At 36.7% G+C, this 116,240-nt stretch overlaps 9 protein-coding genes and 1 long non-coding RNA gene across 17 annotated transcripts; 4 read left to right on the top strand and 6 right to left on the bottom strand.

The window, feature by feature from the left end:
• Window positions 1-3,467: 3,467 nt before the first annotated feature.
• LOC110809251 (Nitrilase/cyanide hydratase and apolipoprotein N-acyltransferase family protein) lies at window positions 3,468-15,956 on the bottom strand. Of its 5 annotated transcripts, XR_015813059.1 has the most exons (12): window positions 15,643-15,955; window positions 15,426-15,542; window positions 14,574-14,798; window positions 13,353-13,446; window positions 12,277-12,345; window positions 10,661-10,735; window positions 10,427-10,505; window positions 8,080-8,095; window positions 4,749-4,829; window positions 4,522-4,604; window positions 4,257-4,431; window positions 3,468-3,746 (listed from the first exon to the last, which is right to left on the bottom strand). XR_015813059.1 is itself a non-coding variant. In XM_088206907.1 (11 exons), exons 1-11 carry the CDS (start codon window positions 15,925-15,927, stop codon window positions 4,356-4,358), a joined length of 1,179 nt encoding a protein of 392 aa, XP_088063033.1. In that variant the 5' UTR covers window positions 15,928-15,956; the 3' UTR covers window positions 4,199-4,355. The 5 variants fall into 5 exon arrangements, 4 of the variants coding, with proteins under 4 accessions (XP_088063033.1, XP_088063032.1, XP_021890710.1 ...); XM_088206907.1 differs by lacking the exon at window positions 3,468-3,746 and having other exon boundaries at window positions 4,199-4,431; window positions 15,426-15,521; window positions 15,643-15,956; XM_088206906.1 differs by lacking the exon at window positions 3,468-3,746 and having other exon boundaries at window positions 4,199-4,431.
• On the bottom strand, window positions 5,135-8,073 carry LOC110809252 (uncharacterized). The gene is made up of 2 exons (XR_002538780.2): window positions 6,418-8,073; window positions 5,135-6,304 (listed from the first exon to the last, which is right to left on the bottom strand). It is a non-coding gene; the product is annotated as an uncharacterized LOC110809252 (long non-coding RNA).
• A 129-nt stretch (window positions 15,957-16,085) lies between the features above and the next one.
• LOC110809275 (RWP-RK domain protein) lies at window positions 16,086-18,312 on the top strand. Its single transcript, XM_022035041.2, has 6 exons — window positions 16,086-16,758; window positions 16,878-16,992; window positions 17,193-17,377; window positions 17,458-17,531; window positions 17,724-17,873; window positions 17,972-18,312. Exons 1-6 carry the CDS (start codon window positions 16,305-16,307, stop codon window positions 18,107-18,109), a joined length of 1,116 nt encoding a protein of 371 aa, XP_021890733.2. The 5' UTR covers window positions 16,086-16,304; the 3' UTR covers window positions 18,110-18,312.
• A 130-nt stretch (window positions 18,313-18,442) lies between these two features.
• LOC110809273 (uncharacterized) lies at window positions 18,443-20,562 on the top strand. Its single transcript, XM_088206909.1, has 4 exons — window positions 18,443-19,145; window positions 19,360-19,619; window positions 19,750-19,935; window positions 20,015-20,562. Exons 1-4 carry the CDS (start codon window positions 18,746-18,748, stop codon window positions 20,333-20,335), a joined length of 1,167 nt encoding a protein of 388 aa, XP_088063035.1. The 5' UTR covers window positions 18,443-18,745; the 3' UTR covers window positions 20,336-20,562.
• Window positions 20,563-21,073: 511 nt separating this feature from the next.
• On the bottom strand, window positions 21,074-53,406 carry LOC110809254 (uncharacterized). 2 transcript variants are annotated; one of them, XM_088208734.1, is made up of 8 exons: window positions 53,234-53,406; window positions 41,082-41,197; window positions 37,621-37,690; window positions 30,914-31,164; window positions 27,885-28,001; window positions 23,746-23,794; window positions 21,713-22,247; window positions 21,074-21,502 (listed from the first exon to the last, which is right to left on the bottom strand). In XM_088208734.1, the coding sequence occupies exons 2-8, from the start codon at window positions 41,172-41,174 to the stop codon at window positions 21,418-21,420; spliced, it is 1,200 nt and encodes a 399-aa protein (XP_088064860.1). In that variant the 5' UTR covers window positions 41,175-41,197; window positions 53,234-53,406; the 3' UTR covers window positions 21,074-21,417. The 2 variants fall into 2 exon arrangements, with proteins under 2 accessions (XP_088064860.1, XP_021890713.2); XM_022035021.2 differs by lacking the exon at window positions 41,082-41,197 and having other exon boundaries at window positions 53,234-53,383.
• Window positions 45,988-46,559, bottom strand: LOC148252941 (uncharacterized). Its single transcript, XM_088207842.1, has 2 exons — window positions 46,404-46,559; window positions 45,988-46,338 (listed from the first exon to the last, which is right to left on the bottom strand). Exons 1-2 carry the CDS (start codon window positions 46,557-46,559, stop codon window positions 45,988-45,990), a joined length of 507 nt encoding a protein of 168 aa, XP_088063968.1.
• Window positions 53,407-66,400: 12,994 nt separating the features above from the next.
• Window positions 66,401-68,608, top strand: WRKY50 (WRKY DNA-binding protein 50). Of its 2 annotated transcripts, none has more exons than XM_088207884.1 (3): window positions 66,401-66,827; window positions 67,539-67,677; window positions 68,368-68,608. In XM_088207884.1, exons 1-3 carry the CDS (start codon window positions 66,551-66,553, stop codon window positions 68,390-68,392), a joined length of 441 nt encoding a protein of 146 aa, XP_088064010.1. In that variant the 5' UTR covers window positions 66,401-66,550; the 3' UTR covers window positions 68,393-68,608. The 2 variants fall into 2 exon arrangements, with proteins under 2 accessions (XP_088064010.1, XP_021890732.1); XM_022035040.2 differs by having other exon boundaries at window positions 66,404-66,827; window positions 68,342-68,608.
• A 15,467-nt stretch (window positions 68,609-84,075) lies between these two features.
• On the top strand, window positions 84,076-93,952 carry LOC110809249 (S-adenosyl-L-methionine-dependent methyltransferases superfamily protein). Of its 2 annotated transcripts, XR_015813125.1 has the most exons (15): window positions 84,076-84,409; window positions 84,701-84,759; window positions 84,988-85,038; window positions 85,470-85,605; window positions 85,983-86,068; window positions 87,026-87,124; window positions 87,254-87,307; window positions 89,929-90,073; window positions 90,283-90,344; window positions 90,850-90,937; window positions 91,178-91,261; window positions 92,388-92,549; window positions 92,623-92,778; window positions 93,567-93,697; window positions 93,856-93,952. XR_015813125.1 is itself a non-coding variant. In XM_088207079.1 (14 exons), the coding sequence occupies exons 1-14, from the start codon at window positions 84,172-84,174 to the stop codon at window positions 93,617-93,619; spliced, it is 1,473 nt and encodes a 490-aa protein (XP_088063205.1). In that variant the 5' UTR covers window positions 84,076-84,171; the 3' UTR covers window positions 93,620-93,952. The 2 variants fall into 2 exon arrangements, 1 of the variants encoding a protein (XP_088063205.1); XM_088207079.1 differs by having other exon boundaries at window positions 93,567-93,952.
• On the bottom strand, window positions 92,840-93,611 carry LOC110809250 (17.1 kDa class II heat shock protein). Its single transcript, XM_022035017.2, has one exon. It carries the CDS (start codon window positions 93,497-93,499, stop codon window positions 93,026-93,028), a length of 474 nt encoding a protein of 157 aa, XP_021890709.1. The 5' UTR covers window positions 93,500-93,611; the 3' UTR covers window positions 92,840-93,025.
• Window positions 93,953-103,626: 9,674 nt separating the features above from the next.
• LOC110809284 (17.1 kDa class II heat shock protein-like) lies at window positions 103,627-104,686 on the bottom strand. The gene is made up of 2 exons (XM_022035062.2): window positions 104,089-104,686; window positions 103,627-103,985 (listed from the first exon to the last, which is right to left on the bottom strand). Exon 1 carries the CDS (start codon window positions 104,561-104,563, stop codon window positions 104,090-104,092), a length of 474 nt encoding a protein of 157 aa, XP_021890754.1. The 5' UTR covers window positions 104,564-104,686; the 3' UTR covers window positions 103,627-103,985; window position 104,089.
• Window positions 104,687-116,240: the final 11,554 nt, after the last annotated feature.

Genomic DNA, 116,240 nt, shown 5'->3' with positions numbered 1-116,240 from the left:
AGTATATAAGTTTAGTCTTTTATACCTCTCAATGTAGACTGAGTCCCTTATGAGAGGAACTGGGTCCTGTGGAAGAGGGACTGGATTGTACTGAGGATTGACTGGATGACCCGATGGTGGTACTAGATGATACGATAGAGGTACCGGATTGTACTGTGGTGGCACCGGGTGATCTGGTTGGGGCACCGGGCTATACTGTGGAGGTGCCAGGTGGTACTATAGCTGGAGCACTGAATCATACTGTGGTGGTGCGAGATGGTACGATGGAGAAATAGGATCGTACCGGGGCGGGTTGGGATCCTCTCGCTATAGGGGTGGCTCAACCTGTGGCAGCGGGGGGAGGGTGGGGTAGCTCCCTCCTTTCCTTCTGAGCTTGTTGGGCAGTGATGAGTCTCTCTAATATTTCAAATAGCCAGTCAACATCCTCTCAAAGCGAACCCTCTTGGGCTGCTCAGTTTAGTGGAGGTCTTCCTCTTGTCATTTATCTATACTTGCATTTCATAAACAATAGTTGAGTGATAATTTATGATTTTTGGTGTTTCCTAAGGATTTTGTGTAAGGAATGGTTCCGAGAAACATGACTCTGATACCAACTATAACGACCCGTATACTAAGAAGGAAATAAATTATAAATTGAATGTGGAAGCAAAATAAATAGTTAAGGTTTACATTCCTTACACAATAACTAAAAATACTAAATAAGGCTTACGGGGATAACCTTTCTAAAAGAACAACTAATAACCAAAGAAATAAATTAGAAATAAACAAACTAAACATCCTACTCGCAATAAACTGGTGGATCGAGCACTGGATCCTAGTCCTCTTGATCTGAAATGGTTAATGAAAGAGCGAGTTACATTAGCCCAGTAAGAATATTATGTTACTCACTGACACATAAATGAAGGTTAGTAGAAATCATAAAAACAACTAATGGAGCTCTTAATTTAAGTAAATTCGTTTGTCATAAATAAAATCATTTACCGTAGCGAGAATACCAAAAATAACCCATATAGTCAATAACATAACACATATCATAATTTCATGTACGATCAGTCAGAACAATAACCTTCCCTTTTATCAGCCTACTGGTATCTATAGGGGTTTATAGGAATGTCCCCACTATGCGTAAATCTTCTTTTTTTATTTTTTCAATTAACAGATCGTCCTCATACCCAGTTCGGTATGAGTGCCAAAAGATACCATCCCTTAATACCACATCCGTTATGAGAGTAAAACGGGTTGTCCCCATACTCCATCCGGTATGAACACCAAATTACCAAATATCGATACCCCGTCCAGTATGAGGCAACGTTCACGGTACGGTTCCTTATGTACCCAATCCGTCCACCATTTTCCAGTATATCCAGTAAGGTTGCCTTTTCATCCATCTACTTAACCAAACAATTTTTTGTTTACTTTTAATTTTTAGTTTTCCAATTCGACCATAGTCACATAAAACAAGCAAAACATGTATCAAAGAAATACAATTGCATCATCATACCAATCTCAGTGTATTATCATGCACTCGAAAACTGTAAAATTAGGCAATCGCTTAAACATAGCAAACAATAGTAAATAATCGGTTCCGCCTCTATTAGTAACCTGTAATTAATTATAAATATTTTTTAAGTTTCACAAAATACCATATTATTTAAAATTAAACTTCAATTCCATAATATGAAATAAGGTGAGGGATTTTTATTCAAATCGATGTCTGAAATGCTAAACTTTTAATTGCTCCTACGGGCGGTCCTGGGTTCCCTGAGTTTTTTTCAAGGGATTAAAACGTACTTTAAGTACCTAGAAATATTCTAAAAAATCCAAAATAAGTGTTAGGAACCTTTTTGACCAATTTCAGAATTTTGGCACGGCTCCGCCGTGCTCCAGCGATGGCACCGCCGCCCGCTGTGGTGGTTTGTCTCGGGTCGGCTGTTTTCACCCGGTTTTGTACCAATCCCTGCGAGAAAAAGACGTCAAGGGGCCTCGGTTGCCCCAAAAAAATAAAAAAATCAAAACTTACCGGTGGTAGGGTTCTCCGGTGCGACGACTCCGTAGGCTTACCTTCGCGGTTGGGTGTTTTGCTTCGGTCAACCTGTAGAGAAAGGAATTGTGGTTACAATGGTGAAAAAAATTATACGAAACGGGAATAAGAAAGGGGCTAATCGGAGGCGGTTTTTGCTTTTTCCCGCGGCGGCACAATCAGGCTTTGCCCGCAGTTCTCGACAAATCCACCAGCCCTTTTGTTTCGATTTGGCCATGGGGGTGTTTAAAATTTAATTTCAAGCAATTGGGGATAATTTTTCCTTTTTTGGCAGTCGAAAGTGGCTCCGACGCGGCAGCGGGCGGCGGGCGGCTCATTTCCCGACGGTTGGCTCTTCTTCTCTGGCGAGGGTGTCTGGCAGCTAGGGTTAGGGTTTAGTGTGAAGAGAGTTATTTATATCTGTCTCTTTTTAATCTGGGCTATCAATCGCATTTGATCTGAACTGTCCGATCGCGATTAAATAGGAGTGAATTTGGACCGTTCATCACGATTTGATCTGAGCCGTTCAATCGCATCTAAGGGGGGAACGGATCTAGACCGTCCGTGCATGAGGGAATAAATTCGGGCCGTCCGATCGCGGCACGTGGATTGCCAGCGTGGCACCGCGTCAGCGTGGCTTGCCACGCGGTACGTTCTGATTCGTTGGGGTTGCTGACTACGCGTCAACGTGGTGTAATTTTTCTAAATTATATTTTGACCTACAGTTTTTGATTTTTTCTTTCAAAAACACGGATGAAACCCAAATTTTTATCTATTTTTTTCAAAATTATTTTCAATTCCATCATCCATTTAATTTTCTTCATTTTAACCTTAAATAAAAATTAAAAAATTAAAAAATTATATATATTAATTAATTTTAATTACAATTAAAATTAATTAGAACATTACACTAACTATTGAGTTAGGTAATGATTAGTGACATAGTAAGAGAAATTAGATCATTAAATGCAGTTGTCTTAAATAAATTTAACGAATTAGAAAAATAAAAAATATAAATAATAATATCATTTATTTGAAAGAAAATTCATATGTTTAAAAAATTAAATTAAATTAAAAAAATAAATCAATCCTTTTTTTTAAGAATTTGTAAATTCAAATAAAATTTTGAATATCCTGTGTTTTCAATTATAAATTATATTAATAAAATAAATAAATTTCTTGAGCGGAGCAAGGGGCAGGAGAGCAGCCATAATCTTTGCAGGGGGCTCCAATAATAATAAATGAGGGCTGGTAGGGCATCACGCCAAGCCCGTGGAGGCAACTCGTAGACGCACGTGAAGACTTCATCCCGTTCCATGACACTTCGGCCCAGTCTACCCTGTCACTTTCCTCAGGCTTACCCTTAATTGCTTTCCCAATCTCAAAACTCTTATCCATTTCCCAGTAATTCATTTATATAAGGCTAAGTTAATATAACATTCATGTGTTTTCTAAAACCCATTATTTATATATTCAAAATTATGTATGAGTACTTGTAAAATGAATTGGAAACTTAAGTTATCAATCAAAACAGGGAAATAAATAGTTAAAATGACAAGCTTAGTTTAGGCGGGGTGTTGGGGGAACACCAAGGAGGAGAGTGGAACCCAGTGGTTGGCGTTTGAGCAGTGAAGCACGTGACAGGACGTTGGATATGTTCACGTGGGAGAGACTTAAAGAAGGTTATTGTGGTCCTTCAGTTAGTTACCGTCAGATGAGAGTTTCCCTGAAAAGGAAAAGGAAGGTCAGGATCCCAATGACATTGATGATCGCTTCTCTTTATTTCTTTTTTTTTTTAAATAAAAAAATTAATTGATACCTTTGAAAGCATGCCATTATAATTATTTTTTTTAGTGAATTTATCCTTACACTTTATAAAATTGCTGAGTTATATATATTATTATTTTGAAAATTTTAGTTTCTGCAAATACTGATGCCAAATCCTATGTCAAAGATTAACAAATTTTCTATTAGAATTCTTCAAAAAGAAAGTAAACTCCATAATTTATAATTTTACCTGCAGAAATTTCTACCAGAATCCCCTCATAAAATTATAAGGTGGTAGAGGAGGGGCAAACAGTGATGAAACATTTTTAAATTTATAAGACTTGTTAATTCATTTGTATCTTTGGAAGAACTAATAAAATCACATCAGAAAATAAAATGAGAACCACCAACTTCGTAAAGAAAGCAAGCACTTGGATTTATTCAAAGATCAACTTCTTCACATTCTTACCACATAAAGATTTTGCACCAAGTAATAAACTAGAAGTGTTTCGCCAATTACTGATGCTGCCATAGCACCTTATAAATAGATGGTACCCTGGTATAATCACTAGGAATTCAATCTCTGGATGTCTACCAACTGGTACAGATCTCCCCGCCGTTGCTTTATCGTCGGGAGGCTTGCCCTGGATTTATTCAAGCGCAAATTTAGAAACAAAAAGAAAAAAAAGAAAGACTTGAAAATAAACTAGCTTCTAGGATGGGAATGAGATCACCTTCTGAGCTCCATCATTGAGTAATCGATCTCAGCCATGACTATATCCTCATCATGTTCTGTAGTGGCCAATACTTCTCCAAACTGCCATAACCACATCTTTCAGTAAGCCTTTATATACTTGAAGAACTAGAAAACACAAGCACACTGGATTTCATCATGAAAAGCTCTTTCTCCTCAAATTATAGCTTCTTCTGTAATGAAACCTAAGACACAGGTATCACTTACTGGTCCCACAAGGGTAGAGTGCCCCCAAGCTATGTAGCCAGCACTAGGATCTCTTGCAGGTGAACAAGTTGCGACATATAGCTGCCAAAAAAAAATTATAAAATTATCAATTAGAAACTCTTTCAAAATATTATGCACATAAATTAATTTTCCATTCCGAGTTCTTTAATGTCAGAGAAAATATAAACTGTTACGACACATTATGATTACTTATAAAAAAAAGGTGAAAATTGGAACTACTGCCACCGGAGAAGAAAACATAATGATAAGCAGCGACTAGGTCAAAAGAGAGCACATAAACTATAAAATATGTGATAGATAATTAGAATACTTTACATAGAGAATAATTTCAATATCTCCAATATTTTCTTTTAATTTATAGTAAATTTCCTCCATAATTAACTTCCTACTCTTACTTTCCCTATTCTTGTCATAGCTATTCATATAATATTACATATAAAGATTCAGCATAAGGATTGCAGCAAATACCATAGAAACAGTTTACTTTATAGTTCCTCTGACTAATCTTTCAATATATTATTTGTCTTTGTTTCTTCCTGTTTCAGAGGCAAAAAAGCTTGAGGCTCTGTAATGTTCATTCATTTGGGGTGATTTAGGGAGCAAAGAAGTTTCCATCCCATGACATGGAAGGTTATGAAACAGCCTCTTTTCTTGGGGGCCTTGGTATTAGATCCATAATGCACTTATAGGAAAGTAATTATAGAGTTTCATGTTGGAGGAAGGAAGTTCGGCGGAGGTCAGCTCAGGCCAAGTTTGGTTGGATATTAAGGGCTGGAGAGCTAAGCCTTATAGGAGGTGCATGAGCTGAGTTTATAGAAGAACATCAATGCAAGATGGGGAAAGTACTCAAATGTATTCAGTTGAGGGTTATGTTTTGGAGGAAGGTTAAATTTGGATAGATCATGTGGTGGGAAGGGGTCTTCGAACAATAACTTCTTGTTATCTTCTCCTTGACTATAAGAAAGCTTTGGTGAGTGAGCTCTATCATGTCTCGAGCGGTTGTATACTGTGCGAGGTGGATTTTCAGAAGCCTAATTGGGAGAAGAAGAATATTTAAGACTCGTTTATACTCTGTCCCATTTTATTCTCTCTCCCAATGGGACAGATGGTCCTATATGGAAGCCTGGGGCCAGCAATTTTGTAGAGGTGAACTCATTTTTCATGAATCTTGCTCACCCCAATTGACTCGAAATGCCTTTCCTTGAAGCTAAAGTGGAAGTTAAATGCAACATCTACAATTGCTTTTTTTGCTTGGAAGGCAGGGAGAGAGAATCCTTACAGTTGATGGATGAAAAGAAGAGAGGAAAGTTTTTGGCAAACAGTTGCTGCCTTTATAAAAGAGAGATTGGGACCCTTACTTCCTGTCATGGTGCTCTTTCTCTTTTCATCTTTGGCATGGAGTCTTGAGTTCATTGGCCTTAACTGAGTTATGACAGGACAGATGGCTGACGAGATTTCAGCTTAGCAGAGTCTCTGGGATGACAAGAGTAGAAAGAAGCTTATCCATCTTATTCCTTTGTCTACTTTGTGCTCATCTGAAATTAGAGAAAGAGAAGAACTTTTTCTAAGGATATTATTTTTTCTTTTTTTTTTTAAATGAACAACCTTTGTTTTCATATGGTTTGATTTTGTTTAACGGGCAGCCTACTTTTAGAGATGAGGACCTGGGTGATCTGGTTGATATTTTGACAGAGCTGCAAATTCCTATTTGGTACATGGGTGGCACCTCCTTGGAGTGTGCTTGTGGTGGTGTTTGTCTTTCAGAGAAAAAAAAAAGTTTATACCTTCATAATTAGAAACATCAAATAAATAGAAACTTATGAGAATACTTCAAAATTATAACAAAGCAAGTTTCTTTTTCTTTTGATAATTTTATCAATGTCATAGAGAAATCCAATGATCCTTGTTCTCAATCACTTTATGGTGTTCTCACAAGCAATTCACTCTGCTATTCAATCTAACCATTAGTTGTATAACAGAGAAGTCAATCTCTGATTAAACATTCATTTAACACAATATATTTATGATTCTGTGACAGTACCAACAAGGTGCAAGAATTCCAACAAAGTCAAGAACAGAGCATTTAGGTCAATAAAATACTTCAAATCCTAACAGAAAAAAATGTAATGATGAATTTTATATAAGAACTCAAGTTACTCATCATTAATTATTTCAATCAGATCATTTGTTTAGTGTACAAAGCTATTGGACTGATAATCACTGAACATAGGCAGTATAATCTCATCAAAGCCAGATTTCAAGTTGGTCATTTCAATTTGATCCAATCTTAAACTTTGTAGACCTTTCGGTTTGTGATTTGTAATTATGTAGTGTGACATCTCCAAGAACATTAAAAGTCAAAGTGATAAAGACTATGATATTCTAATACTATATGAAAAATATGTGATTCAGTTCAATCTTAATAGTACCTCAAGTCACTTACTACTAATAACTCAGAGTTTTTAAATCTGAGGACTAGTGGTTTAAGTTCCAAATTTTATTAGCTTAATAATGCTTAAGTTTCAAAACTTGAAATGAATTTAATATCCCAATCTCAAACCAGAAAAATATATGATAATTTAAATTCTATCAAGAGTTCAAATCCCTCACTTCTATTATTTAATCTTGAATTTACAAGGGATAATAATTTAGGCAAAAAACTACTGAGCCAATGAAACTTGAATCTGAAGGGTAGTCAGCGACTTTTACATGAATTTCAATAAGCAGCCTTTTGTAACACGATTAGGAAACTCTCTTAACTCCATTATTTAAAAAAAAATGATTTAGAAAATAAATTCCAAATTGAACGTGAATTCTACACAAACTGTAAATCAAATACCTCTAGGATTCTCACAAGCCATAAAATACAATTCAGCATGTTAAGGATTTGAAAATAAATTCAAGTCCACAAATTCACATGGACAGGTTTACAGCTAAAGTTTAAACATTTTAAACTAGAACTAGAAGCTTTTCAAGTATAAAATATGTCATATTTAATTTTAACATGTCTATACATTTTACATAATAAAATACAAGTATATTATTGTGTTTGTGTGTGTGTGTGTGTTGATTTTGGTTAATCACAGTTTTCCAAACTCACGAACCTAACTTTGATTCAGTTACATATATATAGCTTGATAGGTTATCAGTCTGATTTTGGTTAATCAGAGGTTTTCAAAATCACAAACCTAATTTTGATTTAATTAGGTTTTTCACTTTGCCACGAACACTGATAATTATTGCATAAACTGTAAGAAATGAGCAGCTCCATGGATTATAAAAAATGAGAAAAAGGAATTAGTTAAAATACCTGATTATCTGCAGCCCTGCACAATAAAGAGAGAAAAAAATATGAGTAACGTGACAAAAAACATCACAAAAGGTGAGGCAAAAGATCACTTCTGATCAATGAACTTCATCCCAATTTCAATTTGATCAGTAGTTCATGACCATTAAAGTTGATTTTTTTTAAATAAAATGACCATTAGAGTTATGGAGAAGCTTTTAGAAGTGGCAATCATGTCAGTTTTTTATTGTCTCTCCCACTCTCTTTGGGTTTCAACTTTTCCTATAACTCTGTACATCACTTGTTTATCTCTCCACTTTCAACCTTCTCAGGGCTCTCATTCTTGCCAGACTCCCATGAAGATGTGGTGCATCAATGTTAGGCTTAAGGTAAGAACAAGTACTGGTGTTGGAAATGCCATATTGAGATATGTGGCAGATTCAAGAAACTTGATGTGTAGGGTGGTGATGGTAGGAGGGACATGCTGCTACTTGATTAAGCAAGATGTTTTCATAAGAAATCTTAAAGAAGATATCATGATCAGGGATATTGTTTCATTGAATTACTCTTGACAATGGTTTTGCAGTTGCTTGTTATGGGAGAGCTGTTACTGTGCTAAATTTAGGATCCTGTTATAGGATAGTAGTAGTAGAATTAGGGTTTCCCTCATTAGAGATAAACTTATGTTTATATAGAAGAAAAAAGCAATATTTTCCTAATCTTAAGGATCTTATATTCCTGGTGATAATTTTAATTGTAAAAATAAGACTAAATAATCTCAAACCTAAATGGTCTCTTTTGCCTAATTAAGCCTCACTTAAACCTAAACATGCCCTAGTGGTCCTGAAAATCACATAACCTTTAAGATCTTAAATAATAAACTTTAAGAAAGAAAAAAGCCACCAGGAAAGGTTATCAAGTTGAGAAGGAATAACATGTTACTTCTTGAAGCCTACATTGCGCTAATTATGCTTGATCAGTAATGAATAGAAGGTCCACTACATGCTCTTCCACTTTCTTGGAGGAAATTTAGTCACACAAAGAAGCAAAAAATGGAACATAGTAACAACATCTACTGTGGAATCAAAATTTGGGGCAATTGCCCAAGGAATTTGTGATTTATTATGATCGAAGATGATTCTAAAAGACCTAAGGATCAAATGAGATAGTCCCATTAGAATCTGCGATGATAACATATCAGCAATCAGTATAGCCCATAATCTAGTACAACCTAAGAGTACAAAACATATAAAAATTGACAGACATTCTATCAACAAGAAACTAGAAAATGGATTGATATGCACATCTTGCATGCCTACCAACTCTCAACTGGTAGATGTACTTACTAAAGACTTAAATAATCAAGTATTCCAGACAACCATTGCCAGGTTGGGAATGAATAATGTCTATTCACCAACTTGAGTGGGAGTGTTGGAAGTGTGTGTAATTAGTGTATAAGAGTATAATAGTAAAATATCCATATGTAGCTAATTTTTAGGGTTTTCTTTTTTATACTTAATAATGTGTATACATAGGGGATGCCCTTGTTCAGTAATGAATGCAATATTCCATTCCTCCACAGTAATCTACTTCTCCTTTGGCATCAACAAGAGGTTTAATTTCTTTAGATGAAACTTCTTGAAGTGAAAACCGGAGTCATTCACAGTATTGTTCTTGAAGTGGCTTTAAAATTGCAAAGAAATTTACCCCTTCATTTGAAAAATTATTTCCATGTCTTGTTCTCTATGATACAGGCCATTCATTGTATCCTTCCTTGTAGGCAGAGAGGTGGTAGAAGGAGGATTTTTGGTTGTGGCCACCGGAATCATCTTTGCTACTTCTTGCTTTTGGTAGTAGCAATATGGTGGTCCAATCTTACCTCCACTCTCTTGGCAAACTGGTTTCTGGGCTGTAGCTGTTCTTTTGTTTGACTAATGAGAGATGGCTGATTGGCTAGGAAAAATTTCAGAAAAAGGAGGGAAAATACCAGATAAAGTTTGGAGGAAAAGTTTCTAACTTTTCTAGTCTGACAGCCACGTTAGTTTACTCTTTAATTGTTGCAAGAAATTGCTACGTCTTGAAACCTGACTTCATTTAACTAACTAAAAGTTCAATGATCAAATTAACATTAACGGAAAAGTTCAATGACCAAAAAGTGAAATTTAGCCTATGATGGAAAACATGAATACTTCTTTTTTCTTTGAGGAAGTAAACCCTTCAATTAACAGAAATAGAAAGGACCATTTTGAAAAAAAAAAAAGAGTAACATACTTGTACTACTAACTCAGGATGAACATGGTAGAAGAGAGTAAGCACAAGACTTCTGATTAAATATCAAGTACAAAAAGAGTATCAGAGTAACTAAGAGTACCTAGCCCTCTGCAATAATTCCCAATGCAATGGTCCAGTTGTCATATTAAATGCTCCTGGATAGCATAACAAATGAGCACCTAATGCAAAAATTCTGCTGATTAGTACAATGATGAGATTCAACATGAGCAGTATCATAGCAATTTGCATTTGGGTTGGGGAGTTTGGTGCCAGATTTCCATGGAATTCTAAGTAACATTGGAAAATATTATGTCAATGGAAGATGAGAGCAAACCTCTAGCAGCATATATCATTGCCAATTCCTGAAACCGGATATCATAACAGATTCCAACACCAATACGTCCAACATCTGCAAGCACAAATCAAGAGTTACTTCGCCAAAATTGAAATGAAAAAGATTCTCCACAAAAGGGACAAGGAATTCTGGTATGAGGTAAATTTAATGAATTTGAAATTCCTCGAGACTATTCAGATCAAATAGTTGAGAAAATGATTAATATTAGGAGATTTTTGAATATTTCTCATATTTTTTCGTCTTTGATAATTTAAAAAGATGATGATGAAAAATACATAAAACTATCTTGCAAATTGATCTATATCTCCAAGTAGGGCCGATATTTTCACGTGCATCTTTTTAAGACCTTAACATTTTAACACTCAAAATAGGACCTAATAGTAAATTTTTTAGTGAAATTCACCAAAAGATTTTCTAAGTGATTCAAACACGTGAAAATAATGCAGACACAAAACTAATCATTGTCCTAATTCCCTCTTTCATATTTTAAAAAGATAACAATATAAGGGGAAAGTTGTCTCAAAGTAAATTCTATAATACCTTTTTCTGAAGAAGAAAAAGTTGTCTCACAAAGAAATATCTACTCAGCAGACTGATGTCTCAAAGTAGGACCTACAATTTTAATTGCATCTTTTAAGACCTTGACTTTTTAATCGTCTCAAATTATGACTACTAGTAAACTTTTTGATGAAATTCACCACTAAAATTACTTTACATGCTTTGCTCATGTAAAAATAATGTTATGAGACAAAACTTTTAACCCTCTTCCTAATTAAACTCGTTTTCTTATTTCACTAGAGTGTCTCTCTCAGCCTCCCCTCTCTATTCCTCTCCTCAGTAGCTCCATTTTCTCTCTCCACCGACCTTCTCTCCTTGATACGAATCTACAAACTATCTTAGTGACCATTTTGCCATCAACTGACTTTCCTTATTTGAGTCAAAAGTCACAAATCCTCTTTCCTCTCTCTCACAACTTCTTTTCCATTTCACATGCTATGTCTCTCCTCCATTTTTCACCCTCTGCCTCCTGGAAGTCACTACCTAATGCGCACACCATAAAAAAAGCTCTTATGCCTCTCTGTCACTTGCTTCCTTGTCACCATTCCTCTTCACCAAAGCCATACTGCAACACTTTCTCTTTGCCACAGAACGTCTCTCTCTCCCTCTGGTCATCTATCCCTCTCTACCAGCCTTCCCTGTCACCATTCCCTCTTCACCAAAGCCATTCTGCAAAATTCTCCTTTTGCTGCAAATCTTCTCCCTCTCCTTTGATCTGAGATTTGGACAGAATATCTATTTTATCCCTCCCCATTACTCTTCCCTGACTCTCCATTCTCATCAAAGCCATTCTGCCAAAGTTCTCCCCACCGCAAACTTTCTCTTCCCTTCTGGTACCAAATATGGATAGAATATTGCGCACCAGTTATATTTGCGACTGAAATGGTATAATGGAGAAAGTACAGATCTGATATCTCTAAGATTGACTTAAGTTTATGCCAAGAAAAAAAGAAATACAAATAGCTTAAAACCTTCATAAACTGAAAAAGCAGAAGAAAGTTTGGGCAAGCTGCAAGCTGTTAGTTAAACGAATGAACCTTGCTCCAGAATGATTGTACAAGTGAAGTGGGGGTTGTGGTTAGTGACTGGCGTCATGGAGATGACCACTGGTGAAAATCACAGATGAGAAAGAGATTAACAGACCATTGCATGTAATGAGAATATCGATTGCAGAAGTGGGCAGAGGAGAGAGAATGTGAACAAGAAGACACTCACACGACCCTGATTAGCAAGAATTTTCTCATGTGGGCGAATCGTGTCAGACAATTTTTTGGTGAATTTTACTGAAAAATTTACTAATTACTCCTAATTTGAGTCATTAAAAGTTTGGGTCCAAGAAGACACAATTCAAAATATAGGCCTACTTAATGACAAAATCAAATACAGGGTATTTTTTTCGTAATTTTCCCTAATATAATTAGTAAACTGTTTGCACTGAGAACTGGGTCCTTTAGCAAAATATGCGATCTTCATATGTAACTATCGTATACCATTTACATGCAGAATAGTCCAAAATAAACAACCTGCAGATTTTGTTCTGTCAATACACCCCAAATATGCAGTAGATACTTTCTTATAACCACCAAAACTTTGCCTGGTTGGTTGGTTCCAGTCATTTCATGAAAGTGGTCTGGGTTCAAGCCCACGTATGGGTGAAAAAATTATGACAAGCAAAAAAAGATTTACTTTGTTATAAGCAGGACAAGCAGGTTTTTGAGATAAAAGAGTAGAATTATGTATTAAATATAGGCACCAAGGGGGTCCCACCCATGTACAAAAAATGTACAAGTCAATGAGCATATTTACAATAAAACCAAAATCATCAAGGTTACAAAGGTTACGTCCAAGAACAGGACAAGCAGGGTTTATCTGATGAGTGTACAAGAAACATGTCCTGAATCCAAGTATCAAAATAATATGAAGTGTTGTCCCTTATGCATGTACTTAATAGGACAAAACATGAAATAAACTAAGATAGAATGTCATTTCCCTTTCATAGGACTATAAACCACAAGAATATGGATGAAGAGGAGTATAAAACCCTGCCTAATCCTAGACACTGATAACGGCATAAACCTTATGCTTAGTTATGGAGTTTTGAAGAAGATCAAACCTGTATCTACAACTGTTGGAGTCTCCCCAGCTGTTAGAGTTTTGGATTCCATAAAGGTAATCTTCCCAGGAATGTCAATATCAAAAAGGTGTATCTGTCGTGAAGGTTGAATGTAAGAGCTTCCTTAGAAAATGGAATCAAAAGAATAACTTTGCAGTAATATCCCATAATGATGGAGAGCAATAAGAAATGAAACTGAAAGACCTTCAGTATTAGGACCACTTACGTAATAATTATATAAGTTCAATATTTATTTATATCTTGTTAGAAAATATTTAGTTTAATGTAGAAAATATTAGTAGTCTTAGAAAATTTATGCATAGTTTAGGGATTTTACTTAGTTGCCCTTAAATTTTCCTTTGTATCAATCTTACCAACAAACCACTCAAGCTCAATTCAAGGTTATGTTTTTTTAGAAGAAAGCTAAATCAAAATTTGACTCAAGATCAGTTTGATCAAACTTTGGATCAAAATCAACCGTTTACCACATCGGGCTAAATACAAACAGACAAGTATTCAGGTTGACAGCTTGTGAAACATGTAGGATTGTATATTATATGTTCTAAAATTTACAAACATTTATTTTTATTTTTATTTTTAGCATTATAAATATAGCATATTTACATAGCCGTTTGGCTTTTCTAATTCTTTTCTAGCTTATAAGCATGAGCTTACAGGCTTTTGAAAAATAAATTAAAAATATACTTGCTCAAGCGGTTTTTTGTTTTATTTATAAGTTCCACATAAACAATGAGCTTTTAGTAAATAAGGTGCTGAGAATTGGTGTTTAGTTCTGCTGAATGACAGTCCTTGGTGCCTCCAATGGAATAGGTTCCTAAAAACTCATTATGTTTTTTTTATCCTTGATGCCTCCAGTGGAATTGTTTCCTAAATAACTTGCCTAAAAATATCTGAAAGAAATAGGTTATGAGATCATTTGTCCACCAGGTCATCTATAATATTGTTTGGTGCCTAATTATATGAACCAACTAATTTCAGCTGAACCTAAACATATTCATCAATGCACTTGAAGATACATATATGATCAGAACTGCTATTATGATGAACACCGAGTAAAGGCAGGGGGTTACTGCGGGATATGATAACAGATTGAGTCACACCCATGTACTTGGCCAATGTGCTGGAAAGTCCAGAAATAACCCTAAACTCATAAGAATATGAAATTCACATTCAGCAGCAGATGTAAGCTAAAAGTGGTACCTTACGATGCTTGGCTTTCAACTTTCCATCGGAACCAAAAATGCAACATGTATTATACAGGCGATCCCCAGATCTTTCAGGGACAGAGCCACCAACAATTGTGATTTTCAGAAGACGAGCAACTTCAGAAAGCATGGCAGTTGAAGGTGATGCATCACCTCCTGCATCAATGTCCTCAGCATAAGCTGGGAAGCTGTCATTTGAATATGGACTATTCCAAATTTCCTGACATAATAGGATATTGTTAATTTGCATTAAAGTGATTCTACTCCTCTTCCAGTGAAACAAGGAAAACAACTTCCTGCCTTGATTACATTTCAAAACTCAAATGCCAAGCTAATTTCCCTTTTCAAAATATAAAATATTTCAATGAAGGACTTATGAATGGTCCAAAGCTCCAACAAATGGAAATGGTGCTAATGATCATTTAAGTCTTGACACATCATTAATTAGCAAAGTAGTACGAAACTTGACCTGATTCTTATTCTACCAAACAACAATATTAAAACTTATGCAACTTTAAATTCTGTATTCTACCAAACATATGGGAATCCAACCATAAAAATCTTGAATCGGTGCTAATGATCATTCAAGTCTTGACACATCATTAATTAGCAAAGTAGTACGAAACTTGACCTGATTCTTATTCTACCATACAACAATATTAAAGCTTACGCAACTTTAAATTCTGTATTCTACCAAACATATGGGAATCCAACCATAAAAATCTTGAATCGGACGAGAACAGAGGCAACACTAAATATGAATCCGTCTTATAAACCAATTCCCCAATTCCGCTAAAGAACAGAAGACAGAGAACAACGTCGAGAAGAGAGAAAAATAGCCCCTTACAGGCAAAACAACAAGCTTCGCCCCCTTGGCCGCAGCCTCCTCGATCATCTTGCGCGCATGTGCAATGTTCCTCTCTTTATCAGTAGTCACCGTTATCTGGCACAGAGCAATCTTGAACTGTACCTCAAAGAGGAATTTCAAATTAAGAAAAAATCCGAAAAGGAAATCAGATTACTAAAAATTACAATTCATAGCAAATGATGTATGTAAAACTTACCTTAGTAACGGGTGGTTTGGGCAAGGGGACGGCAGGTGGAGCTCTGGCTTGCTCGGGCTTGAAAGAGGACGCCATTGTCGAAACAGATTTGGTGGCTTGGATTTTGAGCTTTAGTGTGCGATTGCTGAAACTGGTATTGTTGTTAAGAGGAATTACGGGTATGAAAGTAGATTTATGAGAGAGGGTTTTTGAGTATGAAATGGAGTTAGAGAAAGGAGAATGGTTTAGATGAAGATTGAGACTCCGATGCTTGGAGCTGACGAGTGACGATATTGCTGACTTCATTTCTACTTTGATATTTAGGAAAGCCTTGTTCTGGTAATTTATCTTCATGGGTTGACAATAAAAGTAGAACGACGACGTATCCCCGAAACGCACCGTTTGAATCTAAACGACGACGTATTCTCCCTGAAGGCCCCAACCGCTGCGATAGCAGATTGGGAACATTTGAAAAATATTAACAGAAACAACCGTCACTGGGCGTAACGGTCATTAACTGCCTCTCGCGCCTTCTTCTTCTTCCTCTTGTCTCCTCCAAACCCTTATATAAATTCTCCAAATGAATCCTCTCAAATCATTTTTTTCTCTCTCCTTCTTTCTCAAGCACCGACCGGTGCTTGAGAAAACTAGCAGTATACTAGTTATTTACCAAGCCAATTGCCATGGCGGATCCTGCAGCAACTGTTCCCTACCATGACCCCTACGATGTTCCCTTTGAAGATGAAATTCTTGATTTTATTGGAGATCCGAATCCTACTCTCTTTGATTTGTCGATGACTACCCAAGAAGAAGGAGCAGTACTACCTTTTTCAAATCCTTCATCTGTTCTGAACCCCAGTAATCAGATCGCAGATTCTGATAATCTATTGGATGATCCAGTTATGTGGGAATTTTATGGAAAGCCTGATATGGCTGGGAGTTCTCAAGCAGGTTCGTCGAGGAACTATGGAGGGGAAACCAGTAATGAGCGGAGAGAGGAGAATTGGCAACTACAAAACATGACTTTAGATTATGGAAACAATAACCATTCACAAATTCTTTCGAATTGGCCACCATCGCCTCTCCCTTTTGGTTGCAGTTGTTGCCAAGTACTTCGAGAAATAATTCATAGTAATGGTAATTTCATGTTACTATACTGTTGTTCTTCAGTTATATAGTGAAAGTAAAGATGGTTGTTGATTAGTGCAGGGTATGTGTTTGTTAATTGGTCTGATTGGGTTTAGTTTTAATGGCAGGTCGAGATGTTACAAAACTTGAGATTCACGGAAGGCTTGGACTGATCTGTCATGCCATACTTGACATCCATTCATCTGCTTCGGTTTCTCAGAATCATCATTATGAAATGTGGGAGTAAGTCTGGTATAGTTTTTGTGTGAACCTATAGTATTCCTCCTCAACTTTTTCCAATTATATATGTTTTTGCTTTTATCTTTTTGTCTTTTTTTTTTTTTTTTGCCTTTCCTGAATCTACATATCAGAATTTCTTTGCTCGTAGTGAAATTAGGATTAATTTTCATGATCATGTCTTGTTTTATTTTCTGTAAGTTCAGTTTTTGCAAGAAAAGCATCGCAGATGTCAAACAACTTCTGGTTCAATACTGCTTTGAAAGAAACCAAGAAGGATTTTGGATGGTGCAGGACCCTCTTTCTCTCTTCTACGAAGCCCTATGCGTGGGATTTGCCTGGGATGAAAATCTAAATAGGGGCGAGTTCGTTCCACCTTCCTCAAATGCAGGTCTCTTAATCTTTTCTCTCAATGCCATGCACACACTTGGTTAGAAGATCCCAATAATATGAAATATTTTGATCCTGCAGCGGGTGCTGAAACAAGTCAACCAAAGACAGATAATAACTCGCCTAGCGCACCCAAAACCTCTCTTGCAGCACAGGTTTAGTTACTAACTTTAAATCATATTTCTTAAGGTTACTTTAAATCATGTCAGAACACCCTCAAAAATTAATTAGTAGTTTTTTTCCATTTTATTTTTACTTAAATGTGATCGTAATCAGGAAAACATTATAAATAACCTCACATTTATCTAACTTAGCCTAAGAATTTGGTTGTGCTGAGGTTAGTGCAGAGGGAGAGAACAGGCAAGCTGACCATAAAAGATGTTGGGCCGTATTTTCATCTTCCGATTGAGGAGGCAGCCAAGAAAATGAATCTATGTCCTACTGTAATGAAAAGGATATGTCGAAGAGCTGGGTTAAGTAGATGGCCTCATCGAAAGGTTTGCCACTTTCTTTTTCCTTCCTTGAAATCCCAACAGGGAGACACTCATATTTCCTTTTTATTTCCTTCAAAAAACGGGCATTTCGGAAAAATCAGATTAAAAGCATAGAGCGGAAAATCTCAGATTGCACTCCAGATCTCAATTCAAACAATGCAGAGTTAAGAGCCCGCGCTCAAGCAGACATTGAGAAGCTTCAGAAACAAATTGACAAAATCCGTGCTGGAGGTGCATGAGTAAATTGTAAATGCAGTCATATGTATGCCTCACACAATAGGACCTAAATTCATCCTCTCAGTAATATATTCTTTTCTTGGAATTTTTGTAATGCTTCGTGGGCTAGAGGTTTTTTGGCAGAAAATCTGCTAAATTTTCTGACATTTGTTACTATTCTTTATTTGTATAGATAATAAAATGGAAGCAATTAAATATTTATGAACATGAGTTTCGATATCCTCTTTCTTGTTCTCAGGAATAGGACAAGCAGGAAGCATACCATTATGTTCGATGTTTCAAGTATGTCATATTGAATGTGCAGAAGGGAACTTCGTTGGCCTACTTAGCCCAGATGTTTTCTGGCCCAATTGAATTTCACATGCTTTTTAGTTTGTGCAGTGTACTTAGTTTCAATAGTAAGGTGGAGAAGTGCATACTTTACCCATAAGTCAGACAAATAATACACCTAGTAACAAGGCAAATTGGAAAGCCGGCAGTCTTGTTTATATCACAATGAAAGAGCACATCAAACAATTAAATAATTAAGCTACCATTAGAAAGTATGGCTGTAAAGAACTAGAAATTGACCTTTAAGTGTCCCCTAAGATTTCCAGGTTTGTTCTTATTGAATGTAAATCCATTTAGATTCCACAAATATGTCTTGTTCCATGTTTAGGAGGAAAGAAATGAGTAGTCCTCGCACACTGGTTTGCATTAAGAAAGTGAAGCAAGATGCAGCAGAAGAGTGGGACGAGAGCATGCCATTGCCAGGAGATATCATCGAAGGGTTTGCTGAAGATGATGGTGATGGTGAAGTGTTTATGCCACCCAAAGCCAGGTCTGACTTCAATTCACAGCTTGGTAAGATTAGCCAGCAGGCTGAAGCCTTATGGGTGAAGGTTAGAAGAGCAGACACAATCCTTATGCTTCGCGTAAATATTGTGTCAGAAAAGAGTTCGATGCTGCAGAGAAAGTTTACCATTAGAGCAGCTACTGATGAGAGACATATTGCTGTTTTGGGAGACTTGACACTAGAACAGTGCATAGAACTGCAAGGTTGGTTTCTCTTGTGGGAACAATAAAATTTAATCTTTCCTAGTACAAATGATTAAAGATCCAAGTAATCTAATGTATGATTAAAATGCATAACAAGAAAATAACCCATCAACAAAAATTTCTGAGTATTATTAGGATTTTTGCCCTTCTAAATGCTCTTCATGACTTGACTGATGATGCTCATAAAATTAGTAATACGGAGCATTATATTCAGAAATGAGCAGAAGGGTGGTGAATGTGGACAGAAAAGCATTCAGCAGAAGGGAAGTGAAGTATGATTGGAAGAGAAAAGTTGTTAACTACTTGCCTGACCCAGGATCAACTGTTGTTAGTTCCATTTTGTTTATGCCTTTACAGAGTGAATACAATGTTGAAGCCACTACAACCAGGTGCATGGCCTGGTTCTCTGCAGCAGTTTCTTCTGGGGCTCCTCTTGTATTTGTTAATATCCAAACAGAACAGATCATGAGATCAGTATGACTCTTTCTGGCTTTTCGTTTAGCATATGAATCATTATACAAAAAGGGTTTGTTCTTGTTCATACATGATTTGAGCTAACTGTGCTTGCACATCTTAAAAGTTTATCCAAAATTTTAACTTGAAGGAGAGATTCAATCCTATGGGAAGGGATCTAAACTCAGTGGGAAGGCAACAGAATCATGGTACAACTCTTCAGGTGGTACAGGGAATAAGGCTGTGGTTTCTACCAGGAGTCTCAGAAGTTTTATTTGAAATGAAACCAGAACCAGGTGAAGTCCGATTTGGCCTGGACATCAAGCTGACAGAGGAGGTAACTAGCTTTATTGCACCTTAAAATTCCAATGTGATCCGCATCTTCTCTATCTATCAGCTCAAATTTCGTTGCACAGGGATTGGTCTGTGTGTATTCAGTAGCAGAAGGATCTGCAGCAGACCAGGCAGGGCTGCGTCACCTACACGAGGAAGCAAATTCAAAGGGGCGGCTGCTGGTGATCTCCAGGCTAGAAGGGAGAAGTGTGTTGCCATCAAGAGTGAGCAGTGCAGGGATGATAGAGTGTTGTGATCATACAGAAATAAAGGACACCCTCCATCTAGCTATCAAGCAAATGGAAGTAATTCAAGTCCATATCATGGTCTGGTGGACAGCTCAATCTCAAGGAACCCTGCAGCCTCCTGAACTCCACCTTTTAAGTGACAAAACTAAACCTTAGGATTTTGATTTTACCCTTCGAAAAAAGGTTTGGACTTGTATTCATAAACACTTTGTTTGGTGTGATTGGTGTTTGTTGGTTTAAAGCCTTCCATGATTTTGATGGTGATGTAGGAATTTTCTAGGACAAATCAATCTTAAATCTCTTTAAAACAAAACAGATTTTTTTATCAATTAAAAAAGACGCAGATTCTATGCTCATAACTCTCTTCATAGCCATTGGATAAATTTGTCTTATAATCAACTGTGAAATTTGTTGATTATATGAATTTTTTGCTCTTCCACAATTAACTTAGATCTCTTTTTATTTACTAACATGTTTGTAGCACTTTCAATTTTTTAATGAAACAAAAAAGTAACAGTTTTTAAATAAATTGATGGAAAATGACTATTTGAAAATATTTTTTAGTTATAAAAATATTATGTCAAATTAAGAATATGATCCATTTAATATGGTTAATATTTGTACTATGAATAATAAAAATCATGTTAAAATAATTGTACATGTGCTGTAATCTAGAAAGAAAATTAATTTTCCTTAATACACAAATCAATTTTCCTTAAAACACAAATCAATTTTGCTTAACACACAATATTTTGCTCCATATTCATAGAAAACAGATCATGCGATAAATATGGAGCAAAATAAAGGATCAGGTGATGAGAGTTAAACACTCAACAAAAGAAGCAAAAAGAAAAAAGACAAAAAAGACAAAAGTTGCAACCTTTCCATATTCAGTTTTGGAAGAAGATAATTTCTTACTTAGTAAAACTGAAACATCTGAGTACATTTACATTTCCACTGAAAGCATGTAAAATGAAGAAAAAGACAAGCCAGAGGATTAAGTGGATGTTAGAGATCCCTAAGAAATATTACATCCAACCAGTTTCAGAACACCCCAATAATCAATCTTGAAATTAACCAGAAATACCAAAACTTAAAAAGTGGCATTCAGTCGAATTCTAGAACCTACCGAACATATGTTGATGGAGGCATATTCACAAATTTCTCCATCTTCCTCTGTCCTTGCCTCTCGGAAATTTATGAGAACGTCATTTTCTTTCCAATGTTCACAGAAAATTTCATGGTATTGGTGGAAAAAGTGAAGCAAATGACTTAAACAAATAAATCCTTAGTGTTTCTCCGCACTTTCTTTCCTTATCAGAACTGAAACCAAAATCATCAGAGGTGAAAGAAGCTAGATAAGTGCCAATTGTTCACATACTCCCAAGTGATATAGTTACATCATGCCATCAGACACTGTTCCTGTTAACTGGACGAGTTTAGGAGGACAAGACCAATAGAACAGGAGAAGCCAGAGCCTGATGCAACAATAATGTGAGGACAATGATATACACTTTCATAAGAAGCACTCACTTGGGTATTAATGATGCAGGATTTTCCAGAAATTTCCACATGGGCCTGGAAGTATGTAAAGATGGATTTCCAGATTCTAAGATATTTTTAGTCCATTTGACCCGGCTAACAAGTTCCTCCAAGTCCAAAATTGTAGCTTCTATAGTATCAGATGTCATGCTATTTTGGGAGAAGTTACTGGCAGCACGTGTCTTCTTCAATGGCCCACCATTTGAAGCTTCCCTGGCAGCAGTGGCTCCAGCCACATCAGCTGATGCACCCTTAACATATGAACTTGAAACACTATCTGAGCAACTGGTTTTTCTGATATCAATATCTGTCCCATCAAAGTCTATATTCAATTCAGGTTTGCATGTCTCCGATGAAGCAGTAGCCAAAGGTTGCTTTTCAGTATGCTTCAATCTTTCGGGAGCAGTTAATGAACTAGTTGAAGTTTGAGAAGAGGAAGCAATATAGTCATCCAAGCCCCTAGCGATTCCCAAACTGTACATTTTCTCTTCACTCACAGCTCGCCCAACCAAACGTGGAGAGCTCCCTGTAGCCACAAAATATCAAGGGATTGACATGAAAGAAGTAGCATGAAGGAAAGCCATAAAAGTCAAGTGAAAAGGAAAATTCTAATAACCATGGATAACCTGTGTTTTTCTGCAAATAAAACTAATACTCAGAAGCACATATCCAACAGTAAGAGGTAATTTGTATCATAGAACTGTTCTCCTACTTACCTACAAAGAGATGCAGAAAAAATAAAGGGAAAGAACCTTTATGGGAAAGTTCTGAGAAAGAGGAAGATCTAGTCAAATTAATTTCTTTCTAATTTTTTATAGGGTTTTTCAGTTTATTTTCTTATTTAGTTGATTTCCAAAGCAGGTCAAGTTTTCCTATTTTAATACCCTAGTTTAGTCTGAGATCAGGCCATCATGATTATTAAAGTTTAAGCTGATATTTGAGATCAGAGACCTCTAGTTTATTTCATGGTACCTCTCCTTCTATTTCTGATGGTACATTTTTTTCCTATATAAAATAAAACAACATTTCACCATAATTCTTTGTTGGCGCCTAATTTGCAGCCTCCACTCTTGTGAGGTTGTTTTATGTTATGTTACCATCTCCTCATCACTAGAGATACTACCAATTAACTCAAGAGTTTGTTTTATCTTCCCTGACCACTTAACATTATGATAGTTAGCTCCCAAAAGAAGTTAAAGTCAATACATATTAGGAAGAGTCGAGCTTTTAGAGAAGATACTTTTGTCTTTAATAGTGGAGTGTTAAGAACAAAGTAGTTCAATGTCTTTGGATGAATGCCTATATTTTTTTGATGGCACGAGCACTCATGTTATTGGTTCTGGAGAAACTTATGGAAGAGTACCCTACTTGTCATATTGATTATGATAATGACCTCTTTAAAGCCACTAGGGTATGTATTTCCTGTATTGTTCATCTGGGAAATGCATGTAGGGGACTTGGAAGTCAGTTCAGGCACAATAGGACCATTGCTTTTGTAGACAATAGGTTTTATTGGAAACTAACAATCACATCTAAGGAGTTAGCATGTAACAACAAACTAGCAATCTACATTGTCTGGAATCCAGTTTTTCATGAAAGCAGTTGACAGATCAAGTTGGATATCATTTTATTCAAGAGAAGCTTCAATAAAATATGATCTTATACATGTGAAGCAAACCAACCAGCCAACTCGTTGGCATAATCCTTGGAGAGAACTTGAGTTAAATATATGTATAAAGTCTGGTGCACACGATATCCATGCTCCAACTAGGAGTATTAGAGAGTAAAAAGATATTGCTTATAATAGTTTCTCAATAGTCATTTGTCAAACTTGAGATGAGTTTTTCATAACATCAAAGAGAACTAATCTAGGAGCAAGTTAGAAAAAGACTATCAGCATACATTTAAACCGTTAGGAATTTAAATCACCCTAGTGTAGCAAAGATAAGAGCAGAAATGAGAAATACATCTTAGCAAACATATAATACCAAAGAATCTAAGAAGTGCACTTTCACAACACTGACCTTGATTAACAGGTTTGAACAACCGTGCACAGGGTCTATTTTCACCATCCTGTCACAACACAGTTGCTAAAAATGAATGAGCAAAAAAAGGAAAAGAAGCAGCTTTATCTGAACATAACATCTCTACCCTATCAGAGAAATGTAGAATCTGAAATGATAAAACAAAGGATAAAGTGAATGGTACATCAAGCAATTTCTTCAATTTCAAGGAAATTTTAGATTCCATGCACATCAAGAAGATTTTATACCAGAAAAAGAAAATTTTGGTTTGGGAGACAGGAAAAAATACACATTGAAAATAAAATATAAATTTGTATCTGTCAAATATAGTATATATTTCCTATATAGTTGACTTCTAGTATGTCTTATATAGTTAGTTTTCCTTTTCAGGGTTTTCCTTTTCTTTAAATATGAATTCCTATAAATACCCATGCGTACTTATTTTTTAACATGTAACAAAAGTCACAAATCCTTTCCACAACAATTAGAGGCCTGGTTAGTGAAAAAGACATAAAAACCAAGCATTGGTGCCAAAAAGGCACTAGCTGCCATTGCAAGTAAACCTTATGCGCTAGTTTCTCTAGTTTCTGACGTCTTTTTATTGGACTAAGCTACCCGGTCAACTTCCATTGGATGTGTTTTCACCCTATTCGTGATTGAGTTGCTTTGTTGTATTTTTTGGTAGTGAAACACGGAAGCAACTGGGTATGTCTAGGTTTGCAATTAAAATTGGTTCAAAGCATGGTTTGATTTTGATCTGAAATTTTAGGTTTTGATATTTTTGTTTGTTGGATATTAGTTAATATGACTATAAATAACAATAAATGGATGCTCTCGTCCATGCCAAGAACAAGGTTCTCCAAATTACTACACAACATTGGAATGAGAGTAAATGATGCAATGACCTAAATCAATAAAGATATGCACATCATTTATCAGGGTGAAAATCAACATCTTACTGATTCAGCCCCAATGATAAATTCAAATTAGATAATTAGCAACAAGCAGATGCTCAAATTGTGTCTCTCTTGTGGAATTCTGTTGAACCTCATGCTGCCAACTTGTATACTTATCTTGACTCATGCAAGAAAATATGGGATTATGTCACCCTCTTGTATGCCAACAACATGACTCGTATGATTAAGCTGTCGAATTTTTGGACTCCATAATGTGAGAAAACCATTCATCTGAGTTTTTGAGGAGTTGAATATGATTCAACCTCTGATAGCAGATATGAACGCAATGCAAAGCAAAGAGCGAATAGTGACTACCTGTTTCCAAGAAGAATTAAATCAAAATTGAGTCTATGCACTCACAAATTTTAGGAAGAGCATATCTCACTTTTATTAAAATCTATGCAGAGTGTTGCAGAGTTCCAGAGTGTTGTAGTCTTCCTCTAAAGATAACACCTACTAAGATGCTAGCACTACCAATTCTACCTTTGTTATTCAAGAGAGCAATGGTGGCCACAGGGGAGGATTTGGTGGTTCTGGTGGCTGTTTTTGAAGAAGGACATAGTGGTCATTGTGGATGCAGTGTATTGCAAAGTGTTTTCATTTTGGAAAAAATGGTGATATGTGTGATCAATGTAGGAAATTGGTTAGTTTTATTTTAAATATGACAAACGCAAGGCTTGATTTCTGCAGTGAATGAAATTGACACTACGATCATCTTTAAGAATGAGTACTTGCATCCAACAAGTATCCACTTATGTTGGCTCGTGCTCAATTAGGTAAAAAAACTGCTTGTCTCTCTTATATTCCTACATTTTAGGTGATAAATTCCGCTGCTACAAACCATATATCATGTAAATCCAGTTCTTCTGCTCATATTTAATCGATTTTATCATCTCCAACAGCTTCTGCATTTACTTGACAAATGGTAGCGAAGCTCTTATTAGTGGTACAGGAACTATTTGTTCACATCATCTCTTACCTCTACCATCTTCACATTTCTGATTCTCCATTTGATCTTATCTCTATTAGGAAATAACAAATAACTAAATTCTTGTATTTCTTTCTTGCCTGATTCTGTTGTTATTTAAGATTGAAGACATGGCGGAGGATCGGCGGAGGACGTGAATCCAAGGGCTTCTGCTACCTCATCTTCTCCAACAGCATGTTTGAAAGAAGTCACTTCTCTTCGCATTTACAGTTAGGGAAACTAAAAGAAATAGTTCCTAATTTTAGCCCGTGTATCTAGGCTTGAATGACAGTGTCTCCACAATTTGACTAAAGCTTTAAACCTTGATCCTATTAGTCGCTTGAAATGTCACAATTTGCAGGTTTATACTCAAAACCTCAACTGATAGTAGACATTCACAAGGATTAACATGTTATATCAATTATGCCAGCGACTTCATACATGTGCACAACTAGCTTCAATACCTTGTTGCAAAAGAAATGCTGTAACTTTTGCTATGTGTTATAAAGTAAATATTCATAGGTACTTAAAAGAATCCGAGCAACAAGAAAAGAGAAACCATTGAAAAGGAAAATTAACTATCTAAGAAAGACCTTTAATCGAAATTAATTTTATATATGTACCAAGCTTGAGGGACAGCTTATGATGCAGTAAATTTCTTTTATATTATTTCCAGTATAGATATTTCCTATGTAGTTAGTTTTTAATTTCATGGTTTTCTTTTCATGTCGTAGGGATTCCTAACAAATACCTATATATTTTTTTAAATAACTAACAAATACGTACATATATACTCTGTCTAATATATAATAGAAGTCAATAGTTTTTCAGTACAATATTAGCACAACCAGTTCAGAGCATGCCTCTACACCCATTAGTGATTACTCCAGCGAGGAGCAGCCACTTGTTTAGTCCAGCTTGAAGCAACTCCAAGCGTCTTGCGTGTTCATCTAGTAGTTAGAGCATAGTTACTTGGAACCCAATTTGTTTGGTTTGTAGTGCAAGCTACGAGAAAAATTTCCAGAAGAGGTTGATGAAAAATCACCAAAGGCAAGAGATTACCAATAGCTGTGGCAGAGGCAGTAGCGGCAGGACTTGCTGAGACAAACGCAGCTGGGCTGGCCAGAGCAGGTGTGACTAGGGGAACACACAGTTGGAGACAGGCAAGTGGCGGTCCGGCTGGGAGTGACTGGAGCACGTGCAATTTTCCCACTGGAGGGGACTGGCCATGTGCGAGCGGCTGGAGCGGCTTGCTGGTGTACACAGCTTGCTTGTGAAACGCAGGTGGTGACAGTGATTGGACTTCCTCTGACAGCCAGCTGTGAAGGCTGGCGGTGAAGCCATTGTCAGCAATGAAGGCCAGTTTTGGTGGGTGGTTGTTGGTCTGTGTTGCCGTTATGTGGTGGTAGTGGTGGTGGTGGTGGCTGGCTATTAAGGCTGGCTGCACTTAGGGTTTATATGCTTTTTCTTATTTCAAATTATGAAGGCCAATTAGAATCTGTAAAAGAGCTACAGTATTTTTTTCCCTAAAGTTCTGATATCATGTGGAAGAATAGAATGTATTTATTATTGAATTAGAGGGCCTTTATATACACATTCTTGGAGTAATAAAAAGAAACATACAATTAATTACATATATGAATATTTTACTAGTATATCCTTTATCCTGATTATACAAATATACACTTTCCTACATAACATATACTTTCCAACAGTTTTGTTCACCTTGCATGTGTGCTCAAGAAAAGTGACGATTGAACAAAACAAGTGGCATTACTAAATCCAACAGCCTATTGCTCTAATACCATGCTAGAAGAATAAAGTGCAACAAATATTATACTGTACCTCTCGTTATATGTTGAAGAAATATTACACGATATCTATCCTTTGTACTATGTAAGAATCAGCAACTTAAGGCTTTCTTTTTTTTTTCTTCAAAAAGAGTAAGAACCTATCTAGATAGAGAAGTAACTACATTGAAAAAGATTATTACTGAAATGGCATATTATTTTCTCATTGACTATAGGAGAAACATTCTCATTCTCTAACAACTTCTGCATTTATAACAAATTGATTATTTAAATGAAATGCATACGTCATCAAAATGTTCAAAAAAAAAAAAGTGCATGTACCTATGATGCTTGAAAAAAGGAATTAGAAAAAAAAAAGTTTCTCTATCATTTAAATGTTAGAAAACAATAGAACAATGAAAACACCTCAGGAATAGGTACTGTCCAGCCATTATCCAAACACCAGTCCAAGGATGGACGAAGATTTTTGAAGGAAACTTCATAGGAAGACCCTTCACCCACAGGAGGAGGATGCAACTCGATCTGCATTAAGAATATTGAAGTAAAAGAATTTAATACACATAAAAACATCTCTCTTCGCTCCAAGAGAAGAATTCATCAGTGTTTTGATATATAGACTACAATATCTAGAAGATGTTCCTGTACGTTAATGCCTATATAGAACGATGCAAATGTATTAGATCCAAATAACTGACTATAAACAATTTAACATCTCTATGTCTCTGCACTAACAATGTAGATTCAAACATTTCTTTGCAATTGTATTACAAAATGGAAATCTGAGCATTTTAAAATCTTTTTAATAGGAAAAACTATATTTGATGGAGAATGGAAATGAACTTGAATGCCTAAATAGATCAGTAGTTGTATTTCTAGCTAATCTACAATTTAATGTCATATGAAGGAGAAGAGTAGGACTTCAGTACTTTAGCTAATCTACAATTTATTTAAAATTCCAATTCTATTAAGCTTTAGGTATTCTATTAAGATTCTCTAATTATAATAAGATTAGAAATTTATACATAAGTGTTATACTAATAAGTTGCTTGGACTGGAGTTCTGGGTAAGACTGAATACCAATACTTGTATTGATCCATTTAAACTGAGTTTGATAAATAATAAAATTAATCTTGCGCTAACAATGTTTAAATGAGAATATAGACGATATCATACTGACAATAACAAATAATGGTGTTAAGTGTAGAAATTCACATGTTGAAGCCAAAGAGAACAAGAATGAAAAACTCAAGCTATTTAGGACCACAAACCAGATTTTCTTTCATTCTCTGTAATTAAGTAATTTTTAAATTTGGCTAAAAATATATTTAAAAGGTAAGGACGCGGTACAATGAGACACATCACATAGAACTAGTTTTGAAAAAACAATTCAATGATGAATGTGTTGCAAGATGATGCAGTGCAACACATAACAATAACACAGATTTGAGAACCTTTTTATAGATGCGGTGTAATCTTTTTACATCTTTTATAGATGTAACACATCCCACTAAACCAGATTTAAAAATTTTTTAGAATATGTTGCAAAGATGTAACGCAATACAACATATCATATAAAACCAATTTTTTCCAAATCTTTGTCAAATTTACGAGAGAAATACTCGAGATGATCTTTAAGAGCATCAATTGAAGAATAATTATTAGAGTTTTCTGAAAAACTCCTTTTGGAATATTATTGAAAATTTATGTGTTAAAATTTACTCAAGATAATCTTTAAAAATGTTTTCAAGATTTGAGAAAATTTTTGGAAACAAAAATTAAAAAAAAAAATTGCAAAATTGATAAATGTGTGATGCAGAGATCTGTTGCATTGCCACATAGCGTTACCACATACGGAAGCCTCTTTTCCCTTATTTTTTAAAGATGTATCACAAGAATGTAGTGTACCACGACACATCACACGGAATGTTCAGCTTTAAATCTTTTGAAAATTTATAATTAAATATTTTGTTTATTGAAGTTTCATTCTTGATACTTAATTTACAACATCTGAATATCTATAAGAAAAGATTTGAGAGAGTTTTAATAGAAATTTAAATATAAATCAGTTCTATAAAAGGAAAAGATCTTCTAGGTATGGAAATTAACCATGATTCTGCTTTATAGGAAGATTTCTCTAAGGATATCAATCTGTATAGGAAAATAGATTCATTCTGCTTAACCCTAATCCTTAGCTGAGTACATGTGTAACGAAAATAGATCCATTTTGAAGACCTACTAATCGTGGACCAGGACGGCTTATTCAAGCCTGAACCTCTTAGAGTCTTGCAGAAAAGGAATGTGATCCAGAGGGAAAAAGAGTTGAACAAGTTCTGGTACAGTGAAAGAATTGGAACCAGGAAGAGGCCACCTAGGAAGATGAAATTGATCTGCAGAAACAGTTTAGGATGCACTTGAAGGGGAGAGGATTATAAGGGTTGAGGACCCAAGCCCAGCGTCCCATATACCAACATCCCACCTGCAGAGCCCATGAAGCCTCTAAAGATGTACCAGAGGCGTCATCCTTAATGGTAACATAATGACCGGTTACCAGGTCAGCAGTATCAGATTTCAATCACTAAAGTTAATTACCAGTGATATAGCTAACTTTAGAATTAGTTATAAGTGGTCCTTGCAAATGTACTGCCTCTGGAAATTTTGATGTCCTTTTTGCTTTTCTGTTTTACTTTTGGGTTTGCTTTTTCCTGTTGGTTGTCTTACTTGGGAGCAGAATTGACAGAAGGGAGTAGAAGCTAGCAACATAAACACTTCTGCAACTATTGACTTCAATGACCAGAAAAATTCTCTCTTTCTGTCCTTCTCCTCTCTCTCTCATTTCTTCCTCATCACTCTCTCATTCTTCTTCTTCTTCTCCCCACTGCTAACTCCACCATTCTTAACCCCAATCCTTAGCTGAGTACATGCCTAAGGAACCTGACATAACATTCTTATTCTGTCAAAAAAAAAAAGCTTACTATACCATGGGAACTTTGCCCCTGCAACCCCAAAAGAAGAAACTTACATTCCACACCCTTCAGGTAATTTGTGGTACCACCACTGCTTGTAGAGAGCTAAAATTTTATTATTTCATTAACTAATTAAAGAACAGAGAGATTAAACCTGGTCTATCTATAGAAACAAAGGATGTTGTGCACCTACCCAACTTTTATAAAATCTTAAATCTGTGGTATCTGAAGTGAATGTCTTAGAATAAGCATCATTGACAGATCGAAACACAATAGGTAATTGATCACAAAATACAATGTTTAATACAATATAGCAAATGGAATCACAGACGATAATAAAGAGTCAATCACTAGTAATGGAAAATCATATATAATATTAAAAGATCATGACAAAAAGCATTGCCTGATATTTTTTGCTTATCATGGCAAAAACTTTTACTTATTTAAAAAAAAAAAGGCAAAAAGTATTACCTTATATTTTTGGTCATCAAATTTTAGCCATCCAGACCAATAACAACCATCAACCCACCAGTCCACCAAATCTCCTATCTTCCAGTCATTGATAACAACTACTTCTTCTGAGATGCTACTAACATCAGGCATTTTATTTTCAAGATAGACTGTTGGGAACTGCGGACGCACCATAAGTTGCTTTTTATGCTCTTTTGGATTTCTCCCACTAGTTCTAGGCAGCTTCTGATATAACTTTGTCCATCGTATCTCTGAGAATAAACATAACATAAAATTAGTAACAGAATTCTCTAGCAAAATCATTTATTATTTAGTCCTCTGGAAAAACTAATGGTGTTAACATAAGCTATGTCCATTATGCAAAGGTATGGTGGGCCAAGTTACCCAGCCAATATTTGAGAATCAAAATATATAAAAGGTAGACTAACTCTAGCAAGGAGGGAGGATAAGTCTTCACCAACAAATGGGTGCATAACTACCCACCCTAGTAAAAGCTTGCGGAATGTAATCACTTAAGTCTCTACCACCAATTATTTATTTCATACTCTCCCTTCGTAATGACAAAATTAGAACAAGACCAATATTGTAAATCTAACACATACATGAGATAATATATATGTATATGCACATATATATATGTAAACAAATATATTTATGCATATATATTTTCTTGAAACAAATATACATATATGCATATATATACTATCAAACAATATCTAATATAAAAAACTTAATGCATATACAACATATAATACATATACAAAATGCATAAGATACACGTCATTTTTAATTAAAACAAATGTATAGAGTAAATGTATCATTCCAGAGTTGCCATACTTGGCATTCTAAATTTTAGTTGACAACAATCTGCAATTCTCTCCCTTTTATAAATTAAAAAGAATCGAAAGAAACCAAAGAGGTGCCCACTCACACAAATTTACAAAAGTGCGAGAAAGAAAAAAATCAATGGCATTACCCAGGTCAACTACATCATGGAGAGAATCTAAAAAAATCTAAAAAAATCTAGAATAAACAATATCTAATCCTATCAAAAGAAAAGCAAATGCCCAGAAAAATTCTTCTATACCTTTTTTTCAACTAATCCAAAGAATAGCTAGAGACATTAACGGTAGAGGCTTAATTCTCAAATAGGATTTTGAAAAGGCCCATGATAGGGTTCACTAAAGCATCTCAAAGGGGAGATGGAGCACTAGGGATTTCGCCTAAGGTGAAGAAGATGGATTCAGGGTTTCTTATCCTCAATCTCTTTCACAATAATTGTTGATGAAAAACACCGATAGTGGTTCAAGCATCGAGACAATTGAGGCAGGGGGATTCTCTATCATTTCTCTGTACAATGGTGGTTTATGTGTTGAGTAGGATATTGCAAAGAGCAAAAGAGTGAAATAGGGTGAAGGGTTTAGTAGTGTAGAAGAATAGGATAGGGATTTCACATCAATAGTTTGTTAATGACACAATTTTGCTTTGCAAAATGATGGTAGATCAATTAGAAATGCATTCACTCTTATCCAACTTTTTGAACATATCTCAGGACTGAAAATGAATTTGGGAAAAAGTGGTCTCACAGGCGTTAACGTGAACGACCAAATTGTAGTGAGTCTAGCAGAATCAATAGGGTGTGCTAGGATAGATTGGTCTTTGAACTATCTGGGAGTCCCCTTAATGGGTAGTCTACTAATCATTTTTGGGAGAGGTGGAAAATAAAGTGGTTAAGAGGCTAGAAAATTCAAAAAAAGGGCTTTTTCCTCTAGGAGATTTTTTGAACGTATTTATTTAAGATTAGTGTGCTCTGATCTTGCCCTAATAGGTGGGGGTTATGACATTGAATTTTTCTTTTTTTTGAAGAATAAATTAGAATGGCACCTAAGAGAGTACTGCCCGTAGACACAAGAATTTACAATGAAGTAAAGGTATCAATGACATCCTAAAATCTTTGTCTCTAATGATGTCATGCCCCAATATGAAAGACCCAAAATATTTAAACCACATATCTCTAAGTTTGTATCTATACTTCTACTGCCTCAAAGGCTCTCAAGTTCCTATCTTTCCAAATGACCCAAAAAAATAGTCAAAAGAATAATCTTTACAATATTCTTTGAGGAATGAATCCCATCCCAAGCCCAAACTTCAGCCAGCACCAAGCCCAAAGAGACCCACAAAATACCCAATAAGTTATAAATCATGCACCACAGCTCATATACCACCGCGCAGCTGAGAAGTAGGTGGTAACAGGTTTCCTCTGCGCCCCTGCACATGAAGCAGCAATTAGCCAGGATCATTCCCCTCTTTTGTAGTCTGTCCAAGGTCAGAATGCATCCCCTACATGCTTCCCAACCAACAAATGCAATTCTCGAAGGTAGTCTGGCTTTCCAAATCTGAATGTGAGGAAATGTATACCTGCTGTTGGAATCCTTTCAGTAATCCATTTATAATATGACGACATAATAAATTCACCCTGTTTATTCAGCCTCCAGATAATATGATCCAATTTATCACTAATTTGACAATTAGCAATCAACTCCAACAACTCCAGATAATCCTCAACTTCCCAGTCATTCAAATTTTGTGTTACATTAGTCGACCAAGAGCATCTGCCATTCACCAAATAATAAGCACCCTCAACCTGCATATTTTTATCCTGTGCAATTGCATACAGACCTGGAAATCTGTCTTTTAGGCATTCCCCATCCATCCATTTATCTTGCCAAAACCTTATGATATTTCCTCTGCTTAACTGCCACTCAATGCGTTCTTTGAAACAAGGCCACTCCTTCTTAATGTTCTTCCATAGACCTAAGCCATGGCCCCTTCTGTCTAAAACCCACAACTCCTTCAAGAGTGACCCCACTCCATCTAGCATCAATAGCCTCTTTCCACAACTTTCCACCTTCCTAATGTACCTCCATAACGACTTGCCTTTTAGCGCCATATTCATTTCAACAAGAGATCAAATTCCCAAGTCTTCCTCCATTTTCGGTTTCTTAATTTCTGACCATTTTACCAAGTGATATTTTTTCTTTTCTTCCCCATCGCCCCAAAGGAAGCGGCATTGACTATTCTCCAACCTTTTAGCAATGTTGCATGGAATGGTTAGAATAGAGAGATAATAGATGGGAAGGTTAGCAAATGTGCTCTTTATGAGGGTAAATCTGCCACCTTTTGATAAAAACTGTTTTTTCCATCCCACTAATCTCGATTCAAACATCTTCACCACTGGATCCCAAGTTGTCTTATCTTTGAATTTTGCCCCCAGTGGGACACCGAGATATTTGATAGGTAAATTAACGGACTTGCATTCCAATATTCTAGCAAAGCAATCACCATCACCGTTGCTACCCACCCTAACAAGTTCAGATTTTTGGAGATTAAGATTGAGACCTGACACACCTTGAAAGCACAAAAGAAGACTTTTGAGATACTGCAAGCCTCTTTTTTCAGGTTGGCAAAACAGCAGTGTATCATCTGCAAAAAACAAGTGTGAAATCTCCATTTTGTTGTATCCTCTGCCAACTGTCACCCATCTAATTAGTCCAAGATCTCTTGCTCTGTACATCAGTCCAATTAAAGCCTCCATGACAATGATAAACAATAATGGAGAAAGTGGATCTCCTTGCCTTAAGCCCCTAGAACCCATAAAGAATTTGGAAGGTCCTCCATTAATTAAGACCGCGAAAGATGAGGTGGACAAACACGCTTTCATCCACCCCCTGCATTTATGCCCAAAACTCATCCTTCCCAACATATAATCAACAAATTCCCGGCAAACATGATCATATGCCTTTTCCATATCCAATGTGCAAATCAGGCCATCAATTTTATTCATGACCAGCTCATCAACCACTTCATTTGCCATAAGTATTGCATCTTGAATTTGTTTCCCTTCCACAAACGCATGTTGGCATTCACTAATTACCTCACCCAATACTCTTGCTAGCCTGGCTGCTAAAACTTTTGCAATAATTTTATAAATGCACCCCACCAAACTTATAGGACGAAAATCATTGACATGCTTCGCCCCTTTCTTTTTGGCAATCAACACCAAAAAAGTGGCATTAAGAGACCTAACAAACTTCTCATTCTGGTGGAATTCCTCAAAAACATCCATAACATCATCTTTAATCACATTCCGATAAACTTGGATGAAATTCATGTCGAATCCATCCGGCTCTAGGGCCTTGTCACCATTGCAGCATTTTAAGGCAGCAAGCACCTCATCTTCAGTGAAAACAGTCTCAATATTCTGCCTGCTATCCACGCTAATATTCTTGAAAGTTAAACCATCAAATTTCGGCCGAATCCTGAACTCTTCTACATATAACTCTTTAAAGTGTGACGTGGCAGCCTCTCTCATCTTATCCTCACTGTATTTCACTCCCTTCACCTACAAATCATCAATGTAATTGCATCGTCTTCGGTGGCTAGCTATAGCATGAAAATATTTAGTGTTCCTAAAGCATGAAAATATTCTTTTGTTATGACATTGAAGTTGCTCACTCCAAATACGAAATTTTTATTTTTAAATAGAAACATATTCATGACTTGCTAAAAAATATTGACAAGCTAGCATGTAAAGCAACTATCGTTTTTATTTATCCTAATCACAAACTAAGAATAGTAAAGGAAGATACACTAGTAAATAAGGAAATGTATCAGAGAAAGAAATGTAATCAGAGATTAACTGGGGGATTAATCTATCTATGATATACAAGACCAGACATTGCCTATGTAGTAACTGTTATAAGCCAATTAATACATAAACCAAGAAAAATGTATCTACAAGCAAACTACAGAATACTGCAATACTTAAAAAAGTCACTAGGAAAAGGAATTATGTTCAAGAAGAATGATAAATTGCTCCTAAAAACCTATATTATGCAGATTATACAAGATCGGTTGTAAACAAAAGATCTACTACATGCTACCATACCTTCCTTGGGAGCAACCTAATTACTTGAAAAAGTAAAAAACAAAATGTAGTTGCAAGATCAAATGTTAAATAAAAGTTTTGGATAATAATACAAGAAGTATATAAACTACTATTAATAAAAAGAATCCTGAAGGATTTTAAAATCAAGTAAAAAAATCTTATGCGGCTACATTGTGATAACAAATCGGTCATGAATATCTCTTACAATCTGATTTAACACGATCAGATCAAACACATTGAAATTGACAGACATTTTATCAAAGAAAAAACTTAATAGCAGCCTAATATGTACCCCATACATACTCATTAACTCTTAATTCCCAGACGTATTAACTAAAAGCAAAAGCAATTCAGCATTCTAAACCCTTATTGGCAACTTGGGAATAGACAACATCTATTCTCCAACTCGAAGGAATTGTATTGAAGACGAAATCAATCAGGATACAAAAGAGGAAGTAAATCAAGATATTAAAAAAAGTAAATCAGTGTGTTAAAGAGGATATAAAATCAGAACATAAAGATAAATTATACTATTTGTAATTAATAGTAATTAATTATCTATTTCCTTTTTCCATCTTTAAAATCCTATATACACAGAATTATAATATTAAATAAAATATACATCAATTAAAAAATCATTCTTAATAATACCGATTATAGTTATGGAGCAATTATGGATGGATGTATTTTCTTCACAAGGTGTGCATGGATGTCGAAATCTACACCATGCCCGCCCCCGTGGCCATCACTAATCCACAGATTTCTAGAGTGCAACAGAGAACCAAGTGTTGCAATTAGGGCTACATAAAGACCCCTTTGACATCTTCTAAATGTTCGTTGCACCTAGCTCGCATACAGGAAGAGCCTCCTGCTTCGAACTCCCCATTCCTTTAAGCTCAACCAGAAGACCAACAAAATTTGTACACTATTGATATGATCCTCCATCAATCACCTGCAAGCACCTTCAGGAATGATGATTCTCCTTCCCTCCCCTCTTCTTTGTTAATGGAAAAAACGTGCCACCATTGTTGCGCCTAATGCCATCAACAAAATGAGCGACTCTCCTATCATGCTTCTCACCCCCCATCCTTCTCCTTTTTTCCAAATAAAATGCCTTCAAACATCTGCTCAACCAGTTCACCTCTTATCCCTAAAAGTTAATCGTGACCTTGAATCCTCTCTGTTCTCATTGATACTCAACCTGTCACTCCTTTTGCCCACCAAATACAAGTCAAAAGACTTCCTTTCTACAATCAACAATCTCTTGGTTGTAGAGTTCGACATGGAACCCCACTTTCTTGGCACAAAATAATACGGCAATCCTTTTCAGTTTTCTCTCTCCAGATTTTTCTCTCTCTAGTTTGTCCTCTCACTCTGTTACTAGGATATCTTCTTGCATTTTGACTTGAAACTATTTACTGCTCAAAATCATTTGTTTTCATTTAAGGATAACCCTCGTGATTCCTAAGAAAATTTAGGAAAACCTATAGACATTTTAATTAATTTGTAAATAACGCCTTCTTTTTTATGCAGAGAAAACAACTCCTTAGTACTCCATTAATGCACTCACTTTTTCCTCTCGAAAAGAACAAACACACATATATGTATTTTCCTTGTTCTAATACATCTTTTATAGATGTCCGATTCTTAAAGCTTTATTTATAACAAAACTTACTTTCAATAAAAAAAATAATAAATTTCCATTATAGAATAAAAGTTAACATACATCAATTGATACAGCAATAGATGGGCAACTTACTTTCATCAGGGAAGTCATAATATTCCAAAGCATACCGTAACACATTGTTCTTCCTTTTAATCCCTTTAACCTGCCAAAAAATAAAAGAAAATTAAAGCACAAACAATTATATTCTACAAATTTGTTTTAGTTGCAAAATCAATTAATAACCAAAGATGAAAGACCTAGCTAACATCCCTTGTGATATGGTTGGCATTCCCTTCTTAGTACGTCATAGTCTTGAAGCAACTTTTTTTTTAAAGGAAAAGTATAAAATGTATTACTATAAGGTGGTGCAACCCATTTACGAAATTTACAAAACAGTCTTCAGGAGCCTAACAGAAACGACTCCAAGACCTCCTTTGGATGACCCAGCAACAAAAACTCTAGGGTCTTCACCCATCTATTTTTTAGAATATCAAAACCCTTATCTAAGTCTATGACTTGAAGGAAGGTATCTTAGTAGTTCAAAGGTTAGCATCTTCTCGATTAAGTACTTTACTCTACTTCCCACAAAAGATCAACTATTTTACGTGAACTGTTATAATCCAGTCAATTTATTCAATAAACTAGGTGAGGCAAATGGACTTCGCTCAATTTTAGAGACAATGCAACCTTCTCTAGAATTGAAATTTTTTCAAAATATTCTATAGAATTGAAATATTCGTGGTGACTCCAAATTTGAGGAGTGGGTGCTGAACTTAATTCAAGAAATCATCCCTCGCTTTACCCTGATCATTATCATATTTGTCTAGATACTTACGGAATTAAATGGGAGCACACTTCATTTCAGTCTGAGAGCAAGTGGCTTAAAGATGATGGTTTTGGAGATATAATCTGGACATTGTAGAGAGAAACTAAGAAAATATTTGAGATTTCTTATTTTATAACTATAAACAGCATCAACTACTTGGCTTCAATGTCCCATTTACTAAAAAGTGCCTATTACATTCTTCAAAGTAACTTTAAGAAGGTAAAGATAAATAACTTTTTATTTTTTTATCTGACATTTACTCAAACATCCTCTTCATATCCATTTAAAACTAATAACATATATTGAGTAGTATAAATTATAAAATGTTTACAATAAATGAATAACTTTACTAATTTTTTAACAAAAAATAATTATTTTATCTTATAACGAATATGTTCTTATTAGTTTGTGAATAAAAAATAATTGTTTGTTTTTTATAACTAGTATTTGATCCAAATGTGTAGTCACTTATTTGTTTAAATAAGAACCTACATGCTTTAATAAATTAAAGCACTTTAGCAGTTTGAGCATATTTCTTAAGCAAGAATAGTGTTATTCATTTGTCTTCTATTAGTTATAGTCACCGTCGTCACAACACTCAACTCAATTGATATCTGTTTATAGTAACATTTGAAAGAAGATATAAGAGTATCTTGCGATAGTAAAAAGATCTTGTAGTTACTTGTCTCCTCCGCAGGAGCATCAAAGAAATGCAAATTGTGGTTAATTTTACCTTTTTGAGACTCTTTGCTATTTCTGAGAAACTTTTCAGACTTTTCTTAGAACTGAGACTTCCATGGCAGTGTCCACAACTAGGATTAGGAAGTCTTTTTTGACTTTGAGGCTATAGGAAGAAAGATTGATGGCATAAAGTTGTGTGAGAAAGGCAAGCTTTCAAATTTCAGAGATTTTCGGCACGGAAAAGGTGGAATTGTTTGTTACTTGCTTAAAGGAATTTTAGTAGAAGGAAGGAAGGACTCATGGGTGTGAAGTATGGTTAGTCTAAAGCGTTCCTTGAGGGTGGCTTTAGGTGAAAATGGAGGAGGCAAGTTTTGGTAGTTGACAGAGAGAAGAGGGGAGGGGCGGAATATCATTCCCGAAGGGTTTTGGTGAGCGGATGGTGGAGAACAATGGTTTCAATGTGTGAATTGGCAGAAAAGCTTTTCTCGCATCGAGGAAGAAATATATCACTGAAATTGCTCCACCTTTGATCGAGCTTCTCCCTATGCATGATCAGATGAGGTCGGTATGCCCTCTGGTGTGCCCTAGGTGCAGTGCGAATGTCACCATATCCATTAAAGTGGAGAAGCCTTATCCAGAAGTGGTGAAGGGTGTGGTCAAAGGGAGAACTGAGTGGAGAAGACAAGACAATGATCTCTTTAATATCCGATAGTTTTCTGACAATTTTATGATCTAATTTTGCTTAAGTGTGTTTATGTCGCAAGGTCGGATACGAGAAAACATTTTATCGTGAATTCATGCCCAAGAAAAAAAGAACTAGGTGCATAACAAGGGAAATGGAGCAAAGTGGACAGTTATCAGATTTGGGCATATTCGAACTTTGGAAGTTCAATGGACATCTTCATGTCCTTAAAGCTCCAAAATGAAAATGAAGTCCCCTTGAAGTTCAAAGAAGACATCCTGGGCTTTCTAGATTGTGCTTACACACCACAATCCAAGTCCATTTGGGTCCCAGTATATGCATCGAAATTAGAAAATAAAATTTCATTGCAATTTGAGCACTGATCAATAATCAAGTTACAACAAGAGTTCTAGATGTCAAATTGAATTGATACAAGAATGCAGTTGAAAGGTTACATCTAAGGCTATGACTTTCATGAAGAGCCCAAGGCCAAAATCAGTCTTTTTCAAGGTAAAAAATAGCTCACAAAACAGAGGCTCGAGACAGGCACGGTGAAAATGGTGAAATTAATGTTATTGAACAGAATGATGTTGCCTAGGCGCCTGTCAGAATAGAAAAAAAAAGTCCTCTCTGCAGAAAACTTCCCTTTTTACCCTATTTTTCGGTTGGAACCTAGAGTCTCCGAAGGAGAGAGCTATTCTTTGGGGATAAACAGTGAGAGAAAAGAAAGAAAACCAAGAGAAGAAAGATGGACATGGGAAAGAAGGGAGAAAAGCCGAAGGAAGAGAAGGATTGCGGAAGCTTAAGATTTGTCCAAAGACTAATTTTTCTTTATCTTTCCTCTATTGTTTTCTTTTTCTCTTCTTTTTTTCTGCTTCATGATGTGTATAAACACATTTGATTTGTGTAAACTCATTATGAGCTATTTGAAATTCTTTTGAAGATTAAAAATAAGAAATGAGTAAATTTTCCAAGATGAATAAAAACAAATCCAATTGCTTTGGCAAATTCATTTGCTTTGGAATAAAGTTCTTTTTCTCTCTCATAAAAAAAATCTAAGGTCTCCTTGAACTACATGTAAAAACACCAAAGAATTGCTTTTTATAATCTACCACTTTTATCAAAGGTCACTTACCTTACACCTCTACACTCTTTTCACCATTGTTATAAAAGAAGCAAGCAAATACAAAAAGAAAAAATAGATAAAATTTTATTACTTTGCTTCCTTCTCATATTTGTATGAATTTCCTAGCATGTGAAAATCAATTAATCAGCAAAATCACATTGTTTCATATAAGCATCATCATATCATAAACTCAAACAAGAAAAGTATTATCTTCCTACCATATGAAGCTTGTTCAATACCTTGCATCGAAACCATGCACCACGGTAACCATGAACGAAAGATCTTGCCTCCACGAATTGACCAACTACAAAAGGAAGGCCACTCTCGCCCATAATAACCAATAAACACGTAATGACTGCAACATAATTATACCAAAGTTTAAAGTGTCTCCCAAATAAAGAGGTTGAGAAACAATTAAAAGTAGAAACATGGAAATCATCTAGTCTAATTTCCTCTAGTAAATTTTGTTCTAGTTTAGGTTACACATTAAGTTCCATCACCGAAAGTGTAGGGCAAGCCAGCAAGGGATTCCAAAACTTGGCCACATTTTCTTTAGCTTCATTGGGTAGATTTTCTTACACTGATTTTTCTTGAACACTAAACACTTTAATAATTGTCCATTTTTAAAGAGCACTATCAACAACATCACTTGTTTGCAAGTCCTAATAATAGTTGATAGGGCCTCTATACCAAAACTAGATGCAAGCCAAATAAGGAATGTTCAAACCGCAACAATAATAGAGGAATTCTCCCTTCTCAGACGTTGTACCATGAAGTTGTACAATTATTCCTAACATGAATTCTCCCTTCTCAATGATTTATGTGATTGCTAGATAAAATGACATATTAATAAAAGATGTCAAACTGAATCAATGGTAGGTGATAGTGTCTAGAAACTTGCAAGATTGGGAAATTGAGGAATATAAACACTTGCTCTAAACTCTATCTCACATCCACCTAACTGACAGCAATGACAAACTCATCTGGCAACACACCAAATCTGATAATTTCTCAGTTAAATCCCTGTATAAGACTTTGGTCAGCAATATTCCACAAGAACATAAGAAATTTCCAGCTAATATTATTTGGAAATCAAGTGTCACTCCAAGAATTTTCTTTTTTGCATGGGAAGTAGCAAAGAGTCGCATATTTACACTAGATAATTTAATGAAAAGATGTTTTGAAATTGTCAATAAATGTTTTCTCTGCAAAAACAGTACTAAAACGTATAATCACCTACTCCTGAGATGTCCAGTTTCTCACAATCTCTGGTCTACTATTGTTGGCCTCATGGGACTATCTTGGGCCAAACATAAATCAATTTTGGATGAATTGTTTGCATGAGAAGGATTGAGTTGTCACAAGAGATTTTTAGACTCGTCCCTCTCACTACATTTTGGATCATTTGGAAAAAAAAAAAACAATCGTGCTTTCGAAGGAAAAGAAGTCAAATTCAGAATCATCACTAACAACTGGTTCCATTACTTCGAGTCCACTAGTTTAGAATATAACATTGAATACTTTGATGATCTCGGCTCTATAGTCGATTGTTTAATTGATTTGTAATTTTTTTGTAAATGAACGCACCCTCTTTGGCACCTTTACTTCAATACAATCTCATACTTTTATTTCAAAAAAAAATTCCTGACATGAATTGCCAGGCAATAAAGGGGTTTACTTTCTTATTCAATGATGTGAGACATATTATTACTTGAAAATCCCACTGAAATCCTTAGGGAATTGGAGTTTTAGTTACTTTTTAAGGATGAAAATGTTAAAATGTTCCCACATATGTGAGGAAGAAAGACTATGCTAATCTGGAGATTAAGAGGCTTGCCTCTAACATTCATCATGATGGTCTTAAGGAGAGAATGGGTAAGTTTAATTCCTCAAAATATTTATTACTTGGAATGTTAATGGTTTGGGAAATGCTCTAAGAAGAAGAAGAAGAAGATTAAGGAGGTTATTTTCGAGGAAAAAAAAGATTAAGGAGGTTATTACTCAAGTAAGTCTGGGCATTATTCTTATCCAAGAGACCAAATTGGCTAATACTAATCCAATTGTAGTTCAAAGTATTTGGAAAGGTACTTTTTATTTCAAAAAAAATGTATTTGGAACTCTAGGTTTAAGAGCTGATCTACCAACCGGTCTCTGGGGATTCCCAGGATTATCTAGGATACTAGAGCAGCATGGTTGAGGGCTTTGTCTCTCTTTTTTTTCCTGAATATTGTGGGTAAGGGCACCAAGCAGTTTTGTTGGCTGTATTGGCCTATGCATCCTAGGTAACCAAGGAATCACAGTGTTTTCAAAAATCAATCCCTCCAATCTAGTGAGAAAAAATAACATTTTTGGCCTCGTTATGGGTAAATGCTAAATGAAAAATTTTCAGATATTTTTATCTCTATCTCTATTCTTCATAGGACTTGGGGGGCAATAATATTTTTACCTTTGGAGGGTGGGTTGCTACTTAATTCTGTAATTTATTTCTGTTTTGGAGTTCTTCTATAAGAAATCTCCAGGAAGATATCTTTTTCTTTTCTTTTTCAATAGAAGAAGAAATATTATTAAAAAGAGAATGGAATAATACAAATAGTACAGTAGATAAGTTATCAAACTGAGGAATATGGAAAAGCAAAGAAAATAAAAACAAAGTAAAACAAAACAATAGATGCAAAACCAACAACATCTCACATGACCATAACATCCAACTCCTATATAAAACAGACAGGGAGATATCCGAGTAATTCCCATGAGCTTTAGCCCAAAGGGACTCCAGGAGGATATCTTATTCTACGTCATTGCAATTTATCTCTTCTTACTTCTCATTATACTTCTTTCAACATAAAAAGAATACACACACATATATATAGTTGCAACACCCAAATTTTCTAAATAAGGTGAAGAGTGGTGGCAACAGGGAGAGGTGGAGGACTAGGAGAAATATAAATCTACAAAAAAGCTTTGGCACCTTAAGGATAAATTAAAACTACAGAATAAGTAGTAGCTTTGAAATATAGGTATAAGGAAGAAAGAGATTTTGGAAGAAATGATAGGACTGGGCAGGTTGGCATCTGAGAGTAATATCTCTAACACTCAAATGAGTCAATTATCTTAACTAAAAAATATTATTTTTAGCAATGTGTGAATTGGAGGTAGAAGACTAGAATGAAGTTAGTAAAGAACACTAGAATGAAATTAATAAAGGAGGGGGACACAAATATGGGGTAGTGAACAAGCAAAGGAGAAAGAGTGTTATTAAGGAGTTGAAATTCGACAGTGGAATCCTTGAGAGGAAAATCGAGAGAGGGATGAAGAATTTTGCCGGCATATTCTTTTATGGTGTCAATTTGAGCATCGACTTAGGAGTTTGGTTTATGGTTTGTTGATTTGAATTGGATTATTGTTGAATCAATTAAGGAGGAGCTTTGTGCATAGAGGGGCATTCAAGGGGATAGACTAAGACTTATCCCTCCGGCTACTTTTTGGGTCATCTAGAAAGAGAAGAACACAAGGACTTTTTGAGAGTTTTTGTTAATTTTAAGGATGCATGATTCCAAATCTTATGCTTTTTGATTAAGGATCATCCCTTTATTCTAGCGGAGATCTTGGGGACCTTATTGATACTTAGATTAACCTATAAATAATTTGTAAACAGGTTGCACACCTTGGTGCTCTTGAATATTCACCATTCTCTAAAACAAATATCTGGAACTATATAATAAGGAAGAAATATACCAACCTTTTCTGGATGGAATTGAATGGAAATCTATCCAAAGTGATAAAGAGCTTTAGTTGGAGAGGCCATTTTAGGAGGAGAAAGTAAGGAAAGCTATTTGGGCCTTGGACATTGATAAGGTCCAGGGCTGGACACATTTTTTATTGCTTTTTATCTAAATGTTTTAGGACATTGGTCGGACGAACTTGATCAATGTGTTTGAGGAATTCTATCTTAATGAGAATATATGGAAGACCATGAATTTGACTTTCATCATCCTAACACCTAAAAAAAGACAATTCGAAGGTCTCTCATTATTGCCTATAATTTCAGTGACAAGCGCACATAAGATCATTACCAAAGTTTTATCTTTAAGACTAAGCTAGGATTTGAACAAAATAGTTTCATTAAATCAAAGCACTTTTGTAGGTGGGCAACAAATTATAAATGTTTATCTACTTGCAAATGAAGTGGTGGAGCATTTTATGTAAACCAAAGGAAAACAATTAGTATTAAAGTTACTTTTTGAGAAAGCCTACGTCAGGACAAAATCTTATAAGGTCTTATGCGGTGTGGGAAAGATAAAGTATCTAGGCCTAGCAGTTTCAACATGGTTTTTCTCTAAAAGATTCTGCAATGTGATAAAGGGCGGCATTGTTTAACTCTCTAATTCAATTTCATAATTCGGAATCCTTCATCAAATGTTTAAATTCAACCTTTTTGGTGCTTATTCCAAAGGTTGAAGGATAAACTAGTATAAAGAATTTCAAACCCATCAATTTCGTCGGATGTATTTATAAACTCATAGCTAAAGTTTTGGCGAGGAAATTGGCTAAGGAGATTGGGGGTGGAGGGGGAGTATCAGTACACTTTTGTGGTGGTAAAAAAATTTTAGATGCAGCCTTAATTGCAAATGAGATAGTGGATGAGCTGAAGCACAAGAATTTGGAGGAAGTTTTATGCAAGCTTGATATGAAGAAGGCTTACAACCATGGGAACTGGGGATTCTTTAATTACATGATGGAGATGATAATGGTTTTGGGAGTAAACAGCCTACATAGATCCAATCCTACATTTTTATAACCTTTTTTTATTGTCATGGTTAATGGGGGTCGATCATCTTTTTTTAGAGCTACTAGAGGCCTCAGACAAGGAGATCATTTGTTGCATTTACTGTTTGTCATTGTTATAGAAGCACTTAAGAGAATGCTTATGAAGACTAGAGACCTCAAGATGTTGAAGGGTTTGAAGGTGGGTGATGGCGAACGAGTGGACGAGGTGACTCATTTTTTGTTGATGATATTTTGCTTTTCTTTTTTCTTTTTGAAGTACAAAGTGAAAAGTATATTACTATGAGCACCAAGGGGGTGTAACCCATGTATAAATTTACTAAGCATTCATTGCAGCAAAAAGGTTACTAAATTCCTCCTTTACCAATGGAGAGTGACCCAACAACAAAAAATCAAGGGTCTTAAATCATCAATTCTTAAGAACATTATAACATTAACATCATCAACCCCCTCAAAAGTCCTACTATTCATTTCCTTCCACACAAACCACATAATGGAGAGTGGAATCATATCAGCAAACATACATGTCTCCTTCAGAAACTTCCAATCCCCTAATTCCCCTCCAGCCGACCCAGCCACCACCCATTTAATTCCCGGAACGCCATATACCACAGACCATAGCTTATACACAGTTGGACACCATAGCAGAACATGGTTACTGCTTTCCTCAGCCCCATTGCACAGAGAACAGTCATTCACTAGGATCATCCCCTACTTCTCAATTTATCAATAGTTAGGATACATTTCCTAAAGGCCTCCCATGCAAAAAAAGATACCCTTGGAGGAACTTTCACCTTCCAAACCTGTTTATATGGAAAACTCGCAGTCCTATAATCGCTTTTAGTTAGCCATATATACCAAGATTTTGCTGTGAAGAAACCATTTTTAGTTAGCTTCCACAGGGGTTTGTCATTGCTATCATCTAAAGCCATGCTCGAAATTGCGCCCATCAGCCTTTCATACTCATTTAATTCTCAATCATTCAAGTTTCTGGAAATCAAGACGTGCCAGTCTCTCATTCCACCTCCCACATCCACATAGCAATCACAAATCTTTACCCCCTTATTCTGTGCAATACTGTAAATCCAGGGAAACTGATCTTTGAGCACTCCCCCATCAGTCCACTGATCATTCAAAAAACTAATTTTATCACCTCTTCCCACTTTCGATCTGATACAAGGCTGAAACCTCCCCTTCCCGCCCCCAATTTTTTTTCCACAAACTCTTCCCATGGGAGTGTAAAGTCATGCAGGTGAACCACCCATTGCCTTCCACCCCAAACTTCACAGCAATAATCCTTCACCATATGCTTTTCTATTAACCAAATGTAAGGGTTCTGCTCAATATTAGATGTGTCCTTTTGAGTTTCCAAGCAGTATATGACCTCAATTAACCTCAGCGTTGGTGAGACTAAGTGATGGGAGGGATACTAGCAGATTGTCTAGTAGTCCGGGATGCAAGTGTCTCAATTTGCCAATCAAATATTTGCAAGGGTAGAGAGAAATTCCAGAATTGCATCAGTTGGAGGGTAGGCACTGGGAACGAGGTCAACTTTTTTAAAAAAAATAAAAAAGTAAGGCATATATATATAAACAAGGTACCAAGAGAGGGGGGTACCACTCATTTACAAAGAGAATTTACAACCGTGTTAATATATCAATGACATTCTCAAAGTCCACATCACTAATAATGTCATGACTTAACAATATTGACCCAAAATAATGTAACCACCTATGTTTCAGTCTGTTAATACTACTTTCAATATTGTCAAAAACTCTACCATTCCTCTCCTTCCATATGACCCAAAAAACTGTCAATGGAATCAAGTTTGCAGTTTTATTTTTTACAGATAGCCCATCCCACGCCCAAATTTCCTCTCTCACAGATCCAGCATTTACCCACTCAATTCCTAAAAATCCATAAACCATTTAACCAGATGCAGCCATTAACCAGGACCCTTCCTATAATCCACTTAAAACCCAGTTGCATGGTGATACACTTAAAACCCAGTTTCTCCATATCTATGTTCTTGCTCGATATAAAGACGTCTTAATCCAAGAGTCCTTCCTTGGTACCATGGAGATTGGTGAGTGGTTTAAGAGGTCAAAAGGAACATCAACGATTGGGAAGTCAATGAGTATGAGGCAATACTTATCGCCCTCTCTAGGGTTAGACTTGATGGGTCTGAGGATCATCCTATTTGGAGGTTCAATGCTAGATAGACTTTTTCTGTTAGATCCTTCTACAACAATTTGGTGAGAGAGGGATTATGGACAATCCTTTCAAGCAAATTTGGAAGGTTAATGTGTCGCCCAAAATAGACTTTTTGTTGGGGAGGCAATTAGAGGATGCACCTTAACACTAGAAAAGTTGATTAGGAGCGACAGGATCCTTGTGAACGGCTGTTTTTTGTGCAAAAAGTAAGTGGAATCATGCAACCATATCCTTTTGTAGTGCCCCTTTGTCTATAGACTTTAGACTCTTGCTTACAGCATTTTGGGTATCAATGGGCTGATGGCTGACTTAGTGAGGGAAGAGATTTAAGCGTTGAAGAGAATTAATTGAGCGAAAAGGTATGTGGGCTCATCCCATTTGTTACTTTTTGGGTGGTGAAGAAAAAAAGAAATAGAAGAGCTTTTAAGGGCATTGAAGTTAATTTTGATAGAGTTAAAGATAGTTAATTAAGAAATCCATATTTTTCTATTAAGGGTTGTCCTCTTTACTCTTTTGAAAATCTTGGGGACCTTATTTCACATTTTGATTGACATGTAAATATTTTTTATATATGTGTGTGCACCCTTTTGGTGCTTGTGAATGAATACTATACTATGTTTATTTAAAAAAATTCATCAATGTCATCCACAACTATTATTGATGGTAAGCCATGAGAATGGTTTTCATACTACAAAGACGTTACACAAGGGACTTGCAGTCTCTATTCTTTTTTACCAAGGTGGTCAATGTGTTAAGTTAGACGTTGACATGGAGATCGAAGGGAAGTCTGGTTGAGGGGCTTATTGTTAGAAAAGATATAAAAGAAGTGTCTTACCCTCAATTTGCAAATAGTACTACTTGATTTCAATCACATAATGATATCATAGTTTTGAATGTGCTCGCACTTGTTCAAGTGTTTGAGCACATATCAGGGCTCTGCATAAATATGGCCAAGAGTGAACTTGTTATTACCAATGTGGCAGCATAAATATGGCCAAGAGTGAACCAGTTGTTACCAATATGGCAAATGAAGTTACGAAGGCTTTGGAAGAGGCAATAGGATATACTATATTACCATGGCCAATTACCTATTAGGTGTTTTGTTGGGGGGCAATCCTAAAAATGCATCATTTTGGGATGTACTGATAAACAAAGTGTCCAAAAGACTAAAGTGTCGGAAAATAGAGTTCAGTTTCTCTGAGTGGTAGAATCACTTTAGTCCAATTTTGCTTGTCTACTATTCCGCTTATTGTCTATCTTCGTTCAAAATTCCTATTGGAGTAGACAAGAGAATAGAAGGGACCATGAGGAAGTTTTTATACGTTAGGACTAGGAAGGATCGTTAAGATCATTTAGTAAATTGAGAAGTGTGTTGTCAATCAAAAACTAATGGTAGTTTGAGCATTGGTAATCTGATATCCAAGAACTTGTCTTTGTTAGACAAATGGCTCTAATGTTTACTGCAATAACCTAGTCCTCTATAGCATAGGGTGATCGAAAATATCCATAGTAATCAATGGAATGGATGAAAGGTTGTAATAGGTAATTTCATTACCCATAATAGTCATCTCCCATTTGCATCACCTATATCTTCCCTTACATGCCTCAGGGTGGAAGATGGTTCAAGATTATTGTTCCAAGAGAACCTTTGGGTTGGTGATAGTCCATTGGTCAATTGTTTTCCTCATCTCTCTGACATTTCTTCAAGTCACAATGCCTCTATTTCCCATTTTACTTTACATGCGAAAATGATGGTATCCTAGAAAAGTCCTAATGATCGAAAAACCAATGAAATTTAACCTTGTTAAACATGATTCCTTATTCCTAGCAACCTAGTAGCAGGATTTGATTGCCCTTAGAGCCACCAGGATTGTAAACAAGTAAATCCTTTCTTGGCCACATCACTCATAACTTTAATTGTTATCATACTCCTTTCACCAATGCGTTCTTAAAAGCTAAAATTCTTTCTAAGATTAAGGTGTTTGTTTAGATTTTTTTCTTTTGAAATAAAAAGTGTGTATGTGTATTATTATTGGCACTAAGGGTGTTTCTGTCCATTTATAAAAAGATTTGCAAAACAACTAAATCATCAAGAAGGTTCCCTATCCCCTCTAGCGAATGAAAAGAATGACCCAACAACAAAAAACCAAAAGTTTAAACCATCTATTTTTGAAGAGATCATACCCATCAACATCATCAACCCCATCAAACGCTCTTTTGTCCCTCTCCTTCCACACAACCCAAAACGTAGTAAGCAGGAATTATTTCAGCTTGTTTCGTCCTACTACCCAAAAGATAGTAGTCAAAGAATTTGTCTTTGTTTGTTTAGATTGTTAATCTTACCAGGTTTGATATTAATGGGTGGTTGCAAATTTGTAAGGCTAATCGTGCTTTTTCGCCAGATGTAGGCAGTCCCTCCTTCTATGGATTTTTTCATGTGTCCAAATTTATATAGAGAGGGGGTATCACAAGAAACTAAAACTCTTTGGAAGGGCACCTTGTTTGCAAGCCAATAGATGTTATGGTTGGAGCTGAGTAACAGGATTTCAAGGACAATATCTTCCCCGTTCAAGTCTTGTGTGAGTGGATGACATAACCGGCCTCCTTATGGGCAATTTTTGTGCTATATAGAAATTGGGGGGACAATAATAAACTAATTTTTGTTGGGTTCGGTTGTAACTATGATTTAGAGTTCTACTACTAGAAGGCTCTATGAAGATATTTGTCCTCGGATATTGTACTTTATCTCTTCCTGCCTTTAATAACATTTCTTATTCTCTCAAAAATATAACATACCACTAAAGACCCCAAACAACTGAACAAATAATATCTTTTTTTCATATAAAAAAATAATTTTTATTCAAAAATAAGGTAAAACATTACAAAGAAAGTAACAGATAAGTTATCCAACTGAAACTAAAGAAAAAAAATAGAAAGTTAAAAAAAAGAAGATAATACATAAGAGGAATTGGATCACGTGACAATAGCATCACAATTCCTGTAAAGGACCGTGAGAGAAAAGATCAAAACATCTCCCATAAGCCTTAGCCTAAAGCGAAGCCATGAAAGTTATCTTTTCCCAAATAAACGTCTCCGGCAAAGATAGCTTGTCAAATATTCACCGGTTTCATTTTAATCAAATTGTACAAAGACCTGCAAACAAAGCATCTTGCCACAGTGTTCTAACATTTTTTATAACCCTGAATCCACCAATATTAGGGTTGATAAACATTCCAAAGAACAAGGAGTGACCCAAGATAAGTTAAAAGTCTCAAAAGCCTAGTTCAAACCTTCCATGCCATCTCACATTGTAGAAAGAGATGATTATGTGTTTCCCCTCCTTTATGACACATTACACACAAATCAAGAGACAAAATTCGATGGGACCTACAAACTGTAGCAGCTCATTGTTGTTTAGTCTATTTAGAATCCGTTGAAACCTTCACCTTAGAAGGGATCCTGACTTGGCAAAAACCCTTAGTAAAGGAATTGTAGTAACATCCAGGGTTTTTTGTTATGTGATCAAATAACGATTTACAGGTATAAGTAACCAATGATTCAAGGGTCCATACCCTGTAATCAGGTTACTCAGAGGGCTAAAAAGATTGTAATAAATTCAACATGGCCCACGAGTTCATCGGTTTCCCTATAATTAAACTGCTGAAAATATGAAAATTTTCAAATAAAAGAACTGTTGGAAAAGCAAAAGTATTTATTAATCTGAGCTTTGTGGCGGGATGATATGCAGAAAATATGTGGAAACTGGATACCCAAGGGTCAATTACCCCTCCCAAGATCCTCCTAAAGAAAGACCTTTAAACCATAACCCACCTTATATTTGGTTAGAGATGTATACATGCTAAGTAATTTTTTTTTTTAAATAAATACATGCTAAGCAAATTGGAAGATCACCTTTCATGGACTTTTGTGTTGGAGTGATCTCGTCGCCACTGCATCCCTAACTATTCCATTGACTTCCATAAACACTTCCATTTCTTTTATGCCACAAAGATTTAGGTTCCTGTGAGAAATGCTATAGCCACTTAACCAATAATGACAAGTTCCTAGATTGAATAATCCTAATGCCCAACCCTCCAAAATTTCTACATCTCTAAGTGACTTCTACTCTCCTTGCAGTTAGTTCTCTACCCATAGGAAATTCCTCATCACACCTCTAAACGCTCAATCACAGTGATGCGATCTTAAACAAAAGACAACATAATTATCTTTCCAATAATTATGTAAGATTCATTATCAAACTTATAGGCATATGATATGTAACTTAATGGAGTGGTCCTTCTCTTATATAGACTAATAAAAGTTTCATACCCATTTTTTAATTAAGACGAAATCCATGAAAAATCTCAAGGCCTCCCTTAAATAGTGTCCAAACACTAAAAACAAAGGCAATGAGCAAGCAATTGAGTACTACAGTTTTGTTCTTTGCCAAATCCCCATTAACTTCTTATTTTCTTATTTCTCGAACAATCTCTCTGACTAACTGACTTTCATTTTCTCATAGAACACCTCTTTAGATATTTATGGAATGAATTAAGGTTAATTTGCCAATTTAATAAGTTTAGCATAAACCTACAAATTACATCCGATATTTCTCATAGATCATATCTACTAAATGCCTTCTTAAACATCACGCTATCAAAATAACAATTTGTTCACCATGCTTGACCTCAAAAATGTCGTTGCAAAACGTATTTATAATAGTTATATAAAATCTTAATTCTAATAGAAAGTTTAACAATATATTAAACTATAAGTAAAATCTTAAAAGACACTCCATGGCTTATAATATTATATTACAAGAAATTGTATGTTAGCTAACAACATAATTCTTCATCTATTTAAAAAAATTCTAAGCTAAACCTGTAACATCCAACATCCCGGACAGTGCTATAAAGTGTGGTACGCCTTAATGGTCTAAAGATTCAAAAGCACCAACAACTAGAACTTTTGAGCTAAAGATTGAACCTGTACCAGGTTTGTCGTTTTACAAGTGGTATCAGACTCAACTTTCTACCACTGTCATTTTTTGTTCGGTTGACTCTCAATTCGTTTTTGCTTCTGCTGATCTTGGGTTTCGATTATGAACTCTATGTAAGGAAAATGTTTGTAACACCCCTCCAGAAGAAATGGAAAATAAATTTTAAGTATATATTAATGCCCTAAATATATCAAACACCATATTTACAGTAATAAACACAGAGCAGTTGTTGGGTGAGTATCCCAAATACGATACCTCCCCTTCCAGAAAAACAAGTTTAAGTGTGACGAAGCTCTCCGAATACGCTCTGTCTTATTTTCTTTTAACTGTATGAAGATTTCCTAAAGAAGATGATCAAAGGAACATTCATCTGAAGCAGAGAAATTAACTTACCTCTAAATGTCGAAGAAACCAATTGCTGAATCCATTGAGAGACGTCAAATTATAATACAAAAAGGAGGAAGCATTGGAGTACGAAAAGGAGAGAACAGTCAGACTTCTGACTTCTAATTGAGCAAGAAGGCGCGAGCGTCCGCAGCTGGCGGTGAGACCTCAGTGGGGTTGAATTATAATGAATTTGTATATAATTACAAAAGAAATAAAATTATATATATATATTTTTTTTACTTTTTATATATATTTTCTGGGATGTCTAATTAGACATTTACATTTGTAATACAAAACTAATTTTTTTTCATTAGATAGTTTTGATTTTAATACTATTTACTAAATTATTAATAAAATTGGCACACATGTTTTCTATATAATTTTAATTAAAACAAACAAAAAATTAATTTTATATTTGATTAAACAATTAATAATTTTTTAATTATGTTATTTAATTTTTTTATTAACATCAAATTTTAACTATTTTTATTAAATTTTCCTTTTTTAATTTGTAATATATATCATAATTATAATAATACAGCACCATTATTATCTATCACACAAACACTTAATCTTAGTCCGAAAATTAGAGAAAGTTATTATCTATCTTATAGAGTAAACAAAACTTTAAAATTACACCTTATTATATATCACAATAATATATATTATTACAATAATAAAATAAACACAACTAAACAGGTATTATTAATGTAACGCTCGGAACTGAAAAGGAGATAAAGACATGAATTGAATGTGGAAGCGAAACAATAAAGTTTATGGTTTATATTCTTTATATAATAATTTAAAATATTTAATAGGGTTACGGAAATGTCCATTCTAAAAAAACAAACGAAAATCAAAGAAATAAACGAAAAATAAACAATTAAGCATATTATGACGATCTTCACTAGCTTTTAAAGGAGTTCGGGTGGTAAACTATTCACAACTCTTTTGTTGATCGGGATCTGAGTTTTACTCTTCTTAATCTGAAATAGTTAATGAATTTGTGAGTTATACTAGCCTAGTAAAAATATCACACTACTCACCGATACAGAAAATAAATGTAATGGCCCCGGAATTTTAAAATGAAATATGTGTATTAAAAAGGTCAAATGCGGAAGGTTAATAGAAATTTTGATTAAAATCCCTTACACTAAAACAAAAACGTGTTCAAAGTATAAAAGAACAAACTAACTAAAAGAGAAACTCGAAAATAAAAGCTATAAATATAACTACGGAGTCTTCAGGCGTCCCCTTCGCCGTCTTCCTGCAGAACGGGCTCGGGAACAATGTCTTCTTGATCTGAAATGATTAAATAAGGAATGAGCTACACCAGCCCAATAAAGACATCACACTATCTCACCGTCACGGAGGTAAAAGTGGGTAGAAAACACAAAAAGACCAATGGAGCATAATTTACAACAAATTCTTTTATCAATAATAAAATCCTTTACTATCCACTTACCTCGGTGAAATTCATAAAACAACATACGAAAGCAATAACATTATCATCATCATGAAATCATATGAACTGTATAACATAATACTTATCACGCCTTTTGTAATTCAATCATTACACAACATATTTTTCCTCATTTACCAGCCTACTAGTATCCATGGGGATCCATAGGGGTCCCACTACCCGTGAACCCTTAACAATTGTAATCAGATTCCAGGGCCGTCCCCATAACCCGTCCGGTATGGGCGTCAAAACTATAAACCTCATTACCTCGTCCGGTATGAGGGTGAAACGGGTCGTCCCCATACCCCGTCCAGTATGGGCGCCAAAACACATAAGGTCTCCATACCCCGTCCGGTATGAGATACCACAATCCCGGTAGGGTTCCTTACGGACCCGGTCCGTCCACCATCTCCTAGGATATCTAGTCAGACTGACCACATTATATAATTATCAATTTACATAACCTTTCATTCCCCCTTTCCTCAGTCAGCATCATCAATTCACACACAGACAAGTAAACCAGTAATTTATGCCAAACAAGACAACATACAACATCGGGTTCTCAGTCATTCAACCCATAATCAATAAAACAGTGATATATGCACACGAAACTATGAAATGAAAACATCAGACCCCATACTGCATTTAAAACGGTAAAATAGGCCAAACAACAGCTGACCGAGAAACACACCAGACTTGGGCTCCATTAGCGACTTTAAACAATTTCACATATCTATTGATTCATGAAACACTGTTTTATCATTTATTGAACTTTAATACTGTGATAGGAAATAGGGTGAGGAGTCCTTACTTGTTTTCGGGTCTGAATACGGCTCTACAGTGCGCCTACAGGCTGTCCCTAATTTTCCCTGAATTTTTTCCTGGGGAACTGAAACGCACTACTGGTACCTGCACGTGTCCCAAAAAATACCAAATTAGACCCGGCGCCCCTTTCGACCAATATCGCAATTCCGGCACGGTGGTCCCTGCGATAAAACAACCCTAGGGCCCTCAGGGGGCCAAAAAATTAAGAAAAACCAAAGCTTACCGGCGGCAGTGCTCTCGGGTGCGGCGGCTCTCCGGCGAGGTTCATGTTTTGGTGATTTGGCTCCGATCAACCTGTAGAGAAAAGAATGGTGATCACGGTGATATAAAAATTGTATCAAATGGAGGCCGGGAAGGGCCTCATCGGAGGCAAAAACTGAGGAGGGACGAGGCGGCACCGCTGAGATTCGGCCGTGTTTTCCGGCCATTTGGCCGGGAGTTTGGCTTCGATTCGGCCATAGGGGAACTCAACATTGAAAAACGAGTCGGGGGTATGAAATTTTCCTCGATCGGCGGTCGAAAAACTCCCCGGTGCGGCGGCCGGTGGCGGCGGCCGGCTCCTCCGGCGTCTGGTTCGTCTTCTCCGGCGAGGGCAGGCGGCTAGGGTTTTTGTGGTCAGGTGTGAGGGTTTTATTTATACCCTTTTGCCTTTTAATCACAGTCGTACATCTTGATTAAATCTGGGCCGTTTGTACTTGATTAAATTTGGACCGTCCGTGCGCATGCATCTGGGCCATCCGTGCGCGTGCATCTGGGCCGTCCGTGCGCGTGCATCTGGGCCGTCCGTGCGCACGCTTGATCTGGGCCTTCCGTGCACGTGGGGACGCATCTGGGCCGTCCGATCGCACGCACGCGGATCGCCCACGTGGTCCGTTCCCGGGTCGACGTGGTCTTGCCACGCGGCAGGTCCTGGTTGGCCAAGGCTGCTGACTGGGCCGCTGACGTGGCTGCTGACGTGGCGCTGACGGGGCACAATTTTTCTAAATTGCGTTTTGCCCCCGGTTTCCGATTTTCTTTTCAAAAATACCCCCAAAATCCTAATTTTCACTCCTTTTTTCCAAAATCAATTTCAATTAAATCCAAATAATATTTTTACCCAATTTTATCATTATTATTATTTTTATTTTTATTAAATTAAATTAAATTAAATAAATAAATCAATTAAAATTTAAAAATTATAAAATAAACTAAATAAAATAAATAAAAAAATTAATAATAATAATAATAATAATTACAAAATTAGTAGGCGTTACAACTCTCCCCCCCCCCAAAGAAATTTGGTCCCCCAAATTTGCCTCTTACTATTGGTCGAACAAATGGAGATACTGGGCTCTAAATTCTGATTCCAGTTCCCAAGTAGCATCCCTGGGCGTGTGGTTCTGCCACACGACCTTTACAAATGATATTTCTCGGTTGCGGAGTATTCTGCTCTCTCGGTCCGTGATACCGACCGGTACTTCTTCATAAGACAAGTCCTCTTGGAGTGGAAGCAGTTCATGAGCCAAGACATGATAAGGGTCCGGGTTATATTTACGTAGCATAGATACATGAAACACGTTGTGAACTCGGGAGAGCTCGGGAGGCAGTGCTAGTCTGTAGGCAGCGGTACCAATCTTGTCTAAGATTTCAAAGGGTCCAATATATTGGGGGTTTAATTTTTCCCTCCTGCCGAACCTACTAATTCCCTTGAAAGGAGTGACCTTAAGAAACACACGGTCGCCTTTCTCAAACGCTAGGTCTCTCTTCCAGATATCTGCATAACTCTTCTGCCTACTCTGAGCTGTCTGAATGTTCTTCTTGATTTTAACTATCTTGGACGTGGTCTCCTCTACCAACTCCGGGCCGAACAATCTTTTATCGCCCACTTCCTCCCAACAAATCGGTGACCTGCACGGGCGCCCATATAGCGCCTCATATGGAGCCATGCCGATACTTGCTTGGTCGCTGTTGTTGTAAGCAAACTCTATCAGGGGTAGATGGTCGTCCCAATGGCCCCCGAAATCAAGGACACAAGCTCGGAGCATATTCTCAAGCGTACGAATTGTCCTCTCTGATTGTCCATCAGTTTGGGGGTGGAAGGCAGTACTAAGAGACAACTTTGTTCCCATAGCTTGCTGGAAGCTACTCCAAAACCGAGAGGTGAACCTGGGATCCCTATCGGACACTACTGTTACTGGAACCCCATGCAATCTGACTATCTTCCAGATATACATCCTTGCCAACTTGTCCAATGAATCGGTCATCCTGATGGCTAGGAAGTGGGAAGACTTGGTAAGTCGGTCAACGATTACCCATATGGCATCGTGTCCTGAACGCGCCTTGGGTAGCCCCGATACGAAGTCCATGGTGATATGTTCCCACTTCCATTCCGGGATCGGTAAAGGCTGAAGTAACCCACCTAGGCGCTAATGCTCTGCCTTGACCTGCTGACATACCAAACACTTAGATACAAAGTCCGCTATGTCTTTCTTCATCCAATGCCACCAAAACTGGGGTCGCATGCTTTGGTACATTTTGGTGCTTCCTAGATGCATGGCAAACTTCGAACTATGGGACTCCGTCATGATGTCTATTTTTAACCCACTGTCGTCTGGGACACACACTCTGTCCTTGAAACGAATTAATCCGTCGGTAGAGATCTGGAATTCTGAACTCACTCCCTGTTCTGCATCCTTCTTGCGGGTTACTAGGGCGGGGTCGACTGACTGGGCTTCCTTTATTCTTTGGATTAACTCGAGTTGGACTGCTAGGTGGCCCAAACATGTGGCCATCTTCAGATCTCGCAGTCGAACCTGTTGCGTGGCCCCAATTGACCTGCATTCTGAAACCATCAAATGGGCTAGGGTGCCTGCACTTTTCCTGCTGAGGGCATCGACTACCACGTTGCCTTTACCTGGATGGTATAAGATATCACAATCATAGTCCTTGAGGAGTTCCATCCACCTTCTCTGACGCATGTTGAGATCCTTCTGAGTGAAAATGTGCTTCAAACTCTTATGATCGGTATAGATACGAAAGGTCTCTCTATACAAATAATGGCGCCAGGTTTTCAAGGCGTGTATAATTGTGGCAAGCTCCAAGTCATGGGTAAGATAGTTCTTCTCATGATTCTTTAGCTGTCTGGACCCATATGCTATAACTTTTCCATGCTGCATCAGGACACAAACCAGGCCTAGATAGGAGGCATCACTATAAACTGTATACCTTCCTGATCCACTCGGTAGAGCCAGCACGGGTGCAGTAGTCAGTCGCTTCTTCAATTCTGAAAAACTCCTTTCGCAGTCCTCATTCCATTCAAACTTTGCATTCTTCTTTGTGAGTCGGGTTAGAGGAGCTGCTAGGCTAGAGAACCCTTCGACGAACTGGCGGTAATAACCTGCCATCCCCAAAAAGCTACGAATTTCCTTAACTGTTGTCAGCTTTTCCCAACTAAGTACCGCTTCAACCTTTTCGGGGTTCACTGATACCCCTTCCTTCGATATAACATGTCCCAGGAAGGCGGTTTGCTCAAGCCAGAATTCACATTTGCTCAACTTTGCATACAACTTCTTTTCCTTGAGGACCTGTAGGACTTGGGCAAGATGATGAGCATGTTCTTCTCTACTTTTTGAGTAGACTAAGATATCATCAATGAACACGATGACAAATTGATCCAAGAACTCTCTAAAGATCATGTTCATTAGATCCATAAAGATGGTCGGGGTGTTGGTTAGCCCAAACGGCATGACTAGGAACTCATAGTGTCCGTACCTAGTTCGGAATGCCGTCTTGGGGATGTCTTCTGTTCTTATCTTTACTTGATAGTAACCTGATCGTAGATCTATTTTAGAAAAGACCTGTGCACCTTGCAACTGATCGAAAAGGTCATCAATCCAGGGAAGATGATATTTGTTCTTAATTGTTACCTTGTTTATCCCTCTGTAATCAATGCACAGTCTCAACGTTCCATCTCCCTTCCTTGCAAAAGTAACTCCGGCACCCCAAGAAAAAACGTTGTGTCTAATAAAACTACTGTCTTGTAACTCAGTGATTTGTTTCCTTAGTTCTTCCATCTCAATGCGGCTCATTCGGTAAAGAGCAACCGAGATGGGCTGGGTACCTGGCTGTAAGTCTATGGTGAACTCGACTTCTCTTCCACTGGTAGACCGGGCAGTTCATCCGGAAATACGTCTGGAAAGTCTCGGACTACTGGAATCTCTTGGATACAAACTTCTTTCTTGGGTTTACTTAGTTAGAGAAAATACAAGATTAAGGCACTGGGAATTAAGAAAACTTGCCATCAGGGAAAATCAGTACTGAATGATTTTATTAACTTGTAAATGGCTCCTCGTTGGGAGGATTAAATACAACGTTTTTGTTAAAGCAGTCTATCGTGGCGTGATACGCCGCTAGCCAATCCATTCCTAGGATTACATCAATATCCCCCGTGTCTAACCCTATCAGGTCTACCCTCAGTTTCCTATCTGCTATCTCCACGGCACATGCCTTGTAGATAACCTCTCCTAGCAATGTCTCCCCCCCAGCGGTAGATACAAGTAACAATGAATTAAGTCTATCATGTGATACACAAATTTTGGAAGCAAGAACATGTGAAACAAAAGAATGTGATGCACCAGTGTCAAACAAAACATGAGCAATGTGGCCAGATATAGTATACATACCATGTACCACGTCCGGGTCTGCGTCGGCATCCTTCTGGGTAAGGTTGTAAACTCTGTCCTGAATTGGAGGCCTTCTTTGATTCTGGTTCCTCGGGCATTCCCTGGCATAGTGCTGGGCACTGCCGCATATGCGACAGGTGTTGCTGAGGCGGTAGCAGGGTCGGTCCCCATGATCCCTGCCGCAGTGCTAGCAGATCTTCCCACGTGCTGCCCCCGTAGCCTGAGGAGGGGCCTGGATGGCGGGTCTGGGCCTCTTACTGGGTTGGACAGGCATGGTAGGTGCTGGCCTGCGGAGCGGAGCTAAGGGTCGGGAACTCCCCGCTAGCTGAGGGTGGGTGTCGAAACTCCTTTCTATGATATGCGCCTTTGCTAGGACCGCTGAATATGTCTCGAGCTCCATTACCAATAAGTGCTGTCTGATCTCCGGGCGGAGACCCCACTGGAATTTCCTGGCCTTTCGGCCCTCATCCATCAATGTCTCCGGGGCATATCGGCCCAGCTCCAGGAACTTACGGGCATACTCCGACACTGTCATGTTTCCCTGGACCAATTGAGCAAACTCCATTTCCTTTAGGTGTCGGATGTGTTTAGGGAGATACTCCGCGTGGAAGGCCGCTAAGAACTGCTCCCAAGTAGCTGGTGTAGGCAGGGTGGTTCGCTTGAGCTCCTACCAGTGTACTGCTTCCCCTACCAGCATGTAGGAGGCAATGGCAGCCCTCTGCTCAGGAACTACTCCCAAGGTCTCGAAAGCTCTCTCAGTCTCTGCCAGCCAGTATTGGGCCTCTTCAAAAGAGGATCCCCCTACAAAAGTAGAAGGGTTCAGTCTTCTGTACCTCTCTATGAAGCCGAGGTCGATCAAGGAATGAGCGGGGTCCCGAGGTAGAGGGACTGGGGCCGGCTGAGGGTGAACTGGGGGGCCCTGTGGTGGTACCTGCTGATGTGGTGGGGGTACTGGAATGTGCTGTGGCGGTGCCTGGTGGTACCGTGGCTGTGGTACCGGGTCGTACCGCGGCTGTGGTGCCGGGTGGTACTGTGGAGGAGCAAGCTCCTGCCGGGGTGGCTCGAGATTAGCCTGCTATAGCGGGGGCTCAACCTGCGATAGCGAAGGAGGTCCGGGTAACTCTCTTCTCTCCTCTCGCCTTTGCTGGGCAGCTACGAGAGCTTCCACCATCTCGAATAGTCTGTCTAAATCCTCCCAAAGCGAATTATCTTGGGCCGCTCGGTTTAGTGGGGGCCTTCCTCTCCTCATTTCCGTGTACATGCATTCACAAGTAATGGTTAAGTAACGATATATCGGTGAGTATTTCTCTAAGGCACTATTATGTAAGGGATGGGTCCGAGGAAACGCGGCTCTGATACCAACTGTAACGGCCCCGGAATTTTAAAATGAAATATGTGTATTAAAAATGTCAAATGCGGAAACGTAATAGAAATTTTGATTAACATCTCTTACACTAAAACCAAAAATGTGCTCAAAGTATAAAAGAACAAACTAACTAAAAGAGAAACTCGAAAATAAAAGCTATAAATATAACTACGGAGTCTTCAGGCATCCCCTTCACCGTCTTCCTGCAGAATGGGCTCGGGAACAATGTCTTCCTGATCTGAAATGATTAAATAAGGAATGAGCTACACCAGCCCAATAAAGACATCACACTATCTGACCGTTACGGAGGTAAATGTGGGTAGAAAACACAAAAAGACTAATGGAGCATAATTTACAACAAATTATTTTATCAATAGTAAAATCCTTTACTATCCACTTACCTCGGTGAAATTCATAAAAGAACATACGAAAGTAATAACATTATCATCATCATGAAATCATATGAACTGTATAACATAATATTTATCACGCCTTTTGCAATTCAATCATTACACAACATATTTTTCCTCATTTACCAGCCTACTAGTATCCATGGGGATCCATAGGGGTCCCACTACCCGTGAACCCTTAACACTTGTAATCAGATTCCAGGGTCGTCCCCATACCCCGTCCGGTATGGGCGGCAAAACTATAAACCTCAATACCTCGTCCGGTATGAGGGTAAAACGGGCCGTCCTCATACCCCGTCCGGTATGGGCGCCAAAACACATAAGGTCTCCATACCCCGTTCAGTATGAGATACCACAATCCCGGTAGGGTTCCCTACGGACCCGGTCCGTCCACCATCTCCCAGGATATCTAGTCAGGCTGACCACATTATACAATTATCAATTTACATAACCTTTCATTCCCCATTTCCTCAGTCAGCATCATCAATTCACACACAGACAAGTAAACCAGTAATTTATGCCAAACAAGACAACATACAACATCGGGTTCTCAGTCATTCAACCCATAATCAATAAAACAGTGATATATGCACACGAAACTATGAAATGAAAACATCAGACCCCATACTGCATTTAAAACGGTAAAATAGGCCAAACAACAGCTGACCGAGAAACACACCAGACTTGGGCTTCATTAGCGACCTTAAACAATTTCACACATCTATTGATTCATGAAACACCGTTTTATCATTTATTTAACTTTAATACCGTGATAGGAAATAGGGTGAGGAGTCCTTACTTGTTTTCAGGTCTGAATACGGCTCTACAGTGCGCCTACAGGCTGTCCCTAATTTTCTCTGAATTTTTTTCTGGGAAACTGAAACGCACTACTGGTACCTGCACGTGTCCCAACAAATCCCAAATTAGACCCGGCGCCCCTTTCGGCCAATATCGCAATTCCGGTATGGCGGCTCTGCCGTGCTCCAAGCGGCGGCGATTCGCCTCGGGTTGGCCGTTTTTGGCCGTTTTCGGTCAAATTCGGCCACACTTACATCGGTCCCTACGATAAAACAACCCTAAGGCCCTCGGGGGGCTAAAAAATTAAGAAAAACCGAAGCTTACCGATGGTGGTGCTCTCGGGTGCGGCGGCTCTCCGGCGAGGTTCGTGTTTTGGTGATTTTGCTCTGATCAACTTGTAGAGAAAAGAATGGTGATCACGGTGATATAAAAATTGTATCAAACGGAGGCCGGGAAGGGCCTCATCGGAGGCAAAAACCAAGGAGGGGCGCGGCGGCGCTGCTGAGTTTTGGCCGTGTTTTTCAGCCGTTTGGCCAGGAGTTTGGCTCCAATACGGCCACAGGGGAACTCAGCATTGAAAAACGAGCTGGGGGTATGAAATTTACCTCGATCGGCGATCTAAAAACTCCCCGGTGAGGCGGCGGGTGGCGGCGGCCGACTCCTCCGGCGTCTGGTTCGTCTTCTCTGGTGAGGGCAGGCGGATAGGGTTTTTGTGGTCTGGTGTGGGGGTTTTATTTATACCCTTTTGTCTTTTAATCACAGCCGTCCATCTTGATTAAATTTGGGCCGTTCGTACTTGATTGAATCTGGGTCATCCGTGCGTGTGCATCTGGGCAATCCGTGCGCGTGCATCTGGGCCGTTCGTGCGCCGCTTGATCTGGGCCGTCCATGCGCACGCTTGATCTGGGTCGTCCGTGCGCGCGGGGACGCATCTGGGCCGTCCGATCGCGCGCACGCGGATCACCCACGTGGCTCGTTCCCGGGTCGACGTGGTCTTGCCATGCGGCAGGTCCTGGTTGGCCAGGGCTGCTGGCTGGGCCGCTGACGTGGCTGCTGACGTGGCGCTGACGGGGCACAATTTTTCTAAATTGCGTTTTGACATCCGGTTTCCGATTTTATTTTAAAAAATACCCCCAGAATCCTAATTTTCACCCCTTTTTCCCAAAATCAATTTCAATTAAATCCAAATAATATTTTTATCCAATTTTATCATTATTATTATTTTTATTTTTATTTTTATTAAATTAAATTAAATAAATCAATTAAAATTCAAAAATTATAAAATAAACTAAATAAAATAAATAAAAAAATTAATAATAATGATAGTAAAAATTATAAAATTTGTGGGCATTACAATAAAGGTTGGTAAAAATCATAAAAATAACCAATGAACCTTTTAATTTAACTAAATTCATTTATTATAAATAAAATTATTCATTGCATACTTACCGTTGCGAGATTTTCAAAACCAACCTGTAGAGATAATAGCTCAACAACATCATAATCTCATATTCAAGTAAGTAAGAATAACAACTTTCCATTTTTATTTGTCTACTAGTATTCATGGGGGTCCATAGAGATGTCCCACTACACGCAAACCAACATCCAACCTTGTCAACTAACCGGTCATCCCTATACCCTGCCCAGTATGAACGCCAAAAATACTAATCCTAGGTACCCCGTCCGGTATGAGGCGACGTTCACGGTAGGGTTCCCTATGTACCCGGTCCGTCCACCATCTCATAAGATATTCAGTAAAACTACCATTCATTCATTTACTTTACCAATCAATTTTCTGTTTACTTTTAATTTTCAATTTCATAATTTAACTGTAAATCAACGCAAGACAAACAATATATGCATTAAGAAAATACAACTGAATCTTTTACCAATTCTAATATATTATCATACATTTAAAGCTGTAAAATCAAACAATCGGTTAAGCAGGACAACAATAATAAATAATCAGTTTTATTTCCATTAATAACCTATAATTAATTATCGAAACTTTCTAAATTACGTAAAATACCGTATTATTGATAATTAGACTTCAATTTCATAATAGGAAATAAAGTGAGGGATTCTTATTCGAATCGGTATTCGAAATACTGAACTTTTTACTGCGTTTATTGGCGGTCCCCAAGTTTCTTGAATTTTCTTGTAGAGGTAAAAATACGTTTCACGTACCTAAAAATATCATCAAAAATCCAAAATCGGTATTAAAAACTTTTTCTGACTAATTTTAAAATTCTAGCATAGCGATACCGCAGTGCTCTGGCGGTGGTTTGCCTCAGACTAGCCGTTTTCGGTTAATTTTTGCCAGTTTCAGCCGGTTTTATATCCATCCTTGCGAGAAAATAGGTTAGAAAAACTTAGTTGGCCGAAAAAAGTCGAAAAATAAAAACTTACCGGCAGTAGGATTCTTCGATGCGGCGTCTCTGTCGGCTCACCTTTGCGGCTAAACATTTTTCTTCAGTCAACCTGTAGAAAATAAAATAGTGAACACAATGGTGGAAAAATCATATGAAAAAGAAAACAGGAAGGGGCTCATCGAAGGCGATATTGGGTTTTATCTGTGGTTTCCGTCTCATCTGCCGTTCTTTTTGCTCCTATTTGACTGCGGGGGTGTTCAAAATTAAATTCCGAACGAATAAGCGAATTTTTACCTTTTTTGGTGGTGTGGTTCCAGCGCAGCGGCGGGCGGCAGTCGACTCCCTTCTCCGACAATTGGTTCTTTTTCTCTAGCGGGAGGCTGGCGATTAGGATTTGAGTTTGGTGTGAAGTGAGATATTTATATCCGTCTCCCTTAAATCTAGACTATTCATCGCGTTTGATATCGACCGTCCGATCGCGTTTAAAGAAAAAATAAATCTGGACTGTCTATCGTGATTTGATCTCAACCGTACGACAGTGTTTAAAAAATGAACGAATCTGGACCGTTCATCGTATTTAATCGCGGACATGCGGATTGTCAGTGTGGTCTCCCGCGTGGCACCGAGTCAGCGTGCCTTGCCACGCAGCGTGCTCCGGTTTGTCAGAGCTGTTGACTGGACAATCCTACGTGGCGCTATTTTTTTAATTGTGTTTTAACCTTCAGTTTCTGATTTTTTTTAAAAAAAATATCACTCGAATCTAAATTTTCACCATTTTTTTTAAAAAAATTATTTTTAATTTTATCATCAACCTATTTTTTTTAATTTTATATTAAAAAAAATTTAAAAATTTAAAAATTATATTTTTATATATTTTTTTAAACTTTAAAATTAATTCCAGAGTATTATAATTAATAATTTATTAATTTAATTTTTAGATTATGCAGCACCAGAGGAATTTATCTATAATTTTTTTAAAAAATAAAGAATAATCAACTCACTTCGATCTTGACTTGTTTTCCACGCCAGTTTGAGGATTTGGTCTATGCACAAGAACAAAGTCTTCTCCCACTAAGTCAATACTTAAATATGAATATTACATCATTTTATATTTGTAATTTAATTATTTTATTAAAATTTATAAAAATAAAATTTAAAATGCACTAATTATATTTATAGAATTTATTAAACTTTAATAAATTTTAAAATTAAAATAAAATATTAATGAGAAAATATGACTCCTTAGGCACGAAGCATTTTCATTGAAGTTTCCAATGCTTTCACTCGAAATTCAACAGAAGCAGCCTACCCAGAGAAGAAGATAGTTGACATATACATATACATATGTATATATATACACACACATACTCGTCTGTAATATATATATATATATGTGTGTGTGTGTGTGCGTATATAAGAGGATCAAAACATGTCTAGTTCTACTGATAGGCAAGAATCACCAGAAGCCAATTTTGAGGCACCGAACTTGTTCAGTTTTTTTTATGAAGATGAATGGGTTAGGGTAGAAGACGACGACCTTAGTTCACTGGTCTTCGGCTCCAATACTCAAAACTCTCTTCACATCCCAACTCAACCAGTTCAGTTTCCACAGATTAATACAACTATTACTACTATAGTTACCCAGCCTTCGCGAAGTGCTACAACTGCTACCACTATAGTCAAGCAACCTCAATTCCCCATTATAGGTAAGTTTACATATTTATTTTCTTTATTTAAATATTTATTTGTCAAAAACATATATTAATTTCATATTTATTTTGTTAATTGCTTTTTTTTTTATAAAAAAAATAAAGAATTGAGTTAGAGCAAATAGTTTCACGACAAATTTGTTTTTCAATTTTTTTAATTTTGTTCATTCTTATTTTTATTTTTATTGTAATTAGAGAAAATAGGCATATTTTGTTGAAACTTCTTTTATGATGGTTGATAGTAGATAAATTTTTTAAGTGATTCATGGAATTTTGATATTTTGCAGAGGCAAATTTATGTTCTTGGTATTAGTATTTTTCAAAATAAATATATAATTGATAGTTTTTAAGAAAAAAAAAAAAAGTTTGCAAAATAAGGGTCTTGAAGACTTTTACAGGACTTATATAATAATTATACTATATGATTATTAACAACTATTATAAACACTATATGGTTTTATTTTAAAATGGGTAATCATCACAAAAGTTAAAATTAATATAATTTAGCATTTGAATATTTAGTCTCATGTATTTGAAATAAAATAAAATAAAAAAATTGTGCAATTTACTAAAAAATTCATGGAATTTTTTATTTAAAAATAATGAAAATTAAATATTAAATTATGTAAAATTTTCGTTGGAACTTTGGGAATGCACTACTAAAAAAAATTAAAAATGAGAATTATGTGGGATTGATTTTGTGTGCAGGAGAGATTGAAAGGGAGGATAAGAAGGAAGTGAAAGAAAGATATGCATTTAAGACAAAATCAGAAGTTGAGATATTGGATGATGGATTCAAGTGGAGGAAATATGGTAAGAAGATGGTGAAGAATAGCCCAAATCCAAGGTATGGTTCCAATATATTCATTACATAAGGATTTTATAGTTACATATGATTATAATTGAATTTACTAGTTTTCATCATCTCACCTTACAATTTAAAAAGGAATTTTTTTTTTAAAAAAATATTATTTTATTTATCCTTTTACATAATATATTCCTTTATACAACTTATATTATTCTTACATTCTCACCATTGCTTCTCTTTTCCTACATTAAGGGAAGCCTTCTTCACCCCTTAAGAACTCAAAAATCATATCTATGGTGGGGTTGTTTAACTTAAACAATTATTTGTTAATTATTATAGATATTTTTTATTTTTGTTTATAAGTGGATAAACTTTATATGTGCATGAAATTATAAGTTATTGAAAATAAACAAAATATGTATTTCATTAGTATGTTTTTATTTAACTTATAACAATGCATAAATAACGAGATTTTAATTTTAAAATGTTTATAAATTTGAACACATCAAAATGATTTAACAGGACATATAAATAATTTATTATATTAATAATTTATAATATATATGTATTTAAAGTACAACAGTAGGTGCTTAAATATTATTTGTTTCTATTTTAATTTAACAAGACTTATAAAATATTAATAAGTAAAAAAAATAGGTTAAAGACTGCCTATAAATATGAGCATGTTATATGTAATGAACAGGAATTACTACAAATGTTCAATTGAAGGTTGTCCAGTGAAGAAAAGAGTTGAAAGAGATAAAGAGGATCCCAGTTACATAATAACAACCTATGAAGGATTCCACAATCATCGAACCACTTGTTAGTTCTTACTTAATAGTATTGTAGTCTTTATGTTGGCATTCAAGAACATTTTATGTTGTCATCGGTTTTTTTTTTGTAATATTATGTTAATAATTCAATCGTTTATGATGTTAATTAAACTCTAGCAAGATTTTAACAAAAATAATTTCTAATTCTCATTTCTAAATAATATATGTTTCTGTGTAAGAGTGTGTGTGTGTGTGTGTGTGTATAAACATGTATAAAGATTGAAAGTAAAAATATTGATCATAAAATAAAAGTAAAGATATGAAGAATATGAAGAAAATAAAAATTCGTAAATGTTGATAGATTTACTTTTTTTTCTTCATTGTAATGGTTAAAGAAATTAAATATTCTTTTGTCATGTCTTTAGTGCTTTTTGAAGAAACTTTAGCAACTTATTATACTGTAATTATAGATATGAGTAAAAGAAAAAACTACTAAAAACGACAAATATTAGATTTGAGAATGACTTTTCTCTCTAGTAGATTATGTACTAAAAATAAATTTTGGTGTTGCTTTTGTCTCTTTTTGCAACTTACATGACTATAGAGCTATCATGAGTACCTATGTCAAAGATTAGTAAAATGACTTAGTTAATCAATATGATGATAAATAGGTTAAGAGGTCATGGAAGAATGTTACGATTGGCGTAACAAAGGATATGATGGTAGAAAGGAAACTAAAGTTAAAATGGAAAAAGATTCGAAGGAATGAGAATCTCATATTGTAACGGCCCCGAAATTTTTAAAATGAATTGTATATTAAAAATATCAAATGCGGAAGAGAAGTCAAAAATTGGATTAACATCCCTTACACTAAAACCAAAAACGTGCTTACAAAATATAAAAGATCAACTACCTAAAGGAGAAACTTGAAAGTAAAAGCTACGAATATGACTATGGAGTCTTTAGGTGTCCCTTTCGTCGTCCTCCTGCGAAACCGGCTCGGGAACAATGTCTTTCTGATCTGAAATGATTAAATAAGGAATGAGCTACACTAACCCAGTAAAGACATCACGATATCTCACCGTCACGGAGGTAAAGGTGGGTAGAAAACACAAAAAGACCAATGGAGCATAATTTACAACAAATTTTTTTATCAATAATAAAACCTTTACAATTCACTTGCCTCGGTGAAATTCATAAAACAATATACGAAAGCAATAACATCATCATCATCATGAAATCATATATAAACTGTATAACATAATACTTATCAAGCCTTTCGTAATTCAATCGTTACACAATATATTTTCCTCATTTACCAGCCCACTAGTATCCATGAGGATTCATAGGGGTCCCGCTACCCGTTAACCCTTAACACTTGAAATCATATTCCAGGGCTGTCCCCATACCCCGTCCGGTATGGGCGCTAAAACTATAAACCTCATTACCCCGTCCGGTATGAGGGTGAAACGGGCCGTCCCCATACCCCGTCCGGTATGAGCGCCAAAACACATAAGATCTCTATACCCCGTCCGGTATGGGAGACCACAATCCCGGTAGGGTTCCCTACGGACCCGGTCCGTCCACCATCTCCCAGAATATCTAGTCAGGCTGACCACATTATACGATTACCCATTTACATAATCTTTCATTCTCTTTTTTCCTCAGTCAGCATCATCAATTCACATACAAACAAATAAAACGGTAATTTATGCCAAACAGACAACATACAGCATCAATATCCCAGTCATTCAATCTATAATCAATAAAACAGTAAAATATGCACACGAAACTATAAAATGAAAACATCAAATCTCATACTGCATTTAAAACTATAAAACAGGCCAAATAACAGTTAACCGACAACACACTAGACTCGGGCTCCATTAGCGACCTTAAGCAATTTCACACATTCGTTGATTCATGAAATGTCATTTTATCATTTATTGAACTTTAATACCGTGATAGGAAATAGGGTGAGGGGTCCTTACTCGTTTTGGGGTCCGAACACGGCTTCACAGTGTGCCTACAGGCTATCCCTAATTTTTCCTGAATTTTTTTCGGGGAACTGAAACGCACTACTGGTACCTGCACGTGTTCCAAAAAAAATTCCAAATTAAGCCCAGGGCCCCTTTCGGCCAATATCGCAATTCCGGCAACGGCGCCGCCGCTTGCGGCGGCGATTCGCCTCAATTTGGCCGTTTTCGACCGTTTCCGGCCGAATTCGGCCACACTTGCATCGATCCTTGCGATTAAACAACTCTAGGGCCCTCGGGGGGCCAAAAAATTACGGAAAACCGAAGCTTACCGGCGGCGGTGCTCTCGGGTGCGGCGGCTCTCCGGTGAAGTTCGTGTTTTGGTGATTCGGCTCCGATCAACTTGTAGAGAAAAGAATGGTGATCACGGTGATATAAAAATTGCATTAAACGGAGGTCGGGAAGGGCCTCATCGGAGGCAAAAACCGAGGAGGGGCGCGGCGGCGCCGCTGGGTTTCGGCCGTGTTTTCCGGCCGTTTGGCCGGGATTTTGGCTCTGATTTGGCCACAGGGGAAAGGATCTTATGTGTTTTGGCGTCCATACCGGACGAGATATGGGGACGGCCCTGGAATATGATTTCAAGCGTTAAGGGTTAACGGGTAGCGGGACCCCTATGGATCCCCATGGATACTAGTGGGCTGGTAAATGAGGAAAATATATTGTGTAACGATTGAATTACGAAATGTTTGATAAATATTATGTTATACAGTTTATATATGATTTCATGATGATGATGATGTTATTGCTTTCGTATATTGTTTTATGATTTTCACCGAGGTAAGTGAATGGTGAAGGTTTTATTATTGATAAAAAGATTTGTTGTAAATTATGCTCCATTGGTCTTTTTTGTGTTTTCTATCCACCTTTACCTCCGTGACGGTGAGATATCGTGATGTCTTTACTGGGCTAGTGTAGCTCATTCCTTATTTAATCATTTCAGATCAGGAAGACATTGTTCCCGAGTCGGTTCCGCAGGAGGACGACGAAGGGGACACCTAAAGACTCCATAGTCATATTCGTAGCTTTTACTTTCAAGTTTCTCCTTTAGGTAGTTGATCTTTTATATTTTGTAAGCACGTTTTTGGTTTTAGTGTAAGGGATGTTAATCCAATTTTTGACTTCGCTTCCGCATTTGATATTTTTAATATACAATTCATTTTAAAAATTATGGGGCCGTTACACATATACTAATAGGAAAGAGGATTTTGATGATAGATATCGTAATATTAGAATGTACTTAATAAATTATGGCAATCTAAGAGGATTTTGATTCCAACACCTCTTGACTTGTTTAAGTTCATCATGGGTTGTGACTAGAACATTTACCCAAATAGACATTAAGGAGATTTCACACAAAAATGGCCGGAACATTCAATTCGAAGGAGACACTAGTTAGATGCTATAGTATTCTCATTGCAGATTCAGAGGCTCTTTTACACCCTCATATTGTCAAATACATTTTCTAGAGAAATATCTCTTACACCATCTTCACCAGACAGACCATAATTCTTTTATAAATGTGTACCACTTTTTCCCTCATCATCACTACATTCTTTTATCAAGAAAGGAATGCCTTGAGCACTAATTACACCCTTTTCTCAATCTTTCAAATTATACTCCATTTATATTTACAAAAATAATATGTATCACTAACTAAATACGAAAATAATAATATGAACACCTTGTTGAGCATAATGTGACAAGCAAGAAAATATTAAATTGATTCAAAGAGTCATTTGAGGCGTTTTGTCGAGCACATTACGAGCAGCCTTTATGTCTCTTCATTGACAACAACCTACGGCCTATACGTCTCTCTAAATTAACCGAACGACATAAATTATCACCAAACAGAAGTAAAACACAAACAAAAAATTAATCATGAGAATTAAGTGTTAAAATTAAAATATAGTATTCGATGAATCATACATAAAAATCACACACTCTAAATTCACAGTCTTCATGCACGTTAAAAAAAAAAAATTAAAGTTCGTATGTCACAAAATTCATCAGTTGTGCAATATAATTTGGGTTAAAAAATTTACCTATTTTCTAGCCTAAATGCTCCGGGATTCTAAAGCTTCCCTTGTTGCAGATTCCTGCGTGTTGTAGAAATAAAAGAGGAAAGTTCAGGTTTGAAGATTGAAGAAGCTTCAGATTTGAAGATTGAGAAAGCTTCAGATTTGGAGATTGAAGAACCTTCAGATTGAGGAAGCTTAACGAAAGAGGAACCGAGGAATGGAAGCTTATCGTATATAAGCTTCGGATTCTGCTAGGTGCGTAACAGAGAGAAAGGAAGAAGCTTGATGAAGGTTCACATTTTTTGGTTCGAGCTTCGACAGCTTCTACGCGTATACATATTTAAAGGTGTTAATTGTTTGAACAGTGTGGGTTTATTTGAATATTTTTTAAAAAATAAAATGACTAATTTAAACACAAAAAAACTAAGCTAGCTTTTCTCAACACTTTTACATAGTAAAAGAAGCTTTTCTGTACAAAATTTGCATCTTGATCATCATGATCTGAAATTGTTAAATAAAAGAGATGAATTACACTAATTTAATAAGAATATCATATTTAACACTAATACGGAAAATCAAATATTGGTAAAAATTGTCAAACAACTAATATAACAATTATTTCTTTTTAAATAAATTCGTTTAACTTAAAAATCGTTATTTTATACTTACCCTTATGAGTTTTCAAAATCGACCTATGAAAACAATAAATCAAATAACATTTTTATTTCACACTTAAAGGAACAATAACAATAAATTTACCTCCTTATCTATTTACTAGTATCTTTGGAAATCTATAGGAATATACCCCTACGTGTGAACCAAATATCAAATTATCAATCAACCGGTTGTTCTCATACCTCGTTCAGTAATGGACGTCAAACATACTACCACCTCGATATCTCGTCCGGTATGAAAGTGATCTATACCTTCCAACTCCTTCCGGTATGAGACTTCTCATCCCCGTTCGACTGAAGTAACGTCTATGGTAGAATTTTCCTGTGCACTAGGTCCGTACACCCATACCTAGGGTACCCGATAAGCCCTTTAACATATATATTCACATTATTCACCAGCCACCAATCACTAGCCACCAACTAATTCCATGTTTACATACCAATAGAGTGATAATTACAAAAACAGTATAGATTAACAGCTAAGGGAGACATAATCAAGGCATTTATTGCAAACCAATCAATAAATAAGGACAACACGGGTAGATAAACTAGATAAACGAGAAAGCAGTTAAAATCAATAAATTAAAGCACACGATGTAACAGTAAACATTTTAGGCAATATAGGAGAAAATAAACAACAAAACTATGACAAATATATACTGACCGGTTCCGGCTCTATTGGTGACCAGTAATTAATTTAGTAATTTCTATCTTTTTACAAATACACTATTTATTGATATTAGACTTTAATTTACCATAACGGGAGAAAAGAGTAAGAGATTCTTACTTCGAATTGGTGTTTGAAATACCGTTCTTTTCACTACACCCCCAGCAGTTCTTGAGTTTCATGAGTTTTTCCTGTGAAAATAAAAAATACGCTTCACGTATCCAAAAATACTCCAAAAAACTAAAATAAGTGTTTCTAAACTTTTTCGAAAAGTTTAGGGTTTTGGCACGGTAGCGCTGCCATACTCTGGCGCTGGCTCTGTCGCCCACAATGGTAGTTCCTCTCGGTCTAGCCATTTTTGGCCAATTTTGGCCTGTTTTATATGAAAACTTGCAGAAAAAAAGGGTTATGATGCCTTTGTCAGCTGAAAAATGAGAAAATCGAGACCCTACCGGTGGAAGGGTCTCTTGGTGCAGCGACTCCACTGTTCTTCCTTTTGCGGTCAGGGTTTTTCTTCGGCTAACCTGCACCAAAAAGAAATGAGGAACATGATAATCAAAAAATCAAAAGAAACAAGAAACGAGAAAGGGGTTGTTAGAGACATTTTCGAGTTGCGATCGCAGTAGCTCGATCAAGCTCCGCTCACATTTTTTGACTCACTCGTTACCCTTTTTGCTCATATATGGGTGTGGAGAGGTTCAAAATTTAATTCTGAGCAGAAGAAAAAAAATTCTACCTTTTTCGACTTTGGTGGTGGCTCTAGTGGGGCGGTGACGGTGTCCCTCCAACAACTGAGCTTTCCTCTAGCTGCCCTTCTTTTTTTTGTCCAGTCAAAGGTATTAGCTAGGGTTTTGAGAGCTGACTGAAGAGAGGTTTAAATATCTCTTTTCCCTTGATCCTGGTCATCTATTCGCATCGACATGGAGCGAGGATAGTGGTCCAATTCGAAGCCCGTTTAAGCCTATCCGTGTGCAAATCTGGATCATCCATCGCGATCAAATCCAGTCATCTGATTGCGTCTGAAGAGAAAACGAATCTGAGCCGTCCGTGCACGCGGGATGCGATCTGGGTCATTGGATCCCCTAGGCACGCAGATCGCACTCGTGGCTCCTGCGTGGAACTGGTGTCAGTGTATCTGCCATGCAGCGCGTTCTGATTCGCAGTTGCTGCTGACGTGGCCATCCCACGTGGTCAGTATTTTTATTTTTACGATTTAACCCCCTATTTTAAATTTTTTTCAAATACACCCCCTTTATCCACAGTTTCACCCTGTTTTTTCAAAATTAATTTTAATTTTATACCAAATTCATATTTCTTCAAAAATTAACAAAAAATTAAAATTAAAATTGTTTTGATTTATTATTTTGTTAATATTAAATTATCTCGAACTAAATTTTTGAATCTAGGTGTTACAACTCTCATCTCCTTAAAAAAAAATTTGGTCCCTCAAATTTGTCGCTTTCTCACTAGTCAAATAGTTTGGGGTCCTATCCTCATACGATAGATCATTCTGGAGAAGAAGTTGCTCATGAGACAATATATGCGAGGTATTTGGGTTGTACTTGCGTAACATAGACACATGAAATATTTGGATAACTTTGGAGATAGTACTAGTCTGTAGGCGGATGTACTAACCCTGTCCAAGATCTCAAAAGGTCCGATAAGTCGGAGGTTTAACTTTTTCCTTTTTCCAAGTCTATTGATCTCCTTAAAGGGGGTGACCTTAAGAAATATTCGATTGACCTTCTTAAATTCTAAATTTCTCATTTGGGTGTTCACATAACTTTTCTGTCTACTTTAAGTTGTCTAAATATTTTTTTTCTAATTTTACTTATCTTAGCTATAGTCCATCCATAAGGTTTGGGTCAATTAATTTTCTATCATCCACCTCGTCCTAACATATCGGCGACCTACAAGGTCAGCTATACAATGTATCATACGGAATCATGCCGATACTTGTTTGATAACCGTTATTATAGGCAAACTCTATCAGGCGTAGGTAATCGTCCTAATGTCCTCTAAAATCTAAAACATAAGCCTTGAGCATATCCTCTAATGTACAAATGGTTCACTCTAACTGTCAATCTGTTTGAGGGTGAAATGATGTGTTGAGGGATAGTTTTGTTTTCATTACTTGTTGAAAACTTAACTAAAACTGAGAGGTGAACTTGAGGTCGCTGTCAAATACCACTATCATCGGAACTCTATGTAGCCCAACTATTTCTTGAATATAGAATCTTGCTAGCTTGTCTAAAGGGTCAGTCATTCTGATGGCTAAAAAATGAGAGAACTTGGTAAATCGATCAACAATTACCCATATGGCATGCCTCGAGCGTGCCTTAGGCAACCATGTTACAAAATCCATAATGATATGTTCTTATTTCTACTTCGGGATTAGTAATAGCTGAAGTAGCCCGCTTAGGTGTTGATGCTCTATGCCTTAACCTGCTGACATACAAAACACTTAGAGACGAAATCAGTAATTTTCTTTTTCATCCAACTCCACCAGAATCGGGGTCACATGCTTTGATACATCTTAGTTCTTCTGGAATGTATGGTGAACTTTGAACTGTGAGCCTCTATCATAATATCCCATTTTAGTTTACTCTCATATAGAACACACACCCTATCCTGGAACCTGAGCAACTCATCAGCAGAGACTTGAAATTCTAGATTTACACCCCTTCTGTATTCTTTCTTAGAGCTGCTAGGGTGAAGTCAGTCAGTTGAACTTCCTTTATTCTTTGAATCAGTTTGGGTTGAATAGTTAGATGGGTCATGCATGTAGTTTTTTTAAAATTCTGAAGCCGTATTTGTTGCGCAACCCTTATTATCCTGCATTCAGAAACTATTAAGCGAGCCAACATATCTGCATTTTTCTAAAGAGCATGTCGACTATCACATTACCCTTGCCCCAAGTGACATAAGAGCTAACAATCGTAGTCCTTGAGGAGCTCTATCCAATGCTTTTAACGCATATTGAGATCATTTTGAGTGAATATATGTTTCAAACTCTTATGGTCCGTATAAATTTCAAAAGTCTCTTCATACAAGTAGTGGCGTCAGGTCTTCAAGACGTGGATAATAGTGGTAAGTACTAAGTTGTGGATGGGGTAATTCTTTTTATGACTTTTCAACTGCCTGAACCCATAAGTTACGACTTTTCTGAAGGAAACATCACTATACACTGTGTACCCACCTGTCCCACTCGACAGAGCTAAAACTGGTGCCTTAGTCAATCGCTTCTTAAGTTCTGTAAAACTCATTTCACAGTCTTTATTCCACTCAAAATTGACATTCTTCTTCCTAAGTCTGGTCAAGGAATTGGTTAGATTTAAAAACTCTTTCACAAACATGAGGTAATAACCCATCATTCCCAAAAAATTACGATTTTCCTTAATCGAAGTCAATTTCTTCCAACTCAGTATTGCCTCAACCTTCTCGGGATTCACTGACATCTCATCATTTGATATTATGTGTCTTAGGAAGGTAGCTTACTCGAGCCAAAATCCATACTTGCTTAATTTTGCATATAGTTTCTTTCTCCTGAGAACCTATAAAACCTGAGTCAAGTACTGAGCGTATTCCTCTCTACTCTTTGAATAGACTAGGATATCATCAATAAATACTGTAACGAACTGATCCAGAAACTACTTGAAAATTCTATTCATCGAGTCCATAGAAATGGTTGGTAAATTGGTTAACCTAAATGGCATGACCAAGAACTCATAATGCTCATACCGAATTTTGAAGGTCATCTTTAGGATGTCCTCTGCCCTAATCTTTAATTGATGGAAACCCGAACGCAAGTCAAAATTGGAGAAATGAGCACCCTGTAATTGATAGAAAAAATCATCGATCCTAGAGAGGTATTTGTTCTTGATTGTGATTTTGTTCAATCCCCTATAGTCAATACACAATCTCAGAGACCCATCCTTTTTCTTGCAAACATAACTCCAGTACCCGAATGAGATATACTATGTCAGATGAACTCACTATCCTGTAATTCTTTGACCTATTTAATCAATTATTTCATCTCCACACGACTCACACGGTAAAAGATAACTAAAATGGGCTGGGTACCAGACTGAAGATCTATAGTAAATTCAATTTTCTTATCCGCTAACAGTCTAAGTAGTTCATTAGAAAATACATCCAAGAATTATCGGACCATAGGAATCTCTTAGATGCAAATTTATTTCTTATGTTTGGTTAATGTAGAAAAGGACAACTGAGTTAAAACATCATAAAAACAATACAGTTACCATGAGGGAATAATATTTAAACTTTTATTAATTTGTGAGAATGACTATTTGTTAGGAAGATTGAATACAAGCTTCTTATGAAAATAATATACGGTTGCGTGATATGCTGCTAACCAATTCATTTCCAGAATTACATCAAAATCCTTCGTGTCTAGTGTTATCAGGTCCATACTCAATTTTCTATCTGTTAGTTCTACAATACAAGCTTTATATATGAAATTTTCTAGTAGTGTCTCATTCCAAGAAGTAGACTCAAACAACACAGAATCAAGATTTTTAGGTAATACATTCAAATTTTTTATAAAAGCATATGAAATAAAGGAATGTGAGGCATCGGTATCAATTAAAACATGTACAAAATGATTACAGATAGTATACATACCCTATATCATATCCGGATTGGCTTCAACATCCTATTGGGTGAGGGCATAGGCTCTAACTTGAATTAGAGGTCTGACCTGATTCTAATTTTGCAGGCACTCTTTCGCGTAGTGCTGAACACTTTTACATATTTATAGGTATTGTTGAGGTGATAACAGGATCGGTCCTTATGATCCTTGCCACAGTACTAACAAGTCCAACCACGTTTTGTTACCAGAGCCTGATAAGGAGCTTGAGTCGCAGGCTTAGGTCTCTTGTTTTAGTGAATCAGAGCAGTAAATGCTGACCTATTGTGTGGAACCGAGGCTCTGGTACTATCCACTACTAAAGGGAAGATATAAAGGTCCCTCTTTATTCGTTGTGTCTTGGTTAGAACTGCTGAGTAAGTGCTGAACTTAAATAAATATAGTTGTTGTTTGATCTCAGGACGGAGGCTCCACTCAAATTTCTTTGCCTTTTTGCCTTCATCCATCATGCTCTTAAGAGAATACCGACTAAACTCTAGAAATATTTGGGCATACTCAGACACTGTCATCTCACTCTGGACCAGGTGTGCAAACTCCATTTCCTTCAAATGTCGAAGATACTCTAGGAGGTACTCTATATTGAAGTCACTTAAGAACTGTTCTCAAGTGACTGGAATGGGCAGGGTGGCCTCCTTCAGCTACCACTAGCAACCTATCTCACTCACGAGCATGTAGGTGGCAAGTACGACCTTCTATTCGGGAGCCACCCTAAGAGTCGTGAATGCCTTCTCTGACTCTGTTAACCAGTACTCGGCCTCTTCGAAGAAAGATACCATGCATAGGTAGATGAGTTAAGTCTCTTATATCTCTTAATGTAGACTGAATCCATCATGAGCGGAGTCGGGTCTCATTGAAAAGGGACTGGATTATGTTGGGGAGGGGTCGGGTGGCCCTGTAGCGGCACTTGCTTGTATGGTGGGGGCATTGGATGATACTGTGGTGGTGCTAGATGATACGATGGAGGAGTAGGACTTTATCAGGGTGGCATTGGATCTTCTCGTTACAGGGGTGGCTCATACTGTGGCAATGGTGGAGGGTCAGACAACTCCCTCTTCTCTTTTTGGACTTGCTAGGTAGAGATAAGTCTCTCCAGCATTTTGAGTCGATCGACATCCTCTTAAAGTGATCCATCTCGGGTTATTCAGTTTAGTGGGGGCCTTCCTCTGCTCATATCCTTATACTTGTATTTCACAAAAAATAGTTGAGTGTCGGGTTGTATTTGAATGATTCAAATCTTTGTGTAAGGAATGGTTCCGAGGAACGCAGTTCTTATGTTAAGTGTAAAGACCTAAAACTTAAAGAAGTGGAAATATTGGATTAAGTAATTATAAGTGAAAGCAATTAAGAGTTTATGGTTTACATTCCTTACACAGTAAATTATGATACCTAATAGGGTTACGAGAATATACTTTTAAGGAAGTTCTAATAACAGAATAAATAAATAAAACAAAACATAACTAAAAATCCTATAGGGTTAACCTCCACTAGAAAACTTTGATGGAATTTGGGAGGTAATTTTTATTCACAACCTTCTTACTCTTCAGAATTTGGATCTTGATCTTCCTAATATGAAATGGTTAAATAAGGGGGATAAACTACACTAACCTAATAAGAATATCACACTTAACCAAAAAATCAAACATTGGTAAAAATTGTCAAACAACCAATCGAACCATTATTTTTTTTAAATAAATTCGTTTACCTTAAAAAACGTTATTTCAGACTTACTCTTATGAGTTTCCAAAATTGACTTATGAAAACAATAACTCGAATAACATTTTTATTTCACACTTAAAGGAATAATAATAATAAACTTATCTCCTTACTTGCTTACTAGTATCTCTGAAGGTCCATAGGGATATTTCCTTACACGTAAACCCAATATTAAATTATCAATCAATCCGTGGTTCCCATTCCCTGTTCGATAATGGGCGCCAAATATACTACTACCTCGATACCCCATCCGATATGAGGGTGATCTATATCTCTCAACCCCTTTCGGTATGAGACTTTTCACCCCTGTTTGATTGAGGTAACTTCCACGGTAGAGTTTTTCTCTACACCGGGTCTATATACCCATACCCAGGGTACCCGATAAGCCCTTTGGCATATATATTCATATCATTCACCAGCCACCAATCACACGCCACCAACTTATTCGATATTTACATAATAATAGAGTGATAATTACACAAGCACTATAGATTAATAACTAAGGAAAACATGATCAAGACATTTATTGCAAACCAATCAACAGATGAGGACAACACAGGTAGATAAACTAGATAAATGAGGAAGCAGTTAAAATCAATAAATTAAAGCACACGATGTAACAGTAAGTATTTTAGACAGTATAAGAGAAAATAAATAACAAAGTTATAGAAAATATACATTGACCAGTTTCAGCTCCACTACTAATATATAATTAATTTAGGGATTTGCATCTTTTTACAAAACACACCATTTATTGATTATTAGACTTTAATTTACCGTAACGAGAGAAAGAGGTGAGGGATTCTTACTCCAGATCGATGTTTGAAACACCGTTCTTTTCATTGCGTCCCCTAACGATTTCTAGGTTTCCTGAATTTTTCCTGTAGAAATAAAAAATACATGTCACGTATCCAAAAAAATATCTCAAAAAGGTCAAAATAAGTGTTTTAAAACTTTTTCAGCTGGTTTAAGGTTTCGGCATGATGTCGCCACCGTGCTCTGGCGCTGACCTCGCTGCTGTGCTCCGACGCTGACTCCGCCGCCGTGCTCCAGAGTCGACTTCGTCGCCCACGACTGTAGTTCCTTTCGGTCTGGTTATTTTCGGCCAGTTTTGGCCAGTTTTCCATGGAAACCTGTGAAAAACGAGGTTACAAAGCATTTGTCGGCCGGGAAAGGGAAAAATAGAGACCCTACTGGCGAAGGGGTCTCCCGATGCAGCGACTCCATCATTCCTCATTTGCGGTTGGAGTTTTTATTCAGCTAACCTGTACCAAAAAGAAACAAAGAACACGATGGTTAAAAAATAAAAAAAAAAACAGGAAATGGGAAGGGGGTCATTAAAGAGGTTTTCGAGTTGTGGCCGCTCAGCCAAGCTTCGCTCGCGTTTTTCGTCTCACTCGTTGCCCTTTTTGCTCCCATATGGGTGTGGGGAGGTTTGGAATTCAATTCTGAGCAGGAAGGACAAAAATTCTATCTTTTACGACGTCGATGGTGGCTCCGGTGCAGCGACTATGGCGTCCTTCAAGTGGTTGAGCTTTCCTCCGGCCACCCTTCTTCTTCTTCTCTGGTCAGGGGTGTCTGCTAGGGTTTTGGGACCGACTAAAGAGAGATTTAAATACCTCTCTTCCCCTAATCTTAGCCGTCCATTTGCGTCGACGTGGAACGAGGAGGATCATCCGATTTAAAGCCCGTTTAGGTTGAACCATGTGTAAATTTGGGTCATCCATCGCGATCAAATCTAGTCGTTCGATCGCGTCCGAAGAGAAAATGGATATGGGTTATCCGTGCGCGAGGGATGCGATCTGTCCTTAGATCACCTAGGCATGCAGATCACCCGTGTGAAATCAATGCTAGCGTGTCCGCCACGTGGGGCGTTCTGACTCATCGTTGCTGCTAACGTGGCCGTCCCACGTGGCCCGTATTTCTCTTTTTTGCGATTTGATCTCCTGTTTTAAATTTCTCTTTCAAATACACCCCATCTTATTCATAATTTCACCCTGTTTTTCCAAAATTAATTTCAATTTCATCCCAAATCTATATTTCTCCAAAAATTAACAAAAAATTAAAATTAAGATTGTTTTGATTTATTATTTTGTTAATATTAAATTATCCCGAGCCAAATTTTCAGGTTCCAGTGTTACAATTACCTTCTATTTGGATAGTAATAAATAATAGTCAATTAATGTGTGGTACTCTACGAGCATGATAAAATCATGTTTGTTTCAACATTTAACATGATGAGATGATAATAAACGATATACGACTGACACATTTTGGATAAATTTTAAAAATCACCGGTGGTATGTGACGGACAAATAATTGAATTTTTGTTATACCCTCATTAAATATACTTAATTTCTGTTATACTCTATTAAATAAATGATTCTTTTAAATATATTTTAATTTTTTATATTTTGAAATAATTTTAAATTTAATATAATAATAAATAATTACAAGCATTTGTTTTTAATATATAAATAATTTTATTTTTATTAAAATTAAATTAATGTGATAATATAAATAATAATTATTTATTTTATCAAATATAAAAATTTAATTTAAGTATATGTAATAATTATTTATTTAAATACATATTTAATTATATTCTTATATAATTTATTTTATTTCATTACATATTTTTTATATATCATTTAGTATTATATATAATACGGTATGAATAAATTAATAATTTGACTGAAAATACAGTTACACTATCTTTTTATTCAAACAAAATAATTATAATTAACATATATTAATATACAATCATCCAAATATAAAATTTTTTTTTATCATTATTATCTTGTGTCATTGTTATTCAATTAACTTTATTACTATATATTAATTATTTATTATTGAAATTTATTCAAAAAAAACAAAGACCTTAAAGTTAAGAATCATTTGTGAGAGTAAGTGCTTCTGGCAGGTGTGAAAATTAAAATAGAGTCCTATAAGGGGCATTTTTTTATTGGGCAATCCAGACATGACTGACACTTCTACTCAGGTCGAGAGACTCTCACTCGTTTATAAGACAGATCAAAGAAGGAAAAAAAAAAAAAAAGAAGCTGAATTAACGTCCACCATATGACATTATTAGGAGAAGAGAACCAGGCGTTCAAGCAAGCAGATAAAATTTGACTTGTTGATCCAATTGATTATGCAGTTGATTTAGCAACATAAGCATAAGTAGTACCAGATAGATTTTGAGATATAGGCGGCCTTTTCGAAAAAGCTACTTATGATCCAAAAATTCGATCTCGCTCTGGAAAAAGACATTTATGGATTCAGATGATTGATTAATAAATAATGTAATGAATATGGGTATATATAATTTATAACTGGCTAGCAATGCACATGTCTTTCTTCTTTTACTATGAGTGGGCGTGCCTACTAAAATTACTTTAGTTTCCTTTGATTAGGGACATAGCTATAAGATCTACTGCTAGTGCTTTAGCCAGAGCCTTTTTCTATGCAAGATCTATTGATGTGATGGACAGATCATGAGCATTTTTTTAGCTATTTTAAATTATAAAACATATATAATTAAAAATATATTTTTTAAATTTATTAATATGTTAACAAGATACATCATGCACATTAGCTTAATAACTAACATACCATGTCTTCTATGTATTTAACAATGTTATCTAAAATTACTTAATTATAAATACAAAGTACTTTTAGTTACTCAAGATCAAAAAGTGAAAACTCAAATAAATAACATTTAGAAAATTAGATAATTAACTGAATTAAAAAATATTCGGACATTTAATTAATCATTTTAATATAAATTTACAAATTAAATTCCAAATACTCTCGATTTTTTAAAACTTAAAACAAATATTTCAAATTAATATAACAATAATTCCCTATTAGTAGAGAGTTTTAACGATTTACTTTTCAAAAAAAAAATTAAGCTACCAAACAGTGGAAACTCTTGAATCGTCGAACAGCAATTTTGTTAGGGATCGAGCTCTGCAACCATGGTGCATAGCAAAGCAAGGGCGTCCTCGAAAGGCGCCGAAAAGTCGAAACATCAACGGCTCAGCAGCGCTCAGCGGTCGGCTTACTTTGCCAGGAGGGAGGCGGCAAAAGTTTTGCGGTGCGTCATCCAAGGCGACGGCCGGCGCCAAGCTGTCGGCTCCGTCAAGTCCCTCGTCTACGACCCTACTATTAGGAATAAAAGAGCAACACTGGCTCTTGTGTGTAAAACCCTCAAGTGTACGTTTGCTTTTTCCTTTTTTCTGTTCTATTTTGTGCTTGTTGAAGTTTGTTTATTATGGGTAGCATTTTGGAAGTTGTTTACCTTTTAGATGACTTATCAAGTGATCATTATGAGTTCGGGTTTGAAGTCTTTCTCATCATATGTTACTTAAAGTTGGGGATTACATTGTAGTCTTGCGTGGAAAAATCTCAAATTAATGGGTTCATGCAGTTTTTTCTTTCATTAGCATCAATTGAATTTACTGATTGTTTGCTCTATGTTCATTTGTCTGTTTGAGTTGTTTTCAGATCTTCCTATCATAAAGGATGTGCTGGGGAGTGCTAACATCCTAAACAATAGATGGAAGGTATAACTGTATATTCTATGATATATGTTTGTTAGCAGTTAAATATATTTTTATCTTTTCTTTTTCTTGTACTTTAGCTTTGACAAATTCAAGAACATTGATCGCACTTAATTGCTAGAAACGCAAAATTCTTGAAATGTCTACATTTTTTGCGGGATAAAATCCTGGAAAAAGAAATCCCTGTTCTTGAAATGTCTACCTAATACTTAATCTTCATTGCTGGTGCAGAGGCAAGAGACGTTGATTTATATAATATGTTACGAGATTCTTTTTGGCCAGGTAAATTGGCAAGTCTTTTCTTCTATGTGTGAGTTCTGTTTATTTCTTTACAGTACCAAGAAACAGTTCTGCACTCCAAAATTTAGTGGATGATGGCTGGTTGGCAAGGTGAAGCAAAGGAATTGCTGTAGGATTATAAGTGAGTGCTCGTAGTGTTGTAGGATCCTCTGTACCAAAGGCAGCTTCATATCTTGTGTGCGTGATTCATGCCGGGATGTGACAATGCTGTCTTTATAGCTCATCAGATTTATTTTCACTGGAAGTATTGAACACACTTATTTGGTGGGTCTCTCTATTTTCAGCACTTGATGAATCCATTAAGCAGTAGTTGGTTTCAATGGAGCAAATTCTTATGTGCTTCTACATGAATGTGTTGTGTTCCTTGGTTCTCGGATGAATGTGTTGATATTTCCATTAATTTTACTGTCTAGGCTATTTCATCAGTTGGTGATGCAGAGAAGTTTCTTATGCTTCAGAAAGACACTTTACAAGTAGCCTTAGCGCAGCTACTGGTGAGAAAAAAAGTGAGGTGTATTGAAGACTTGATGCATTTGTCTTCTGCTACTGGTGCGCTGTGCTCTTTCTTACTCACATTCCTGATTTTGCTTCTTTTGTAATTTGTTTTGTTTGGGCATTTTGGTTCTAGAGCTATTAGTCTGGAAGGACTTAAGACGGCCATTTAGTTGATATTGCAGTTAATACTATTAAATAAAGACAGGAAAAGAAAAATTTTAGGGGGAATCAGATTCTCTTTTCACATTGTTGATTTATGTAAGGTGATATGATGCAGAAGAACATCTTCTAAAACAGGACTATGGTACTCAATCCTTTTAGTTATTCCCCCCTCCCTTTCTCATAAGATGTATTTTCTGGTCCATATGAGGCACTGTTACAAGTCCGGCGAAAAGCTTTATCTAAATCCAGTTTGCTAATTTGTGATGCAGATCTTATAAAACCTCGATACCTCCGTGTAAATACGCTGAAAATGGATGTTGATTCTGCAATACTTGAACTAGGGAAACAATACAAGGTACTTTCTTTCACCTAAATTAAATATTGTTGTTGTGATTCGTGGTCCAAGCTCGAGAGGGAGATCAAATCATAGAGAAGATGTGAATTTTCTATGTGTTTTATTATGATGCTCATTTACACATTTATACGCAATTACAATATTTTTGGAAGGACATTATGGATACAGCTCTACAATTAAATAGGTAATATTTACAGAATGTTCGGAGAATAAGGATCAAATCTTTTTTTTTTCTTTGAAATAAGAGAATAGGGATTGAATCTTGGTAGTCAACAATCTCATTATCCATACTCTCTCAGGATGGTGCATAGATGTCTCTCATACCCCTCTTGCAAATTAACTCATGGAGTTGCAGAGTTTACATGGAGGGTATTTAGAATACTGCAGCATAATTTTTTCTTTGATAAAGTGATACTTAATCTCAATGTGTTTGATCTTATCATATTCAACTGGATTGTTAGTGATGCTAATTGTAGCCTTGTTATCAAAATGTCATTGTCAACTCTTGCAAATGACAATTTCAATTCATTCATCAATTTCTAGCCATAGTAGCTCATAGACTCCTTATGCCATGGCTTTATATTCAGCTTCTAAACTTGATCTTGCCACTATAGCGTGCTTTTTACTCCTATTAATCAAATTTATATAATAACCCATTGTAGGATTTCTATTATCAAGAGATTCAGCCTAACTCGCATCATTTAGACCCTCTACCTTGATGTGATTATGCCTAGAAAAGTAAGCTTTTTCTTAGTGCAAATTTTAAATACCTTAGAATATGACTATATGCATTTAGACATGGTTCTCGAGGCTCATGCATGTATTGGTTCGCAACACTCATAGGATAAGCTACATTAGGTTTGAATATCTGATATTTGCAAATTTTTATTCGTTCACCAATACTACCTTGTAGTTTGTGGTTTGGTTCAATGTGTGTGATAAGTTTGTCTTGAATAGGTACTGAAAGATGATATGGTTCCTGACTTACTCATGCTCCCCCCTGGCAGTGATTTGCATAGTCATCCTCTGGTCATGAATGGAAGTGTGTTTTTGCAAGTAAGGGTTCAATTAATTTCAGAAAGCATTGGAAGAAGAAATTGGTTTAAATGTCAGTGGTATTAGTTTCTTATTCTCTGCTTTTTATTTTGGATTGTATCAGTATATCACCATTGCATATTTTTGTAGGGGAGGGCAAGCTCTATGGTGGCAGCAGTTCTTGATCCTAAACCTGGATGGGAGGTGAGCAACCTTCTTGTATTTATGTTGCTCACTATGAGCTCATTTGGTTCATTGAATGGAATGAGTTGAACGATATAAACATTTTTAAGGAATGGACTGAGACCATAATAGGATTGTCATAGTGTCATATATTTGATTGATATAGGACAACTAGGGCTAATTTTTCAATTAAGGATTTGGTGATAAAAAATCTAAACATCACATCTAAAGTTTGTTAGATATCACATCTGAAAAGTCTTAAAGATCGTCCTTAAAGGTCTGATTGCATGAAACATCCAGAAAGTTTAGAAACTCTCAAAATATTTTGTTGAACAACTTGAATTTTTGTGTGGAAGAATGGAATTGTTGTTGTCTATTATTGAATAAGGAGGCCTTATATATGCATATTCTTGGGGTAAAAAGAGGAAACTTATAATTAATTAAATATACAAATATTTTACTAATATATTCTTTGCTCTAATTACATAAATATATATTTTCTAATACTCCCCCTCAAGTTGGTGAATAGATATTGTTAGTTCTCAGTTTCGTGATAATTATTTGGAATCCAGGACTACTTAAGCCCTTTGTTGATGTATCTGCAAGTTACAAGTTATGAGGTGTACATAAACTAGCTTGTAAATGTACTTATTTAGGGTTAAGTATAAACTGACTTGTCACGCTAACTGTAAAGGTAATGTCTGGTCGCGTATGTGATAAATATATCAGTCTTCCGACCAAGTTCTAGTATATCGCCTTATTAACTTCTGTGTCTTGCTCTTCTAGTCCCAGCTTATGATCGGGATCCATTAGTGTGCAAGCCAGTTTGCATTTCAGTTTACCTGTGTCCTTCAAGAAATCACTAATATGCTTCTGCTGGGAAATAAAAATTCTGACTTCAAATGAGCCATTTCTATCATAAGGAAATATCTTAACTCAAATTCTTGGCTAGATATTGTTTGGGCACCTATCTTTCTTTTTCATTATCACCTGTAATAATGATATCATCAATGTACTCAAGGAGAGTCTGAGTACTTGATAAACAGTATCTGGCCTTGCTGACTCTGCTTGTACTTGTTTGTCAGCATTACCTTTGCGAATCCTCCAAATTATGCTATTGGTGATTGCTTGAGCTCATACAGTGCTTTTTCTTGTCTACACACTTTATTTGCTCCTGCCTCTTTGGAAATATTAGAGGAATTTTCATATAAATTTTTTCTTCCAGATCTGCATGCAGAAATACATTCTTTACAATAAATTGCAGTAATTGCTAATCAAAGTTGGCGACTGAGGACAGTAGGACTTGCATTGTATTCATCTTAGCAGTTGGTATAAAAGTTTCTTGGTAGTCTATCATAAGTTTGAGTGTATCCCTTAGTCATCAGTTTTGTTTTGCGTCTCTCTATGGTTCTATATGTCTTGTATTTTATAATAAATATCCACTTGTATCCCACATGCCTCTTTTCTTTGAGAAAGTCCATCACTTCTTATGTCTAGCCCCAGAAATATTAGGAATGTTTGATGAATTAATGTAAAAGAAAGATTGTTTCTTTTATTACGGAGAAAAATTTACTTTTTGTGTTTTGCCAGTTCGCACACATATAATGTAAATTTCTGTTAGTGGAATCTTTAAATAAGGAGGGAAATGTAACTTTGAGGATGAAAAGAACAGCTATCCTAATTGTCTACGTGTAACCATATCTTGTGTAAGGTACTAACAGTGACAGCAGAGTGTAACATCTTATGTACATCCAAAAAGTACAACCCAGTCCGTGCCTCAACATGTGCCATCATTCCTGAAGTCTAGTCCTGAAAATCGCAATGAAAAAAATCACTTTACAGTTTAGAATCATGTGATAATTTGTTTATTAAAAAGAGATTTGTGCATAATTTTGGAACATGAAGCACGTCAGTAAGTATAAAATGGACAGTAACTATTTCTCATTATTGAGACACGATATATCGGTTTTTTAAAGTACTTAAAGAAGTTGTTCATATGATTTGTAACTCCCGAGTTTATAATCCAAGACAGTGAAAAAGGGTTTCTATCAGACATTTAGTATATGTGAGGTAGAAAACGTACCTGAATGTACCAATAAATCTGTACCTGTGGTTTGTAAGATGATCTAAGATGTGATCGAAAGAAGTATTTTAGGCAATGAAGGCCTTTAGTTGTAGTAACTAACTACGAAGGTTGTGCAACTAGAAAAAGAAATTTCAGAATGAAGACTGATCTAAAAAAGCTTCATACTACCAGCGATTAAGGCTAGTCATGACTCATGGCTGAGCAGGGCGGTGCATGACGGCCTGAGGTGACCGATCTGTGGCCAGAGGCAGGATGCACGACAAAGGCTGAAAAACAGAGGAATTGCTGCTGAAACAAAGCAGAACAGGTCACCAAAAACAGAGCAAATGACCATTGCAGGTTTCATTTACATGTCTGCATTTGGGGTGGGTGGGGGGTGAGAGGAGTGAAAACATTAGTTACTTTGAACTTCTTATTGAATGCTTGCTTTGAGCTATAAAATTGGTGGCAGTTATCTAGAATTGGTCAAATACATAAATGACACAGGACTTGACCTTTTCTTAGAGTCTTAGTCTCTTCAAGCTGCTCACGGGATGCGTTTGAATTTTACTTGAAGGTTCTTGATGCATGTTCAGCTCCTGGCAACAAAACCGTTCATGTAGCTGCCCTCATGAGGGGGAAGGGAAAAGTTATCGCATGTGAATTAAATGGGGAAAGGCTCAAGCGCCTTAAAGATACTATCAAATTATCTGGGGCATCTAGTATCCTTTTATAATTATCTGAATTTTCTGCTCTTTAAATGCTCGTCTCTTTATTATTCGAGAACTGCTACTTATACTGTTCGGACTTTATTATCATCATCATGATCTGTCATACAGAATTATAATAATTTCGTGTGTACTTTGGTAGTCAGACTTTTAGCACGTTTATCTGATGTTTTTTTATCTCAAGATCTTAACCCAGCTACTAGATGTTGAAGTTATGCATGGAGATTTTTTGAGCCTAAATCCAAATGATCCTTCATTCTCCAAGGTAAACATGATCTTGATTTCTGACAACAATGGTTGTTTGGGTTCCCAGTGGTTTTACAACATGTGAATTAACATTTTAACCACTATTTTTCTATCAGCTGTTGAAAATACTCCTTGAATCACTTGCTTTATTTGCTTCTTACAACAAAATTATCACCATGCACTAATTTAATGACAAAACTTTGGGACTAATCGGAAGTCAATGAATCTGATCTAGCAGAAATCAGCATGATTTTTCTTATGCCAACTAGTTGCGTTCAGCCAAAAGTTATTGCCTTAGCGGTTATCATCTGAAATTCCTTGCAACATGTCATTCCTTCTTGTTTTTCGTTCCTTAATTTCTTATATGATGCTATCTTTTTTATTTTATTGAATTATGTTAACAAGAGAAAAAGTTTACTTTCTTGGCAAAAGAAATTATTAAGCGCACAAGAAGGAAAGTGAGAGAGTGAAGAAGATACATTTAATAAGTGTCTTCTGGAACTACATTGAAATTCATATTGCAGGTCCGTGCTATTGTTTTAGATCCTTCCTGTTCTGGATCTGGAACTGCTGCTGAGAGATTGGATCATCTGCTTCCTTCTTATGAGGCAGGTAAGTAGAGGTCTTCCCTGGCTTATAGACTTCACATATCTTGTTAATGAAAGGACGCCAATGGGACTAAACGCTTTATTCTTTTTATGTACTCCAAGAGGGGCAATATTTTATCAATATTAAGACTTGATTACTCACATTGAATGAAGATATCATCCTGCTAACCAATCTGAAACTCAGTTCCAGATTATATACTTTTTTATTCTTTTCTAATTTCCGTTGCTATCTTGAATAACATAGGTCATTCTTCTGATGGCAACGAGACAAGGAGATTGAACAAACTTGCAACCTTTCAAAAGAAGGCTCTTACACATGCATTTTCTTGTAAGTTTACTTCAAGTCTTTAGCAAGTGTCTACTTTTGCTTATACTTTTTCTTGAACTGATGGTTTGAAGTAAATGTCTTTCATTTGGGTTGCATTATATGTTTAGGTAGCATAAATAAAAGGCTCAGTAATCCTTCAAATCCTAAATAGTATAATACTTTGATATTTAGTAGAATTATTATTTCTAATTTATTTTGGTAATCTAAACTTAAGAATCATTTTTCATCGGTCATCCTCTAGAACTAAGCACTATTGACTTGATAATTTTTTGGCTTAATTTATTAACCATCAAATGGTAAAACTCAAATTAGTAAGTGAATGACTTGTGCTGTTACATAAGACTTCGTGAATTATTAATAGTTTTAACAAAGCCTCGGATTATTACAGTTATCATCATAAATTTTTGATGTCCTCATTAAGGCAACTCACAGTCAAATTGCAATTTTGTAGACACAATTTCTAACATTATAGTGATAGTAAGTTGGAGCCTAATTCTAATACCATTCTTACTTTTCAAGGCATGAACATCATTAACCTAACAATTTTTAAACTGACCGTGAAAAGCTTAGGTTCATTCTCAATGATTGACATTAAGTGGGCTGAAGCTTTATATGGGAGTTCAACAATCTTGTCTTCCTGATATCTTTAGATTTTTTTAAAGGTCATACATCATAAGTGTTGATTAACATATTCTTTCATACTATTTATATGCTTTCAAATAACTTTTTGGACTTAAATAAATAATCTTTAACATGACTTTTAGTTATTAATAGTGAGTGATATAAATACTCATGTAAAGCTTATAAATGACCAACCATTTCAATGGGGACACGAGTATCACATCTTTTTTACTAAGGTACTTGATACGCTTATAAGACCATAAATCATGCAAATTTCAAATCATAACAGAAAGCTTATTAAAGACCACAGCAGTTCAGAGTCACCATACTGGAACCTTGCTCCGATATCATTAATAGCGCTGACTTAAAAACTTAGGCATGTTAAAATGGCAAGCATTTCTTCGTAAATCAAATTATCCTGACTTCTTCGTGACTCAACTTTATGTTTATTGAATATATTCATAACTATATATATCAATAAAATTATGGAATGTTGCTGGTATAGTTCCAGGAGTAGAAAGAGTTGTTTACAGCACGTGCTCTATCCATCAAATTGAAAATGAAGATGTGATTAAATCTGTGTTACCTGTTGCTGAATCTTACGGTTTCAACCTGGGGACTCCTTTCCCTCACTGGCATCGACGTGGCCTCCCAGTTTTTGAAGGAGGTAAAGTGCGTTTGCTCAAAAAACCCTAAATTTTATCTTCCGAATCCCCCTCTTGATTTTATTGTGTTTGCAGCTCAACATTTGCTACGAACTGATCCAGTAGAAGACAAAGAAGGATTTTTCATCGCTCTGTTCACCAAGCACGTTGAAGAACCTTCTAAAGTCCGCCTAAAATCCGGGACCACAATTACAAGTCTCAAGAGGAAGAGATGTTCTGTTCCATTTTTAGGTACTAATTTGTTTAAAATGTGGTTAAATTTGAACTGATCACATCAATCTCGCACCAGAAATTGTTAGAAATTATTTTTACTCTTTCATTATCTTATCACTCACACAAGGATTACATGAAAACCATGAAATCACATTTTTACTGTGAAGAGAAAGAAACTACGATGCAACACACCAAACTCGGAACACATACATCCGGAAACAGCACGTACACCAACAAAAACTAGATTTACGTAGTTTATCACACCTTAGGCAATCTTAACCTCAATCGTCTTCGGCTTCTTGGGCTCCGGTGGCGGCAACTTCTGGACAGTGACGGTCAAAACACCGTCCTGACAAACCGCGGATATCGCATCAGTGTTTGCATTATCCGGCAGAGAAAACTTTCTCATGAACTTGCCGATCCTCCTCTCCATCCTCAAATACTTAACTCCATCCTTCTCTTCCTCCCGCTTCCTCTCCCCGCTGATCTGCAGCACGTTGTCATCCTCCACCTGAACCTTGATATCCCCAGATTTCAAGCCCGGCATGTCTATAACAAAGACGTAAGAGTTTGGATACTCCTTCACGTCAGCAGGAGTTGCCGCCATGGCCTTGGCGTCTCGCACGTAGGTTCTTGTCGGAGCGTTGAATGATTTCTCTGTTTCAGTATCTTGTAGCTCCATCAACTGTCGCAGCGACGACAGTATAGGTGACTCTAATTCAAACATCCTTACATCCATCTTTCTCTCTCCGACGACTTGAAGGCGAGCTATTTGATTTGTCGAGTAGTTTGATTTTTGGTTGCAGATACATGGAGGATCGCATTGTATATATTTATAGGTGGTGAAATGAATTGGTGAGGAAGAAGAAAGAGTAGTTTCTAGAGAGAAACAGAAAAAGTCGGTGGCTTCTGGAAGATGTAGAGAATGTTGTGGAAGGTACTGGAGCCTGGAGATATTTATTGGCCCATCCACCTATGCGTTGCTTGACCTTTTCTTTTCTTATATATATATATATATATATATTATATTCCTTCTATTAGGCACTTTTTAATTCACATAAAATGACTTCTAATTTTTTGTCTAAATATTTTCAGATGTATCCGTTTGTTATACACTTTTTCTGTGAGGGAGGGATGGATATTTGCCATTTGGGGATAACTGACGAAGAGAAAAGTTATGTATTCATACGTATATATATTCACTGAAAAATTATACATACATATGCAGAAGAAATTTGCAATTTAGTACGCTACACAGAAAAAAATTAATTTTTTTAAAATTAAACAAAAACATGTTATCTTATAAGATGCTATACACTTAGGCTTTTTAATATTAACTCAATTATTCTGCTAAACATGGTACCATCCCTTATATTCTTAATCTCTTTTTCTTTTTGAAAAAAAAAACCCATAATTCCATTTCTCTCATATCTCAAATGTCTAGCAGAAAAATTATTAAAATATTACTGAACTGAAATTTACACTAATTTTGCCTGTATATATAATATTGAAATATTATATCTACATGCTAAATCTTAACCGGAATCAAACCATATAATACTAAATTTATGAATTTTCACATACATACAATTTGACATGATCAACGACTGCATCTATATGATAAATTATAGAACCTTCACCTTATAGTTCAAGTCTTGCTGGTCTCCATTGCCACCTTTTGAACGAAAATAGGCAAGACACTTTCCTAATATATTGTTGTTATCTTGTTAGTATCAACATTAATCGAAAACTTGAACTTTTTTAAATAGTTATCCAGTCTCTTCTCCATGTTTCATATGTTTCAGAACCTGGGTTTCTTTTGTTCCCTCTTTTTCTCTCCATTCACCACTAGTTTGATCCTCCAAGTGTGCCTTCACCTGCACTGGTTACGGTCCTAGCATGTTGATCACAAACATGTACTGGTTTGGAAGTTCCTTCACATACCTAGGAGTGGTAGCCATTACCTTCGCTCTCGGATATAGGTGAGGGAGGGGTGGTGGTGTTGGTTTTTTATGTCAACCTCGTTTGCGAAATTAATTAGGCCACATAAGGTGTTTATAAAAGATGACTCGAACCCAACGCCTCTAAAATCTATGTTCTCTTTTGCAAAAAAATACCTCAACATTATTACAGGTCATCATCTCCAATTATCTGCAAGAAAAATGGACGACGATTGCAAGAAATGTAAGAAAAATCAAGGACTAAATAGTAGACGATGACACGGGCTAAAACCTTGATAGGGTTCATATATTTTTTGATAATAGCGAATTCGAAAAATAAAGTAAATGTATTTATAACTCCAAACAGAGGTGGACCTGCACATTCAATACACTTTAGCAATTCCCTGTTTAACTTAATAAATATATACTTATATATATATATATACACTCACACACAATGCAAAACAATACAACCTGTTTTTCAATCACTATGGCTGAAGTAAGGATTATGGCCCAAGGTCCATTAACATTGTTCCTCAAGATGAAAACTAGATATTTTCTACTCCTATCTTGATCATATGTTACTTAAGTAAAGTGATTAACAATGCATTAGCAAAAATATTTGCAAGTTACTGTTTTCTATTCACATATCTCGTCACAATACTCCCATGCTGAATACTTTCTCAAACTAAATGGAGTCTAGTTCAATATATTTAGTTATTTCATGGAATACTGGATTGACTACTGTGTATTATAGTTTTTTTTTTCGTCGTAACGTATCATTGTGGCTTCAAGGTGATAATCCCAAAATACTTAAGAGATACTGTAACACCCCGCTCACCACCATGCTAAATTGTATTTAGAGAACCCCTATTTATTTGGATTTTAAGTCCACCTGAACTCATTTAATTTTATTTCGCACCCTTATATCGTAATTCTTAATTTTAATATTATGCTGATTTTGTCATTTTATTTTAATTTTTATATGTTATTATTTTTATTTAATTTAATTTAATTTATTTTATTTTGATTTATTATTATTATTATTGTTATTTTTAAATAATTAATTTTTAGGAGAAAATGAAAAAAGGAAAAAAATCCTGTAGGAAAACACCTGCGAGAGAATGTCGCTCGTGTGGGTGCCGCACGCTGTGCACGAGCGTGTGTGCGTGATCAGGCGCAGGACGTGCGCACAATGCGCACGTCCCATCACCGCGAGGCGCAAGGTCAGTCCTACGTGCGACAGGGTAATCGGTGCCTGCAGCATGCACCGGCCGGGTGAGGCACATTGTTGCCTCGGGCAGTGTGTCGCCACCTTCTTTGGGTGATGTGCCGCTGCCAGTGGAGGAAAATATTTTCCTCCATTTTTTTTGCTGCGTCAAATCATCATTTTTCATTCAACACACTCTCTCTTCACTGGATTTTGTCACTTGGTGCAAATCTGACGGTCCCCAATTTCTATAAATAGGGACCCTTCCTTTAATTTTCTTAGCACTTCTATTTCATTCTTCCACCTTCTAAGAGTTTAGAGAGATAAAGAGAGTGAGCTAGAGAGAGAAGGAGCGGAGGAGAAGAAGAACAGTGTAGAAAAACTTTGAGATTCTGGTAAGAAATTTAGTATTTATTTAAACGTTTTAAGAAGTATTGCTATAAAAATTAAAGCAATGAATCTGTAATTTTGTGTAGTTTGCATGTTCTATGTTTAATAGTTTTAATAAAGTGAATTATTCTTGATTTCATGCATGCTATGTGATTTATAGACACTTGATGATTTGCATGTAAATAAAATAATATGAAACCAGTGATGTTATCTGGAAAATAAAAAAAAAGGAAGTAGAATGAAGCCTGAATAGTTCGAAGTATGTATGTATATGTAATGACATACATAATGCATCAAGTGTCGTGTTAGGTTTTTAATCTCTAAGGGGTATCTGTTTTTTCCTCCTCCCTCTGATTTAGAAAGATGTAAGAGGACTGCTCCCTGCGGATGACGGTGGACCATCTGATAAGAGCAGTGACGTGAATATCTGTTAGGGGTCACCTTTGGTTAAGTATTGTCATGGCTATAGAATATCTAATAGGACCATTATGGTCGGTACGACCGTGGTCATAGTCGTACAATAGTTTGGCAAGGCTGAAATGTGCCTGAGCAAATTGTCATTATCTGTATCTGATCTGCTCATTCCTATTGGCTAGTCGGAAATCCATATATGCGTTCAGAGATGGAAATCAGAATGACAATGTAAAGTATGACATGAAAATATGAACATTTCATAATTTATTTGATATTCTCTGTTGTTAAGTATGATTTTTAATTTTCATTGTGGTGATTATGACATGATGTTTTCTTAATAAATAAATTATTTTCATAAGGTAGGATAAGACTCTAGCATGACCTAACGGTAAGTATTTATGATATAATTATTTATTTTTTAAATTTTACGACATTATTTAAATATTATTTTCCTTACTGAGTATATGGAACTCACTCTTTCTATGCTCCCCTCCCCTAGATGAGGAAGCTAGTGAGGAATCGTCCGCTGACCTACCCCTTGAAATCTATAAGGATCTTGTAGATCTACAAACCTTGAGTGCATGATTGTTCCCGCACTCTGATGAGTCTAATAGCATAATAATAAAAGTGACCCTTTTTGTAATTTGATATTTTCTATTTTGTTATCACTTCTACCCTCAGTTATATATATGTGTAATTAGAACTCATATATTATGTAAGGGATTTGTAATAATTTGTTTTGTTGCATATAATTTTTATTATGCACTCGTAATCTGTTTCTGTATCTGACACCCTCATGCTTTAATTAGTATTTAGAATGTCACATATAGTATCAAAGCAGTTACACAGACCAAATCCCTTACAACTGAGGCCGCATGTTGAAAAACCCTTAAGATATTTAGAAAAATAAGTTATTTTTTCCAAATTAGACCACTGACTTGTGTTTTTATTTCTTTTGTAGGAATGACGCGATGGAGACCTTCCATAAAATGTACCAAAAGACCCGAGACTCAAGATTATCTAACTAGCATCAAATTTACTGAACTCTCCCGAGCTATCCAAGGATTGACCATCGCCGTAGGATAGAACTAAGCCAACCCTTGTCTATACCTTGTCCCGAAGTACCAAACAGCTGAGAGCTCCATCTTTCACAACATAACAGAGTTTAGGAAATTTAACCTACTATACTTTAAAAGTCACCCTAACCCCTTAGTAATCGAAGTTTGGGTCCTGCATATAGAGAAGCTTTTCTTTGCCTTAGACCTAATCGAGGACTAGAAAGTCCCCCTAGCAGCCTTTGTGCTGAACAGTGAAGTAGAACACTGGTGACAACTTAAGAAGGAAGTCCTGCCTACTTGTACCACATGGAGAGTTTTCATGGATGTGTTCTTTGATAACTTTTTTTTTAGCTTATGTATGAGAGAAGGAGGAGGAAGAATTTCAGGACCTCCACCAAGGAAATTTGATAGTTTCCCAATATGCAGCCTGGTTTATCCAACTGTCTAGGTTCGTCCCCCTAATGGTCATGCTTGAAAGTGGTAAAGTTAGCAAGTTTCTAAAAGGTATTGGTACCGATATTTATGACCAGGTTGCGATGTTGAGACTCAGCTCATTTGCATAGGTGCTAGAATATACCCAGTTGGTCGAAGATGTCATCTCGGCTAGGCACCAACGCATTGCCCGAGTCCGTACCCAACAACAATAACTCCAATAACCCAGAAGAAGATTGCCCGACCCAGTAAGTAGCCACCTCGATAAACGAAGCCGAGTTACCCTTCCTTTTGCCTTACCTCCACTTACTGGACAACCTACCCGACCTTCCCAACCATGTCAACATTGTGGTCACTCGCATGGTGATCTACCCTGTCGGCGTATCAATCACGCCTGCTATCGGTGCGGAAGCACCCAACATGTTATAAAAGGACTGCCCTCAGTGGCTAAAGGATGTGGCCAGACCTGTAGTTCAGGGTCGTGTGTACCATCTAGATGAACCCGATGCTCTTGCCACTTCTGTCCTTATCCAGGGTATGCTTTTTATTCGTAATACTTTTGCTAAAGCTTTGATTGATACATGTGCTACTTACTCTTTTATTTTATGCGTATTTGCTTGTAAATTTGATATTAGGTCTGAATCTTTAAGAGAAACATTAACTGCAGAGACTCCCTCTAGGGGATTATTAGAAGATCACTATGTATATAAAAATTATAAAATAAAAGGTTTAGAAATAGAAGTATTTGTAGACTTAATACTTTTATATTTATGAGGGTTTGACGTTATTTTAAGAATGGATTGGTTAGAAAAATATAGAGTAATTATTGATTGTGAAAGTAAAGTTATAACATTGCGATCTCCGAAAAAAAAATAAAAATTTATTTTCTATTATTTTTTTCATAACAATTGAATAAACATGAATATGGATACTGATCCTGCTGTGTATTACATTCCTATTGTTTGTAATTTTCTGAAAGCTTTTCCTGTCGAATTACCTGGTCTACCTCTCCCACGAGAGGTAGAATTTTCTTTTAATTGCTACTTGGAACCCAACTAATTTCGAAACTTGCCTATCGCATGAGTCGTGCTGAGCTCGCAGAACAGAAAAACTAGTTTTTCGAGCTACTTGACCAGAAGTTTATTCGCCTTAGTCACTCCCCTTGGGGCGTTCCGATACTTTTTGTGAAAAAGAAGGATGACTCTTTCAGACTATGCGTGGACTATCGAGAACTCAACCGAGTAACAGTAAAGAGTAAGTATCCTCTACCTCGAATTGACGATCTTTTCGACCAACTACAATGAGTCACTGTCTTTTTCAGGATCGTGTGTACCACCTAGAGAGTCAAGGAAGAAGATATTTCGAAGACCCCTTTTCAGAATAGATACGGTCTGTACGAGTTTAAGGTGATGTCGTTTAGGTAAACTAATGTCTTTGCTGCATTCATGGATATCATGAACAAGATTTTTTGGCATGTACTGGATCAGTATGTTATCGTGTTCATTAATGACATCTTAGTGTACTCTAAGAGCCCGGAAGAACATGTAGTCCACCTGTTTAAAGTACTAGGGATACTTTGTCGGAACCAGCTGTTTGCTAAACTTAGCAAATACTCTTTCTGTTTAGACCGAGTTTCCTTTCTCGGTCATGTAATTTCAAGTGAAAGAGTTTTCGTGGATCCAACCAAGGTTAAAATGGTGATCAACTAAAACCAATGTGGCTGATGTATTTTTCTTAGCTTAGGAAGTTACTATCGGCGATTCATCGACGAATTTTCTAAGATTGCTACTCCGTTGACTTGACTCACTCGAAAGGGCATACCATTTGTCTGGAATTACGAATATAGTGAAAGCTTTATGGAATTAAAACATCGCCTGACCTCTATCCGATGTTGATCCTCCTTGACAACACTGTAAGATTTCAGGTCTACTGTGATGCATCTCATATTAGCTTGGGATGCATTTTGATGCAACATGATAGAGTGGTCGCTTATAAATCTTAATAATTGAAACTCCATGAGTGGAACTATCCTACTCATGACCTAGGGTTGACAGTCCTTATCTTTGCCTTGAAGATATGACGTCATTACCTGTTTGGTAAGACATTTGAAATTTACACTGACCACAAAAACTTTAAGTACATCTTCTCGCAGAGGGAGTTGAACATGAGACAGAGACACTGGATGGATCTTGTGAAGGACAACGACTGCAAGATCATCTACCATCCCGGTAGAAAAAATATAGTCGCTGATACACTGAGTCGAAAAGAGTCCACAATGTTGGCCCAAATCATGGCCTCCAGTTGGAAGTTAGTAGATATTATGCAGTCACTCTGCCTCAACTACTATGGCAACAATACCTATCTCGCTCAGATCCGAGTCTTTCCTAATCTTTTTATAAAGATTTGAGAATATACTCCAAAATTTGAATAAGTTCCCTTCTGACAGGTTTTCTGATTTCAAACTCTCAGACAATGAGTTGTTTAGATTTCGGGACTGAATTTGGTTCCCTGTCACTGTCAAGACGGATGTTCTCAAGGCCGCCTATACCTCTAAACTGTCCATCCATCCCGGGAGCATCAAGATGTACTGGGACCTGAAGCACAAATACTAGTGGCCAGAAATGAAGGACATTATCAACTACGTCTCCCAATGCCTTATTTTCCAGAAGATTAAGGTAGAACACTAGGGACCCGACAGTTTGTTACATGACCTCCCGATTCCGAAATAGAAGTGGGAGCATATAACCATGAATTTTGTCACCAGTACCTAGGACCTGTTTCGATTATAATGCTATTTGGGTCATCGTTGACAGTCTAATCAAGATCGTTCATTTCTTACCCATAAGGACCATAGACTCCACCAGTAAATTAGCCTGCCTTTATATCGATGAAATTATTCGATTCCATGGTGTTCCCTCATCCATTATGTCCGATCGAGATTCTCAATTCACCTCTCACTTTTGGGACAGCTTTTAAGAAGCTCTTGGGTCTAGATTGTACTTCAGCACTGCTTATCATCCTCAAACTAATGGTCAGTCGGAACGTACTATCCAGACATTAGAAGGCATATTGCGTGCTTACGTCCTTAACTTTGACAATAACTTGTATGAGTATCTTTCTCTGTGTGAATTTTTTTATAATAGCAGTTATCATTCTAATATCGGCATGACTCCATATGAAGCTCTGTACGACAGGCCCTGCCATTCTCCCACTTGTTGGAGTGAAGTTGAAAGCCAACATCATTTGGGACCAGACTTCAGTCAAGAGACTATTGAGAAGGTTGTGATCATCCGTAGAAACTTGGTTAGCATCTAGAATCGCCAGAAAAGTTACATTGATAATCGTAGGAGACCTCTAGAATTTGTTGTTGGAGATCAAGTATTCCTTAAGGCTTTTCTCTACAAAGAAAAAATGCGGTTCAGAAAAAGAGAAAAGTTGAGCATTCGTTATATGGGACCTTTTCAGATCGTGAAGCGTATTGGACCTGTGACATACTGTCTTACTCTACCTTGAGAGTTTGCGGGTCTACATAATGTTTTTAACGTCTCCATGCTCAAAAGGTACCACCCTGACCTTTCTTATATTATTCATCACGATGAGATACAGGAACAAGCCGATATGACCTACGAGAAACTCTTCGTGAAAATTCTTGATTGGACTGACAAAAATTTACGCAATAAGACGACCCCCATGATGAAAGTGTAATGACAACACCATACTCCGAAAGAGGTGACGTGAGAGTTGGAAAGCGAGATGAGAAAAAAGTTTCCGAACTTATTCGAGACAAATTTGGGGGACCAAATTTTTTAAAGTTGGGGGAGGGGGGGAATGTAACACCTCGCTCACCACCGCACTAAATTATATTTGGAGAACTCCTATTTATTCGGGCATTAAAGCCACCTTAACTCATTTAATTTTATTTCGCAGCTTTATATCGTAATTCGTAATTACAATCTTATGCCGATTTTGTTATTTTATTTTAATTTTTATATGTTATTATTTTAATTTGAAAATGGGGAATAATCTCGCGAAGAGGACCGCCTGCGCGGCCGCTGTGTGCTGTGCGCGTGCGTACGTGCGCGATCAGGCGTAGGACATGCTCATAGTATGCACGTCCCATCCACGCAAGGCACAAGGTCTGTCCTATGTGCGCATCTTGTCGCGCGTAGGCGGGCCTGTTCGCGCGCGGACAGGGCTAGGCGCCGTACGCTATGCGTGCGCTGTCTGTGCAGCAAGCTTGCACGGATAGGCCTACACGCCTGGGGCCTGTGCACAATAAGCCCTGCACGCGGTAGGGTAGCCCGGTGCATGCAAGCTAGGCTTGCAACGTGTGCAGCCGAGTGATAGGAAGGAATCGTTCGCTGACTTACCCCTTGAATTCTATGAGAGTCTTGTAGATCCACAAACCTTAAATGTATAATTGTTCCCGCACTCTGATGAGTCCAATAACATAATCATAAAAGTGACACTTTTTATATTTTGATATTTTTTTTATTTTGTTGCTACTTTTGGCCTTAATTATATATTCTTTAATTAGAACTCATATATTATATAAGAAATTTATAATAATTTGCTCTACTGCATATAATTTTTTTATGCACTTATAATCTGTTTCTATATATGATATTCTCATATTTTAATTAACATTTTAGATATCACAGATACATTATTTAAATTAGTTCACATCATACACTTGCTATCGGTCTATATCCCACCTCAATAGAAAATTTAGAAATATTTTGCTGTTTCTTAGACTTCTAGGATATCAAAAAACTACCAAGTAAAAACTAATAACTCGTAACAAAATTTTTCATGTTAGGACATCCTCCTAAATCACTATCATTATAGGTATTCAGTCTTAACTCATATAAATTTAAACAAAACACACTCTAATAAAATATCTCTTATGTACTTCAAAATCTTGTAAGCAATATTCAAACGTTGATATCCCGGATTTTCCATAAATTGACTCAAAAATTGGACAAAATAGGCTATATTTGATCTTGTTAGAGTCAAATTGTTAGTATTTCAACCACTCTCTTATAAATGGTTGTGACGAAGATAGGTTCGCCATTGTTCTTGGAGAACTTGACATTTCAATCCAACATAGATTTTGGCGTTCTGCTCCCTAATATACCAGTATCCTTCAATAAGTAAAGAGTGTATTTTTGTTGACACATGTGACATCCTCTCATAGATCGGTCAAACTCGATTCCAAGAAAATACTTTGAGTTTCCCACATCTTTGATTTTAAAATTCTCTGTTCGTTACTTCTTTTAGGTCTTCAATTATCCTGTTACATAATTGTCATCGACAGCATCTTTTTTCACGTAAGGATTGTGATTGGAATAAGCCCTTGTTTGATAATGAAGTCTGAAGACTTCGCATAGAAATTGCCGTAATGCTTACTTGAGACGATATATGATTTTCATTAACTTACACACTTCCTGTTCCTTTTTATTAAAGTATCAGGCAGTAATTCCATATACATTTTCTCATCCAAATCACCAAGCATTGTTGACAAGAAATTAACAGGAAGTGTCATCCTTTAGTGGCTGCAAAAGAAGGATTTTTCTTCCACTTTAAAGAACCTTCTATAATCAGACTCGAGACCAAAATTAAAAGTCTCAAGAGGAAGACATCTTCTGTTCCATTTCTTAGTACTAATTTATTTAAAATGTGGTTATATTGAACTAATCTCACCAATCTCGCACCAGAAATGGTAGAAGTTATTTTTTCTCTTTCATTATCCTATGCATTCACAACCATGAAACCATATTTCTGCAGAAGAGAGAAGAAAAAACATCATCACCAAACTCGGAACACATACATCCGGAAACAGCACGTACACCAACAAAGACTAGATTTACGTAGTTTATCGCACCTTAGGCAATCTTAACCTCAATCGTCTTAGGCTTCTTGGGCTCCGGTGGCGGCAACTTCTGGACGGTGACGGTCAAAACACCGTCCTGACAAATCGCCGATATGGCGTCAGTGTTTGCATTATCCGGCAGAGAGAACTTTCTCATGACCTTGCCGATCCTTCTCTCCATCCTCAAGTACTTAACTCCATCCTTCTCTTCCTCCCGCTTCCTCTCCCCGCTGATTAGCAACACGTTGTCATCCTCCACCTGGACCTTGATATCCCCAGATTTCAAGCCCGGCATGTCTACAATGAAAACGTAAGAGTTTGGATACTCCTTCACATCAGCAGGAGTTGCCGCCATGGCCTTGGTGTCTCGCACGTATGTCCTTGTGGGAGCGTTGAATGACTTCTCTGCTTCAGTATCTTGTAGCTCCATCAACTGTCGCAGCGACGACAGGATCGGTGACTCCAATTCAAACAACTTTAGATCCATATTTCTCTTTCCGACGACTTGAAGGCGAGCAATTTGATTTGTCGAGTAGTTTGATTTTTGGTTGCAGATACATGGAAAGAGCGGGCTGTATATATTTATAGGTGGTGAATTGAATTGGTGAGGAAGAAGAAAGAGGAGTTTCTAGAGAGATAGAAATAGTCGGTAGCTTCTGGAAGATGTTTGGAGAGAATGTTGTGGAAGGTACTGGAGCCTGGAGATATTCATTGCCCTATCCTGTGCGTTGCTTTTACCTTTTATTTTCCTGAATATATATATATATATATAAGCTTTAAAAAATACATAGATATGCAGAAGAAATTTGCAATTTAGTATAATACAGAAAAAGGATCAATTTTTATTGATTATGCAAAAACCATTTTATGCTATAAAGTCGTATACACTTTGCTTTTTAATATTAACTCAGTTAATTATTCTATTAAACATTTTTTATTCTACTATTCTTTATATTCTTAATATTAAAAAAGAATTCCTACAGCTTCTCTCGAATCTCAAATCTTTTTTTAGAGAAAAATTATTAAAATTTACACTAATTTAGAAGAACTGAGAGTATTTTGAAAATACACAATTTCTGCTATAAATGGAAAGAACCAAAGACTAATACTAGTACTTAAGAAATCCTGTCTACATAATTTTGCATTTCTTAATTTTATAAGGTGAGCATAGCGAATAAAAAAATTAGCACATATACTGTTTTATGGGTGAACGTGATTTAGTTTCCACAACAATGGTGAGAGTAGCATATATATATATATATATATATATTTATAATGTTTTTATAGTAATTGCTTGGTATATATAAGATGAACCGACCTTAAAATGAGCTTCTTCATTCTTTTTTCTTGAGGGCGAGTTTAAGGCTTTTTAGGATTTTCACTAATATCAAATATAGCTTCAGTTTTCTTCCTTCATATAATTTATATTGCTTTTTGAAAATATCGTTTTCCAGCTTTACATTTCCATCTATTGTTGATTTAAGAAAAAAGAAATATTTTAAAACCTTATATGAATATTTAAACCTCTTCATAATACAATCTTAGATGACATAAAGAGTTGTCATCCCTACTAGTGTAATTAATTCTATTTCATTTTTCAAATATATTTACAGACCTTTTATGTTCACTTATGGAGTATAGTTCGTTTGTTGTTATTAGTAATGTAATATCTCTGCTAACAATTCCATCACTGTCTATCAAAAACAAGAAGAAACATCAAATGACCTTACACCAATATCTAAAACTCTTTATAATGATATGAAAAATGTAATACATGCTAGTGTAACTTATTCGATTTCTCTCTTAAAGTACATGTCTGTAAATTTTTTTAATATATGGTGCATATCTAGTTATTTGACATTATCAATGTGATATTTACATAAATGCCACATTGTAATACCTAAATCCTAAATTTAGTCTGGAATTAATTTTAAAATTTCAAAATATGTATAAAATATAATTTTGAAATTAATAAATTTTTATTTAATATGAAATTAGGAAAAAAAATAGGTTGAAAATGAAATTGAAAATAATTTTGATAAAAAAAGTAAAAATTTGGGTTAAGATGATATTTTTGAAAGAAAAATCAGAATTGTGGGTCAAAACGCAATTAAAAAAAATTGCGCCACGTATGACTGCCCAGTCAGCAGCTCCGATGAACTGGAGTGTGCCGCGTGGCAAGGCACAATGACTTGGTGCCACGCAGGATACCACACTGGCAATCCGCGTGTTCGCGATCGGATGACCCGAAAGCGTTCCTAAGTGCGTCGACTGTTCGAATCCGTTCCCTCCTCAGGCACGATCGAATGGTCGCGATTAAATGCGATGAATGACTCAGATTCATTCCCTCTTTAAACGCAATCAGATGATCGAGATCAAATTGCGATGAATGGTCAAGATTCATTTTCTTTTTAAACCTGATTAGACAGTTGAGATCAAACGTGATTAACGATCCAGATTTAAGCGAGATGGATATAAATATCTCGCATCAAATCGAACCCAAACTAGCCGCCAGCCTTCCGCTAGAGAAGAAGAACCAGTCACCGGAGAAGGGAGCCAACCGCCGCTCGCCGCAGCGCCGGAGTCACTTCCGACTGCCAAAAAAGGTAAAAATTCTCCTGTCTGCTCGGAATTTGATTCTGAGCACCCCCATGACCAAATCAGAGCACCCCCATGACCAAATCAGAACAATGAAATGGTGGATGAGCCAGAAATCGCGAGCAACGCCGCCGTGGACAAAACCCAAAATTGCCTTCAATAAGCCCCTTCCCGTTTTCCGTTTCGTGCGATTTTTTCACCATTGTGTTCATCGTTTTTTTTTCTACAGGTTGACTGAAGAAAAAGGCCCAGCTGTGAAGGTGAGCCAGCGGAGCCACCATACCGAAAATCACGCCGCTAGTAGGTTTTTATTTTTTGACTTTTCTTGGCCAATCGAGACCCCCTAACGTGTTTTCTCGCAAGGATGAATATAAAATCAGCCGAGAATGGTCAAAATTGGCCGAAAACGGCCAGGGTGAGGCAAACCACCACCGTGGGCGGTAGTGCCGTCGCCGGAGCACGGCGGTGCCGCCGTGTTGGAATTTTAAAATTAGCCAAAAAAAGTTTTTAACATCGATTTTGGATTTTTTATGATATTTTTAGGTACGTAAAGCGTATTTTAATAATCGATAATATGATATTTTGTGTAATTTAAAAATTTTTGAGAATAATTACAAGTTACCAATGGAGCCAGAAACTGGTTAGTTTTTTATTTGTTATCCTGTTTAACTGATTGTTGAATTTACAGTTTTAAATACATGATAATATACTGGAATGGTTGAATGATTCAGTTGTGCTTCATTGATATATATATTGCTTGTCTTGCGTGATTTACGGTTGATTTGTAAAATTAAAAATTAATATGCAAACAAAAAATTGATTAGTTATGTGAATTAATGAATGGTAGTCTTACTGGATATCTTGGGAGATGGTGGACAGATCGGGTACATAGGGAAGCCTACCGTGAACGTTGCCTCATACCAGATGGGGTATCGTGGAATAATTTTTTTGGTGCTCATACCGGACGAAGTATTGAGGGATGATATTTTTAGCGCTCATACTAATGTGGTATGGAGACAGTTGGTTAGTTGACAATGTTGGATATTAGTTCATGTGTGGTGGGACATCCCTATGGGCTCTTAGGGATACCAGTAGACAAATAAAAATAGAAAGTTATTGTTATCGCTCACTTGAAAATGAGATTGAGATGTTACTTGAGTTATTATCTCTATAGGTTGATTTTGAAAATCTCGCAACAGTAAATATAGGCAATAAATGATTTTCTTTATGATAAATGAATTTATTTAAATCAAGAGTTCCATTAGTTGTTTTTATGATTTTTACCAACCTTTAGTTTCTGTATCGGTGAGTAGTGTGATATTCTTACTAGGCTAGTGTAGCTCACCTTTTTATTAACTATTTCAGATTAAGAGGACCAAGACCAAGACCCCGATCAATAAGAGGGTTGTGAATAGTTCACCACACAGACTCTCTTCAAAAGCTAGTGAAGGTCGTCCTATAATACTCAGTTATTGACTTTTTGTTTATTTTCTTGATTTTCATAATTTTTTTAGAATGGACATTCCCATAGTCTTATTAGGCATTATGAATTATTGTGTAAGGAATATAAACCTGAAACTCTATTGTTTCACTTCCGCATTTAATTCATGACTCTATTTTCTTTTAAGTTCCGGGCCTTCATAGTTGGTATCAGAGTTGCGTTTCTCGTAACTACTCATTGCACAAAAATCTTAGGAAAGATAAAAAAAATGAATTATCACTCAACTATTCATTGTGAAATGCAGGTACATATAGATGAGGATAGGAAGACCCTCACTAAACCAAGCAGCCCGGGAGGATTCACTTTGAGAGGATGTTGACTGACTATTCGAAATGCTGGAGAGACTCATCGCTGCCAAACAGGTCAGGGAGGAAAGGAGGGAGCTATCTGACTCTCCCCTGCTGTCACAGTTTGAGTCACCTCTGCAGCAGGAGGATCTTGCACCACCCTCGTACGACCCTGCTCCTCTACAGTACCATCCGACACCACTACAGTATGGTCTGGTGCCCTACCGCATCACTTGACATCACTACAGTATAGTCTGGTATTGCAATTCAATCACCCAGCACCACCACAGTACAATCCGGTAGCTCCATCGTATCATCCAGTACCACCACAAGGCCATCCGATCCCTCCCCAACGCAATCCAGTCCCTCTTCCAAGGGGCCCAGTTCCACCCATGATGGATCCAGAATACATTAGGAGGTACAAAAGACTAAACTCATTTAATTTTGCAGGGGCATCCTCCTTTGAAAAGGCCGAGTACTGGTTAGCTAAGACAGAGAAGGCTTTCACAACTCTTAGAGTGGTTCCTAAATAGAGAGTTATCGCCACCTACATGCTGGTGGGAGAGGCAGGTCGCTGGTGGTAACTCAAGCAAGCCACCCTGCCCGTTCCAGTAACTTGGGAACAATTCCTGATGACCTTCAATGTAGAATACCTCCAAGAGCATCTCCAACATCTAAAAAAAAATAAGTTTGCACACTTGGTTCAGGTGATATGACTATGTTAGAGTTGGGCTGGTATTCCCCTGAGAGCATGATGGATGAATGCAAAAAAAGGTAAGAAAGTTCGGGTGAGGCCTCCATCCTGAGATTGGACAGCAGCTGTATGTGTTCCAGCTCAGTACTTACTCAGCCATTCTGGCTAAGACACAACTAGTGGAGAGGAACCTTCGCATCTTTCCTCTAGTAGTAAGGAATCTCAGGCCCTCAGTTTCACACCGTAAACTAGCAGTCACTGCACCTGTTCAGCAGAACAAGAACCTAGGCCAGTGACTCAAGCTCCTCTTCAGATTCTAGTAACAGGACGCGGTAGGACTTGCCAACACTGTGGTAAGGATCATGGAGACCGACTCTACAATCACCTCTACAATACTTGCCGTATATGTGGGAGTGGCTAACATTACATGAGAGAGTGCCAGAGGAATCAGAACTAGGTCAGACCTACCATTTAGGGCAGAGCTTACAACATCACTCAGCAGGATTCAGAGGCCAATCCAAATGTGATACACTATCTGTAATCATCTTACACATATTTTGATTGATACGGGTGCCTCACATTTATTTGTCTCACATGCTTTTACACCAAACTTGAATGTATTACCTGAAAGACTTGATTCTGTATTGTTTGTGTCTACTCCTGAGAGTAGGACACTATTAGGAGAGGTTATATATAGAGCTTATATCATAGACATAGCATATAGGAAATTGAGTGTGGACTTAGTAGATATTGACACTAGAGTTTTAATGTAATCCTAAAAATGAACTGGTTAGCAGCATATCACGCTACCATAGATTGTTTTCACAAGAAATTTGTATTCAATCCTCTTAATAAAGAGTCATTCACAAATTAATAAAATTTTTTAAACATTATTCCCTCATGGTAATTTTATTATTACCAAGTGCTTAAACTCGGTTGTTTTTTCTAACTAGGCAAACATAAAAAAGAAATTTGCATTTGAGAGATTCTAATAGTCCGAGACTTTTTGGATATGTTTGTGGATGAACTACCCAGACTACTAGTGGACAGAGAAGTTGAATTCACCATAGATCTTCAGCTGGGCACCCAACCTATCTCGGTTATCCCTTACTGCGTGTGTCGTATCGAGATGGAAGAGTTGAGAAAACAGATTAATGAATTGCAGAATAGTGGGTTCATCCGATATAGTGTGTCCCCTTAGGGTGCTGGAATCACATTCTTAAGGAAGGGAGATAGGATGTTAAGGTTATGTATTGACTACAGAGGACTGAACAAGGTCACGATCAAGAACAAGTACCCCCACCCCAGGATCGATGACAATTTTGATCAGTTGTAGGGTGCCCAAGTCTTCTCCAAAATAAATCTGTGTTTAGGTTATCATCAGGTAAAGATCAAGGTAGAAGACATTGTCAAAATAGCTTTCTGAAATAGGTATGGACACTATGAGTTCCTAGTCATGCCATTTGAACTAACCAACGCACCAGTCATTTTTATGAATTTGTGAACAGGGTTTTCAGACAATTTTTGGATAAGTTCGTTATTGTATTTATTAATGATATCCTGGTCTATTCAAAAAGCAAAGAGGAACACGCTCACCATCTAACTCAGGTTTTGTAAGTTCTAAGAGAAAAGTTGTATGCAAAGTTGAGTAAGTGTGGGTTCTGGTTCGAGCAGACTACCTTCCTAAGGCACATCATATCAAGGGACGGAGTGTTAATGAACCCCGAAAAAGTTGAGGCAATACTTGGTTGAGAGAAATTAACCTCGGTAAAGGAGATTTATAGCTTTATGGGATGACAGGTTATTACCGCAGGTTTGTGGAAGGATTTTCTAGCCTACCTGCTCCTTTAATCGGTTCACAAAAAAGAACGTCAAGTTTGAGTGGAACGAGTACTGTGAAAAGAGTTTTTCAGAACTAAAGAAGCGGCTGACTACTGCACTTGTGTTGGCATTGCGAGCGGGACAGGGGGATATACAATTTATAGTGATGCCTCCTACCTAGGGTTGGGTTGTGTTTTGATGCAGCATGTGAATTTCATAGCCTATGGGTCTAGGCAGTTGAAGAGTCATGAGAAAAACTATCCCACCCATGACTTAGAACTTGCCGCGATTATCCATATTTTGAAGACTTGCCGCCATTACTTGTATGGGGAGACTTTTTAGATCTATACCGACCATAAGAGATTAAAACATATATTCACTCAAAAGGATCTCAACATGCATAAGAGACGATGTATAGAACTCCTCAAGGACTACGATTGCAATATCTTGTATCACCCGGGTAAGGGGCAACGTGGTAGCCGACGCACTTAGCTGAAAAAGTGCAGGTATATTAGCTCACTTAACAGTTTCAGAATGCAAGGTAATAGAGGCCGCACAACAGGTACGACTTCAGGACTTGAAGAGAGTTACATGCTTGGCCCACCTGACTATTCAACCTGAGTTGATGTAGAGAATAAAAGAAGCCTAATCTGCCGATTCCACCCTAGCAATCCTCAAGAAAGATGCAGAACAGGGAGTAAATTCAAAATTTTGAGTCTCTGTCGATGGGTTGCTTAGATTTTAGGATATGATGTGTATTCCACGTGATAGTGAGCTGAAAAGGGACATCATGACAGAAACTCATAGCTTAAAGTTTGCTATGCATTCTGAAAGCACTAAGATGTATCAAAGTATGCGACACCAATTTTGGTAGAATAGGATGAAAAGAGAGGTGGTCAATTTTGTTTCCAAGTGTCTGTTGTGTTAGCAAGTCAAGGCAGAGCTTCAACGCCCAGGTGAATTATTTAAGCCATTACCGATTCTGGAATAGAAGTGGGAACACATTACAATAGATTTCGTGACAGAATTGCCTAGGGCACGCTCGGGACATGATGCCATTTGGGTAATTGTTGACCGGCTCACCAAGTCTTTCCACTTCTTGACCATCAAGATGATCGACCCCTTGGACAAGGTAGCAAGAATGTATATATGAGAGATAGCCAAGTTACATGGAGTGCCAGTGACAGTAGTATCCGACAGGGACCCCAAGTTCACTTCTTGGTTCTGGTCTAGTTTTCAGCAAGTCATGGGAATGAAACTGTCTCTTAGTACCGTATTCCACCCTCAGACCAATGGACAATAAAAAAGGATGATCCGTACACTAGAGGATATGCTTCAAGCTTGTATTCTTGATTTCGGGGGCTATTGGGATGATCACTTACCCTTAATAGAGTTCGCTTACAATAACAACTACCAAACAAGTATCAACATGGTTTCGTACGAGGTGTTTTATGGCCACCCATGTAGATCATTGATCTATTGGAAAAAGGTGGGTGATAGAAAATTGTTCGGTTCAGATCTTGTCAAAGAGGCTACAGCTAAAATAGTTAAGATCAGAAATAACATCTAGACAATTCAGAGCAAGCAAAAGAGTTATGCGGACACCCGGAGGAGGGATTTAGAATTTGAAAAAGGTGATCGAGTGTTCCTTAAGGTCACTCATTTTAAGGAAATCCGTAGGTTTGGAAAGAGGGAGAAACTAAATTTCTGATTTATTGGATCATTTAAAATCTTAAAAAGAATCGGTACCGCCACCTACAGACTAACACTACCTCCAGAACTATCTAGAGTCCACAACTTGGACCCCTATCACATCTTGGCTCATGAGCTCCTTTCACTTCAGGAGAATCTATACTATGAGGAGGTACCGGTGGGCATTATGGACCGAAAGAACAGAGTACTCCATAATCTAAAAATTCCCTTCATTAAGGTCTTACGGCAGAATCACACACAGAGAGAGGCCACATGGGAGCTAGAATTAGACTTCAGGGCCCAGTATCTCAAACTGTTTGATTGAGTGAGAGAGAGAAAAATTTAAGATACCAAATTTCTTTTAAGGGGGGGGGGGAGAGTTGTAATACTCGGGCCTAAAATTTGGCGCGAGATTGATTTTAAAATTTTAAAATTAATAAATTTTTATTTAATGTGAAATTAAGAAAAAAATAGGTTGAGGATAAAATTGAAAATAATTTTAGTAAAAAAAGGTGAAAATTTGAGTTCATATGGCATTTTTAAAAGAAAAATTAGAAACTGGGGATCAAAATATAATTAAATAAAATTGTGCCATATAGGACTGCCAAGTCAGTAGCCCCAACGAATCGGAGTGCGCCATGTGGCAAAACACGTTGACTCGGTGCCACACGGGAGGCCACATTAGCAATCCGCATGCCTGCGATCGGATGGCCCGGAAGCGTTCCTGCGCACATGGACGGTCCAGATCTGTTTCCTCTGCAGGCGCGATCAAATGGTCGCGATTAAACACGATAAACGGTCCGTATTCGTTCTCTCTTTAAATACGATCGAATGGTCGAGATCAAATCGTGATGAATAGTCCAGATTTATTTTTTCTTTAAACGCAATCGGACGGTTGAGATCAAACGCGATGAATGACTATTCCTTTTGCTAATAAAAGTCGTGGGATAAATGAAAAATAGAATGATTTTTTACTTCTTTACATATAGAAGATCTTGTACCTATTCCTTGTACCTATAAAAGTTGTATGAAAAATGACTGATACTCAAATAAGTGAACTAAGTATGACATCCTAGATGCTAATTAAGGCATGTGGGTGTCAGATACAAAAATAGATTACGATTGCATGATAAAAATTATTTGCACCAGAGCAAATTAATACAAATTCCTTATAAAATATATGAGTTTCAAATACAAATATAACTGAGGTCAGAAGTGGCTACAAAATACAAATATCAAATTACGAAAAAAAGGCCACTTCTATCATTATGCTATTGGACTCATCAGAGTGCGGAAACAATCATGCACTCAAGGTTTTCAGATCCACAGGATCCTCATAGACTTCAACGGGTAGGTCAACTGACGATTCCTCACTATCTTTCTTATCTAGAGGGAGCATGGAAAGAGTGAGTTTCATATGTTCAATAAGGAAAACAATATTTAAATAATATCGTAAGGTTTAAGAGGTGAATAATTATATCGTAAACAGTTACCATTAGGTCACGTCAGAATCCTATCCTACTTTATGAAAGTAATTTATTATTAAAAAAATATCATGTCATAGTCACAACAATAAAAAACAAATAATATATTTGACAATAGAGAAAATCAAATAAATCATGAATACTCAGATTTTTATATCATGTTTCGTGAAGTCATTTCGACTTCAATCTCTAAGGGCATATACAAATTTCTGACTATCCATGTGGAATGACCAAATGAAGAGATAATGGCAATTTGCTCAGACATATTTTCGGCTTATCAAACCATGGTACGATTTATAACCACGATCGTACTGAACATAGTGATCCTATAAGATATTCTATAGTCACGACAGTACTTAACCAAAAGTGATCCCTAACAGATATTTGCGTCACCGCTCTCGTTAGAGGGTACGTCGTCATCCATAGGGAATGGTCCTTTCACATTTTTTCAGACTAGATGGGGGAGGGAAAAACAGATACTCTTTAGAGATAAAAGGTCTAACGAGACACTTAATGCATTATGCATGTCAATACAGATATATACGTACTTCGAACCATTCAGGCTTTGTTCCACTTTTTGTTTCTCTTCTTTTTGTATATTTATTTTCCAGATAATCTCACCGGTTTAACATTATTTTATTTACATGTAAATCATCAAGTGTCTACAAATCATATAGCATGCTTGAAATAAAGAACAATTTATTTTATTAAAACTACTGAACATAGAACATGCAAATCACACAAAATCACATATTCATTATTTTAATTTCTAAAAATACTCCTTAAGCGTCTAAAAGAATACCAGATTCCTTACTGAAACCTTAATAGTTTTTCCTACACCATTTTTATTCTCTTCATCTCCTTCTATCTCCAGATCACTTCCTTTTTCTATCTTTCTAAACTCTTAGAATGTGGATTAATGGAAGTGATGAGAAAATGGGTGGAAGGGCTCCTATTTATAGAAAATAGGGGCCGTTGGATTTGCACCAAGTGGCGAAATTCAGTGAAGAGAAAGTGTTGAAAATGGAAGGGAAGTTTGATTTAACAAGGCATAAAAAATAGAGGAGAATCCTCCTCCACTGATGGCAACAAACCCCAAGCGATGGCACGCTGCCCAGGGTAGGCGGCGACACACTGCTCGAAACAATAGTGTGCCTCACCCATCCAGCACGCGCTGCAGACCTAGCCTACAAGCGTCAGGCTACCCTACCACACGTTGGATTAGTGTTCGTGGAGGCCTACTACCAGCTAGCCGCAAGCGCGCAGGCCTACTGACAACTGGCCCCAGATGCACATGCCTATTTGCCCTAGCCTGCTGCATGGACGATGTGCGCAGAGTCTGCGACGCTAGTCTTGTCCCTGCGTGATGTGATGCATACGCAGGTCAAGCCCCGCGCCTCGTGTAGATGGGACGTGTGTACTGTGTGCACGTCCTGCGTCTGTCGCGTGGGCACGTGCGTGCATAGAGCGTAGTGCCCGCGCAGGCAATTCCTCTCCCACAGGTGTTTTGCTGTGGGATTTCTCTTTTTTTTTTTTATTTTCTCCTAAACATTGTTTATTTAAAAAAATAAAAAAATAATAAAAATAATAAATCAAAACAAAATTCTGTAAAATAAAATAAAATAAAATAATAAAATCAGCATAATTTATGAATTATGATGTAAATATGCAAAATAAAATTAAATGAGTTTAGTGCGGCCTTAAGGCCCAAATAAGTAGGGTTTTCCAAATACAATTTGACAAAGCGATGAGCGAGGTGTTACTTCCCCCACCTTAAAAAAAATTTGGTTCCTCAATTTGTCTCGAACTGGTGGGAAACTTTTCCTTCATCTCACTTTCCAACTCCCACATTGCCTCTTTTGGAGGATGGTACTGCCACTGCACCTTCACCATGGGAATCATCTTGTTGTGTAAGACTTTTTTGGTCCAATCAAGAATCTCCATAGGGAATTCTTCGTAGGTCATATTGGCTTGTACCTGCGTCTCAATGTGAGGAATGATATGAGAAGGGTCAAGGTGGTACCTTTTAAGTACAAAGATGTGGAAAGCATCATGTAGACCCACAAACTCTCAAGGTAGAGTAAGGT

Source organism: Carica papaya, chromosome 7 (assembly GCF_054855325.1).
Source record: "Carica papaya isolate Zhongbai chromosome 7, ASM5485532v1, whole genome shotgun sequence".
In the NCBI taxonomy this organism is placed as follows: Eukaryota; Viridiplantae; Streptophyta; class Magnoliopsida; order Brassicales; family Caricaceae; genus Carica; species Carica papaya.
This window is presented reverse-complemented; position numbering and strand designations above follow the sequence as displayed.

Bases quoted from the DNA above. Each gene is read 5' to 3' on its own strand.
- LOC110809251 (XM_088206906.1), bottom strand. From the start codon at position 15,927: ATGAAGTCAGCAATATCGTCACTCGTCAGCTCCAAGCATCGGAGTCTC. The intron at 10,736-12,276 runs GTTCATTCGTTT...TTGTGCTTGCAG, and splicing joins TACAATCATTCTGGAGCAAG to ATGTTGGACGTATTGGTGTT. The intron at 4,432-4,521 runs GTGATCTCATTC...GAATAAATCCAG, and splicing joins TCAATGATGGAGCTCAGAAG to GGCAAGCCTCCCGACGATAA.
- LOC110809275 (XM_022035041.2), top strand. From the start codon at position 16,305: ATGGCGGATCCTGCAGCAACTGTTCCCTACCATGACCCCTACGATGTT. The intron at 16,759-16,877 runs GTAATTTCATGT...TTTTAATGGCAG, and splicing joins AGAAATAATTCATAGTAATG to GTCGAGATGTTACAAAACTT. The intron at 16,993-17,192 runs GTAAGTCTGGTA...CTGTAAGTTCAG, and splicing joins CATCATTATGAAATGTGGGA to TTTTTGCAAGAAAAGCATCG.
- LOC110809273 (XM_088206909.1), top strand. From the start codon at position 18,746: ATGTCTTGTTCCATGTTTAGGAGGAAAGAAATGAGTAGTCCTCGCACA. The intron at 19,146-19,359 runs GTTGGTTTCTCT...CATTATATTCAG, and splicing joins ACAGTGCATAGAACTGCAAG to AAATGAGCAGAAGGGTGGTG. The intron at 19,936-20,014 runs GTAACTAGCTTT...TTCGTTGCACAG, and splicing joins ACATCAAGCTGACAGAGGAG to GGATTGGTCTGTGTGTATTC.
- LOC110809254 (XM_088208734.1), bottom strand. From the start codon at position 41,174: ATGGGCGAGAGTGGCCTTCCTTTTGTAGTTGGTCAATTCGTGGAGGCA. The intron at 28,002-30,913 runs GTAATACTTTTT...TTCTTAATGCAG, and splicing joins TTGATGACCAAAAATATAAG to ATCGAGTTGCATCCTCCTCC. The intron at 21,503-21,712 runs GTGAGTGCTTCT...TTTTGGTTTCAG, and splicing joins CCTGCATCATTAATACCCAA to TTCTGATAAGGAAAGAAAGT.
- LOC148252941 (XM_088207842.1), bottom strand. From the start codon at position 46,559: ATGGCTTTAGATGATAGCAATGACAAACCCCTGTGGAAGCTAACTAAA. The intron at 46,339-46,403 runs GTATCTTTTTTT...ATTGAGAAGTAG, and splicing joins AGGTGAAAGTTCCTCCAAGG to GGGATGATCCTAGTGAATGA.
- WRKY50 (XM_022035040.2), top strand. From the start codon at position 66,551: ATGTCTAGTTCTACTGATAGGCAAGAATCACCAGAAGCCAATTTTGAG. The intron at 66,828-67,538 runs GTAAGTTTACAT...TTTTGTGTGCAG, and splicing joins ACCTCAATTCCCCATTATAG to GAGAGATTGAAAGGGAGGAT. The intron at 67,678-68,341 runs GTATGGTTCCAA...TGTAATGAACAG, and splicing joins AAGAATAGCCCAAATCCAAG to GAATTACTACAAATGTTCAA.
- LOC110809249 (XM_088207079.1), top strand. From the start codon at position 84,172: ATGGTGCATAGCAAAGCAAGGGCGTCCTCGAAAGGCGCCGAAAAGTCG. The intron at 87,125-87,253 runs GTAAGGGTTCAA...ATATTTTTGTAG, and splicing joins ATGGAAGTGTGTTTTTGCAA to GGGAGGGCAAGCTCTATGGT. The intron at 92,779-93,566 runs GTACTAATTTGT...TTTTGGTTGCAG, and splicing joins ATGTTCTGTTCCATTTTTAG to ATACATGGAGGATCGCATTG.
- LOC110809250 (XM_022035017.2), bottom strand. From the start codon at position 93,499: ATGGATGTAAGGATGTTTGAATTAGAGTCACCTATACTGTCGTCGCTG.
- LOC110809284 (XM_022035062.2), bottom strand. From the start codon at position 104,563: ATGGATCTAAAGTTGTTTGAATTGGAGTCACCGATCCTGTCGTCGCTG.